The sequence below is a fragment of the Odocoileus virginianus genome, chromosome 5 (assembly GCF_023699985.2).
Source record: "Odocoileus virginianus isolate 20LAN1187 ecotype Illinois chromosome 5, Ovbor_1.2, whole genome shotgun sequence".
In the NCBI taxonomy this organism is placed as follows: Eukaryota; Metazoa; Chordata; class Mammalia; order Artiodactyla; family Cervidae; genus Odocoileus; species Odocoileus virginianus.
Genome location: NC_069678.1, coordinates 38,692,166 through 38,836,344, shown reverse-complemented (window position 1 = coordinate 38,836,344; position 144,179 = coordinate 38,692,166).

The window sequence follows — 144,179 nt, the reverse complement described above, 5'->3', positions numbered from 1 at the left end:
ATATACTTAAACATGATTTCTATGACTCCATATTCTATTATGTATGCCAATTATTTCAAATTTTTAGATATACAAGTTGCTGGGATAAACCTCCTAAAATCGAAATTACTAGGTGACATGCTATATTAAAGTTTCTGTTACATTGCCAAAATGCATTCCAGAGGTCAGACTGGCTCACACTCTCATCTCCCATTGATCAGACCCCTGCCCATACCCCTTCTCCTCTCTTATCCCTGGATACTCCCCTTAGCCAGAATCAAGTGCTCTCAAGGAAGATAGGCTTGAAGCTCAACAATTTTCATTTCTCCTCTACTTTCCCATGTGTTCCCTTGTGGCATGAGGATTAGTGGGCCTTGGGTTTTCAAACAGGTGGAGAAGGCTGTAGTGTGTATAATTGCTTTTGGTGAAACCATCAACGTCCACGTTTAGTTCTTCCTGCTCCACTTCCTCCAATTCAATTAGGCTGTTCTTACCAGAGGGAGAGTTTTCAAAGCATCAGATGAAGTGTTACCTCATGATTAATAATTCATGACAAGAAATGAAGATTGGGAAAGGTAATAATGCCCTCCAAGCTGTTTTTCTCCACCACTCCCTTGTTCTCTTTCACATAAAATGCTGTGTCTCAATCATTAAAGCAAACATACAAAGTTTCACTGCCCCATAAACCAAAGATCCAAAGCAGGGATTCATAAACTTTTTGAAGTTTTAAGCTGCTTCGAGAATCTCATGAAAGCTGCAGACTCTCTCCTGGTGGGGAAAAAAAAAAAAAACCCAGTCTTGTAGCATGCACAGATATTGTACTTCTAATTCCCATGGGGCAGGCACCCCTGGACGATCATTCAAAGACCCTCTTGGTAAAAATTTCTGGTCAAACAGGCTGGAAAATAGGACGAGTCCAAAAGGAATGAAAAGTAGGATGGACAAGAAATTTCATGTGCCTTGCCTCTATTTTCTGTGCCCAAATTTTTAATTAAACAAAGAACTTTTCAAGTGTTATTTATCTCAATATTTAGGTGTTTGCAAGGGGTCCAGTGAGGTAACTGAAAATTAGAAGAGCAGATTTTGGCAAATATATACCCTACAGGGCAAATCAAATAATGATAAGAGTGGGGGCATGGTTGATGTTGAAATCTGTTTGCAAGACTACTATAGAGGCTGCAGATTTTTTCTTGCCAAATGCTATCAGCCATAAAATATCCAAGGCAGTGGGTCACACCCACTCCTTCATGCTCTACTACTTGGCATTTCTCTAAGTTCTTCCTCAATTGTCATATCTCCACAGGCCATAACAAGGGACAACAGTCAGCAGCAATTCAATTTCGGCCTCCATCTGCTGGCAATAAGAACATAAGGGGGAAATTAATGTACACTCACACACTTGTCATTATAATAGCCCGAATTTGTTTTTATAGTATGACTTTCTTCCAAGGAAATAAAAAAAAAACAATTTATATTCAAATTCCCAAATAGCAACTCACCTGGTAGATGGTTAAAACAATCATCTCCAGTTTTTGAAGGCACAGAGATGCTAAAAAATTGTCAAAAGCCACATAGTACTTTCATGGTGAAATATGCTTGTTAGAACAACTCTCTGGAAATCATTCTGGCATCCCTTAAAATTGACATCTAATATGCAAGCCAGAGTAGGTTATATTAATAGTTAATCATATTATATAAACATACAGCAAATATTTCTGTTCTACTAGTTAATATAGTGTTTCTTCACTCATTTTATTCTAATTTATTCTCCTTCCCTAAACCCAGGACTCATGATTTTCCATTTATGAGCTCTATGATGCTGTGCAAATGACTTAATCTCCCTCTGCCTCCATTTATACCTCTGCAAAATGGAAGTAAAAAGAGAAGTCAACTCATACACTTGTCATGAGGATTAAATGAAAAATTCTTAGAAGATCCCCTGTATAGACAGGGTGTCCTTAAAATTTGGAAAGACAAATACTGTAATTTTATGTTTTTTAAATATTGATAAAAAATGAATGGATCGAGCTGATACTGCTATGCAGATGAAATGGCTGATAATAACGATGAATGGCAGAACTCTTTAATGCATATCATTTGGAAGAGCTGCCATTTCCCACAGCACAACTGGAAAGCTGGTTCAAAAATTCAAAGATACAGACAGTGTGTTGGACAAACACTTTTGTGAATTATCATCCATTTCTAACAAGGTGAATGAAACTGGCATAGCCATGGCCATGGCCAGTCAAAAGAGGTCAACTTGCCAAAGATTCAAGGAATTGGAGTTACCAGCAGAATTGTACAAGAGAATTCCCAGATACATGCCTTTCAATCATACATAATGTAAGTTCTACAAAGTTTATGGGAACACGATCCTGACCGTCATGATAAGGGGCAATGCACTGAATATATCAGGTTAGACCATTGAACAAAATCATATATTGTAATATGAATAACTACTTTTTTATGCATTTTTGCCTATGTTTTCATACTTTTTGGCCATCTATAGTAAGTACTTATTAAATATTTATTAGTGGTATTCATTATTTAAGGAAAGAACAAAGATGTTTCATAATTCACTATGTTTTCATTTTGGATATAATCACATTTTGGCACCAGCAAGCAAAGGCAGAGGAATCTCTAGCTAGTACTAATGCTTCTGCCCTACTCAGTTGGCCCCCTGTTGACCTCTTTCTTCATTAGCTTGCTGATACCCCTCAATTCTTTAAGAAACTACAAACAGTGAAATGTGTCTGCACATGTTTCCTGTCCCTTCTCCCAAGAATCAAAATTGAAATGTGAATCTATCTGCATATTTTTCCTCTGTTTCCTAATGTTGATTTCCTTCTCATAAAGAGATAAAGTATTGAAGTTGACTTAAACTCATGAAAATACTATACTGAGGAGCTGAAAATAATTATACAAATAAAAAATATTTTTATACACACACAATACTAAAAGCAATTTATTTCTGATCACCTGTGTTATGCTCTCTGGAGAAGATTTAATGACAGATTTCTGATGAGCATTTCCATAAAAGCAATTATGAGCAAATTATACATGGGGCAATTTTGAAAAACCTGCCTTTGCTTATGCTCACCCTCAATAATGATACAAAGAACTTTCTGAACAGAAAATATACATATATTATGTAGTATAAATAATATGTAGCATGCTGTTATGTCAAATGGACCTGTTTTACCAGGTACTTCACATTGATCTTAATTCTCTAGCTTAGATTTATTCAGTCTGGCCAAAAAAGGAAATTCAAGAAATGTTTATTGTTAAAATGCTGATGAACTTCAGTGGTAACAGGGGTGATCAAGTATAAAGGGTCAAGTGTCAAAAGGACATCAGTAGTGTCATAAAGCAGTCTTCCTACAGGATCTATTAAAGGAAAGTCAAGTTTTAAAAAAACTGAAATACTAAGATTGCCATTTTCAAGCTTATCTGAATTTTAGTCTGCCATCTGGCAGAAGCTGAGAATCAGAGAATAGAGAGAGGCTAGTAGCTCAATCAGTAAAGAATCTGCCTGAAGTGCAGGAGACCTGGGTTTCATCCCTGGGTCAGGAAAATCCACTGGAGAAGTAAATGCCAAACCACTCCAGTATTCTTGCCTGCAAAATTCCATGGTCAGAGGAACCTGGTGGCCTACAGTCCATGGGGTCACAAGAGTTGGACATGACTTAGCAACTAAACCACCATATATGTATAATCTCTGAAATTTTGTACTTCCTATGAATATGAGACTTTAGGGAAATCAAAGTGTCATGGACAGCAACAATGGCTAAAATACAGGCATGAAGACCAGAGGCTTTTTAATAAATTGATTAGTAACTAGTGTAATAACAGCAAAGACTGTTATAAATGGATCAAATCAACCAGGAAGCTTTTTAGTAACCATCCACAAATATTATTCTTAGCCATAACTGTTCACAATTTTATTAGCAACTTGATGAAAGAAATAGAAGGTAGAATTTTTAAATTCAAGATAGCACAAAACTGAGAGGGACAGATAATATTTTTTTTAAGACAAGAGTTCATATAGAGAAAGGATAGGTTGAAATTTTGATGTTAAAAAAGAAGAGTAGGAAGACTTAGAGTTTCAGTGTGATTTCCAGCTCAAAAAATACCCTAAAATTAGTATAATTTAGGAGAATTAAATAAAGGGATTATTAAAAAGAGTGTGTATAGGGAAAACCATAAGGGACTGTGAAATACCCCAAAGAATAAGAAACTCAACTGCTCCTTCTACACCTGAAAGTGTGAGAAGAGGAGCTGATTGAGGGGACACTGATACACAGAAGGATGGATGGAGAAAGTCATCTAAGTCAGAGGAGACTGGAGGAAAGAAATAAGGGAAATGCATCTTTGGACCTCACTTTTTTTCCTTTCCTCCAGTCTCCTAGGGCTCTTCATCCACCAAGCTGAACTAAAAATCAGAGAACAAGTAACTCATTGAAGTTATGATTCCTGGGGTAGAATCCAGAAATCTGCATTTCGTTTACAAATATGGTAATGGTTTGGATACAACCCAAAGTTTGAGAACCATCAGAGTCCAGTGCAAGCTCTGAATCTTGATTTACTGCAAAGATCAGAAAACTTTTTATGCAAAGGGCCATAGAGTAGACATTTTAGGCTCTTTGGGCAATGCAGTCTCTACTGTAGCTACTCAAGTCTGCCTTTGTAGCACAAAAGCAGCTTAAGCAAATGGGCTCGGCTGGAATTGATCCCAGCAGTCTGGCTTTGACCCACATGCTGTAAAACTTAAATTAAAAGACTTTTAAATATACTGATAATTACACTTACTATATCATCACTTATTATCAAGAGAATACAATCCCTGACAAATTTTCTGTGGTCTCAATAATACCAGAAGTGAAATTTGACAAAAGTCTATCCCAGAATATTTCATCTAGGAAACTCATACTCCAGGAAGACAATCTATTATAATACAACAAGGAATATTAGAACTTTTATATATAGTTACTTTTTATTGTATTTGTTTTAAATTTCTATTTTCAAGTATATGTACTTTATGATGTACCTAAAGAATTAGTATTTTAGTACATGGAAATATTTATGAATTAAATAAATTGCTCTGTTATTGGAAAGCAACATTGGCAAAGTAAGGGTCTCTGAAAATCCACCCTTCCATAAAAGCGATGAGAACACTGATAAACAATTGTTAAATCATCATTTTTAAGAACTCCTGGAATTAACGGAAGACTTTCTCAACAACCCAAGGAGTTGAAAACTGGTTGAATCTCAGTAAGAATATTGAGCTTTGTGGCATTTTAACTTACCCCGTTCCCATCTTCTTCCTTCCAGCTTTATATAGCCTTAAGAACCATTCATGTTGGAACCATGGTAACTAAGAAACAGCAGTCCAGCAGTCATGGGAGTGGACCAAATGGGTTTGGAACTCTCCTAAAAGTCCATCCCCAAAGAAATGTCATCATCTGATCTGTCTTAGCGCTTCATGGTAAAAAACATTCCCAGAGCTTGTTCTTACTCAAACTCACTCAGAGCTCAGTGGATGAGGAAAGTCCATGGGGCATTTGCCTAAAATAATCAGAGATAATAGTTTAATATCTGTTTCCTAGGACAGCAATGCCAGTTGGGGTAACTGAGCAGCCAAAAAATTAAAAGGGAAATGAGATTTCCATGGAGGGTTTTGAAGATACCTAACATTTTTCTGGGGATCTAGAAGGCCATCTGCATGTACAGTACAGTGACACATGCCACAAAAAGACTTGATGAGATTCTAATCTCTATCCATAGCTGACCTTAAGGATCTGTGCAAGCAAGAACTAAAGGCTAAGGTACAAACTACTCCAGCACTGAAAGCCTACTCCAACACACACACTGGGTCCTTCAACAGAGGTGAGAAACTTCCTGGTTCTGGCCATTTAAGAAAATCTCTGTCCAGTCACTATCTGACCAGAAAGATAACTAAGCAGATATGAAACTTTAATGGCTACACATAACAAAGAGTAAGATATTACATAATTTCCCAGAAAATTCACTAAACAAATAAACCACAACAAGAACAGTCTGGGGGAGGAGGCAAAGATTTATTCTCAGAGCTACCATGGTAGGTTATTTAAAATGTCCAAGTTTCAACAAAAGAATTACATGATATATGAAGAAATAGAAAAGCATGTCTAATAGTCCAAATACTGGACTTACAAGACAAAAACTTTAAGTCAGATATCATACATGTGCTCAACTAATGAAATAAAATTACATTTTAAAAACTAAAGGGAAGTATGATAAGTCTTACACCAGACTCTTGAGAGTCTCTTGGACTGTAAAGAGCTCAAACCAGTCAATCCTAAAGGAAATCAATCTTTAATAATCATTAGAAGGACTGATTGTGAAGTTGAAGCTCCAATACTTTGGCCACCTGATGTGAAGAGCTGACTCATTAGAAAAGACCCTGATGCTGGGAAAGATTGAAGGCAGGAGGAGAACAGGACAATAGTGGATGAGATGGTTAGATGGCATCACTGACTCAATGGACATGAGTTTGAGCAAGCTCCAGGCAATGGTGAAGGACAGGGAAGCCTGGTGTTCTGCAGTTCACGGGGTCAGAAAGAGTCAGATATGACTGAGTCAACAACAACAAAATAGAAAATATGAACAAATTAAAATTATGAAATGAAACCAAACAGAAATGCTGCAGCTTAAAAGTCTGATCGTTAAAATGAAACTTTCACTAGAGTGGAATAACAGCAGATAAGAACTGACAGAAGAAAAATAAGTAGGCTTGAAGATAGGTCAAATGAAATTATCCACTTTGAGGCATAGAAAAAATAATTAAAGGAAAACTACCAGAAACTTAGAAGCCTGATAAATACTCCTATGTGAAAGTTCTAGAAGAAAAAGAGTCAGAAAGGGCAGAAATAATATGTGAAGAAAGAATAGCTGAAAACTCCCCAAATTTGATGAACATTAACCTGTACATCCAAGAATCCTGAAACACTACTAGTAGAATAAACAAAAGGAAATCCATATCTAGACACATCATAGCCAAACTGTCAAAAGACAAGGAGAGAATCTTGAAGAGCAACAGGGAGAGAAAACAAACTCAACATATACAAGGACTTCTCTATGAGAGTGACAATTGACTTACCAAGAAAACCAGGATGTCGTAAGGAGGTGATAAACTCAAAGGATTGAATTAAGACTATAAACAACAACAACAAAAAAAACTATTGGTCAAACATAAAGGCAAAATTAAAACATTGCAAGTAAACAAAATAAGAAAATTAGTTGCTAGGAAGCCTGCCTTAGAAATACTAAAGGGAATCCTTCAGGTTGAAATAACAGGACACTTTAGTTCAGTTCGGTCGCTAAGTCATGTCCGACTCTTTGCGGCCCCACGAACCGCAGCACGCTAGGCCTCCCTGTCCATCACCAACTCCCGGAATCCACCCAAACCCATGTCCATCGATCGAGTCAGTGATGCCATCCAACCACCTCTTCCTCTGCCGTCCCCTTCTCCTCCTGCCCTCAATCTTTCCCAGCATCAGGGCCTTTTCAAATGAGTCAGCTCTTCACATCAGGTGGCCAAAGTATTGGACTTTCAGCTTCAACATCAGTCCTTCCAATGAGCACCCAGGACTGATCTCCTTTAGGATGGACTGGTTGGATCTCCTTGCAGTCCAAGGGACTCTCAAGAGTCTTCTCCAACACAACAGTTCAAAAGCATCAATTCTTCTGCACTCAGCTTTCTTTATAGTCCAACTCTCACATCCATGCATGACCACTGGAAAAACCATAGCCTTGACTAGACGGACCTTTGCTGGCAAAGTAATGTCTCTGTTTTTTAATATGCTGTCTAGGTTGGTTATAACTTTCCTTCCAAGGAGTAAGCGTCTTTTAATTTCATGGCTGCAGTCACCATCTGCAGTGATTTTGGAGCCCAGAAAAATACTAGACATTAATTTTAATCCACATGGATTCATAAAGAGTATCAGTGATGGTAACTCAGTTCAGTTCAGTTCAGTCACTCAGTCATGTCCAGCTCTTTGCAACCCCATGGACTACAGCATGCCAGGCTTCCCTGCCCATCACCATCTCCCAGAGCTTGCTCAAACTCATGTCCATTGAGTCAATGATGCTATCCAACCATCTCATCCTCTGTCATCCCCTTCTTCTCCTGCTTTCAGTCTTCCCCAGCCTCAGGGTCTTTTCCAATGAGTCAGCTCTTTGCATCAGGTGGCCATAGTATTGGAGTTTCAGCTTCAGCATCAGTCTTCCCAATGAATATTCAGGACTGATTTCCTTTAGGATGGACTGGCTGGATCTCCCTGCAGTCCAAGGGACTCTAAAGAGTCTTCACTAACATCACAGTTCAGATGGATCAGTCCTTCAGCACTCAGATTCCTTTATAGTCCAACTCTCACATCCATACATGACTACTGGAAAAACCATAGCTTTGACTAGACAGAACTTTGTTGGTAAAGTAATATCTCTGCCTTTTAGTACGCTGTCTAAGTTAGTCATAGCATTTCTTCCAAAGAGCAAATATCTTTTAATTTCATGGCTGAAGTCACCATCTGCAGTGATTTTGGAGCCCAAGAAAGTAAAGTATGTCACTGTTTTCATTGTTACTTATCTATTTGCCATGAAGTTGATGCAACCCAATGTAATGATCTTAGTTTTCTAAATGTTGAGCTTTAAGCCAGCTTTTTCACTCTCCTCTTTCACTTTTATCAAGAGGCTCTTTAGTGGTGGTAACCTCACAGGTAAATATGGAAGACAGTACAAATATATTTTCGTTGGTTACTAATTCCTTCTATCTAAGTTGAAAAACAACTGCATAAAGCAGTATTTATAAAGCTATGTTGATGGTCTCGAAATGTATAAAGATGTAATTTGTATGTCAATAGTAACATAAAAGAGTGGAATAGCAATGGGGCTTTGTTAGAACAAATTGTTTTGTATACTATTCAAGTTAAGTTGGTACTAATCAGAACTAGATTGTTATAAACAAGATGTCAGTTGTACTCCCTAGTGAAGTTACTAAGAAAATAACTTTAAAAACTCACAATATTCATAAAACAAACAGCAAAATAATTACATACTAGAAAGTACGTAGTTAATATAAAAGAAGGCAGTGATGAAAATAAAGGGAATAAAATATGTATGGAAATCAAATAGCAAAATGACAAACCTAAGTCTTCCTTCATCAACCCTAGTTCATTGCTAGTGGTAATATGTCAATGTGATCCCTTTAAAATACGTTTATCTCAAAAGATTGAACATATAGTTACTTTATGACCCAGTCATCAGCCTCCTAGATGTATATCAAGAGAAACTACACATGTCCACACAAAAACTTATACAGGATGTTCACAATAGCCAAAAACTGGGAAAAAAGCCAAGAGCTCACCAGCTGATGGACAGGTAGACAAAATGTGGCATATCTATAAAATTGAACGCTATTTTAAAGAAGTAACAGCTGAATGTTTTTCAAAATATGATGAAGACACAAATTTAAAGATTTAAGAACCTCATCAATTTCCAAGCAGGAAATATATGAGAGATCATACTTAGATATATTAAAATAAAACTGCACAAAACCAAAGAAAAAGAGAAAAATAAACTGAAACAGCCAAAGAAAAATGAAGCATTACATACAGAGAGAAAAAATAAATCATTATACCATTTATTTACCAGAAACTTTGGGACCCAGAAGAGAATAGGGAGATATCATTAAGGTGATGAAAGCAAAATATCAAAAAAACAAAATCTTTCAACAACCAGGAATTCTATATCTAGCAACAATATCCTTCTAGAAGTAGGGAAAATACATTTTTGAATTAAAAATATATATTATAGAATTTGTTGCCAGTAGACATAAATTAAAAGAATTGCCAAAGGCAGGTCTGAGACTAGAGAAAATTAAGCCAATTGGAAACTCATATCCTCAGGAAGAATAAACACTATTGAAAATGGCAAATATGAAGATAAATGACTAATCTCTTTTCCTCTAAATTTCTTTAAAATTCATATGATGATTTAAAGCAAAAATTATAGCATTATCTCATGGAGTTTATAATGTATACAGAAATAAAATTTTATGTCCATGGGAACATAAAGTGAGAGATATTATATGATCCTATACACAACTCCAACATTCTGCAGTTTACATAAAATGGCACGATATTAGCTCTAGATTCACTGTGAAAATGTAAAGATGTATATTAAGCAATTCCTAAAAATAATGCAAATAGATACAAATGAAAACCAATAGATAAATTTCAACTTTCAAAATATTTAAAAATCCAAAAAGGACAGAGACATATGAACAGAGGAAATTAAAGGCAAAGTAAGGAAAATGAGGGAAATTATCATGATAACAGCAGACTTTAATGAAATAAAAATACACAAGCAATACAAAAATCAGTAAAGCTAAAACTTGGTTTTCTTTAGAAAATCAACAAAATAATAAGCCTCTAGTTAGACTGATCAAAAATAAATAAAGAACACAGATTACCACTAACAGGAAGAAAAGTGTTGCTATCATTGCTTATCCTACAGACATTAAAACAATATTATGATCAACTTTGTATCACAAATTTATTGACAATGTAGATGAAATAGATAAATCCTGGGGGCAGAGAGGAACAGCTTACAAAAACTGACTTTAAATTAAATTGAAAATCTGAAATGTCCTACTATTAATAAAGTCAAATCAATCATCAAAAGACTTGCACAAGGAAAACTCCAGGCCCAGATTATTTCATTTGTAAATTATATCAAAATATAAGGAAAATAGTACCAAATTTATACAAAGGCTTACAGAAATTAGAGGAAGAAGGAATATTTGCTAACTTACTTTGTGAAGCCAGCATAATCCTGATACTGATATCTCACAAAAAATATTAACAAAAAAATTATAGACAAATATCTCTCATGGACATAGATGCCAAAACATTATACTTAAATCTCCAAAAATACTTAATAAAATATTATTGAATCAAATTATATTTTTATTCAAAATAGCCCAATCAGATGTCCATAAATGGAAACATAAATCAACTGTGACATATTTATACAATGAAATATAACTCACCAAAAAGAAAAAAAGGAGCAAACTATTAGAATACATGACATGGGTGAATATCAAAAACATCACGCTGAGTGAAAGAAGTCTTATGATATTTGTCTTTCTCTGACTTACTTCACTTAGTATTATAATTTCTAGGTCCACCCATGTTGCTACAAATGGTAAATATCATACATATTACTTGTATGTAAAATCTAAAAAAATGATATCAATAACATATTTATAAAATAGACGCAAACTCATAGACATAGAAAACAAAAGTATGGTTACCAAAAGGGAAAGGGCAGAAAAAGGATAAATTTGGAGCTTGGGATTAACATAAACATGATACTTTATATAAAACAGACAAGAAACAAGGTCATACTGTATAGCAGAGAGAATAACATTCCATACCTTTTACTAACTTATAAAGAAAAAGAATACGAACGAGGATATATCTATAGCTACATATAGGTATATATGTAACTGAGTCACTCTGTTGTACTAACACTATGTTGCAAATCAACTATGAAAGTGTGAAAGTATTAGTTGCTCAGTGGTGTCTGACGCTTTGTGACCCTATAGACCGTCACCCACCAGGCTCCTCAGTCTATGGAATTCTCCAGGCAGGAATACTGGGGTGGGTAGCCATTCTCTTCTCCAGGAGATCTTCCCAACCCAGGGATTGAACCTGATCCTGAAGTAAATCAACTATACCTCAGTTTAAAAATAAATAAACAAATACTGGTAATTTTGAAGTCAACCAAATTCATAAAATTATGAGAGGACAGCAATCATTGAAAAAAGGAGTTGAAGCTAAAAAGTCTAAACGGTGTATTGAAATCCACAAAATAAAATATCAAATATAAATGGGGTTCAATTCCAAGCAGAACTTTCTGAGGAGCATAAAAAATAACTCACAGTAGCATTACAGAGGCTAGACCAGGAGAATCATTTATATATCAACCTGTCTCCCACTGGTTAGGAGATGCACTTGGGAACATTAACATCTTGGTACCTCTTGGTTTCACAGGCTGGTTGCTCCTACCAGCTTCTTCTGTGAAATGACAGAAGCCCAGCCAAAAATGAAAGACCTAGAGATACTAGGTCCTCTAGTGTCTGAACAAGACACTGTCAACATGAGATGGGTAGAAGGCTCAACAAAATGTCTATTCTAACCATGGCTGAAATCAGAGGTGAGACAAAGAGGATTTTACTCAGGACATGAAGATGAGTCTGATGTTTCTTTGATAGATCTTCCAAGATCTGGAGGCTTTGCAATTCATGATTAATTTCCTTCCATCCTCCTACCTCACCCAATTGCCCAGAACTTCTTTTGGAAATAGTGATTTATGTTTCTGCTTAAATGGAAGAACAGTTTAAAAAATATTATTGGTGAAGGCAATAAGAATATTAAGAATAAACCAATGTATATGTATAATTTTCATCTTTTTTACCCCAGGAGCAAAGGATACTAGTTCTTTTAAAATATTTATACAAGAATTCATATGCTAAAAAATTCTCATCATTAAAAAATAGAAACTATAAGAAAAACATGAAACTAGGACTTCTTTATGTAGTTTATTTATTTATTTATTTTTCTTTATGTAGCTTAAATCTCACTTTTATGTTACACTATACCTTTTCATATTCTTGAGTTTTTGCTGTCTGGCATACCTGCTAGGCCAGATGTTTGCCTATTTGCTCTCAATCCTTATTCTCTCTTCTGTGTTTTTCTGTGTATTGAAGGTTAGAAGTCTGCAAGCTGTATTTCTCAGCTATCCTTGACTGCTTTCTTTCTGATGAGCTCTGCTAATAGAAGGTACTAATGAGAAATAAGAAGATAGCAGGAGAGCAAAGGTTCCTCCTTCAGCTCCAATGTTGTGGCAGAGCAAAACTTCCTCCTTTGGCTCCAAATCTGTGGCAGTGACTGGCAATTGCTGGCAGTTCTGTAGTAGCAGCAGGAATAGGTTGATTGATTCTAGATCAAAGAAGAGTGGGCACATGTGGTCACTTTCCTTGGTGTTAGCTTTATTCCCCCAACTCTTTCCTTATTTGCTATCTTAACCTTTCCAGTATTCATCAATGTGTCTTCATATAATATTCTCTCTGTTGGGAGTGACCATCACTAAAAATAACAAAGGCTGGAGAAGGTATGGAGAAAAGGGAACTCCCCCATACTGTTGGTGGGAATGCAGTTTGGTGAAACCACTATGGAGAATAGTATGGAGGTTCTTCAAAAGACTAAAAATACAGTACAGTAATCTAACTCCTGGACATATATCCAGAAAAAACTATAATTTGAAAAGATCCATCCACCCCTATATTCACAGCATCACTATTTACAAACAGCCTATATGACCAATAAGAGATGAGTGGACAAAGATGTTGTACATATATCCAACGGAATATTACTCATCAATAAATAGAATGAAATAATGCCATTTGCAGCTATGTGGATGGACCTAGAGATTATCATACTAAGCAAAGTAAGTGAGAAGGAGAAAGATAAATACCATATGGTATCACTTAGATGTGGAATCTAACATATGACATAAATGAACTTATCTATGAAACAGACAGACTCAGACATAGAGAATAGACTTATGGCTGCCAGGGGGGAGGTGTGGTGTGGGAAGAATGGATTGGGAATTTAGGACTAGCAGATGCAGACTATTATATATAGAATGGATAAACAATAAAGTCCTATTGTATACCACATAGAACTCTAGTCAATATTTTGTAATGAACCATGATGGAAAAAAAATACTCTCTGTTGGATGTCTCTGTAGTGAATTTTATTTCCCAAACAGATTCTGAATAACAATATATTGTTTGAATAATTGTTAGTTCAAACTAGCATGACTTTATTAGATTGCAAATAGGGCTTCTGTAGTAGCTCAATCAGTAAAGAATCTGCCTGCAATGCAGGAGACCCAGGTTCAATTCCTGAGTAAGGAAGATTCTCTGGAGAAGGGAATGGCAAAGTGAAATTGGCTCAGTCATGTCTGACTCTTTGCAACCTTAAAGACTATACAGTCCATGGAATTCTCCAGGCCAGAATACTGGAGTGGGTAGCCTTCCCCCTTCTCCAGGGATCTTCCCAACCCAGGGATCAAAGCCAGGTCTCCCGCATTGCAGGCAGATTCTTGACCAGCTGAGCTATCAGGGGAGGCAATCCACTCCAGTATTCTTGCCTGGAGAATTCTATGGAAAGAGAAGCCTGGCAGGCTACAGTCCATGGGGTCACAAGGGTCAGACTAACCCTGACTAACACACACACACACACACACAACGTCTTCTGTACATTTTGTTTACCTTTTTGCACTATGCAACCTAAGACTTTGTCTACTCACTCTCCTTCTGTTCCTCCTCTCCTTTCACAAGTAGCAGATCCACTTCTCAGTAAAGACTCTCAGTATCTTGTCCAGCCCCTTCCAATTTATTTTTACAGACACACAGGAAATAGCCATAATAATGCCCTAGAACTGATAATTTGGTTTGCTGTTGCTTATCTGACAGACTTAACACACACTGGTGGGAAGTGCAGTTTAGACGGATACCTCCAGCGGTTGGCTGGAAACTAAAATTGAACAGAAATATCTGGAGGCAGGAAGAACAATATAGAAATCTTCCTTAAAAATTTATTTTAAATAGTAGCTCACCAAATTTAGAAATTGTTGAGAGGACTTTTATTTCCATCCTTTAAAAAAAAAGTTTATTTAAAAAATATGTACAAAACTAGTGCACATTCATAACAGAGCAATCAAGGTAATGAACAGAATAAAAGATATTGACAGCATGTGAAGGGGATGAAGAAGAAAACAGCACAAAGGATCTTTGCAGTTAAGAGTGGTATACAAAATGGGAACTTGGCTTCTTGTACTAAGATCAACAGATACAGGCTACAAGGGGATAAATTTCACCTAGATAAAATATAAGCTTTTATGATATACTTACAAAGGAAATAGATCCTTTGTGGGATATTCAAAAAAGGACTTGACCACTTGAATCACAGGCTGGATGGCTGGAGTTTAATAATTTTGAGATTGTTCTAATGCTGTTAGCTGAATCCACAACAACTTCAATAAAATATAAGAATGCACTTCCTATCATTTAATTTCCTTTTTCCTAAGATCATTCTTATATTCATGATGATGTCAACAGAACATGCCTGCAAGAAAGCACCCCCTCTGAATATGCCTCTTGACTGTGTCTCAGTGAGGGCATAAATTCATACCTCAGTGGAGAAGAACATATGGTGCCCAAAGAAAGGAAGAAAATATATTGGTTTTAAAACAACTAATTAATGCTGGTGACTGGACCAGAAATACCTTCCACCTTTACACTAAAACATTTCAAATTAGTTTCTAATTGACATAAAATAGAAAACTTAAAAATAGTCCTATTTCTCTAGGTGTTACTTTTGGCATTGTTGCTATGAAAATGATGAGCTGGACAAAAATGGCCTGGAAGATATGGCATAACCTAGCTAAGTAGTATTAATGTATATTTAAAGTTTAGTGCCTCTGTCCTATTTACCTAAGTCATAGGTCTCCTCTTATATATCTCAAAATATATGAAGTTAAAAGTAGATACTTATTAATACAAACTCAAGTTCCTCTAAAGAAGATATAAATATAGCCTAATTAGCCAATGAGTTAATATTTATTAAAAGCCCACAGTATGGCAAGATTGTGGACAAATATGACATCTTCCCAAGTGGCTCAGTGGTAAAGAACCTGCCTGCCAATGCAAGAGACTTGGGAGACATGGGTTCTCCCCCCGGGTTGGAAAGAATCCTTGGAGGAGGAAATGGCAACCCACTCTAGTATTCTTGCCTGGAGAATCCCATGGACAGAGGAGCCTGGCGGGCTACAGGCCATTGGGTCCCAGAGTCAGACACAGCTGAGCACATTTGATAATTTATCTCAGACAACGGTATCACCTTCTATAGTCACCTAAGCTAACTCATCAGCTCTTCAGACCCACTAGCACTTTCCCAATACACGGTTGTGTTGCTTCCTCTCTGGATTGTTAAAATAGACTTCTCTCTGGATGTCCTGTCCCTCAACTATTACTCTGCCCCTCCACCATCCACATTATCACCAAAACTATCTAATTACCTCATTTCTGCGTTTGAAAACCTTCAATGGCTTCCCAGAGCCTCATAACAGCAACAAAAAAAAATTCACAAAGCCCACTTGTAAAATGAGGTTTGGACTGTATTATTCTGTCCCTTCCACCTTTGATAGATTGCGGATTTATGCCCCTCAGTAAATTTTTACTAAATGAGGAGCACTTCCTAGACAACATCCTAGTTAAATAAACACATGTCTATGGCCATGTGGTAATTTTCCTAAATTACTGAACTGATTTTTATATCTGTGCCAGTTATCTATTTATATATATATATATATACAAAAAGAAAAAAAAATAAGGTAATGTTGAGTGCTCAACATCACTGAAAATGTATCAGAAATAAATTACTTTTAATAATTATCTTCATTTTAAAATCTTTATGCTTCACTTTAGAAGCTTAAAAAACCAATAATGATAGCAAAATTATCAATAATCCCACTATTTAGAGATAATTAATGCTGATATTTCAGGTTCTTTCTTTTCTTTTTTTTAAAATGCAAAAATAAGCTATTTAAAATAAAAATTCTATGGCATACAGAGTTTGTCACTTAGGTATCATGAATATTCTTTCATATTATTAAATTTTTGAGGAAAATGTTCTTTTAGTAAATATACAACTTATTTTACTGTTATCCTGTCTTAAACATCAATTAATTAATCCTTAACTATATTTCTAATTATTTCTTTAATATAAATTTCCAAAAATGTGATTGCTGGACTGAAAGGAAAGATTAGTTTTAATGTTCTTCTCAAATAGTGAAGAATTTGTCCACAAAGTGTGCTAACCATGTAAGAAAATGTCCATCTCACCAACAACCTGCCAGCATTGTGCATTATCTTTTTAAGAGATAATTTTGCCATTTGAAACTAGGTTTAAAGTTCATTACTAAGATAATTTAACACGTTTTCTTATAGTAGCCATCATTTGTTTCGGTTCTGTTGTAAATTGCCCATTCACGTACGCGGCCCATTTTTTTCATAGAGGTATGAAATAACACATATTTTGCCAGCAGGTTTCAACACACATGGGAAAAAGATATATTCATGGAATGTACCTTTGAAGCTGCATTCAAAAGATCTCAGGCAGAGGTTGGTGGTGAATAAAGCAATTGCTTTTTCTTAATGACACAGGTTGGGAAAGAGTTTGTAGAGCATGTTTTTCTTGAAAATAAAATATCTGTGGCTCACAATGTAGGTGTACATACAAATCAGCTTCAAAAGTGCTTTCATAGAAGGAGCTGCTGGAAACACAGTATAAATATCTGCCTTTTGTATCACAACATTTCTTTAGAAGGGCATGTATAATAGTTCTTTCAAACCTAAATTTAGGAATTGATAAGTAAAATATGAGAGGAGCTAGAAACTTCAGAGTCATCCTTGACATGTCCCCTATCCAACTGCTAACAAATTCCAATTCATTTTTCCTGCATGTCAGTCCAATAGAGCCCCCTAGATCCATCCCCTTTGCCACTGTCTTAATTCAATCATGTCACATCTCCCAGAACCGTTGTAACAGCTTCTGAGCATCTAAAATCACTCCCAATTAGTATCTAGTCTAGGAGTTCTCTCAGAGTTAAATCAATAGTTAAGTATTATTTTTTTTCCTTTAAAAAAGTAGCAAAATCTCATATGAGAAAATGTAGATGCTATAAAAGCAAAAAGTAGTATCTGTAGTTCCACTAACTGTCAGAGATAAAAACTAAACTTCCTGCATATATTCTTTCCACATACACAAAAATGGAATCATCCTATGCATGTGCAGAATCTCTTATATTCATAGAGAAATCTATTCATTGTGAATATCTTCTTAAGTTTAAAGCATTTTTCTGTAACATAATTTTAAGTGGCTGCATGGTATGTCATAGTATGGACATTCAAGGCACTTTCAGTATTTCGCTATTACAAGAAATGTCACAGTAAATGTTTTTGTAACTAATATTTAGTTTCAGTTCTTAAGCACACTAATTTTTCTTCCATCCACTGTTGCTGTGGAGAAATCTGATGCCAATCTTATTCTTCTTTCCTTGTAGATGAACTGCTCTTTCTAGTAAAGTCCACTACTTCTCTTTGCTAAGGCTCTCCTTATTTTTCTTGTTTGGTGTTCTACCAGCCCTTGTCATTCTAATGTCTTGAAATTTTCAAAAATCCTGGTACTTTTTTCTTCATTATTTCTTTAACAATTTCATTCAATTTTTCTCCCCTGAGCTTTCTTGTATTTACATAATGTCACTTCCATTTCTAGCTGCTGTGACTTAGCTTTTCTGTCTTCTACTTCCTCATTCCACCTCCTGCTGACTGGGTGCCTGCTGTGTGTTGTGTTCTTAGTCGCTCAGTTGTGTAGACTCTTGTGACCTCATAGACTGTAGCCTGCCAGGCTCCTTTGTCCATGCGATTCTCCAGGCAAGAATACTAGAGTGAGTGAGTTGTCATTTCCTTCTCTAGGGAATCTTCCTGACCCAGGGATCGAACCCAGGTCTCCTGCATAGCAGTCAGGCTCTTTACCAACTGAGCTACAAAGAAAGCCCAGAGTTTCTCATTCTGACCTTTTAACTTATTCCTCGTTCTGTTTTCCAAAAACATTTTAATCAAAAATCAAAAATATTTTAATCATACTTATTTTAGAGTATTCATCCATCTCTTCTAAAGGTTTACTCTCAGAAGATGTATGTTGCCCAGTCTGGTGTGTGTTCTGTAAGAAAGTTAAATGCCATAGTATGCTTGCTATCTCAGTCCATGAGTCCGTGTTCTCTTGTGAGTGCCTGCTGCTCTCTGTTTGGTAAAACATGTAGTGGAAGAGCCCAAGGACCAAAGACAGGTAAGCAAGTATAAGGAAAAGGAAGGATGAGCCCAGAGCAGAGATATGAGTCAGTATAAAATCATTGTCGACCACTTCCTTTTGTTGCAGCCCCACCAGGTAACTTCTCTGGGAAAGTCTTGTTGCCAAGCAACAGTGTCAGGAAGAAAACTCTGCATAGTGACTCCCAACTCTGGGGTTCAGAGGGCCAGGGCAAACCAGTGGGTACCTGAGGACAACTGACGGGCAGGAACCTGTTCACCCCGATTATTCATACCTTCAGGGATTTTTGCTATGCTACTTTGATCCGATCCCTCAGACCCAAATACTGAGAGTGTAGGTCTCTAGCAAAATAGCAGACATTAATGGTCCCAAGATAATGGAAGGAAAGGTGAGAACAAACATTAAACTTTTCTGGCCAGGTTCACATGTTCATTGCCATAACCAGTTATATCTTGTGTCTCCATTTGTTGTCTCTTTGTGCGTCCAGTACTACCACACATTCAAAAGTCAACCATCCACTGTGGTCTCACTGGTTTTTCAGTTTTGTGATATTGTTTGTCCTAGAGTCTGTTTCTCATTTTTTCTTAATGTTTCTGGGATTGATTAGAGGCAGGGAATCCAACAGCCCTTCTAGTTCGCCATCTTGGTGAGACTCAGAAACTCATATCACAACTTTATTCTTATTTCATGGTAATTCTCTTAAAATAAATTCCTGCAAACAGAAAAGCTATGGCATAGTGTACCTAAAAATTTAAGACTTTGGTTATGTTTACCAATCTCTCCAGAGTTATAAGAAGGAAAATACATGTTTTTGGTCATTAACATCCAAACTCACTTAACCTCTGTCCTCATAGACAAGCTGTTATGAATCCATATATGTCCATATCCACAACTTGTCACATGATGAACCTGACTCTTTTCTGTATCCATTTTGGTTTCTTAGAATGGTGCTGCCTTTATTCTTCACTGGACTCTAATGCAAATATCACCTATTATGTGGATCCCTCCTCCAAATCCCCAAAGTTAATCTCTCCAGTTTTCTGTTACTATATGGTATTTTGTTCATGCCTCCATTATAACACAGTGTATTTTAATTATTTACTCTTGTACATTAAAAAAAAGAAAATTGGCTGTCTGAGGAGGTCTTACAAATAGGTGTGAAAAGAAGAGAGGTGAAAGGCAAAGGAGAAAAGGAAATATACACCCATTTGAAAACAGAGTTCCAAAGAATAGCAAGGAGCAATAAGAAAGCCTTCCTCAATGATCAGTGCAAAGAAATAGAGGAAAACAACAGAATGGGAAAGACTAGAGATCTCCTCAAGAAAATTAGAGATATCAAGGGAACATTTCATGCAAAGATGGGCTCAATAAAGAACAGACATGGTATGGACCTAACAGAAGCACAAGCTATTAAGAAGAGCTGGCAAGAATACACAGAAGAACTATACAAAAAAGATCTTCACAACCCAGATAATCATGAAGGTATGATCACTCACACTCACCTAGAGCCAGACATCCTGAAATGTGAAGTCAGGTGGGCCTTAGGAAGCATCACTACGAACAAAGCTAGTGGAGGTGATGGAATTCTAGTTGAGCTATTTCAAATTCTAAAAGATGATGCTGTGAAAGTGCTGCACTTAATATGCCAGCAAATTGGGAAAACAGCAGTGGCCACAGGACTGGAAAAGGTCAGTTGTCATTCCAATCCCAAAGAAAGACAATGCCAAAGAATGCTCAAACTACCGCACAATTGCCCTCATCTCGCATGCTAGTAAAGTAATGCTCAAAATTCTCCAAGCCAGGCTTCAGCAATACATGAACTTCCAGATGTTCAAGCTGAATTTAGAAAAGGCAGAAGAACCAGAGATTAAATTGCCAACATCTGCTGGATCATCGAAAAAGCAAGAGAGTTCCAGAAAAACATCTATTTCTGCTTTATTGACTATGTCAAAATCTTTGACTGTGTGTATCACAATAAACCGTGGAAAATTCTGAAAGAGATGGGAATACCAAACAACCTGACCTGCCTCTTGAGAAACTTGTATGCAAGTCAGGAAACAACAGTTAGAACTGGACATGGAACAACAGACTGGTTCCAAATAGGGAAAGGAGTATGTCAAGGCTGTATATTGTCACCCTGCTTATTTAACTTATATGCAGAGTACATTATGAGAAATGCTGGGCTGGAGGAAGCACAAGCTGGAATCAAGATTGCCAGAAGAAATATCAATAACCTCAGATATGGAGATGACACCACCCTTATGGCAGAAAGTGAAGAAGAACTAAAGAGCCTCTTGATGAAAGTGAAAGAGGAGAGTGAAAAAGTTGGCTTAAGGCTCAACATTCAGAAAACTAAGATCATGGCATCTGGTCCTATCACTTCATGGCAAATAGATGGGGAAACAATGGAAACAGTGGCTGACTTTATTTTTCTGGGCTCCAAAATCACAGCAGATGGTGATTGCAGCTATGAAATTAAGACACTTACTCCTTGGAAGGAAAGTTTTGACCAACCTAGACAGCATATTAAAAAGCAGAGACATTACTTTGTCAACAAAGTCAAGGCTATGGTTTTTCTAGTAGTCATGTATGGATGTGAGAGATGGACTATAAAGAATGCTGAGTGCCAAAGAATTGATGCTTTTGAACTGTTGGTTGGAGAAGACTCTTTAGAGTCCCTTGGACTGCAAGGAGATCCAACCACTTTATCCTAAAGGAAATCAGTCCTGGGTGTTCATCGGAAGGACTGATGTTGTAGCTGAAAGTCCAATACTTTGGCCACCTGATGTGAAGAGCTGACTCATTTAAAAAGACCCTGATGCTGAGAAAGATTAAAGGCAGGAGGAGAAGGGGACGACAGGATGAGATGGTTGGATGGCATCACTGACACAATGGACATGGGTTTGGGTGGCCTCCGGGAGTTGGTGATAGACAGGGAGGCCTGGCGTGCTGCAGTTCGTGGGGTCGCAAAGAGTTGGACATGACTGAGCAACTGAACTGAACTTGTACCTAAATGGGCACCTAGACTGTGAAGTTCTTTTAGATAAAGAATTTATCTTAATCATCTTATTATTGCCAGAGGCTTGTGGCTGTCACCGATAGGTGATCAGTCAATGTTTGCAGAAACAATGAATGAATTTTCAACCAACAGAAATTGAAATAAAGGTAGACAACACTGTATAAGCACTTTCATTCCATCCATCTTTAAAACCACTTGTACTATCATTTCCACTTTGTAGATGAGAAAACCAAAGCTTAGGGAGGGTAGGTAGCTTCCTAGGGTAGAGCTGAAATTTGAATTCCCATCTAATTCCAGAGTTTATCAGCAAAGTAGCAAAGCAAAAATCCCAGAGGGGAAGAAGATTTGAGGCTAACAGTTTCTACTCATGAGGTTAAGTTGAGACCTAGCCACTAGGGTGTTATGGTTTTTGCTTGTTCTGTGTTTGGATAAATGTGAGTGAATAAAATCAGGAAGATCATTTAATAAGAAAGTTCACGTTTTTGTTGTTTTTGTAAAGTTACTATTTCTAACTCAATGCAATCCAGCATTTGAGAGACATTGCCTTCACCATTCAAAATAAAGCTAAAACTAGAAGGATTAAATTATGTCAACTGAGAAATAGTCTAAATAGTTTCTTTGTATACTAACCTTGCTAAGAGACTATTAAAAGAACAGATTTGAAAACATTCATCTGCCAGCAACATGACACAATTCGTATCTTTGTGAAACAGTTATATTTCAGAAAGTTTGTAAATTTGCATAGTCTTTTACTAGTATTTCCTGATAGGGGAATGGATTGAGAAGAGAATATAAGTGTTATAAGAGGCAAGTAAACAAATATTGAGATATTGAGCTAAACTATGAGGATATGTTGTTTAATCTCTAGAATTACCTTAAGAAATTTCAAACGTATAATTAATGGCATATATGATGAACTAGCTTAGAGATTTTTACCATCTTCATGAAAAACTCTACAGATGTAAACAAGGAACACATGTTGAATTGCATCATTTTGATGCCTCTGGTAGATATATATGGTTGAAAGATGGCTGTATGATACCAAGTAGTCCTACAAGATCGAGTTTTCAGCTGTCTTCATCATCTACCACCTGGCAGTCAACCAGGCAGAGAAGGTGGAATGGATCACCTATGCCCCCGATCCGCTCTGACATGCTCTTGTTATTTCAGGCATGGAGACACAGTCACTGATATGTATTCCCCTAAAGCTGAATAAAAACAAAGGCAGAGCTTATTGATTTTTTAAAATTAATTTCTTTCTGCCAGACTTCATTTAGGCCCATTGCCTACTTTCCTTGAGAACACCTGGGCAAGCAGAAATTTCCACTGCTGATTTAGAACATGGGAAAATCAAACTATAAAGAGCAAAGTTTTTGTCATTTAATACAAGGGAAAAGTGATCTTCAAGAGGGGCCTGGTGATAAATTGCTAAAAGGAGTTAGCACACATCCAGGAAAGTGCCCCAGAGGTACAAGAACTACACCACATTCTGATGTTATCCCTTCTGAAGGTAGAGATTCTTACTGTTGAAAGTTTCTTTATTTTGCTGTCATATTTCCATATCTACTTCTGCATTACAGTTGGTCATTTTATTACATATGTTTTTGCAGCAGTTTAGCAAAGTGTATGCCAGGATCCCCAAACATGAGAGATGGGAATTTCCATCAAAAAGAGTATAATTTAAGATTAAGCCCTGAAGGAATAGGCTTCTCAGGTGGCATTAGTGGTGAAGAATCTGCCTGCAAGTGCAGGAGACACAGGTTCGATCCCTGGGTCAGGAAGATCCCCTGGAGGAGGGCATGACAACCCACTCTAGTATTCTTGCCTGCAGAATCCATTGGACAGAGGAGCCTGGCGGGCTACAGTCCATAGGGTTGCAAAGAGTGGAACACAACTGAAGCAACTTAGCATGCACACACCTGAAGGAATGTGACCCAACGAGCTCCCTTCCTGTTGAAAGACTTAAGTAAGAATAAAACATTTATTTTATGAAAATATTTAGTCAAGGTGTTTTAACTTAGTAGCACAATGGTCTCCAGATCCTCAATGCTCTAGACATGAAGTGAATCTCAATATGAAAGGCAAGTGTGAAGGGTCACTGAAGAAAGAAAATAGATAAAATGGAAGAGCCACTGCTGTGTTTTCCCTCTTCACAAGTGCTGTAAAGTTAACCTTTGGAACCTGCTCTCTTCCTCATGCTGAAAGAACATCTGCTTATTAGAAGCAATGAAAATGAAATGTAACAGGTGCTGATGGTATCACTTTTGAACATGGGAAGAGGTGATTTAGGTCTGCTCAGGAACTAATGGCCCTGAGATACTGCAGTTCTTCTAACTCCTGGGTCATGACCCTGAGACTGAAAAATGAACTGAATTATATGTGACTTGATAGACTGATGACTTATGCCGTGCATATTATAGCATCGAGTATGTAACTCTATTCAAATCAAGACATTTTATTACTAAAGATTTGAATTTCTTTCTTTTTCTTAAACACATATGCACTGTTTTCAATAACTGAGATACAAAATTCGAGCCCATCTTGCAATACGTTAAAGTTGACCCTGGCCTGATTGCTGCACAGACATCCCTACTGCAGTACAAATGTGTGGTAGACCAGAATTGTTTTGTGCTGGGAAGCAGATAAATGACATGGATTGAAATTATGGTAAATTTAAATTGATGGCCTAATTAGTATTATCTCTTTTTGTATTCATTGTAAGAAAAATTATCCAGGAGGAACTCATTTTGCATTAATGTTGATATAAAGTGTAATTCTCCAGGATTTTCATTGTAATTTGGCATTAATTAATGCATCATTATTTTAAAGTGTTAATTAAATTGTTACAGAAAAGGACATCTGCAGTGGCTCAGAAAGAAAATCACATGAACAATTAGTTTTGTATAGGTCTGTGGTGCAGAATCCAAGATCACATGCATGGCAGCAGCCTAGAGGCCAAGGTAGGTGGCAGACAGAAAGAATTCTGCTCTTCCCCGCTCAGTGCACTGTTGACAGTACCTTCCCACTTCTGTTATCTTTGCCACTGAGTTCACTCTCTAGAGGAACACTCTCTAGACCACTGGATATTTGTTCCATGCTTAGGAGGGAAAGCACTTCAGGACTATGGGATTTTCCTTCATTTTTTTTCTGGGAGCTTAGCAGAAGTAACTGACCATTCTCATGTCAGTAAAAAGAATAACAGGCTCCTTTTGGGGTGTTTTTTTTTTTTTTTCAATGTTGTCTGAAGATTTCAGAAATAGGCTGCTGTTGAAGGTTAGGTTAATATTTCTTCTGATAATAAACTCCATACAAAACTGTGACAAATCAAAGGGGAGATAATCTGTGGTAATTCCTTACGCAGTGGACCATCATTGTGAAGGCATCTGGAAGTCATTGAATTCTATCCTGGCTTAAGATATATCATTCCAAGGAAATTCCACCATGATTTCATATATCAAGGAATTGTGGCAATCGGATAGCAATGCGGGCTGACAGTTCAATGGAACTTGGGACTCAGAGGGAGTATATCAAGTAGGCCCCAGATACTCTGCATCATGGTCTCATAGGACACAGAAATTTGGGGAATCTTACTGTCAGCAATGTTATCCTATATTTATCCCTGTAGGACTTTACTGAATGAGCATTCTTTGTCAAGAGTTGTAAACTAAGATTCCCAGAGGAAGAGTGTAAAAGAATAGTGTAACATCTTACTGTGTAAAACTATGAAGCCCTTAAGTAGGTTATATAGTTTTTTTTCTGGATACCAACTTAATGCTAAGGTTACAACATATCCATTAGCAGCCACAATGAGAGTCTCTAATATCTTAGGTTCTGCAAACTTTTCCTAACAGATAACCCTCTTTTATGAACATATGAGGCAAAGCCCAAATTTCTACTACCAAGTTGAAGTCAAATCTTTTCTCTTTGCATTAAGTGATAAATTGGACCAAAAAAGATGAGAGTCACTCCATACTGTTTCGATGGTTCTCCTAAATGAATGGTCGTTCACTTCCTTCCTCATGAAGATGCATGCTTGCTACAGATGAAGATTTCTTCATCTTTTGTCCAGCTTGCAGCCTGGTGCCAGGATTGTCCAATGAACAGTCAATCGATTGATTTATTCATGTGACTCAGGATAATTGCTTTCCTAAAAGAGTTGACCACAAAGTTTCTACAAGTTCAATAGATTCTACTTGAGAGTGATTGGTTTTACACAAGTATTTCCAAATCCATGGCCCCAAAGTTCTTCATTGTCTATACTAATTGCTAGAAAGGGCTATGAAATGAAACAGCCTGAAAATCAAATCTAATCACAGCTAAAGAGGACAATTTGGTTAGTGGAAAACAATCTCTCCTGGCAGAGAAATAAGTATTTTTGAAAAATATATAGTAGGAGGAAGAAAAGGGTAGAAGCCAGTTGCAACTGGGGAACTGGAAGAACCCATTCATTGCCTATGGCAATGTTACACGACCCTTAGGTCAGTGTTCACTCTGTCCCCTGAGATTAAATCACTTTAAAAGGAGTCCTCATCTCTCAGTGAGGATTCCTCCTAGTCTCTCCAGAGATTTTGGAAGTTAGTGTGAGTGCTGACAAAACACTTCTAGTTACCTTTGGTTTTGTATTTTTGCTTTGACCAAAGACCAAATTGTCTCAGTTTATCAATTATTACTATGTGCTTTTATGAAACAGTTTACTTCAGTTTGGACTCCCCATTTCCCAAAACATTGATTTGGGAGCAAGCAGAGGCATACACAACAAAAGAGCAAAATTGTCCAACTTGAATATGACACACGTCTGCACTCAAGGTCATTTCCCAGCCTTGGGAGAAAACAATTTTCAGTGATCATCTTCTCCTCTTGTTCACCCTCCTCTTTCTTTCTAGATCTCAAACTTGTGCCCTCTCTCCTTTCTACAGTGAAATTCAGCCCTGGAAGACTGCTAATTTCTTTTGGAAAACAGTTTAGATTCCTCTTTGTTTTATTGTCTATTTTCATGCCATGCCCCGAGGCCCTACTCTCCTAACTGAAATAGGTCTGTTAAATCAGTTTTGCCAAACAAAGGACTTTTGAGTCTTTCTTAGGTAACAGAAGAAGTTGCATTCACTTGAATTTTTAATAACTTTTTATGTTTTGTTGAGCTTATCATCTCATAGTTTCAACAGTTACCTTGGGGTCTTTAGAAAATTCTGGTTTCTTGTTAACCATGCTTCAGCCCCTCACATCAGATGCCAATTCCTTTCAGGCAACGAACACGTGTCTAGTTTCTTCCATAGGTGTTTAAAAATGCCAAGTAGACTCTCCTGCCCACTTTGGGCACTAAATAAAGATAAATGCTGCAGAGAAGCAAAAACTGACAGAATTTCAAAGAGATGACAAGTGTTTCAAAGAGATGAAAGTGTTTCCAGGCCCAAGGTTTGGATGTGAGAAAGGAATTGTGCAGAGGATTTTACTATCCCAGAAATAAGAAAAATTCAGAAAGAACACAAAACCAGCTTTCATTTTTAAAGTATAAGATGCTCTACATTTCTTGCTCTAAATTAAGTGCTGTGGCATTCAGTTAAAACCACCTTGTGTCCAATAATATACTTCCTGGCCTGCCCCAAGGTCTTCAGGAAGCATTTTATCTTTCATATAATTGCCAGGGTGAATCCTTCGTTATAACATACTCTACAGCATATAAAATAATTGTTGCAACTGAACCGATCACATAAATATTAGTGATTGAAGAGAATGGTTGGGATAAATCAATGTGGGTGACATATTTAATAAACTTTGTATAAACATTGTTTGCAACAGCTATAAATAAAATTGTCTTTAGGAATTTTACATATTGCACATCTCTCTATTCAAGGAGAGGCATAGGCATGATTTCTAGCTGCATGAAATGACAAGCAATGCCTTTTCTAACCTGCTCAGATCAGCCCAGGCAAGTTGAGTCAGGGAGCGTGCCCACACCTGGCTCGGCCTGTGCTGGAGTTTGCTCTGGGGTCCGAGCTCTCCACGTGGCTCACTTGCCAGTGGGAATGAGAATCAGTCAGAGGAGAACATCAAGCCAACATTCTGCTTCTTTTCTTTTTTTCCCCAAAGGAAAAAACCACACCATAAATAAAGCATGATTGAGATGGCATTTTACATTCACACAGATTTTGGCATAAATAAATAAAAGGGATTTTGTTCAAATTCTGTCATCCTTACGTGCCATTTTAAAATTATCTTTCCCTACCAGTTCAGCATATTCAACTACACTCTGGGAGTCATCTTGGCTCCCTCCAGTGGCTGACTTAGTGACTGAAACCAATAGGGGTATTTCTCAAGGCTGTTCAGCCTAGTGGTTCAAAGTGGAAGCACTTAACTTCTGAGATAATGAGTTCAAATCCCTCTGGGAATTCTGCCTCACCCTTCACATGCATTACCTTTTCTGGAAAGGTTTGAGGTGTTGATTTTAATTGATCTACCTCATAATCTCCCATCCAAATTGATATATTTCACTGTTCCCATTTTATGAATGAAAACAGCCCGTTGGAAGGCAGTGTGAGGACTGCGGATGCTAAAAGTTCATGGTGATGCCTCATGTCTGAGCTCAGGACCAGGGAGTTTCCATAACAGCCTTCTCGAGACTTAGACCCTATCATATTTTCTGCCTTATTATTGTTAGATTTCAAGGGATGACAAAGTGCAGAAATATTTAGGTTCCTTATTTCAAAGAGGTCAGACATAGTACAGTGTGTCTTCAGCTTTAAGCTTAATGAAATGTCACATACACATTTGGAAATTCAGGTATGAACTATGGGTCTTACATTGTTTGAAATTTACAACTTTCACATTTATTTTTATTAGTAATATTTTAGTCGCTCAATATATTTCCCTGGCATTAATGGAAAAAACATGGTGTCTTCAAACAGCCAAAATAATCTCTCTAAACTCCCACTGAGTTTAAGCAAAGGCCTTGCAATTTAATGACTGAAGTTATAGCTATAGACTTTCAGTGTGGTGGGTTCAAATCCCATTAAATTAGACTCTAATTAAAATTCATCTGAGCTATTTTTTCATTATTAAATTTTTTTTAAAATTCTTAATGACTCACTTTAACCTCAATTTTACTCAAGGAAAACAAAGGGGAAATTAAAAAAAAAAAAAAAAAGCAAGGCAGGAAAAAAAGCAGATGAATTAGAGGATGATATGATGCCTTTTTAAAACACAGCCTGAGAACTGGGTGTGCAGTGCAGACATCAAGAGGAGACTTAATTAGGGCTCATCCGCTCAGTTCATAGTTCTTGAGTCTTTATAAAAGCCAAGAGCAAAGCTAAATCATGTGTAATTTGCCATTATTTCCCCAGCTAGCTCTCTCTGAAATGTTATTTTTCACTTACCTTTTCCTTTTTTTCTCATCTTGAGAGCATGGTATCAGACCTTGTATATACAATGTGCCACTTGCCTGCTGTCAGAGAGAGAAGTGACAACACTTGTCACTACCAATCTCTTCATGTCTGGTCTCATCTGAGCAATACACACAGCCTGATTTCCAGGTGTTTGTTGAAACTCCAAGTTATGTAACATGTCTTTGCTGTGCTCAGAACTGAAAAAGAAGCACCACGGGGGGAATAAATTCTTATCTTTCTAAGAACTCTGAATGTGCATAATAGTGATTTTAGCCCAGTTCCATGTTACTGAAGGGACAACTTGGGAGAAAGAGAAAGGAGGCATTGTGACGCTAAAGAGGAAACTGATAGATTCAGGGATGGTCAAGTAGCAATGATGGAAAAGATCTACAGACTTAAAAAATTAAAGAAATATGAGTATACAGTTGAAGAATTTGACCATTACTAACAGCACTATATACTTTTTTTTAAAGATTATTCCTTCTGTTTACTACACAGTTTACATATTGCCAAGGGCAAAAACTTTTTTAATGTTTCTATGTCTACTGCTACCCAGCTATATTGTGATTTATCAAATTAAAACATCATCTATTGACCTATTAAAACAGTAAATGAAGATTTTAGGTCTTTTACACACATAAATATACATACAGCTGTTGTTTAGTCACTAAGTCATGTTCAACTTTTTGTGACCCCATGAATTATACCACACCAGGCTCCTCTGTCCTTTACTATCTCTTGGGGTTTGCTCAATTTCATGTCCATTAAGTCAGTGATGGTATCTAACTATCTCATCCGCTGCCACCCCCTTCTCCTTTGCCCTCAATCTTTCCCAACAGCAGGGTCCTTTCCAATCAGTCAGCTCTTTGCATCAGGTGGCCAAAGTATTGGAGCTTCAGCTTCAGCATCAGTCCTTCCAGTGAATATTCAGGATTGATTTTCATTAAGATTGACTGGTTTGATCTGTTTGCAGTCAAAGGGATTTCCACAAGTCTTCTCCAGCACCACAGTTAGAAATCATCAATTCTTCAGTGCTCAGCCTTCTCTCACATCCATGCGTGACTACTGGAAAAACCCTAGCACTGACTATAAAAAAACTTTTTGGCAAGGTGATATCTCTGCTTTTTAATATACTGCCTAGGTTTGTCATAACTATCCTTCCAAGATGCAAGTTCAGTTTCAGTTCAGCCGCTCAGTCATGTCCAACTCCCTGCAAACCCATGGACTCCAGCATCCCAGGCTTTCCTCTTCATCACCAACTCCCAGAGCTTGCTCAAACTCATGTCTACCAAGTCAGTGACGACATCCAACCATCTCATCCTCTGTCATCTCCTTCTCCTCCCACCTGCAATCTTTCCTGGCATCAGGGTCTTTTCAAATGAGTCAGTTCTTCGATTAGGTTGCCAAAGTATTGGAGTTTCAGCTTCACCATCAGTCCTACTAATGAATATTCAGGACTGATTTCCTTTACGATGGACAAGTTGCAGTCCAAGGGACTCTCAAGAGTCTTATCCAACACCACAGTTCAAAAGCGTCAGTTCTTTGGTGCTCAGCTTTCTTTATAGTCCAACTCTCACATCCATACATGACTACTGGAAAAACCATAGCTTTGACTAGACAGACCTTTGTTGGCAAAGTAATGTCTCTGTTTTTTAATATGTTGTCTAGTTTTGTCATAGCTTTTTTTCCAAGGAGCAAGTGTCTTTTAGTTTCATGGCTTCAGTCATCATCTGCAGTGATTTTGGAGCCCAAGAAAATTAAGTCTGTCACTGCTTCCATTATTTCCCCATCTATTTGCCACGAAGTGATGGGACCGGATACCATGATCTTAATTTTCTGAATGTTGAGTTTTAAGCCAGCTTTTTTACTCTCCTCTTTCACTTTCATCAAGAGGCTCTTTAGTTCTTCTTCACTCTTTGCCGTAAGGATGGTGTCATCTGCATATCTGAGGTTACTGATATTTCTCCAAGCAATATTTTTTAAATTTATTTATTTTTTATTGAAAGATAATTGCTTTGCAGAATTTTGTTATTTTCTGTCAAAGCTCAATGTGAATCAGCCTTAGGTATACATATCTCCCCTTCCTTTTGAAACTCCCTCTCATCTCCCTCCCCACCCCACCCCTCCAGGTTGATACACAGTGCCTGTTTGAATTTCCTGAGACATACAGAAAATTCCTGTTGCTATCTATTTTACATATGGTAATGTAAGTTTCCATGTTACTCCTTCCATACATCTCACCCTCTCCTCCCCTCTCCCCATGTCAATAAGTCTATTCTCTATGTCTGTGCCTCCATTGTTGCCCTGTAAATAAATTTTTCAGTACCATTTATCTAGATTCCATATATATGCATTAGAGTATGATATTTCTCTTTCTCTTTCTGACTTACTTCACTCTGTATAATAGGTTCTAGGTTCATCCACCTCTTTAGCACTGACACAAATGTGTTCCTTTTTATGGCTGAGTACTATTCCATTGTGTATTTGTACCACAGCTTCTTTATCGATTCATCTATCGATGGACATCTAGGTTGCTTCCATGTTTTAGCTATTGTAAATAGTGCTGCAATGAACATTGGGATACATGTGTCTTTTGAAATTTTGGTTTCCTCAGGGTATATGCCTAGGAGTGGGATTGCTGGGTCACATGGTGGTTTTATTCCTAGGTTTTTAAGGAATCTACATATCGTCTTCCATAGTGGCTGCATCAGTTTACATTCCTACCAACAGTGAAAGAGTGTTCCCTTTTCTCCACACCCTCTCCAGCATTTATTGTTTGTAGACTTTTTGATGATGGCCATTCTGACTGATGTGATGTGATATCACATTGTAGTTTTGAACTTGCATTTCTCTAACAATGAGTGATGTTAACCATCTTTTCATGTACTTGTTAGCCATCTGTATGTCTTCTTTGGAGAAATGTCTGTTTAGGTCTTTTACCCACTTTTTGATTGGGTTGTTTGTTTTTCTGGTATTGAGTTGTATGAGATGCTTGTATATTTTGGAAATTAATCCTTTGTCAGTCGTTTCATTTGCTATTGTTTTCTTCCATTCTGAGGTTTATCTTTTCACCTTGCTTAAAGTTTCTTTTGCTGTGCAAAAGCTTTTAAGTTTAATCAGGTCCCACTTGTTTACTTTTGTTTTTATTTCCATTACTCTAGGAGGTGGGCCATAAAGGATCTGTCTTTGATTTGTTTCATCTAGTGTTTTGCCTATATTTTCTTTTAAAAGTTTTATAGTTTCTGGTCTTATCTTTAGGTCTTTAATCCATTTTGAGTTTATCTTTTTGTGTGGTGTTAGGAAGTATTCTAATTTCATTCTTTTACATGTAGCTGTCCGACCTAACAGTAAGACCTAAACAGACCTTACATGGCATCTGGTCCCATCACTTCATGGCAAATAGATGGGGAAACAATGGAAACAGTGGCTGACTTTATTTTTCTGGGCTCCAAAATCACTGCAGATGGTGAGTGCAGCCATGAAATTAAAAGACGCTTACTCCTTGGAAGGAAAGTTATGACCAACCTAGATAGCATATTAAAAAACAGAGACATTACTTTGCAAACAAAGGTCCATCTAGTCAAGGCTATGGTTTTTCCAGTAGTCATGTGTGGATGTGAGAGTTGAACTATAAAGAAAGCTGAGCGCCAAAGTATTGATGCTTTTGAACTATGGTGTTGGAGAAGACTCTTGAGAGTCCCTTGGACTGCAAGGAGATCCAACCAGCCCATCTTAAAGGAGATCAGTCCTGGGTGTTCATTGGTAGGACTGATGTTGAAGCTGAAACTCCAATAGTTTGGCCATCTGGTGTGAAAGGCTGACTCATTTGAAAAGACCCTGATGCTGGGAAAGATTGAGGATGGGTGGAGAAGGGGATGACAGAGGACGAGATGGTTGGATGGCATCACTGACTCAATGGACATGGGTTTGGGTGGATTCCAGGAGTTGGTGATGGACAGGGAGTTCTAGTGTGCTGTGGTTCATGGGGTTGCAGAGAGTTGGAAACGACTGAGCAACAGAACTGAACATGTAACTGTTCACTTTTTCCAGCACCATTTATTGAAGAGGCTGTACCTCTTTGTATATTCTTGCCTCCTTTGTCAAAAATAAGGTACCCATACATGCATGGGTTAATTTCTGGGCTTTCTATCTTGTTCTATTGGTCTATATTTCTGTTTTTGTGCCAGTACCATACTGCCTTGCTGACTGTAGCTTTGTAGTATAGCCTGAAGTCAGGAAGGTTGATTTCTCCAGCTCCATTCTTCTTTCTCAAGACTGCTTTGGCTATTTTGGTTCTTTTGTGTTTCTTTTGTGTTTCACAATATGAATTGTGAAACTTTTTGTTCTAGTTCTGTGAAAAATGCCATTGGAAATTTGATAGGAATCACACTGAATCTGTAGATTATGTTTCGTAGTATAGTCATTTTTACAATATTGATTCTTCCTACTCAGGAACATGGAATATCTCTCCATCTGTTTATGTCATCTTTGATTTCTTTCATTAGTGTCTTATAATTTTCTGTGTACAGTTCTTTTGTCTCCTTAGGTATGTTTAGTCCTAGATATTTAATTTTTTTTGTTGCAATGGTGAATGGATTTTATCTTTTAATTTCTTTTTGATTTTTCATTGTTAGTAAATATAAATGGAAGTGATTTATATATATATATATATTGATTTTGTGTCCTGAAACTTTGTTAAATTCACTGATTAGCTCTAGTAATTTTCTGATATTATCTTTAGGGTTTTCTTTGTACACTATCATGTCATTTGCAAACAGTATGAGCTTTACTCTTTTCTGATCTGGATTCCTTTTATTTCTTTTTCTTCTCTGATTGCTGTAACTAGGACTTCCAGAACTATGTTGAATAATAGTGGTGAAAGTGGACACCCTTGTCTTGTCCCTGATCTTAGGGGGGATGCTTTCAGTTTTACACCATCAAGAATAATGCTTGCTGTAGGCTTATCATATATGGCCTTTCTATGTTGAGGTAGGTTCCTTCTATACCCATTTTTCGAAGAGTTTTAATCATATATGGGTGCTGATTTTTGTCAAAGGCTTTTTCTGCATCTATTGAGATGATCATATAGTTTTTATCTTTCAATTTGTGAATATTGTGTATCACACTGGTTGATTTGTGCATACTGAAGAACCCTTGCATTCCTGGAATAAACCCAACTTCATCATGGTGTTTGAGCTTTATGATGTGTTGCTGAATTCTATCTGCTACAATTTTCTTGAGGATTTTTGCATCTATGTTCATCAGTGATATTGGCCTACAGTTTTCCTCTTTTGTGTTGTCTTTGGTTTTGGTATCAGTGTGACGGTGGCCTCATAGAATGAGTTTGGAAGTGTTCCTTCCCCTGAAATTTTTTGAAAGAGTTTTAGAAGTATAGGCATTAGCTTTTCTCTAAATATTTGATAGAATTCTCCTGTGACCCCATCTGGTCCTGGCCTTTTGTTTTTTGGGAGATTTTTGATCACAGTGCTTGTAATTGGGTGGTTCATAATTTCAATTTCTTACTGAATCAGTCTTGGAAAATTGAGCTTTTCTAAGAATCTGTCCATTTCTTCCAGGTTATCTATTTTATTGCCATATAGTTATTCATAATAGTCTCTATCATCCTTTGTATTTGTGCATTGTAGCTTGTAGCCTCTCGTTTCATTTCTAGTTTTGTTGATTTGATTCTTCTCTCTTTTTTTCTTGATGAGTCTGGCTAAAGCCTTGTCAATTTTGTTTATTTTCTCAATGAATCAACTTTTAGTTTTATTAATCATTACTATTGTTTCTTTAATTTCTTTTTCATTTATTTCTGCTCAGATCTTTCTGATTTCTATCCTTCTACTAATTTGTGTGTGGGGGGTGTTCTTTTTCTAGTTGTTTTAAGTAAGTTAGATTGTCTATTTGATATTTTTCTGTGTTTCTTGAGGTAAGATTGTATTGATGAAAACTTCCCTCTTAGAAATGCTTTTACAGCATCCCATAGGTTTTCAGTTGTTGTGTTTTAATTGTTATTTGTTTCTAGAAATTTTTTATTTCTTCCATAACTTGTTGGTTATTAAGAAATGTGTTGCTTAATCTCCATGTGTTTGTATTTCTTATAATTTTTTTCTTGTAATTGATATCTAGTCTCATAGCATTGTGGTCAGAGAAGATGCTTGATACAATTTCAATTTTCTTAAATTTACTGAGGTTTGATTTATGACCCAAGATGTGGTCTAGCCTGGAGGATGTCCCATGTGCACTTGAGAAGAAGGTGTATTCTGCATTTGGATGGAATGTTCTTAAAATATCAATGAGATCCATCTCATCTAATGTATCACTTAAGACTTGTGTTTCCTTATTAATTTTCTGATTTGATGATCTGTCCATTGGTATGAATGGGGTGTTAAAGTCTCCTACTATTATTGTGTTACTGTTAATTTCTCCTTTTATGTTAGTATTTGTCTTATGTATTGAGGTGCTCCTATGTCGGGTATATAGATATTTACAATTGTTATGTCTTCCTCTTGGATTGATCCCTTAATCATTATGTAGTGTCCTTCCTTATCTCTTGTAATCTTCTTTATTTTAAGGTATATTTTGTCTGGTATGAGGATTGCTACTCCAGCTTTTTTTGCTTCCCATTTGAATGGAATATACTTTTCCATCCTCTCACTTTCAGTCTATATGTGTCTTTAGGTCTGAAGTGGATTTCTTTTTCTTTTTTTGAAGTGGATTTCTTGTATACAGCACATACATAGGTCTTGATTTTGTATCCATTCAGCCAGTCTGTGTCTTTTGGTTGGAGCATTTAATCCATTTACATTTAAAGTAATTATTTATATATATGTTGCTATTGCTATTTTCTCAATTGTTTGAGGCTGATTTTGTAGATCTTTTTTCTTCTCTTGTTATTTCTTGACTATATAAGTCCCTTTAACATTTGTTGTAAAGCTGGTTTGGTGGTACTGAATTCATTTAACTTTTGCTTGTCTGAAAAGCTTTTAATTTCTCCATCACTTTTGGATAAGATCCTTGCTGGGTACAGTAATCTTGGTTGTAAATTTTTCCCTTTCAGTACGTTGAATATATCCTGCATTCCCTTCTGACCTGCAGAGTTTCTGTTGAAAGATCAGCTGTTAAGCGTATGGGGTTTCCCTTGTATATTACTTGTTGCTTCTCCCTTGCTGCTTTTAATATTGTTTCTTTGTGTTTAGTCTTTGTTAGTTTGATTAGTACGTGTCTTGGCGTGTTTCTCCTTGGGTTTGTCCTGTTTGGGACTCTTTGTGCCTCTTGGATTTGATTGACTATTTCCTTTTCCATGTTGGGGAAATTTTCAACTATAATCTCTTCCAAAATTTCCTTATACCCTTTCTTTTTCTCTTCTTCTTCTGAGACCTCTATAATTCAAATGTTGGTGTGTTTGATAGTGTCCCAGAGGTCTCTGAGACTATCCTCAGGTCTTGTCATTCTTTTTACTTTATCCAGCTGTTCAGAAGTTATTTCCACCAATGTATCTTCTAGTTCACTTATTCATTTTTCTGCTTCAGACATTCTGCTATTGATTCTTTTTAGAGTATTTTTAATTTCAGTAATTGTGGTGTTTGTCTCTGTATGTTTATTCTTTAATTCTTCTAAGTCTTTGTTAATTGATTCTTGCATTATCTCCTTTTTGATTTCAAGGTTTTTTTATCATCTTTACTATCATTATTCTGAATTATTTTTCAGGTAGTTTGCCTACTTCCTCTTCATTTATTTGGACTTCCGTGTTTCTAGTTTGTTATTTGTGTAGTATTTCTCTGCCTTTTCATTATTTTTTTTAAACTTATTGTACTGAAGTCTCTTTATCCAAGGCCTCAAGGAAACGTTGAATTCTTTCCTTAAAGAAGGTTGAATTTTTTCTTCCTTTGGTTTCTGCCCTTCTAAGCCTTCCTTAGTGACCAATGCAAAGAAATAGAGGAAAACAACAGAATGGGAAAGACTAGAGATCTCTTCAAAAAAATTAGAGATACTAAGGGAACATTTCATGCAAAGATGGGTTCGATAAAGGACAAAAATGATATGGACCTAACAGAAACAGAAGATATTAAGAAGAGGTGGCAAGAATATACAGAAGAACTGTACGAAAAAGATCTTCATGACCCAGATAATCATGATGGTGTGATCACTCACCTAGAAGCAGACACCCTGGAATGTGAAGTCAAGTGGACCTTAGAAAGCATCACTACAAACAAAGCTAGTGGAAGTGATGGAATTCCAGTGGAGCTATTTCAAATCCTGAAAGATGATGCTGTGAAAGTGCTGCATGCAATATGCCAGCAAATTTGGAAAACTCAGCAGTGGTCACAGGACTGGAAAATGTCAGTTTTCATTCCAATCCCTAAGAAAGGCAATGCCAAAGAATGCTCAAACTACCACACAATTGCACTCATCTCACATGCTAGTAAAGTAATGCTCAAAATTCTCCAAGCCAGGCTTCAGCAATACATGAACCGTGAACTTCCAGATGTTCAAGCTGAATTTAGAACAGGCAGAGGAACCAGAGATCAAATTGCCAACATCTGCTGGATCATCGAAAAAGCAAGAGAATTCCAGAAAAAACATCTCTTTCTGCTTTATTGACTATGCCAAAATCTTTGACTGTGTGGATCACAATAAACTGTGGAAAATTCTGAAAGAGATGGTAATACCAAACAACCTGACCTGCCTCTTGAGAAACCTATATGCAGGTCAGGAAGCAACAGTTAGAACTGGACATGGAACAACAGACAGGTTCCAAATAGGAAAAGGAGTACATCAAGGCTGTATATTGTCACCCTGCTTATTTAACTTATATGCAGAGTACATCATGAGAAACGGTAGGCTGGAAGAAGCACAAGCTGGAATCAAGGTTGCCGGGAGAAATATCAATAACCTCAGATATAGAGATGACATCACCCTTATGGCAGAAAGTGAAGAGGAACTTAAAAGCCTCTTGATGAAGGTGAAAGAGGAGAATGAAAAAGTTGGCTTAAAGTTCAACATTCAGAAAACTAAGATCATGGCATCTGGTCCCATTACTTCATGGGAAATAGATGGGGAAACAGTGGAAACAGTGTCAGGTTTTATTTCTGGGTGCTCCAAAATCACTGCAGATGGTGACTGCAGCCATGAAATTAAAAGACGCTTACTCCTTGGAAGGAAAGTTATGACCAACCTAGATATCATATTAAAAAACAGAGACATTACTTTGCAAACAAAGGTCCATCTGGTCAAGGCTATGTTTTTTCCAGTGGTCATGTTAGACTATGAAGAAAACTGAGCGCCAAAGAATTGATGCTTTTGAACTGTAGTATTGGAAAAGACTCTTAAGAGTCCCTTGGACTGCAAGGAGATTCAACCAGTCCATCCTAAAGGAGATCAGTCCTGGGTGTTCATTGGAAGGACTGATGCTGAAGCTGAAACTCCCAATACTTGGACCACCTCATATGAAGAGTTGACTCATTGGAAAAATCCCTGATGCTGGGAGAGATTGGGGGCAGGAGGAGAAGGGGACCACAGAAGATGAGATGGATGCATGGTATCACCGACTCGATGGACATGAGTTTGAGTAAACTCCAGGAGTTGGTGACGGACACAGAGGCCTGGTGTGCTGTGATTCACGGGGTCACAAAGAGTCGGACATGACTGAGTGAGTGAACTGAACTGAAGGTTAGTCCAGTGGTTTGTGTAAGTTTCCTCTAGGTTGAGATTTGTGTTGAGTTTTGTTTGTTTGTTTTTCCTCTGATGGGCCAGGCTGAGTGATGTGGTAATACTGTCTGTTGATGAGCGGGTTTGTATTTTTTTGTTTATTTGTTTTTTTGATGAGGTGTCCTGCACAGGGTGCTACTGGTGGTTGGGTGATGCTGGGTCTGTATGCAAGTAGCTTCCTTTGTGTGAGTTCTCACTATTTGATACTCCCTAGGGTTAGTTCTCTGGTCGTCTAGGGTATTGGAGTCAGTGTTCCCACTCAGGCTCAGGGCTTGATCCCTGGTCAGGAACGAAGTTTCCACACGTGGTGTGTTATGGCATTAGTGAGGTTAAAACAAATATCCAAAAACGAGAGGCCAAAGATGAATCCCAGACAAACGGCAATTACAAAATCAGGCAAATAATAATTAAAATAATGCAATATACACATATACGTATACATCCATGAATGAAGTCAAAACAGACCAACAAAAATAAAGTGCAATAGACTGACCTGGCGAACAAAGGAAATCAAAAATTATATTTACCAGTTAAGAACAAAATTAACTAAAGCACAAACTGGAAAACAAAACTAAAGTAAGGTGCCAAGTGAGGACTAAAGCAATGAAAACAAAACTAACAAATATATTGAGAGGAAAAGAAAGAAAGTAAATACAGAAAGAATAGGTGTGCAAAGTTAAACAGAGGAGGATGAAGAAAATTTATATACATTAAATATTAACTGCAAGGGGAAAAGAATAGTAGGATAGGCACAAAACGGAATCAATGTAGAAAAAACATAATAGCTTTTAAAAAACTAAAACCTGAAATCATAAAAAATAGGAATGAAACAGAATGGAAGAAATAAAAAAGAGAAAAAAAAAAACCAGCAGAGGTTTATAACAGTAAAAAGTGTGACTGAGGAAAAAAAAGCTCAAAAGCTTAATTTGATTTCATATGCCAATAAAATCAATAAGTACAACAGAGGGAGAAAAAAAATTAAAAAAAAAAGAAAAAAATCCAAAAGAGTCTACAGAACAAGTGAAAAAAATAAGAATAATAAATGTTTTTCTTGAGTCACTGCTGTCAGAGTCCTTTCCCTTGCTGGGAGTCACAGTCCACCTCACCTCCCTAGGATGTCCTCCAATGCTATGCTGATCTCTGGACCTGCCATGGGGGCTGCTCAGATTCTAATCTGGTCTTACGCCTGTGTGTTCTTGCCTCCAAAGTCCACAGCTATCAGAACTAGTGCATTTTCTTTTGTGGGAGCTCTCAATGACCTTTTATATAGTCCATATACAGAGTCTGCCTAGTTGATTGTGTGGATTTCATCTGCAGCTTGTACAGCTGGTGGGAAGGTTTTGGGTCTTTTTCCTTAGCCACACTGCCCCTGGGTTTCAACTGTGGTTTTATTTCCACATCTACATGTGAGTCGTCCACTGGGGTTTGCTCCTGAGGCTGCCCTGGAGGACTTGATTTTGCCCCTGTGAGGGCCAGGTGTGGAGGTGGTGCAGCTGCTTGGGCCACAGGGGTTCTGGCAGCACCAGGTACTCAGGGGAGTTGATGGCTAGGGCAGCAGGAAATATAGTGCTCTAGAAGGGTATGGCAACCAGTATTGGCCAATATGCTCCAGGATTCTTGCCTGGAGAACCCCCCTCCCTGACAGAGAAGCCTGGCAGGCCACAGTCTACAGGGTCACAAAGAGTTGGACATGACAGAAGCAACCCTAGGCACACAGGCACAAGATATTTTTTGCTTGTGGCAGCTCTGCCCCAGTGAGAGTTGAGCATAAAGGTGGTGCAGCTGCTTGGCTTGTGGGGACCCTGGCATCTGCCACAGTGCGCAGGGACACAGAGTGCCTCCACTGCAGGAGTTATGGTCCTATCAGAGTCTTTCTTCAAGCCTCTTGTAGCTGGCAATCAGAAGGCCTCTTTGGCCAGTCTTTCTTCTCCCAGCAATCTTGATTCCAGCTTGTGCTTCATCCAGCCCAGCCTGTCACTTGATGTATATTGCATATAAGTTAAATAAGCAAGGTGACAATATAAAGCTTTGATGGACTCCTTTCCTGATTTGGAACCAGTCTGTTTTTCCGTGTACAATTCTAACTGTTGCTTCTAAACCTGCATACAGATTTCTCAGGAGGTAGGTCAGGTGGTCTAGTATTCTCATCTCTTGAAGAATTTTCCACAGTTTGTTGTGATCCATATGTACAAAGGCTTTGGTATAGTCAATAAAGCAGAAGTAGATGTTTTCCTAGAACTCTTGTGCTTTTTTGATGATCCAATGGATGTTGGTAATTTGATCTCTGGTTCCTCTACCTTTTCTAAATCCACATTGAACATCTGGAAGTTCACAGTTCATGTATTGCTGAAGCCTGGCTTGGAGAATTTTGAACATTACTTTGGTGGCATGTTAAGACGAGTGCAATTGTGTGGTAATTTGAACATTCTTTGGCATTGCCTCTATTTGGCATTGGAATGAAAACTGACCTTTTCCAATTCTGTGACTTTTGTTGAGTCTTCCAAATTTGCTGGCATATTGAGTGCAACACTTTCACAGCCTCATCTTTTAGGATTTGAAATAACTCAACTGGAAGGCCATCACCTCCACTAGCTTTGTTTGTAGTGATGCTGTCTAAGGTCCACTTGACTTCACATTCCAGAATGTCTGGCTCTAGGTAAGTGACCACACCAGTGTGGTTATCTGGGTCATTAAGATCTTTTTTGTATAGCTTTTCTGTGTATTCTTGCCACCTATTTTTAATATCTTCTGCTTCTGTTAGGTCCATACCATTTCTGTCCTTTATTGTGCTCATCTTTGCATGAAATGTTCCACTGATTTTCTTGAAGAAATCTCTAGTCTTTCCCATTCTATTGTTTTCCTCTACTTCTTTGCACTGATCACTGAGGAAGGTGTTCTTATCTCTCCCTGCTATTCTTTGGAACTCTGCATTCAAATGGACATATTTTTCCTTTTCTCCTTTGCCTTTCATGTCATTTCTTTTCTCAGCTATTTGTAAGGCCTCCTCCAACAACCATTTGCCTTTTTGCATTTCTTTTTCTTGGGGATGGTCTTTATCACTGCCTCTGGTACAATGTCACAAACCTCCATCCATAGTTCTTCAGGTACTCTGTCTATCAGATCTAATCCCTTGACTCAATTTGTCACTTCCACGGTATAATCATAAGGGATTTGATTTAGGTCATACTGGAAAAGTCTAGTGGTTTTCCCTAGTTTCTTCAATTTAAGTCTTAATTTGGCAATAAGGAATTCATGATCTGAGCCACAGTCACCTCCTGGTCTTGTTTTTGCTGACTCTATAGAGTTTCTCCATCTTTGGCTGCAAAGGATGTAATCAATTTGATTTCGGTGTTGACCATCTAGTGATGTCCATGTGTAGAGTCTTCTCTTGTATTGTTGGAAGAGGGTGTTTGTTATGACCAGTGTGTTCTCTCAGCAAACTTATGTTAGCCTTTGACTTGCTTCATTCTGTACTCCAAGGTCAAATTTGCCTGTTACTCCAGGTGTTTCTTGACTTCCTACTTTTGCATTTCAGTCCCCTATAATGAAAAGGACATCTTTTGGGGGTGTTAGTTCTAGAAGGTCTTGTAGGTCTTCATAGAACCATTCAGCTTCAGTTTCTTCAGTATTATTGGCTGGGGCACAGACTTGGATTACTGTGATATTGAATGGTTTGCCTTGGAAAGGATCAGAGATCATTCTGTCGTTTTTGAGATTTCATCCAAGTACTTCATTTCGGACTCTTTTGTTGACGATGATGGCTACTCCATTTCTTCGGTGGGATTCTTTCCCACAGTAATACATATAATGGTCATCTGAATTAAGTTCACAGATTGCCAGGAGAAACATCAATAACCTCAGATATGCAGATGACACCACCTGTATGGGGAAAAGTGAAGAAGAACTAAAGAGCCTCTTGATGAAAGTGAAAGAGGAGACTGAAAAAGTTGGCCTAAATCTAAACATTCAGAAAACTAAGATCGTGGCATCTGGTCCCATTACTTCATGGGAAATAGATGGGGAAACAGTGGAAACAGTGTCAGGCTTTATTTTGCGGGGCTCCAAAATCACTGCAGATGGTTATTGCAGCCATGATATTAAAAGACGTTTACTCTTTGGAAGGAAAGTTATAATCAACCTAGAAGGCATATTAAAAAGCAGAGACATTACTTCGTCAACAAAGGCCAGTCTAGTCAAGGCTATGGTTTTTTCAGTAGTCATGTATGAATGTAAGAGTTGGATTATAAAGAAAGCTGAGTGCAGAAGAATTGATGCTTTTGAACTATGATGTTGGAGAAGACTCTTGAGAGTCCCTTGGACTGCAAGGAGATTCAACCAATCCATCCTAAAGGAGATCTGTCCTGGGTGTTCATAGGAAAGACTGATGTTGAAGCTTAAACTCCAGTACTTTGGCCACCTGATGTGAAGAGCTGACTCATTTGAAAAGGCCCTGATGCTGGGAAAGATTGAGGGCAGGAGGAGAAGGGGATGACAGAGGATGAGATGGATGCATGGCATCACCAACTCAATGGACCTGGGTTTGGGTGGACTCTGGCAGTTGGTGATGGACAGGGAGGCCTCGTGTGCTGTGGTTTGTGGGGTTGCAAAGAGTCAGACATGATTGAGCAGCCGAACTGAACTGAACTGAAGTCCATTTTAGTTCACTGATTCCTAAAATGTCGATGTTCACTCTTGCCATCTCCTGTTTGACCACTTCCAGTTTGCCTTGATACATAGACCTAACAATCCAGGTTCCTGTGCAATATTGTTCTTTACAGCATCGGACTTTACTTCCATCACCAGTCACATCCAAAACTGGGTGTTGTTTTTGCTTTGACTCCGTCTCTTCATTCTTTCTGGAGTTTTTTCTCTTTTGATGTCCTGTAGCATATTGGGCACCTACCACCCTGGAAAGTTCAGCTTTCAGTGTCCTATCTTTTTGCCTTTTCATATTGTTCATGGGGCTCTCAAGGCAAGAATACTGAAGTGGTTTGCCATTCCCTTCTCCAGTATACCAAGTTTTGTCATAACTCTCCATCATGACCCATCCATCTTGCCTACACGGCATGGCTCATAGTTTCATTGAGTTAGACAAGGCTGTGGTCCATGTGATCAGTTTGGTTAGTTTTCTGTGATTGTGATTTTCATTCTGTCTGCCCTCTGATGGAGAAGGATAAGAAGCTTATGGAAGCTTCCTGATTTGAGAGACTGAGTGAGGAGTAAACTTGGTGTTATTCTGATGGGCAGGGCCATGCTCAGTAAATCTTTAATCCAATTTTCTGTTGATGGCAGGGCTGTGTTCCTTCCCTGTTGTTTGACCTGAGGGAACTCAGCCCTGCCAATGGCTGCAGTCACCATCCACAGTGATTTTGGAGCCCAAGAAAATAAAATCTGTCACTGCTTCCACTTTTTCCTCTTATATTTGCCATGGAGTGATGGGACATGATGCCATGATCTTGGTTTTTTAATGCTGAGTTTTTTTTTTTTTTTTAATTTTAATTTTTATTTTTTATTTTTTTTTCCATTTATTTTTATTAGTTGGAGGCTAATTACTTTACATCATTACAGTAGTTTTTGTCATACATTGAAATGAATTAGCAATGGATTTACATGTATTCCCCATCCCGGTCCCCCCTCTCACCTCCCTCTCCACCCGATCCCTCTGGGTCTTCCCAGTGCACCAGGCCCGAGCACTTGTCTCATGCACACAACCTGGGCTGGTGATCTGTTTCACCCTAGATAATATACATGTTTCAATGCTGTTCTAAACCAGCTTTTTCACTGTCTTCAAGAGGCTCTTTAGTTCCTCTTCACTTTCTGCCAATAGAGTGGGCTCTGAGTGTCAGAGATTGTTGCTATTTCTCCCAGCAATCTTGATTCCAACTTGTGATTCATGCATCCCAGCATTTTGCTTGATGTTCTCTGCATGTAAGTTAAATAAGCAGGGTGAAAATATACAACCTTGTCATACTCCTTTCCCAGTTTGGAACCAGTCCATTGTTCCATGTCCAGTCCTAACTATTGCTTCTTGACCTGGATACAGGTTTCTCAGAGGAAGGTAAGATGTCTGGTACTCCTATCTCTTTAAGAGTTTTCCGTAATTTCTTGTGATCCCCACAGTAAATGAATTTAGTGTAGTCAAAGAAGAAAAAGTAGATACATACAGGCATAATTTCATTCTCTCTTTATTTGATCTTTGCAGTAGATTTTTTAACAACTTGTAGTTTATTCAGATCCACAATCTTTTTTGTTGCTACTATGCACATATATTCCTTGGTGAGTCAAGTAGTTGACTCTGCTTACATTTATTTATTGTTCAACTTATTTTCTAAAATAAATAATTGCACAATTTCTTCTTTTGCTTGGCTTCTTTTAAATCTCTACTGAATTACTGACTCAAAGTGTGTCTCTTCCTATAATTTCCCACCCAGTCAGATCTAACAAAACAATGTATTCTCATCTTACAATCTGGAATTCTGTATTTTCTGGTTTCAATATGGACTGGCAACTCATAGGCATGCTATACAGTAGTGCCTCCTGTATTTCCTTTTAAGACATCCTAAGAAATACCTTATCCTTTCTGCAATGTTGGATCTGGATTTTTTTTTTTTTTTTACCATGTCTTATTGGAGCACCATCCTCTAATAGCATCCAGAGAAAAGGAGGTTTAGAAATCTCTCTATCCTCTAAACTTTATAGTTCGACTCTTCTATCTCTCAACATTGTAGCCTAGAAGTTTAGTGTCATTTTCTTATTTGTAGTATTCCAAAATTTCATTACAATTCAATTTAGTGTGATCTTTTGTCCAATTATTCTTCTAGGAGCACAGAAAGAATGCCCACTTAATATTCTTTAGTTTTTGGTGTTTTTTTTTTTTTAAATCCCCGTATTCTTTTAAAATAACTTCCTTGTCTTTATTTTCTCTGTTCTCTCTTTCCAGAATGCCTATTAAGTCTATGTTAGACCTCATTTTGGTTCATAAGGTGTTCAGAAATATTTCATCTGTTCATCTCTTTCTATTTTCATCAATCTTCTCAATGGATATATTTTGTTTTAGTGGTTTTGAGTTTTTTTAAAGTTCTGATATTGTTGTAGTTGTTGTTTTACATCATATATAGGTGCTTGCAGTAGAACTGGTGAAAAGAAAGTTATCATTTATTCATTCTTCACTTAACAAATAATGCCAACTCACTTTCCACGGGCAACAACAAGTTTGTCTGTTTACCCTCTCTTCCTTTCTCAACCAATTTGGGTAATCATGTGATATTAAAGACAGAAACCTTTTAAATTTGGTTTTTATTGTCTAAGGCAACACAGTCTAATTAAAAGCATGGAATTTGGAACCATAAAGACCTGTGGTTGACTTATATTTATCACTTGTGTGAAGTTAAAAAGCTTTTCTGGATTCCCAAATTCTCATCATTAAAGTAAGCTAAGTTCTCTCAGATTCTTTGTTAACTATGGCATGGAAATAAAAAATACCTTTTCTAGGTGTCAGAATTATATGAGTTATTACATATAAATTGTCTAGTACATAAAATTGCCCCAATTCCCCTTTTCCTTGGAATTTTAATGGGTTAGTATATCAGTTAGGATTAAGTTTAGCTACATAAGAAGAAAAGTCTAATACAACTGTGCTTTAAAAGAGATGTAGGTGGCCAGTCCTATTTATGGTAGGAACTTGGGTTCTTCTAGCTTTCTGTTCCGACACTTAAAAAATGAAAGTGATAATAATATTGTCATCGTTTGGATCCTAGGAGGAAGATACATGTAGGAAATATTTAGCATAGTATTTGTATACAAAAAAGTACAATTAAAAAAAGAGAAAACTTCAGTCAGTCAGGTTAGTCATAACCAATTACTTGACAAAGAATCTCAAAATATAGGATGTTTATCACAAGACATGAAAAGTGCACCACCAAAAGTCTAACAGTAAATTATGACTCACCTACAATTGTTTAGAGTGAAAATAAACCACTTGGCAAATTGTACTTCTAGTAACAAATACCCTACTGTTCCATTTTAGGGCATGCAACACCTCTCTCCTGGGGTTTCCCAGGTAATTCAGTGGTAAAGAATCTGCCTGACAATACAGCAGATGCAAGAGACATGGGTTTGATCCCTGAATCAGGAAGATCCTGTGGAGGAGGAAATGGCAACCCACTCCAGTATTCCTGCCTGAAAAAAAAAAAAAGTTCCATGGACAGAGGAGCTTGGTAAGCTGCAGTCCAGTGGGCCCCAAAGAGTTGGACATGACTGAGCACACCACTGTCCTTGGCTTATTTCCTCCCTTGTGGCACATCGTGTCACATACTCTCAGTCTATCAACTGGATACAAATGGCAATCACCATCAACAGCATCATTCCACAAACTCCAAACAAGGTAATCTGTTCAGACAACTTCATTCATCATATCTACATTAATGCCAGTTAACACGGCTTCTGCCTCATTCTTAAAAGACATTTAGTTTCTGTTTAAATTGGTAATAACCCCAGTAAATTCTAGATCTAACTTTTGTAAGCATTTTATTGTTCTTTTAGTTTCTTCCCTTTAAGGCCTGGCAGAAATATTAAAATTCCTTCTAAGACAAAATTACAATAATGAATAAAAATGTTTTTACCTTTCCTACTAAATCTGCTCTAATAATTATCTGGAATGCTACAATTATGGTCTTCTAAATAGCAACTGAAAGAATTTGTTAGAAATCTCTCAGACTGCTTTTTTTTCATTTTTGCTTATTGTTCTAGAAATTATTTTTTCCCCAAATCTTTCCAGAACCAATAGGAACCAAATAATTCATTCATTAGCACCAGTTCTTCACTGTACTACATGTAAATTGCAAAAAATAAGATTTCTTCATCTGATGCATGAATTATGTCAATTAACAAAATGGAATATCCTCCCATAATCATGGCTTATTCCTTCACAATCTCAACCAAAGAGAGCAGGCCCAAACAACTTCTGAAGTCCAAGTAGACTTTCAGCAGAGAGCAGTCTACTTTCTGATAGATTCTGTACTCAGTTCTCCAAATGATGGACAGATAGTGCAACTGTTGTGGAAGATGGGATTAGTTCAGGATTGGGTATCATTTTAAACTATACCCAAAGGAATCACAGGCCAAGTCCATTTTATTGTACTAAAACTTCCTCTTTGCACTAGTGGTTACAAAAATGTTTTATTGACAAATCTAGATCGTTTCACCTCCAATGAAACTGTGATTCCTAAAACACAAAACTTAAGAAAGATGCACATTGGGCAGTACCAGCAAGGCCAGCTAATTCATCAAGAGCCAGATAAAAGAGTCCACATTTCCACTTTGCTAGTAAGCTTATCTGCTTCATCTGATGCCAACAACTCAATCCTCTGAACAGATAATATTCTGAATAAAGGAATCTTTTCAGATTCATGGATTACTTCATTTCTCATCTTTTCAATGTATCATTTGCTACAAGGATTCATTCTATCATTTTAGAGTCAGCAAATAGATTATTGTGCCAAGTCAGTATTCTGAAGGTGCTGAGATAAAAACTGCATTCTCCTCCTGAGAATCCTATCAGGACAATGGTTATATTTTGGAATCAATTTACTATGTATCCTGGGGTTTCCAGAAGTTCTATTACACAGAAAACTGAATACAACATCCTTCAGTAAAGTTTTAACTTTCCATTCTTTGTCAACAATTCTTATATAATAAAGAGACAATAGACTTATAATTGGGGAGGAGGAAAATAACTCAATTTAAACAATTATATACTTCTGGGAAATTCAATTCTGTAATCACAAAACTTTTGACACAACGGTTCACAATAGAACTCACTCCTCTTGGTTTATTTCTCAATAAGAATCTACGAGACTATAATAACAGTCACATTCTACACTGGAAATTCATTTTCTGTAGACTTGAATTTCAGTTTAGTTCAGTCACTCAGTTGTGTCCGACTCTGCGACCCCATGAACTGCAGCACACCAGGCCTCCCTGTCCATCAGCAACTCCCGGAGTCCACCCAAACCCATGTCCATTGTGTCGGTGATGCCATCCAACCATCTCATCCTCTGTCGTACCCTTCTCCCTGCTGGTGACCAATTGTGGAAGCTGATCAACGTTTACAAAGCTTATTAAGTTCATTTTTCTCACCTCTGCACCAGATTAGAGGAATCATCACAAGGTCTCCAGAAGGTCCTCACAAAATCTCCATGGAATTTCCCAGGCAAGAATACTGAAGTGGGTTGCCAATTTCCTACTCCAGGGAATCTTCCTGGCTCAGGGATTGAAACTGCCTCTCTCATATCTCGTGAAGCAGGAGGTGGATTCTTTACAAGACATCCTGGCTTTATTTCCTTGCCTTGTCCAGCAGAAGCAGAGGCAGTAAAGCCAGTAGGCCCTGATGACCCGACTGCTGGCTCTGGCTGTGGCCTGCCACCCTACTTTGTCTCTCTCCTCTTTTAGATCAACACACCTTTCAGTGCAGACTCGGGACACTTCCCAACCCCACTCACCTTCTCCATGATTAAGAGGAAGGGAAGAACTTGTTACTTTACCCTCCACACAGAGAACTGCACAGTGACCACAAGGGGAGGCTGGTGTTGACACAGTCACGGGTGCTGTGTGAGTGGAACAAGGCTGCCATCTGCACAATAATGAGCCTTGTTCTCCTGTGATGTGCAGATCTCACTCAGAAGATGCACCAATTGTAGAGGTTAAGCGTCTACTATTGGGAGCATGGAGACTGACAGTATGAGCTCTCTGAGGGAGGGGTGTTGAAGACTGGAATGCCTTGTGAAAGGAGCTAATATCTTTAAATTGTTTCACATGTCATTGTTTAGTGCAAGGCCCTTCCAAGTGTTAGGAGAGCAATAATGTCCCCTCCCTTAAAATTCTTTTCACAGGGGAACAGACCAGATGATCTCTAGGGGCTCCTCCTTGTTCCATAAGTCTAAGTTCTATGTGCTCAGTCAAAGTTTGTGGTTCTGCGCCTCACGTGTAAAAACAGAATGGTTGTGTGATGGGCTCTCTGCTCTCAGGAAGCTTAAGATCTATTGATGGAATGAAAGTTTAGATAAGAAATATACATCAAGAGCAATAAACTGCACCACAAATAAGGACCCAATTATATGCCACAGGGATGTTTGTCAGTGTGGTTCATTGTTGTATGTCCAGTATCTCAAAGTACCTGGTGAGTTGTAGGTGACCTACAATTAGTTTCAAATAAGTGAATCATTTTATACAAAATATACTTCAGTCAAGAACAGAATTTTCAAAGCTAAATAGATTTACCCTCAAAGGTGACATGCCATACAATTTCACTTACATAATGTTCTTGAAATGACAACAAAGTGGAAGTGGAGAACTGATAAGAGATGGCCAGGAGCTGGTAAGCGTAGATAGGAAAGTGGCTGTGGCAGTATGAGGGCAGCATAAGGGATCCTGTGATGGAACAGCTGTGTAGCTTAATTGTGGTGATTATCACATGAATCCACACATGTGATAAACTGGCCTGGAATGAAATACACACACACATGCTCACATATGCTTGTGCAGGCACGCAGACACACAAACATGAGTGCATGTGAAACTGGTGAATTTTAAAGAAGGCAGGTGAAGTGTTTCAGTATCAACATCCCATTTGTGATTCTATACTATGAATAACTGAGGGAAACTGGGTGAAGAGTATAGAGGATATCTCTCCACTAGGTCTTACAATCACATGTGAATCTATAATTATTGCAAAATAAAGAGTTTGGAAAAAATAGCAAAAGCCTGAACCAGTTCATTGGAGAAGAATTCACAGAGATGTAGGACTGGGCTGGCATTTGAATAGGAAGAGAAGGGAGGGCACAGATGATGCAGGGAATGGGCTGGAAAGTAGCCTTGTGAGAATCTCCAAGGGACAATGGTCCATGGATGATAGTATGCAAGAAGCTAACTGCATGGTTTGGCAATTTGGGTAGAGAAAGGATGAATTTTAGTCAAACCCCTTTCAATCTGCAGGTCAGTTCCCACACTTCCATTTTCATAAGGGCAGCAAACCCTCTAAATGAAGGGCTCCTCATTTGTATCTTGGAGAGCATGGTATAAGCATGAAAGGAGCTAATGTACACAGAAGCCTGGCTCAGATTTTAGCATACAGTACGTATTGAGCAATTATAGATTCCTTTTCCTGCCTTGGACACAATCTTACAGGTAAACCAAGGGATCCTGAGTCAAGTCCAGAGCAATTTCTTGAACATTCCTACCTCTTCTCCCTGTTGGGGAAGCTGAGGAGGGCAGTGACAGAAGCAGGGACCTATCACTCATGAGCTAGGCTTAGCTCAGCCTAAGTCCAGTCTGAGGCGAGAAGGTGAGTGGGGTTGGGAAGTGTCCCGAGTCTGCACTGAAAGGTGTGTTGATCTGAAAGAGTAGAGAGACAAAGTAGGGTGGCGGGCCACAGCCGGAGCCAGCAGTCGGGTCATCAGGGCCTACTGGCTTTACTGCCTCTGCTTCTGCTGGACAAGGCAAGGAAATCAAGCCAGGATGTCTTGTAAAGAATCCACCTCCTGCTTCACGAGATATGAGAGAGGCAGTTTCAATCCCTGAGCCAGGAAGATTCCCTGGAGTAGGAAATTGGCAACCCACTTCAGTATTCTTGCCTGGGAAATTCCATGGACAGGAGAGCCTGACAGACTAGAATCCTTGGGATCGCAGAGTCAGACACAGTTGAAGCGACTTAGCATACACATCTTCTGGGCAGTGAAAGCATGCTCCTGGCTGAGCCTGGGTAGGGTGTCACTGCTCAGGCCGTGTTCACGGTCAGCCAGGATCCAAACTGCTGGAGAAAGCAGCTGGCCTCGTTAGAAGACTCCCCTTGGGCAACTACTGCAGCAGCCGTGGGAACAAAACAGAAAACTTTTTACATAAAATGTTTGCTCACATACCAAAAATTTTTTTTAAATCTACATTGAAAATTAGTACCAATTTGGAGACAGATGAAAGATCTAAAATAATAACTTTCTAAGGAGTGTTTCTCCCTCATTTCCTCTAATTTCAAAATTCAAAATGATTACCATTTTGAAATCTCGGTTTGCGTGTGTGTCTGCTTGTGAGTGTTTGAGTATGTGTGTATGTGTGTGTTTTGTCTGCAGTGAGTATTAGTACATTTTCTGCTGTTTTCTTCCAGAGAAGGAAAACAGATTGGAGAGACAAAACCCTAGGCTGACAATATACAGTTGTGTAAATACAACATGTAATGATACAAGCATTTGCCAACAGGCATTAGCTGCAACAGTACGAATCCCACGGCTGAGCGGTACAGAATATCTTTGGAGCTTTGCTGTAGCGCACACCACTGATGGAGGAGGAGCGCGTTTATTGAGATGTACAGTGAAACCTGAGGAGCTGACCACACACAGGAAAGGAATCCAAATTCATCTCCAAATCTCTGCTGCTTTCAGGTAATAAAAGCCTCAAACTCTGGACTCTAAAGAAAATCTCTGTCAAAATGGACATTTAGTTTAAGATCCAGTCAGAAACGTCAGGCTGGGAGAATAAGTCAATGTTCTTTGTTACGGTGGGAGTGTTGTTGGTATTCTTTTCATTGAGCTTTTTGTATAGTTCTATTTTTGCTGCTATTGATACATCAGGCAGCCAATCATGAAAAACAATGTCCATGTCACTGAAACGGCCTCCAGGCATCCAGTATATCTACATTGGGGTTAAACATCTGTGTGAAGATGTGACAGCACACCCTATAAAAGATATTATTGAGTCATATAGACTTTCTGTAATAACCAAACAGTAAAGAATATAGCTTTTTAAAGGTCTCCCCATGGCTGATCTCATGACTCAAAGATAAGACACTGTGCTGCAAGGTAAGTAATAAAATCTGGTGGATACTCTGGGCAAGCTTGTGACAAATCATATCAAAGTATTATTAAAGAAAGAACTTGAGACCCAAGACTATTATTGATTCTTGACAGAATTTCTTATAAATAAAGTGTTGCAATCAGGTCCTGGACTCGCCAAGGTCCTGGTAGAATTCTTCCTATTATAGGGGAGGCAGCAAAATAGTAACGTTCCATTAGTGAGAGCCGAATGCCTCTGTGTGCAGCACCGCAAGGATGGGTCATGGTCAAAAGACAGCCAGTAAGAAGACAGTTTCCAAAGGCGTTTTAAGGCCCCTTTTACTGATCTCTTTTTGAAAAGGGGAAAGCTGCCTCCAAGCTTCCACGGGAAACGGTCTGTGCCCTGACTGTGTTAGCAGAATGGATCTGTGACCCTTCCCAGCACTAAGGACACACCTCCATTAGTGTCCATATTCTTACAGGGAAGAGCCTGATACAGTCAACTGAAATGACAGGGTGATAAATATAAAACCACTATCATCAATAAGACTGGAATGTAAAAGCACTTAGTTTCAGCCTAAGTAACTCACAGAAAGTTTGGTTTCAAGAACCCATGCGTCATCCATCACTGCTCTACCTTCTGTTGACAAAGTAATTGTAAGATATCTAGAATGGAGGTTCAATACAAGCTGACATTTTTGAAAGGAGGAATTGTGTGCCGTACTTACTCATTAAATGTATTTTTCCTCCACTAAAGATGTTTCCTTTTTTAGTTTATGTATGAATAACTTTAACTAAAGTTCCCTTGACACCCTGACTTTGCTCTGAATAGCACCTATGTTCATTAACATAAAACCTGAAAGAAAATAATTTTAATGTAGTTTTTTTAACACTTCAAAAGCCTCTAACAAATTGATCGAGCACAATTATGCATTCTAAAGGCAGTTATAAAGAGATCACAGAAGGTTGAAAAGTTTTAGCTGAAAAAAAAAAAACCTTGGGGTGAAAAAGAAAAGAAAAATAGGCAGTTAATGTGAAACTTGGATGCACACTGAATAAGAGTGAACTTATACATTTTAAAAATTTCCTATAAATGCAGTGTTAACAGAGAAAAATAAACAAGAGCCCATAGCAAGATGAAGCTCAGATAATTTGACAGAATGAGGTATACTTTTTGTTAGTGAATGGACTTTGGATTCAGACATACCTGAGTTTAAATTTCTGCTCTGCCACTTATTATCTGTACGATAATGAGAAAGTCACTTTTATTTTTAAGACTTGGTTTTCTGATATTTATGTGAGAATTAAATAATACAATTTTAAAGCATTTAACATTCTGTTTCACACATGCAAAGCATTTAACAATTTAGTCCTCCAAATCCTCATTCCAAGTAAATTGTGAAATGATCAGTTCTTCCTTCCTTAAATCATACAGAATTTTTTTTTTAAAGAACAAATTATCCCAGTTAAAGTTCCAAGATAGAAATAGGAAAAACTTTCTCTTATGATGGGTGCATCGTTAAGCTGAAATTTCTACCCCTGTTCTAACCCTGTTCACGTGCAAGGATGATAATTATTGAAACTTCTTTGTTCTATATATTCTCAATTCTATTGCTTTTTGCAAAGTTCAGTTAAATCCTACTTTCTCCAAGGAGCCATTCCAGATTCTTCCAGGCAGATATCCATCCCTCTAGAGGCATATTGTTTAACTTAATCTCCACTATATTGTGAGTTCCTGAAGATCAGTGTCTTATTTGCCTTTGGAGCCTTCTGTACCTAGCCGCTGGCCTTTTCTGATGGAGAATACTGGGAAAAAAAAATATGCATTGACTGTAGATCAACTATACTTCAATAAAAATAAATAAATACATAAATAAATATACACTGAATGTCTATTGGTTTGCTGTCTTATAAAACCAGACTAAGAATAAAGCCTCAGAATCTGGAATAAAATTCTTAAGCAGCTGAACCATGGAACTAAACCCTTTTTTCATTTTGCAAATATGATCACTGTGACCACCATGCAAAGTTGCTGAAAGTCAGTCAAAACCACTTACTAAGCCTCAAAGCTTTATGAATAAGGAACATACAAGAGAAATAAAGGGCTACACACAAATCTTTGGGAAACTTGCTATCTCACTGAGAAAATATACATGAGGGGGATGTTAAAAACACACGACTACCATATGCAGGTTGTAAATCCTAGACTGCCAGGCAATAAACCTCAGCGGATATGTTTCTGGTAGCCCCAAGCCATTGTACACAAGTTATAGTGCAGAGAGTGTATCAGTAAAACTCAACTGGACCTGTTGCTCTGCATGAGGCTAGATTTATACTTAGCTAGGATGCCCAGGCAACCAGCAAAGTCTGCTGTCTTTGTTTCAAGTGACAGCACTTCCTAGTGGTCAAGTACCTATACTCTGGAGACATCAGAGCTTGGTCAACATCAGTGTGACCATGGACAAGTCAGTCAATCTCTCTGTGTTGAACTCTCCTCATCTACAAAATGAGAGTGAAAAATAGGATCTTCTTCATGGCAATTGTCGGGGGAGGGGAGGGGGAGGAGGTTAAATTAGTAAATTCCAGAGGAGCACTCAGAACAGTACCTGTCCCAAAGTGAGAACTCAAGAAACACTCTTTATCATTAATGGTTTCCTAGAAAGCAGCATATTTTGGCAAGAATACCATTTACTAAGGCTCTTGACTTCTTGGCAAAATTCATTCTCCCAAATTTATGAGCTCACCTTATGCTGTATTGCTGGTTGGATTTTCCCTGTACTCCAAATTACATTGGCCTCGTGAATTAAAGCTGCAAGGACTTAAAGGAGAATAAGGCCTCAGGGCCTGGGAGTGGTATCTAAAGCAACTTTTACTTAGAAATTGGTGAGAATTATGAAATGGGGATGGTGAAAGGATTTGAGTTCACAGAGGATGTCAATCATTTACCTGAGAGCATGGGGCAGGGAACTGCAGACCTTAGGCGTGTGTTGCTCTTGTTAAAACAACAGTAAGGTCAGAAACCAAGTCTGACTTCAAACTCATTAGTCTTTCAAAGATACTCTTCTCCCTATGAAACAGTTCTGAATGTAGGAGAAAATTGCTTTGCCAGGAATCAAACTTAGGACGTACCTTTCACCCTGCACACTGTTGGAGCCATCAGTAAATTACCTCTAGAATCTAGAGAGCATTTGGTACTAATTAGAATTCAGTCTATGTGTCATTTGCACTAAAGAGAGAACCTCTGATTCTTCATCATGATACTTTCTCTGTCTCAATGCAAAATTTAAAAGACAAAAATTAAGTATACTCTTTTGCTGTTTAGATACTCCATTTCTGCATTCTGCAGCAGCAATTGGGTCCCTGGAGCACTTGAACCCATTTATTTTCCATCTGTTTCTTGCTTTCCTAAAGCCATTTTATTGGACCCCAGAAGGCTTTGCTTCTCTCAATTAGAGAGGCAAGAACACTCAAAGATATACAGGATGCACCAGAGACTTTGCAGGTAGGCAAAGAGGATAAACAGGTTCAAGAGTCCAGCAATGTAGATATCTGATTCTGTTGCACGTTGACACATGTTGACCTGGCCTACTTTTGTCTACAAGATTACAATTCAAGAAGACCTGAACCTAGGAGTCCATTTTGTGGGGTGGGGAAGCTGATTTTGCCATTCAGGGGGTGATGCTTTGGGTGCTTTTAAGAAATAGAATAGACACACAAATTGGTGGGAGGGTGGCTTTTCATGCATAAGATTAAAATGTAAAGAAGAGTTTTAAAATGCCACAGGACTGCAGAATACTCAGAAGTCTTGGTGAATCAATTTTCTCCCTGAGGATGGCCTCAGGCTTTTCCCTCTGAAGCAAGAACATCTAAAGCCCATCATTTTGTACCATTGACTGGCTGCTTCTAGGGAGATTCCCCTGTGAAACTCTGGAAGGTGTTTCCCCAGAGCCAGGCCAGGTTTAATGACTCCTGTTTGGATCCAATTAGGACTGGCTTGGAAAACTGGGAGAATACAAAATCAGCAGGGGTGGGAAGATGCAGTAGAAAGCAAAGGCAACTCATTCATAGCTTTTCAGAGGGCAAAGGGGATTCATTCATAGCTTTTCAAGTATCTGAAAACAGCACTCACTCCTGACTTCTCTTACTCCAAATTGTTATGAGAGCCAATTATTCCACCTATTAAGGTTTTAATGTGGCACCAATAAGTTAAAACAGGTTTAACAACTAAGAATTATAGTTGGTATAAAATGTTCGAATTTGGGCTAATAACATATACTAAGTTATTAGACAGATGAGATTTAAAATGACTAAGGTAAGAAATTGGGTTTATAATGGACACATTAATAGATCACTAAACTGACTTTAATAGCAGGCACAGTCAAGACACAAAATATATAACAACTCCATCTATCTTGAGCTTCCTCATCATGTAACCTAATAGAATTCTGAATATTATTAGCACACTGATAAATGCTTATTACATATTACCCATGCATGCTATCATTTGAATTAAAAAACAAGAACAGTCACCTACTTTGTTGGACTGGGTCATCTTTCCTTACTTCGGTTGCTTCAGATTGTTTAAGGAACCACAGACTTTCTTCAAATTTCAGAAAAGCACTTTTGTGACCAGAATGACCACAGTTCTGACTAGATAAGTATTCAAAGCAATTTAAGAAAAAGACATCCAGGATAGCTTCTGTTAAACTGAACTATCTCATGGCTTAGAGACTAGCCCTAATTTGCCACTGCTACCTCTGTCAGGCTAAGGACCATCATCATTCATTTACTCACCAAATATTTTTTTGAGCAGCACAGTTATAGTTACTGAAAATACAATGACAAAATGTGTCTGGATCTGTTTCCTCATGGGGCTTAAGGTTTTGCAGGAGAGATAATCATTAAACAAATAATAATAAAAAATAACCTCATTGTAACATACTTGCCCTGTGGGAACTTAGGAAGAGGGAAAGAGCCCAATAATTCTTCTCTGAGGAATGACAGTTAATCAGAAGTCTGAATCATACATAGGATTTATTCAACTTAAAAAAATAAAAAAAGGGAAGAAAGGGATGTATACAAAATGCCAGAAGTATAAAAGAGCTCTTCTACTCACCAAAAGAAAGGAGTAAGATTAAGATACTGCTTCTTGGAGAGTATGGTAAAGATTCAGGGTTTTGTTTCAGGAGCAATGGGAAGTCATTGAAAAGATTTAAGCAGAGGAGCCATGTGGTTAAATTCCAGCTTTTGAAAAACACTGTCATTACTGCTATATAGAAAATAGATTGAAGGAAGGGATCAAGAGAGACAGCTCGAAGTGTAATTAGGAAGTGATTTCAGTGAACCATGTCATTTGTGAGATGATCAAGGTCTAAGTCAGGATCAGAATGCTGACAGTGAAAACAAGGAGCCCTGGAAGGAATCAAGATCCATTTTGAAAGTCAGATCAATAAGACCTGTGATGTACAGGATATAGGAATGGAGAGAGAGGAAGTTGTCAAGAATGAGTCCCAAATTTCTAGCATGAAGAGCTGAAGGAATAGAGATGCTATTTAACCACCTGAGCTTATGGTAGAGGCATAAATTCATAGGGAAATTCCATTAAAAGTACATCAATCCCTTGTCTATTGCAATAGCTTAATTTTCTGGAAACCTTATTGATGGAGAACTTAGTTAAGTTAGAGATAACACTTCCATGGGAACCAAAATAGATATCATAAAATTCATGAGATAAAATTATGAACCTTAATATAGAAAAATCCCTTAACCTCTCAGTCAAAACCACCTTTTACTCTTTCTTTAAGCATAATATATTGGACTTTCTCATATAGCACATAGGTGGCCATAGAAATGATACAAGCAATATACGGAAACAAGTGAATGACACCACAAAGCAAGTAGAAACATCCATAAGAGCATAGAAATAAAATGAGAGTATATACTTTGCAAAGTGAAATGGCATCTATGGGGCATTGTTTTGATTATATTTGACCAAGAAAGACACCCTTTCTCTCAAATTTCCCTATATATTAATATCTCAAAGCATTAATATAATTTCTATATTTGCTTTTATTTCTCCCTTTTCTTTCTGTTCATTTTAGTTCCCCCTCCCTTTCCCTGTTCTTATTTTTGCTGTGCATTTTTCCTTGGAATTCACAAAATTAGACTTTCATTAATTATAGTTAGATCTATGAGAAAAGACACAGTGAAGACTGAGAAGAATTTCTTTAAGGCAGCAAACACACACAGGAAGACTGTAGAATCCTTTTGAATTCCCATTAAAGAATCACTAGGCTATGATCTTAAACTCATACAGACTTATTTATTTTTGTATTCCCAGATTTCAGCACAATACCCAGGAATATTGATTTAAAATTTCTTCAGTGAATGGATATAATGATTACCTAAGAAGATAATATTGAATTATCAGAAAGGGTGTTAGGGTTAGTTTGGCAAGGCCAGTTGTAAAGGTCATGGATGGAAAGGCAACTTAAACAAAAATGACACAGAAAGACTTTAGATTAGACACTAGAGGGCTTTTCTCATTGCCAGGGTTAAATATATTTTTCATGTTACATCACTCAAGACTGTGGTATCTCTTTCTTGTGGCATTTAATTTAATTTGATATTTTTATTACAGAATAAATACTATTACAGCAAATGTAAATAAGAAGAAAACATGAAGCCCAATCCCTAGAAACTCAACAAATTATATTTACATTTATGTAGTGTTCTTCCTAGTCCCTGTAAACACACACACACACACACACACACACACACACACACAAATACACAAACTGAGTAGTATCTTACAAGTGGTAATCATAGTATATAAACAATTAATGGATTTGATTCTTTTATGTGAATATTATATCATAAACTTTGTACATAATGTTCACAATTATAATTTTAATGACTCATTAGAAATTCAATCAATTTGAAAATGATGATCTGAGGACCTATCCACAGTTCAGAAAATTTCTATTGAAATAACAAAAATATATCAAAAAGAATACTTCAAAATCAATTAATATATTTGTTCATCCATTAATTCAACAAACATTTATTGAGTGTCAATCATGTGCTAGATACTTTTATAGACTTTGGATACATAATGGGAACAAAAGTTGATCTTTGATCTCATGCTGATTCCAGTCTAGTGGGATGAGAGACATTTTCCCAGGGAACCTCAGAAAGATTCAGTTCTGGAGTTGGCAGGAAAGATAATCAGAAATGGGCTTTGGTGCATCGTTCAGGACAATTAAATAAAGGAGTGTCTATAAAACAGCTGGGGTTATTGATCCCTCCACCTTCTATACAGGAACAGAGTAACACCTGCCCCTATCTTAGTTGAAAACTTAGGAAACTATTTCTAAACAAAGTGTTAAATTTGCCTCAGAGGGTCTTTATTGGTAAAATGGGATTAAAGAGAGACCTGAGCTGGAGATAATTCTTGACCCACACAGTAGTTCAAAGCAGAGGTGGAGTTTGAGGATGGGTAGAAAGACAGCTCCAGCCTGGCACAAGAATGAAGTAAAGAAAGCATTTTACTCTGACCCCAAAGTAAATTCTCCCTTTCAATGGAATAGTTGGAAGTACTGAACGTGCCTGCCTGTTTCCTGCCGATACACTCCACAAAGAAGACTGATTTCCACAAGCACAGCCCCCTGTCACCCTCACCAGGAAGGGGAAGAGTCCTTTGGTAAAATCAAGTATAGGAGTGACAATAATATTCTTGCCACAATTTATGTTAAGTACACAGTCCTCATATACTCATGTTAATAACAGCTATGTAACCAATAGCATTAAAGAGGGTTATCAAAAGTAAATGAATATAACAGATAACCCTAGGGAAATAGAACTAGTCTAAGCTACAGAAAAGATCCTAAAAGAAAATCTATTTCATATCTTAGGAGATGTTCATGAAGATATTATATCCCTGAGTATATGTAGACCACTCTAAAAGAGAAATAATCAGGAAGTTAGACAGATTTTTTTAAAAAATTAAATAAGATTTTTAAAATTAAAAAGCACAGTAGAAGAATTCAATCATGAATGAGTGTGGTTGAAAATGAATTTGGGTGATTTGGAAGACAAAACTGAAAAAAACCTACCAGAACTAAGTAATAAGAGACTAGAAACCATGAGCCAATATAAAAGACAGGAAAGGTCAATCCAGAATAGACCAAAATAACGAATTAAAACTCCTGAGAAAAACATTTTTTTCCGCAGATGGGAGATATAATCAAATAAATTATAGGAGATTTATCTGGGCTGAAGATATAATTGATTAGGCAAATTGAAATAGAGACTTAGATGCATTTTAATGAAATTTCAGAACTTAAGAGCAATGAGAAATCCTTAGTCCCAAAGGGAAAACATAGATTATTTACAAAGGATCAAAAACCAGACTGACATCATTCTTTTTAATTAGGAGTAAAAGCTAACAAGTAACTATCAATCCTATTGGAAATCTCACACAAACTTGAGGATGTATTCCAGCAAAACAAAACAGAAATCCTGAAAAGTGTAACTGAAGCACAGTAATACCAATATAGGACAGCAAAAAGAGGAGACAGTTATATAGCCAACTTAATCAGCTATGGGCAAAATCAGTGAGAGTGCTATATGGAAAAGTTTTTAATAAGCAAGACAATTCTATTACAAATCACATGATTCAAAAATTGATCAAATAAAATCATGTGTCTTTTCCCTTTCTCAATGAGGAAAATAGAGGCATTAAGCAGTTATAGGATAAAACAGATGCAAAGTCATAGTCCCAATAGCAAACACACTATAAGGTGCATGACTAAGATATAAGAATTCACCTGCTATTGATGTTTAGAATAGATATTCTCCTTCAAGGGGTAGAAATTAAGTGACACAGATAAACATAATTTTCTTTGTGGATCCAATGGCTTCACTTAGATCTGAGGAGAATCATATATGTATTACAATGATATTATATATGTGTTTATTTATTTTTAATTTATAGAATCAACTTACAGACAAAGCACAGCAGACAATTATAGTTACAAATTGTGTAAATGTAATATTGTGGTTACTGTGGTTTCTAATGAGCTGACTCATTGCAAAAGACTCTGATGCTGGGAAAGATTGAAGGCAAAAGGAGAAGGGGGCAGCAGAGAATGAGACAGATACCATCACTGACTCAGTGGACGTGAATTTGAGTAAACTCCGAGAGACAGTGGAGGACAAAGAAGCCTGGTGTGCTGCAGTCCATGGGGTTGCAAAAAGTTGGACACAACTTAGTGACAGAATGACAGCTACAACAATAGTATGGTTAACAAGAGTTAAAATGTAGAGGAGGAGGAGGAGGAAAATAGATGGAAAAAGCTAGGTTCACTAATTATCCTGCTTGTCTAATGAGTCAGTTGATACTCTATAAATTGATAAATAAAGAATAAGTAGAGGGCCAAGTGGCAATTGTGGTGAAAAACCTGCCTGCCAATGCAAGAGATTCAGGAGATGCAGGCTCAATCCCTGGGTCAGGAAGATCCCAGGAATAGGAAATGGAAACCCCCTCCAGTATTCTTGCCTAGAGAATCCCCATGGACAGAGGAGCCTGGCAGGCTACAGTCCATAGGGTCACAAAGAGTCAGACACAACTGAAGCAACTTAGCATGCATGCATGCAGAGGCCTAGATACATTATTAAGTTATAAATGTAACTGCTAGAAGTACAAACAGTATAACTAATAAAACAGAGATAAAAGTGTGTCAAAATACTAATGTTTTATAGTTTGGCATAAACAGATACAATCTAAAGTTGATAAATCAAGAAATGGACATATAAGTATATTATTTAGAATTTACATAGCAATTCATGGTGGATGAACTTGATTATCATTACAACCTTGCTATATTGTTTCTTCTCAGCAGATGACTCAAGAGAATATCTCTCAGTAATAAGTAATAAAAGGGCTCATAATTGTGCTTCAATTTTGTGTTGTTTCTCCAGGAGGAGAAGATTGCCTATGGTTTTTGTTCTGTTGCCTGATTTTAATTCCTGTGTGAAGCACAAACTGACATAATGCCCAGTTCAATGAAAGGCGAACTCTCTCAAGTAGAAGAAATAATTGGTGAGTATAGGAATCTGGTCCCAACACTTCATGGAAAACAGACAGGGAAACAATGGAAACAGTGACAGACTTTATTTTTGGAGGGCTCCAAAATCACTGCAGATGGTGACTGAAGCCATGAAATTAAAAGATGCTTGCTCCTTGGAAGAAAAGTTATGACCAACCTAGGCAACTCTTGCCTGGAAAATCCCATGGACGGAGGAGCCTGGTGGGCTGCATTCCATGGGGTCACACAGAGTCGGACACGACTGAGCGACTTCACTTTCAGTTTTCACTTTCACACACTGGAGAAGGGAATGGCAACCCACCCCAGTGTTCCTGCCTGGAGAATCCCAGGGACGGGGGAGCCTGGTGAGCTGCCGTCTATGTGATCACACAGAGTTGGACACGACTGAAGTGACTTAGCAGCAGCAGCAGACAACATATTAAAAAGCAGAGACATCACTTTGACAACAAAAGTCTGTCTAGTCAAAACTATGTTTTTTTCCAGTAGTCTTGTATGGATATGAGAGTTGGACTATAAAGAAAGCTGAGCACCGAAGAACTGATGCTTTTGAACTGTGGTGTCAGATAAGACTGTTGAGAGTCCCTTGGAGTGCAAGGAGATCCAACCAGTCTATCCTAAAGGAAATCAATCCTGAATATTCATTGAAAACATTGATGCTGAAACTGAAACTCCAATATTTTGGCCACCTGATGTGAAGAACTGACTCATTGGAAAAGACCCTGATGCTGGGAGGGATTGGGGGCAGGAGGAGAAGGGGACAACAGAGGATGAGATGGTTGGATGGCATCACCGACTCGATGGACATGAGTTTGAGTAAACTCTGGGAGTTGGTGATGGACAGGGAAGCCTGGCGTGCTGCAGTCCATGGTGTCACAAAGAGTTGGACATGACTGAACAACTGAACTGAACTGAATAGGAATTTTCAAAGGAAAACTAATTCCCCTGGGAGCACAAAAAAACACAATGAAGAACATATAGCCAAAGTTTTTATTCTTGGTAATGTGTTCTGAATACGACACAGAAGACATGATCTTGTTAGGGCCTTTCAAAGTTCAGGCATCCTTCTCATGGTTTGTGACTAGAGTTTTGCTAGTTAGGCCATTTTTTTCCCAAACACATATAACTGATTTTGAAGAAAGATTTCGCTTGAGATAGTTAATAATATTCATCATTCAAATGCAATGTGGATTAACTCTGAACAATTCAAATGACACTTTAAAGAAAATCTAGGTCTGCTATTTAGGACCCTCCCTCTTAAGAATATTTAGCAAAGGCTTACAAAGTGACTGTGTCCAAATGCTCAGGGTATAGTGTCAGGTATGTATCACCAGCAGTTGCAAACACCTAGGGCTATGATCTCTCTTCCTGCAATATATGGCATCAACGTGCAGAATCATGAAGTCAGACAGACTAGAGGACAGCTTGTGAATCTTTCATAAATTGTGTGACCACTGGTAATTATAAATCCTCTCCAAAATCTCATTTTCCTCATTTGCTAATTGGACATATTGAAGATAATTTGACATAACCTGCCTACTCATTTATTTGTTACAGTAATTAAATGAGATCATTTGTTAAAAGTTCTTTGTAAATTTTAATGTGCTCTATTTATAACTAGTATTATTATCTATACCATTGTGGGATAGATTTTAAGAAAACTCTTTCATTTGGCCTATTCTTCTCTATTTTGCTTTGGTCTAGCACTGAACATGTTGATGGTACAAGATTTCAGAAGGTTATGCCAGCTGCTTTCCTGCTCCCAGATCAAAAATGCTCCTCAAATCTTCCAAGCCAGTGAGATGGAATTTAAGTTATTTTGCTATAAACTATGACATGGGAGTTCCAATTCAGAATCTTTGTGGTTGGCCACTTCCATAAGCCAACATCACATTTGGTAGTTCCTTTTTCCATCCTCCATTTCCAAGTTCTTCATCTTGTATTATTTCTAAATATGTCTCTCTCTATAGTCAATGGCTGGAAAATTTCTCTCTCTCTTTGATTTACTGGTCCCTTTGGCATTTTGTCTCTTACTTGTTCTCTCATCATCAATAATCTGTTATTGGATGCTTAATAAATTATCAGAATCCATTTCACGCAAAGCAATTGCTGATTGGTCTGTATAGAGAAAGTCATATTTTGATTAAATTGGTCTTATGACTATAGATAGAAAACACACCTTTTGTGATAAAGTCACATCTCTAAGTCAAATGGAGAATGCATCTCCAGTCATTTTCTCATCACATTAGCCATTCAGAATCATGAATTTTATAATATTTAATTATCTATGTATTTTTCTAGTAGGTAAATGAAGTAAAATGAGAGGTACTATCATTTATTCTATTACTTTTATTAGGTTGCAATACTGTACTAAGTGCTGTACAGAGCACTGAAGAAAGTGACTTACTTTAGAAGGTAATTAAAGAAGAACCAAAGTACCCTAATACCCCTTATTCATTCATTTGATGCAATGTAACTTTTAAAAAATAATATGTGAAACAAAGTAAGTTTTGTTGTGCATGTGTGTGTGTGTGCTTTTTCCAAGAAGCATATGCTAATTTTGAAACACGATAACATATTAATTACAGAAAACACTGCTTATGGGTGTTGTACACCTAATGAAGAAATAATTACAACAGTGCTCAAGGGCTCAGTGAGCAATTCTCTTCTTTATCTATACCCACTCTCTGAGCAATCCTATCATCTCATGTTTGTTGATACCACCTCTATACTCATAAGTCCTATTTATACTTCTTACCCCCAACCAGTCCACAATGCATATGTCCAAATATCCACTCCAATTTACACATGGATGCTTAATAGTTATGTCAAACTTAACATTTACAAACACACAGCATTCCTAGTTCCCCTTTTGAGCTGCTCGTCTCACAATCTTTCTCATCTCTGTACAGGGTACTAACATTCCTCCAGAGGCTGATAGTAAAACCTTGACTTGTATCTTTCTCTTACTCCACACATTCAATTCAGCAGCATATTCCATCAGATATATATTTAAAATATTTCCCCAAATTGATCGTTTCTCACCATATCTGTACGTTTCATTCCAGTCTTAAACACCATCACCTTTTGCTTGACAATAGCAGTGGTGTCCTAACAATCTTTCCCTTCTTCATTCACATCCTGCGTAGTCTGCTCTCCACACAGCAGCTCAATGACCTTTTAAACATTAATCAGATCAATGTCTTTCAAAGCCTTATTGGATTATGTAAAATAAAACTTGAAATATTTTCCATGGCATGCAAGGCTCTTTATGAACTGGGTCTAACTAGCTTTCTGTTACTCTCTCACTGTCTTCCTCACACCTACTTAGGCATTTCCTAAGTTTGCACTTGCTATTCCTATGCCTAGGGTGACGAGAGATTCTGATTTGCCCTGGGGTGCAATTAATGTAAGCTGGTGTGATATTTCATCTGGTTTTATATTGTGAGTCCCTGATGGCAGTTTCTTAAAATAAATTGGAGTAGGTTTGGTAGGCTTCCATTCTGTAAAAAATGCCAGTTGTTGGCATGGTCTATTCCATAGTGTGTGAGTAATGTGTTTAGTGAACCAAGTTTTCACTTTAACATGTGGTAAGATATGAAAGATGACCAAGAACATTCTGCTACATTTATTTCCAAATGCAGTATAACTGAGGCTTCCATTTCCAGGGAGCATACACATGTCCTGTAAGTACATAGCTGGGGACAGCCTACTTCTTTCTGGTCTCAGGTGGTACTGGAGGGAACATATGATGCCACCTATTCTGCCAATCATTAGTGTACAGGAATCCCAGGTCAAGCTTGTGAGATGCATAAAGGTACCAGGTTGCCAATCAAGAATCAGTGAGAACTGAGGGAAATATGGTTTATGTGTACATGAAATGTATGCAGGAAATAAGACTAAACAGTTCTTCTACAGAACATATATTGTATATGCTGAATATCCTTAGTATAGAGATTTTGCTATTGCTTTACTATTTAATTTTTGGCAAAGTTTATCAATTTTTGAAATACAGCATTTCAATAGCAATGAGCTCAAAATGTATGTTAAAGAAAGTGAAAGTGCTATTTTAAAAATTTCTCTTGTTGACTTTAATGCTTAATTTTCTCATAATGCTTATCAATGTTTACTGCTTACTCTGGAAGCCATAAATTATATCACCAACACGAAAACTGGAAGATAAAAATCTGCTGATGTAACATTAGTAAGTATTTCAAAAGTTAGTGATTGTTTCAAAATCTGGACTGAAAAAAAGGCAATTTAAATGATGCAGCTGCAGAATGTATGTTTTACAAATCACTCTAAGAGCTAAGACTTTTCATTTAGATCAAAGGATTATAGTCTTAAATTAATTGTCTTTATTTTCAATTTATGTTTTATTTTGAATGAATAAAAAGTGAAGCAATAGCTGTTAACATGTTGAGTTCATTAGCAGAAAAAGTAATACCAGTTTCCTAGCAGAAACATTAGATGCTTCAGAAAGAAAATAAGTTAATTTTAATGGTGGCTACAATTTTTCATACCATACCTTAAATCTAAGTAAGGCTTTGGAAGTTAATAATGTTAAAGATAAAATATTTGCAGGTGCTGAATGCTAGATTTAACATATAGCATTAAATAATGCTAAATTTAAAAGTAAAACCTTGAAGTCACAATTGTTTTGTTTGATAACAAAAATAAAATTTTAAAAATACATTAGTATGGTAAAAACAGAGTTATCACTGAACTAAGAAGTGTTTGAAAAAACAGAATTACCATATTATCCAGCAATCCCACTCCTGGGCACATAACCAGACAAAACTATAATTCAAAAACTATTTGCACTCTTATGTTCATAGCATCACTATTCACAATAGCCGACATATGGAAAAAACCTAAATGTCCATCGACAGATAAATGGATAAAGAAGATGTAGTACATATATACAATGGAATAATATCCAGCCATAAAAATGAACAAAGTAATGCCATATGCAGCAGCATGGATGAAATTAGAAATCATCATATTAAATGAAGTTAAGTCAGAAAAAGAAAGACAAATACCGTATGATACTACTTATATGTGGTATGTAAACTATGGCACAAATGCACCTATCTATAAAACAGAAATAGACTCACAGACATACAGACATAGAGATCAGATTTGTGGTTGCCAAGGGAGACGGGGGGAAGGAGAGAGATGGACTGGGAATTTGGAGTTGGTAGATGCAAACTATTACATTTAGAATGGATAAACAACAAGGTCTTACTATATAGCACAGGGAACTATATTCAATCTCCTGGGATAAACAATAATAGAAAAGAATATTTTAAAAAGAATGTGAAAGTGAAGTGAGAGTCACTCCATCATGTCTGGGTCTTTGCCAACCCCATAGACTGTAGTCCATAGAATTCTCCAGGCCAGAATACTGGATTGGGTAGCCTTTCCCTTCTCCAGAGGATCTTCCCAACCCAGGGAGCAAACCAGGGTCTCCTGTATTGCAGATGGATTCTTTACCAGCTGAGCCACAAGGGAAGCCCAAGAATATTGGAGGGGGTAGCCTATCCCTTCTCCAGTGGATCTTCCTGACCCAGGAATCAAACCAGGGTCTCCTGCACTGCTGGCAGATTCTTTACCAACTGAGCTATCAGGGAAGCCCAAGATATATGTGTAAAACTGAGTCACTTTGCTTACAGCAGAGGTTGACACAACATTGTAAATCAAATATACCACATTTGTTTTTAAAGCCTATGAAGCAGATATATACTAGGGATTGATTTTGATGTACACATAGTTTGTAATTGTGTTCAAATAAGTTGAGATAGTCCACCAAGGAAAATAGAAGCTGTAGTTGTGTGTGCACACACACAAAGAGTAGCTAAACAACAAAATTTGACAACACTGATGTTGAATTAAAAAAAACAGTTTTATATGGCAATATAAGCTTTGTCTCTTCATTACTTATATTAAATGGGTTTTAGATACATGTGCACTTTTGAAGAACTGCTTTTTAAAGCAACCTTCTTGTTTCATAGAGATACTGTATGTTTTTATAAATGATCCCAAATTTAGTTGTGTTTTGTGCAAAAGCAGTTGAAAATATTTAATCAAATTGCTACACTAATAGAGTATCAATAACCTTTTGAATTTTTAATAAATTGCAGGAGCAAACATAAAGGACAAATAAGATGATAAAATTTGTATAATTGTGATATGTTATAAGATAAAAATCTTATTACTGTGCTTGGGAATAGCTCAGTTTGTGGGATGAATCTTACAATAAATTTCCTATTAATTGGATAAATCTGTGTTATATACTGAAATTGGATGAAATTAAGAAGTTTTATGATTTTACAGCATCTATAGCTGGCAAAACATTCAAAAATCAGGAATAGAAAACTTGTTTGGAGTTGTCAAATATTGCAAAAATATTTGTCAAAGAACAGAGACAAAAATATAGTAATTGTGAAAATATTTGTCCTGAACTACTTACATATTTCCATATAAAAAAAGTAAATTTGAGAAGATTCTTCATTTTGCAGAATAAGATCTGAAGTTACCTGATACCTTAACATTTATAGAGAAAACATTTTTCTCATTTCAAAATATTGTAGAATGACAGAAAAATTAATTGAGGATGTCAAAGATTTCAAGTTTATTAACCTTAGACCACAACTTCAGAGAACATTGCAAGGCACTTATGATAGCAAAAATAAAGAGATCATATTGAAAAAAATATATTCTTCTGAAAAGAACATCTTGTATTAGGATTCACCATGGTAACAGAAACAATACAATGGTTTATATGCATATATACAGAGAGATAGACAGACAGAGATACTCATGTGATCATGAAGGCTGAGAAATTCAGCCAGTAGTGTATTTCTAGTCCAATGGCAGAAGAAGATTAATGCTCCAGCTTAAAAACAGGCAGAGAGATAGAATCTCAAGCTTCCATAAGGTTGGATGAGGCCCACTCACACTAGGAGAACAATCACTTTACACAGTCTACCAGTTGAAATGTTCAGTTCATCCTGAACACTGTTATAGACACATCCAGAATGAGGTTTAATCAAGACAACCTGAGATTAAGTCAAACTGACACACAAAATTACCCACCCCATGGCTGTAACATAGTGTTAAGATTTCCTGTTGTTCAGTTACTAAATTATGTCTGACTCTTTGCAATCCCATGGACTACTGCACATCAGACTTCACTGTCCTTCACTATCACCTGGATTTTGCTCAGACTCCTGTCTGTTGAGTCAGTGATGTTATCCAACCAACTCATCCTCTGTCATCCCCTTCTCCTCTTGCTGCCAATCTTTCCCAGCATCAGGGTCTTTTCCAATGAGTTGGCTCTTCGCATCAGATGGCCAAAGTATTGGAGCTTCAGGTTCACATCAGTCCTTCCAATGATATATTCAGGACTGATTTCCTTTAGGATTGACTAGTTTGATCTCCTTGCTGTCCAAGGGACTCTCAAGAGTCTTTTTCAATACCACAGTTCAAAAGCATCACTTCTTCAGTACTCAGCCTTCTTTATGGTCCAACTCTCACATCCATACACGATTACTGGAAAAACCATAGTTTTGACCATACAGATCTTTGTCGGCAAAGTGATATCTCTGCTTTTTATTACACTGTCTAGGTTTATCACTGCTTTTATTCCCAGAAACAAGTGTCTTTTAATTTCATGGCTGCAGTCACTGTCCACAGTGATTTTTGAGAGGTGTTAAGATAAGCAAGGCTAAGAAATTAATTGAAGTATCTAAGTTTAGTCAGTTCAGTCGCTCAGTTCTGTACAACTCTTTGGGACCCCATGACTGCAGCATGCCAAGCCTCCCTGTCTATCAACAACTCCTTGAGTTTATTCAAACTCATGTCCATTGAGTCAGTGATGCCATCAAACCATCTCATCCTCTGTGATCCCCTTCTCCTCGTGCCTTCAATCTTTCCCAGCATCAGGGTCATCTCAAATGAATCAGTTCTTTGCATCAGGTAGCCAAAGTATTGGAGCTTCAGCTTCATCATCAGTGTTTCCAATGAATATTCAGGATTTATTTCCTTTAGGATGGACTGCTTAGATCTCCTTGCAGTCCAAGGGACTCCCAAGAGTCTTCTCCAACACCACAGTTCGAAAGCATTAATTTTTGGCACTCAGCTTCTCACAGTCCAAATCTCATAGCTTTGACTAGATGGACCTTTGATGGCAAAGTAATGTCTCTGCTTTTTAATTTGATGTCTAGATTGGTCACAACTTTCCTCCCAAGGAGAAAGTGTCTTTTAATTTCATGGATGCAGTCCCATTGCAGTGATTTTGGAGCGCCCCAAAATAAAGTCAGCCACTGTTTCCACTGTTTCCCCATCTATTTGCCATGAAGTGATGGGACCGGATGTCATGATCTTAGTTTTCTGAATGTTGAGTTTTAAGCCAACTTTTTCGCTCTCCTCTTTCACTTTCATCAAGAGGCTCTTTAGTTCTTCATTTTCTGCCATAATGGTGGTGTCATCTGCATATCTGAGGTTATTGATATTTCTCCCGGCAATCTTGATTCCAGCTTGTGCTTCCTCCAGCCTAGGCTTTCTCACGATGTACTCTGCATATAAGTTAAATAAGCAGGGTGACAATATACAGCCTTGACGTACTCCATTCCCAATTTGGAACCAGTCTGTTGTTTGATGTCCAGTTCTAACTGTTGTTTCCTGACCTGCATACAGATTTCTCATGATGCAGATTGGATGGTCTGCTATTCCCATCTCTTTAAGAATATTCCACAGTTTATTGTGATCCACACTGTCAAAGCATTTGGCATAGTCAATAAAGCAGAAGTAGATGTTTTTCTGCATCTCTCTTGCTTTTTTGATGATCCAACGGATGTTGGCAATTTGATCTCTGGTTCCTCTACCTTTTCTAAATTCAGTTTGGACATCTGGAAGTTCACAGTTCACAAACTGTTGAAGCCTTGGTTGGAGAATTTTGAGCATTACTTTACTAGTGTGTGAGGTGAGTGCAATTGTGTGGTAGTTTGAGCATTCTTTGGCATTGTCTTTCTTTGGGATTGGAATGACAACTGACCTTTTCCAGTCCTGTGGCCACTGCTGAGTTTTCCCAATTTGCTGGCATATTGAGTGCAGCACTTTCACAGCATCATCTTTTAGGGTTTGAAATAACTCAACTGGAACTCCATCACCTCCACTAGCTTTGTTCATAGTGATGTTCCTAAAGCCCACTTGACTTCACATTCCAGGATGTCTGGCTCTAGGTGAGTGATTACACCAATGTGGTTATATGGGTCATGAAGATTTTTTTTGTATAGTTCTTCTGTGTATTCTTGCCACTTCTTCTGAATATCTTTTGCTTCTGTTAGGTCCATACAATTTCTGTCCTTTATTGTGCCCATCTTTGCATGAAATATTCCCTTGGTATCTCAAATTTTCTTGAAGAGATCTCTAGTCTTTCCCATTCTATTGTTTTCCTCTATTCCTTTGCACTGATCACTGAGGAAAGCTTTCTCATCTCTCCTTGCTATTCCTTGGAACTCTGCATTCAAATGGGTATATCTTTCCTTTTCTCATTTGCCTTTCACGTCTTTTCTTTTCTCAGCTATTTGCAAGGCTTCCTCAGACAACCATTTGCCTTTTTGCATTTCTTTTTCTTGGGGATGGTCTTGATCACTGCTTCTTGTACAGTGCCACAAACTCCCACTCATAGTTCTTCAGGCACCCCCTCTATCAGATCTAATCCCTTGAATCTATTTCTCACTTCTACTGTATAATCATAGAATTTGCGGACTTCCCTGGTGGCTTAGATGGTAAAGCCTCTGTCTACAGTGTGGGAGACCTGGGTTCAAATCCTGGGTTGGGAAGATCTCCTGGAGAAGGAAATGGCAACCCACTCCAGTATTCTTGACTGGAAAATCCCATGAAGGGAGGAGCCTGGTAGGCTACAGTTCATGAGGTCGCAAAGAGTCGGGCATGACTGAGTGACTGCCCTTTCACTTTCTTTCACCATATAATCATAAGAGATTTAATTTTTGTCATACCTGAATGGTCCAGTGGTTTTCCCTACTTTCTTCAATTTAAGTCTGAATTTGGCAATAAGTAGTTCATGGTCTGAGCCACAGTCAGCTCCTGGTCTTATTTTTGATTACTGTATAGAGCTTCTCCATCTTTGGCTGAAAAGAACATAATCAATTTGATTTTGGAATTGACTATCTGGTGATGTCCATGTGTAGAGTCTTCTCTTGTGTTGTTGGATGAGAGTGTTTGCTATGACCAGTGTAATCCCTTGGCAAAACTCTGTTAGACTTTGCCCTGCTTCATTCTGTGCTCCAAGGCCAAATTTGCCTGTTACTCCAAGTGTTTCCTGACTTCCTAGTTTTGCATTCCAGTCCCCTATAATGAATAGGACATCTTTTTTTGGATGTTAGTTCTAGAATGTCTTGTAGGTCTTCAGAGAACCATTCAACTTCAGTTTCTTCAGCATTGCTGGTCAGGGCATAGAAGTATCTAAATATAAATTTAAATAATTGCTCTGCTTATGTGATTTTAAAAAGTTAAGATGGCTAAAATTCTATTTTTATTTTGCTTATGTTATTTTAAATGTTCAAGTAATTGATAGCAATACCTTTTTTTCTCTTGACTTTGTGGTTGTGAGTTAGTCTCTAAGTCATGACTGACTCTTGCAACCCCATGGACTGCCAGGCTCTCTGTTCATGGATACTGTAGTGGGTTGCCATTTCCTTCTCCAGAGAATCTTCCCCACCCAAGGACTGAACCCATGTCTCCCTCATGCAGGCAGATTATTTTACCACTGAGCTACCAGGAATTCCATCTTGTTTTTCTAGATACATGAATAAGTATGAAAGAGTATAAACTCCATTTTTTTTTAAAACAGTTTGAGTTGGATTCCCTGCAGTTTGCAAGCCAATGAATCTAATACCATACTTACTAGGACTCTTTTGAAGAAGTTGGTAGATAACGTTTGTGAAACATAGCATCCTGTGTCACAAATTCTCCACCAAGGCAGCTATTCCTATAAATCTGGCAAATAAGTTCCAACAGATATGTATACAAAATGCCAAGATAGCATTAAGTCCCTAACAAGATTTTAATACCATTTGGATAATGCTAATTACAGCTCCCATGCATTCAACTTTTCCCCTACAGTTTCTCTACTTTCTCTAAGTACTCTGCCCTCAATATAGCAGTAATCAGTATTCATGGTAAAGAGTTTGAAAGAGCTGGAGGAATAGGCTGAGAAGTGAATAATCTCTATAGAGTAATTTAAGACCCCCTAGAATACCTACTATTCAAATATAGTTTCTGAATTGTACATGAATTTAGATAAATCTAAATAATATGGGATTTACATCCTACTTAACTTTTGTCTCCTCCAGCTTTTCTTAGATTTTGATGCATATGCTGGTGAAGAGGAAACTATCATAAGTAATTAAACATCTAGTCTTTCATCCAACAAAGATTTATTTATTTATTTATGATGAAGCACTTATTGTGGATCAGAGTTTGATTTATCTGTTATGCACCAACCTAAAAAATAAAATTCCAACCTTTGTGGAGTTTATAACCTGTGGGTAAGAGAAAATAACAACACTATTTTTAAGTGAATTCAATAATACATTATAAGGAGATAAGTTATACGGGAAATATATATATATATATATATATATATATATATATATATATGTGTGTGTGTGTGTGTATATAAATAGAGAGAGAGAGAGAGAGACAGAGACAGAGAGAGAGAGAGAGATCCTCTTCTTGGTGGATGGATCAAGAGTAGAGAGGCAGAGGTTGGATTTCAGTGTTAATATGGTGGTAAGGAGATCCTTAGGGAGAAGGTGGGATTTTAGCAAAGACTTAGACTGGACATCTGGAAGGAAAGAATCCCAAACAGAGAAAACAGCTAGGATAAATGCCCTAAAGAGGGAGTGGGCCTAACCTGTTTGAGAAAAAGGGAGACAGAGTGGTTGGTTTGAGTGAGCAAAAGGCAGAAGAGGTGATGACGTTGAAGTCCTCGACTATAACTCTGACTGAAATGAATTAGTTTACAAATTTATCTTCTTCCTGGCAAGGGAGTTCCCCTCTACTTAGGAAGGAACTGAAAACCTGCTGCCATGAGTAAAAAGGAAAGAACACATATTTGTTGGTGAAAGATGAAATAAAAACTCATCATTTTCCATAGAACACTCGTGCAAATAGAATGCATTTCAACAGAATGACCTGAAAAACAAAGAGATGCCAGCTGGAGGAGGAAAAGTGGCAGTTCTTCACAGGCAAGTGACAGAACATCAAAGCCTTGGACTGTGTTATTAGACTGAATGAGCCTCACTCCATTTCCATGGTAGCCTGTGCAAAAAGTGATTGATTCTCATCATCTTAACCTGGTGTACTTCCCACAACACCAGAAGGCTAACAGAAAAGAGAATGAGATATACTATTTCTTAACATGTGGTCCATGGACCACCAGCAGAGTATCACTTGGGGACACTTAGGAAAATGCAGATAACTGGATCCTTCCCAAGCATACTGTATTATGCTGTCTAGGTTGCTTTTATGCATCTGAAGTTTGAGGACACTAAATAAAAAGACAACCTCCTAAGCAAGAAGCACAAGCTGGAATTAAGATTGCTGGGAGAAATATCAATAACCTCAGATATGAAGATGACACCACCCTTATGGCAGAAAGTGAAGAGTAACTAAAAAATCTCTTGATGAAAGTGAAAGAGGAGAGTGAAAAAGTTGGCTTAAAGCTCAACATTCAGGAAACTAAGATCATGGCATCTGGTCCCTTCACCTCATGGGAAATAGTTGGGGAGACAGTGGAAACAGTGTCAGACTTTATTTTTGGGGGCTCCAAAATCACTGCAGATGGTGAGTGCAGCCATGAAATTAAAGGACGCTTACTCCTTGGAAGGAAAGTTATGACCAACCTAGATAGCATATTAAAAAGCAGAGACATTACTTTGCCAACAAAGGGCCATCTAGTCAAGGCTATGGTTTTTCCAGTGGTCATGTATGGATGTGAGAGTTGGACTGTGAAGAAAGTTGAGTGCCGAAGAATTGATGCTTTTGAACTATGGTGTTGGAGAAGACTCTTGAGAGTCCCTTGGACTGCAAGGAGATCCAACCAGTCCATCCTGAAGGAGATCAGTCCTGGGTGTTCATTGGAAGGACTGTTGCTGAAGCTGAAACTCCAATACTTTGGCCACCTCATGCGAAGAGTTGACTCATTGGAAAAGACCCTGATGCTGGGAGGGATTGGGGGCAGGAGGAGAAGGGGATGACAGAGGATGAGATGGCTGGATGGCATCACTGACTCGATGGGCATGAGTTTGAGTAAACTCCAGGAGTTTGTGATGGACAGGGAGGCCTGGCGTGCTGCGATTCATGGGGTCACAAGAGTTGGACATGACTGAGCAACTGAACTGAACTGAACTGAAGCAACTCTCTGGATTTCTTTAAGCAGAGTGTCCCATGCCAGGTCCACAAAATGTTTAACCCTGGTGTCTTTTGCTTATGACTTATCAGGGTCACTGATCTTTGAATTAGATGAAGAGGAAATAGCTGAGAAAAATACTGTAAGATGTGATTTAAATAAACATTTAAATCACAGTTCATTTCTGTAACTGTACAATCATTTTAAAATGTGCATTGTCATTGGGTAGAGGTCACCTTTTCATAGTGATGTTTAGATTCAAGTGTGTATTAGTTCCTCTGAGTGTGCTGTTGTTGATTCTGATGATTTGAGCCAAAGAGAAGTAATGATGGCTAAATACCTGAGATCTATTGCCTTGTTAGCGATGTTAACGGCCAATGACAACACAATCTAAAGAGATTTACTGTTTGGCTTTAGAAGAAGTATCAAGCTAAAAGTATAATTAAAACGTTTATTAACCTGCCAAGTTGAAAAGGGTAGGTTAAGAATTATGGTATCTGAAGGGTAACAATGATTTCTTTTCATTCTTTCCTGTTCCCACTTTGGCTCATGGAATATCACCACCGAGCCTATAGGAACTGAGGAAATGGGTTTACTAATTTTCTTTAATTTCTAGTTTTAGCTCTGAAAGACTTAGAAAAAATTCTTTCTTGAAAAGCCAGCAATTGTTGAAATTCTCTAATTGCCCTGTCTGAGACCTTTCTTCGTACTGGGGTGATACAGACAGTCTCTTGATTTTTTAAAGGCCAAATTACCTTGCTTCAGGATCTTCTGGTGATGGGCCAAATGAGATGAGCCTAATTTAATATGTGTCTGCTGCTTTTCTTTCAATTCAAAGGGGCATCCATCATGGGCTTCTCATTCTGACTGGTATTGATTAAGTAATTGCCCTCAGCTTGTCAAACTATCATGATTTTTCTAAGAATGAGTCTTTTCTAGAGGAAAGTAGACCTAAGAGAGAGAAAGATATAGATTTCAATTAGACGTTTGCTCAAAAGATAGTCAAAGTAGAAGGCAAGGATGGAGAGAGGAGATAGGAGCCAGGGGAAAGAAGAGGGTAAGAGGAGAAAGAAGAAGTAGTGTTGTATCCTTCTAAAAAGCGGTCGTGTGAATTACAATGACCCACTCTGTACAACTGAGAAAAAAGTTCCAGCCCAGCACATAACTCCACTTAGGGAAGGCCATTTATGATAAAGCCAATTGTGTGCTTGCTCAAAGCAAGCATTAAAAAGAATACCAGCCTTACTTAACCTTCTGTCTCAAGGTCAAGGTGGAGACTATTCTTGTGGCTCAGGACAATTGCTTTCTTTCTCTTTGCTCAGTTCAGTCTCTCAGTAGTGTCCAACTCTTTGCGACCCCATGAATCACAGCACACTAGGCCTCCCTGTCCATCACCAACTCCCGTAGTTTACTCAAACTCATGTCCAGAGAGTCGGTGATACCATCCAGCCATCTCATCCTCTGTTGTCCCCTTCTCCTCCTGTCCCCAATCCCTCCCAGCATCAGGGTCTTTTCCAATGAGTCAACTCTTTGCAAGAGGTGGCCACAGTATTGCAGTTTCAGCTTCAGCATCAGTCCTTCCGATTTTTTTTGCTAGTCTGATGTAAATAAACATTACCCAACACTTTCATTTATCCTAGATTATTAAGGTGAAGACAGAAACCCAAATAGAAAGGAAAAACTTGTCAGGAGAGGAGTTTCTCCAAGAAACCACATAATGTTGATTTGGGGAAAGTCTTCTTAATGGGACAGACATCCCAAGCCCAGGGATATCTTGAGAGAAAAACTCTTCCTTCAAGACATGCTGAGCCGTGTACAAGACAAATTTGGCCCATACGTCTTTATGCGAAATAGAGCAAGGTTACGAGAGCTCATGCGAAGAGCCTAGAAAGTCAAAGAGAGCCTACATCTAGGGTATCATTATAGTTAACAACCTGTTCCAGGCAGTGCTGGGTGTCCATGAGCTGTATCAAGCCAGCAGGGAGAGCCTTCCTGCTGCAAAGGTTTCATATAATCATCTGCCATCCCCGCAGATATCCAAGACTAGCTGGATGCCCTTCAATTGAGAGTGCTTAAGAATAAAGGATGCAGCTTGGTCACCTTCAGACAATTCTAGAAATAATCCGTTAAAACACTAGTGTCTTCTATAAAGTCACTTTAAAACAACTGACTCTTTAACCAGATTCTTTCTCAGACTTCACGGGCCTTAAGCCCTCTTACATTTGGAAGTCTTGCCCGTCTCCCCATCATACATCAACACTTACTAAAAATATACCCAGGATCCACATTTAACCTAATATTGGTATGATTTTTTTCAAAAAATACATGTAAATTTGCTTTTGAAATCATTTGGCTACTAGTAAGTGTGACTTAATTCACATCTTGTTCTGAACTCTCAGCAATTACCACGCACAGTTGAAAATTTCACAAAGTGAGAAAATCTAAACCCACAAATTGTTTTCAAATGCAGTGAAGTTTTAATGAATACTAAATTTAACGTTTAATTAAGTTGGCATAATATCACATAATTTTGGTATGTAATACTGCATTTATTAAAATCCATTCTACGACTTTCTTTGTGGTATTTTGGAGCCAATTTTCTGAGCAAAATGCTCAGTTCCATCTCAAATGAATATGTGCTCTGACCTTGGTTCTCTCAATGGTAGAAACGCGAGTACAATGGAAAATATTGTTTGTTGGATCTTTATAGGAGTTTTGCAGTATAAATTGTTAAAGTTTGTCCCTTGCAAAGTGAATTTCACATTACAGCTCATCTCCTGTTGGGGACCAGGAATGTCTGAGCAAATGGACAATTGTTGGACTAGGTACTTGGTACTGGATGTTCTATTACCCTAAGAAAGTATAAACCAAGGATGAGTCTCAGCTCCACCTGAAACTATTTATCTGTTACCCAGGGAAAGATCATAGTAAGTTGATGTGACTGAGAAAGAAAGAGAAGATACAGGAAAAATAACTAAAGGAAATGGAAAGTGTTTTTGTTTTGTTTTGTTTTAGCTTGCATTTCTGGGCTTCAAGGTTTCCCTTTCCATTTTAATTTCTTTTTCACACAATCTCCTTTTTCTTATCTATGTCTCAAAATAATTGCCATGTTGGCATGTTGGGCTAACATAGTAAATACACATAGATGAAGCAGATCAAAGATCTCTTCCATTGTATTCCTTCATTCTTCCAGGTTGCCTTCCCCTGGGAAAACTCCAATTCCTGATTTAGCTGACTCGTGTACCTGTGCACATCTGCACATGCACTTAATGGGTACACGTGCACACTCACAAGTGGGCACTCTTGGTGTTTTCCTGCTGGGACTCACCCTCCTTGGATGGCAGCTAAGGCTATAAACCTTGCGTCAAGCTCACCACATGACCTCCCCATTCCACACTCTCTCCTTTCCTGGCTCCTGGCTCCAGCTGGCTGGGATTACTAAAGAAATGGTCCACCCCCTTGTGCTGTGCAGTCAGCTGCTGCACACTTTCTGTGAATCTAGACAAAACTACTGAATAAAGAGTAAATGCTCTTTATTCATTTTGCTCATATTTGTTCCACTTACATGACATTGGAAGTTCAGTGTCATGTTCAATCATACATATATGTGTACGTGTACATATGTGTATATATAGTCTCTGTGTGTTACTGTTTAGCCAATTTTACATTTCTATCCTTTCATATTTTCAGAATTAACCACATCTGAGCTTTCTCTCTCAAATTGTATGTCAAATGTGTCTTTTGGATCTTCCCTATGTAAATAATGTGTGAAATAATCAAAGCAACATCATGACCTGAAGGTTAAGTCCTTTGATGAACAAGACTTTATATGGGATTATCATCTGGCATTTCCATATTAAATTATATTTATGAGTCATGCATAGTACTGTTGCATTATCAGCCCTCAGTTAGGAATTTGTACCATTTTACAAGGAGTAAAATAAAGGAATAAAGTAAAGGACTTGGAATTGGGTGCACTTACTTTTAACATGAAATTTTTAAAAAAGAAAGGAAGGAAAGTCATCATTTAACATCCCCCTGACTGTCCAGGTATGGTTCCTGAAAGTTTTAAGGGAATCTGATGTCCTATATTGTCTCTTAGATTCTATTACCCCATATACTTAAAACCAACATGTTCAAATGTCCTTAGAAATTAGCTAATCTAACACTCCCTCTCTACAAATGAGGGAACTGAGCAGAGCTAGAAACACAATCCAAAGCTCCCAATCCTTGAACATTTCTCCACTAAACCTCACGGCTTCTTTAGACAACCATACACACAGACAAAACTTCATCAAAACATCAAAATGACAACACATAAGTGAAACAAAGCAAAGGTATCCTACATATAAAATATCAGTATCCTAAACAAAGCTATTTATACAGTTTGTGAACCATTTCTGAAAACACTGCACCATTCAAGTGGGAAAATATTTTATTCTTGGCTAAATTCAAATTTTTTTCTTGCTTTGAATATGCTATTACTCTATAAATTCTTAGAAACTGTAACAGAGAAAACAAATATTGTTCCCCCCCCTTTTTTTTTTAAATTGGAGCCCTAAAAGAGAGTGACATGTGTCCTTGAGTATCCCTCTCATATTTCCTTCTAGTGGTCTGCAGCATAGACAGCCATTTCTGCCAGCTCTAACCCTGGTCTACTTGACACTGGGCTTGGCTTTGGAGAATTTACATTATCTCTAGGAGCGAGCAGATTAGTGGTAAATTGTGTACATTGAAGTTTATATATCACATCACTCTTTAAATGTTCCTCCAAGGCTCCTAGTGGAGATATTAGTTGGAGGTTCCTTGTGGGCCATTCACTGTAAATACAATGCTATCCAAATCAACTCTGCATTTGATAGTGTTGATATTCCAACAGGTAAGACCACCATATAATGTAGCAATAAAATCTAGATATAATTGCTGCTTTATCAAAAGGATGGCTGTAAAAATCACTTACAAATCTATGAGTCACAAGAAGAAAATGTAATATAGATATAGAACTACCATCTTATGATACAGAATAAAATGGTTTCTTCTGACCAAACCTACACTATATAAAAATATAGTTCATCTGATCTCATAGCTGACCCACATTGGATTGCTTGTATCATCAAAGCAGGATAATTTGACCTAAAATAAAATATAGGGAAAGAGGCTTTATCAATTCTTAAGGAAGAAATGTCTAAAACAGGGTACAGATTTTCAAGAAAGTATTTTAAAAGTCTTTTCAGTTATCAAATTGAAAGTTTTGCCAACTGCTGGGATATTTCCTTAGTTCCTTCAGTGTGGGCTAATATTTCAAGGAGAAAGAGGGTCATAAGGCCAAAACTGACAAAGGCGTTGTAACTTCTTTCTTTGATATTTCATAAATATCAGCACTGAGATTTCTAAACTCTCAAAGCTTTCTTTCTTACCCTGTTTCAGAAGTCATACCTCTTCACTGAAAATGGCATAATCACTAAACCAGAAATTGACTGTAAATACACACAAACTTGTGTGACCCAAAGGGATAAAACAGAAACCATGACAAAGTGAAGAAGTAAAACAAAACAAATGAACCAAAAAAATCACTGGTCACAATTTCTTTTCCTTTTTATATATTCCATCAAAGCAGACAGCCATGGTATCTCTCCAGTTCACTGGTATTGACGTAGACAAATTTGGTTAAATGATGGGCTTCTAGTATGATCAGGCTTAGTGTGAATATCTCAGATTCGTTGTTAAAGTCAAACAAAATAACCTACATTATATTATAACATTCACATAGCAATAAACTGAAACTTCCCAAATTCTCTATTTCTCCTGAACCAGTTCAGACTATGGATGTTCATTCAGAGAAACTCTCTCTTTGTAATCAATTATTTTCAGAGAATTAAAAATATTTAGGAGCCAGGACCAGGACTCTCTTCATAGTGATCTTTAACAAAACTGAATAGCTTCAACATGGGACTGTGGCAATCAGAAAACCTCTCATGTTCACAATTATGTGTGAATGCAAATATCTCTCTTACTCTAATGAAATAATGATGCCTTATTTTGTGCAGTTTCATTGACAAATAATATGAAAGATGTTTAAATGGGTGTGGCAGGGTGAGGGTTAAATCAGATTGTAATTAGATTGCCGTATGCATGGTCATGTGGTTAATAGTAAATTTTCCTTGATTAACTGGTCCTGTTTGTTAAGAGCCCCTATTAACATTAGTGCTCTCCATGTTGGCTGTGGAGACACACCATGGACCAGTGCAAAATTAATGAAGGCAGGTACGCATGCTGATTAGAATGTGGCCGTTTAATAAACTCTTCCAACATTAAATTATTTAATGCATTCATGCTCATGCAGGCTATTCGATGGTCAGCTTGACCACCTATGTGTTAATATTGGGAATTGAAATGCAGAGAGTGGAAGAGATATAGTGGTGTATGAGGTAATTAGCTCTCATGTCTGATAAATGGGGCAATACCTATGTGTGCGCATGTTTTAGTACACCACAAATGGTGCTTTCATTAGCTGGAATCTTCTGTGGAAATTTTTATAAATGTTTAGTTTGATTTTTGCACCATAAACAGTGGGTCTGATAGCTGTAGTCCCTGTCAATTGAATATTTGAGGCAAATTTCAAGTCAGCTATAAAGTAAACTGTCTTGTTAAAATAAATAGGTCACAAAGATTAAATAGGAAGCTTATCAATAAACATCTCCAATCTGGACATAATCTCTATCAATCATATAGAAAATATTTTATATAAATATAAATTATTTCAACATAGTAAATGCAAATACCTATTAGATTGTGAGCCAAATCATAAGCTCTTACATTTGTACAATGTGCTATAGTTTATACAATGCATGTACCTATATTTTTCCATTTAATCCTAATCATAGCCATCTTAAGCACACAGTATTTGCTAATAAGTAGCCAATCAGAGTCTTAAAATCTCTCAGTTCCTGTAACTCAAAATCCAGAGCTTTCTAGCACAATTCCACAGCTACCCACAAAACCAGCATTTGTAAGAAAAAACTGTTGTTTATAAAACAAGTTCATTTTTAGCAGTAAGTGAGCACTCTGCGAACCTAACCTCTCTGGGAACAGGATGCTACTTAGGTTTGGTGGAAACACAAAGAGGAAATTTCTATACTTTAACACAGTCTAAATATAAACAGGCTTCTCTGATGGCTTAGTGGTAAAGAATCCACCTGCCAATGCAGGAGATGTGAGTTTGATCCCTGGGTAGGGAAAATACCTTAGAGAAGGAAATGACAACCCACTTCAGTATGCTTGCCTGGGAGGTCCCATGCCCAGAGGAGCCTGTCAGGCTACAGTCCATGTCATCACAAAAGAGTAGGACACAACTTAGTGACTTAACAACAACAGCAAGTATGAACAAGTCCTTTAAATGACTTACATTTTCCTAGATCTGAGGATACTTTCTGGATGTGATTTAGGCATTCATAGGAACTTTCAGTGTTTGCCTGGAGTTAAGCATGCTAACACAAAAACAATGCAGACTCTGGATCTTGGAAATAGTGTAGAAAATATAAACTATACATTTGTGAAGTCAACGAATCTAGGTTTAATGAGTGACAAGACCACTCACTGTAAAAATAAGTCCCGGGAGAATGACAATACGTTTCTCCATCTGGGATTTCTATCATTTTGCCATTCCCATCTTCAGTTCTTCTCAATTCTTAGGATGCCAGCTAACAAGGAGAAAAGGATTCTTGCTCTTACAAAATCAAAGGAGAGTAGACAGGAAGCCTGGAAAGACTAATGTACAGGATCTAGTACAGCAAATCTATCTTCTAGTCTCAGACATTCCCAAGAACTGGCAGTATGACTTTGAGCAATTAGTTAGCTTCCCTGGGTCTCAATCTTTTCAAATGTAGTTGAGGGGGTTGGGGATAGGAAACTCTTAAGTTCCTCAAATCTCTAGCAGGATCTTCTAATTGTCTCTTACCAGGAGAAAGGATGCTAAGGGTCTTTTTTCCCACCCCCAATGGATGAAAAAAGAGCCTGTGAAAATCTGTAGCAGACAAAAAAGCACCACCTTTGAACCACAGCCTCTGCAGTCCCCTTCTCCTAAGGGCCTGAATGGGTAATTTGGGGTTTTGGCTGGCCTCTGATTACTCCATGGGCCTTAACCAGCCTGGATGGTCTGATTGAATTCATTCTATTGTCGTGGGTTTTTTTGTTTTGGTTTTTCCATCTCTGGCTAGCTTCAAAGTCTGCCAAGTTCATGAATTAATATTGTCCTGTTGGTTAGCTATTACAATGTTGGTTGCAGTATCACTGGTGCTTGTCCTCGCTGCTTTCCTTTGACAATGTGGACAGTTATTGATGTCTGGCACTTGTTATAGGTGGTTGGCAGCTATGTGAATATTGTAACTTATGATAGGCTTTCCACAACATTGCTGTGGTGTCCATGAATTCTGACAGCTATTTGAAGGATATAAGAGGTGCCAATCCACTTTTTGCAGTCATGGTGTTTGCTGACAAAATGGGTTTTATCTTCCTTTGGAGCTAGCAGAAAATCTGTACAATTAGGAAAATAAACAATTTCCACTTGTTTGTATATTTTGGGTCAATGAGCATTGTGGAAAATCACTGTATTCTATCCATCAATTATCTACTACAAAGTAAAAGTAGCAGGGGCTGCGCTTTGCTGGAGCAGCCATAAAGGCATACCCCACATCCAAGGTAAGAGAAATCCAAGTAAGATGGTAGGCGCTGAGAGAGGGCATCAGAGGGCAGACAGACTGAAACCACAATCACAGACAACTAGCCAATCTGATCACATGGACCACAGCCTTCTCTAACTCAGTGAAACTAAGCCATGCCGTGAGGGGCCAACCAAGATGGACGAGTCATGGTGGAAAGGTCTGACAGAATGTGGTCCACTGGAGAAGGGAATGGCAAACCACTTCAGTATTCTTACCTTGAGAACCCCATGAACAGTATGAAAAGGCAAAAAGATAGGACACTGAAAGATGAACTCCCCAGGTCAGTAGGTGCCCAATATGCTATTGGAGATCAGTGGAGAAATAACTCCAGAAAGAATGAAGGGATGGACCCAAAGCAAAATAACACCCAGTTGTGGATGGGACTGGTGATAGAAGCAATGTTCGATGCTCTAAAGCAATATTGCATAGGAAACTGGAATACTAGGCCCATGAATCAAGGTCAAAAAAGAAGATGGCAAGAGTGAACATCGACATTCTAGAAATCAGTGAACTAAGATCGACTAGAATGGGTGAATTTAATTCAGATGAGCATTGTATCTACTACTGTGGGCAGGAATCCCTTAAAAGAAATGGAATAGTCATCATAGTCAACAAAAGAGTATGAAATGCAGCATTTGGATGCAATCTCGAAAACAACAGAATGATCTCTGTTCATTTCCAAAGCAAACCATTCAATATCACGGTAATCGAAGTCTATAGCCCAACCAGTAATGCTGAAGAAGCTGAAGTTGAATGGTTCTATTAAGACCTTCAAGAACTAATACCCCCAAAAGATGTCCTTTTCATTATAGGGGACTGGAATGCAAAAGTAGGAAGCCAAGAAACAGGCAAATTTGACCTTGGAGTACACAATGAAGCAGGGTGAAGGCTAATAGAGTTCCGCCAAGGAACGCACTGGTCATAGCAAACACCCTCTTCCAACAACACAAGAGAAGACTCTACACATGGACATCACCAGATGGTCAACACCGAAGTCAGGTTGATTATATTCTTTGAAGTCAAAGATGGAGAAGTTCTATACAGTCAGCAAAAATAAGATGGGAGCTGACTGTGGCTCAGATCATGAACTCCTTATTGCCAAATTCAGACTTAAATTGAAGAAAGTGGGGAAAACCACTAGACCATTCAGGTATGACCTAAATCAATTCCCTTATGACTATACAGTGGAAGTGAGAAGTAGATTTAAGGGACTAAATCTGATAGACAGAGCACCAGATGAACTATGGATGGAGGTTCATGACATTGTACAGGAGACAGGGATCAAGACCATCCCCAAGAAAAAGAACTGCAAAAAGGCAAAATGGCTGTTTGAGGAGGCCTTACAAATAGCTGTGAAAAGAAGAGAAGCAAAAAGCAAAGGAGAAAAGGAAAGATATACCCATTTGAATGCAGAGTTCCAAAGAATAGCAAGGAGTGATAAGAAAGCCTTCCTCGATGATCAATGAAAGAAATAGAGGAAAACAATAGAATGAGAAAAACTAGAGATCTCTTCAAGAAAATGTGAGATACCAAGGGAACATTTCATGCAAAGATGGGCTCAATAAAGAATAGAAATTGTATGGACCTAGCAGAAGCAGAAGATATTAAGAAGAGGTGGCGAGAATACATGGAAGAACTATACAAAAAAGATCTTCACGACCCAAGTAATCATGATGGTGTGATCACTGACACTCAGCTAGAGCCAGACATCCTGGAATGTGAAGTCAAGTGGGCCTTAGAAAGCATCACTATGAACAAAGCTAGTGGAGGTGAAGGAATTCCGGTGGAGCTATTTCAAATTCTGAAAGATGATGCTGTGAAACTGCTGCACTCAATATGCCAGCAAATTGGGAAAACTCAGCAGTGGCCACAGGACTGGAAAAGATCAGTTTTCTTTCCAATCCCAAAGAAAGGCAAAGCCAAAGAATGCTCAAACTACAGCACAATTGCACTCATCTCCCATACTAGTAAAGTAATGTTCAAAATCCTCCAGGCCAGGCTTCAGCAATATATGAACTGTGAACTTCCAGATGTTCAAGCTGAATTTAGAAAAGGCAGAGGAACCAGAGATCAAATTGCCAACATCTGCTGGATCATTGAAAAAGCAAGAGAATTCCAGAAAAACATCTCTTTCTGCTTTATTGACTATACCAAAGCCTTTGACTGTGTGGATCACAATAAACTGTGGAAAATTCTGAAAGAGATGGGAATACCAGACCACCTGACCTGCCCCTTGAGAGATCTGTATGCAGGTCAGGAAGCAATAATTAGAAATGGACATGGAATAACAGACTGGTTCCAAATAGGAAAAGGAGTATGTCAAGGCTGTATATTGTCACCGGCTTATTTAACTTATATGCAGAGTACATTATGAGAAACGCTGGGCTGGAGGAGGCACAAGCTGGAATCAAGATTGCTGGAAGAAATATCAATAACCTCAGATATGCAGATGACACCACCCTTATGGCAGAAAGTGAAGCAGAACTAAAGAGCCTCTTGTTGAAAGTAAAGAGGAGAGTGAAAAAAGTTGGCTTAAAGTTCAACATTCAGAAAACTAAGATCATGGCATCTAGTCCCATCACTTCAGGGCAAATACATGGGGAAACATTGGAAACAGTGCCAGACATTTTTTGGGCTCCAAAATCACTGCAGATGGTGAGTGCAGCCATGAAATTAAAAGACACTTACTCCTTGGAAGGAAAGTTATGACCAATCTAGTTAGCATATTAAAAAGCAGAGACGTTATTTGCCAACAAAGGTCCATCTAGTCAAGGCTATGGTTTTTCCAGTGGTCATGTATGGATGTGAGAGTTGGACTATAAAGAAAGCTGAGCACTGAAGAATTGATGCTTTTGAACTGTGGTGTTGGAGAAGACTCTTGATAGTCCCTTGGACTGCAAGGAGATTCAACCAATCCATCCTAAAGGAGATCAGTCCTGGGTATTCATTGGAAGGACTGATGCTGAGGCTGAAACTCCAATAGTTTGGCCACATGATGTGAAGAGCTGACTCATTTGAAAAGACCCGGATGCTTGGAAAGATTGAGGGCAGGAGGAGAAGGGGATGACAGAGGATGAGATGGTTTGATGGCATCGCTGACTCAATGGACATGGGTTTGGATGGACTCTGGGAGTTGGTGATGGACAGGGAGTCCTGGAGTGCTGTGGTTTATTGGGTCGCAAAGAGTCAGACACGACTGAGCAAGTGAACTTAACTGAAAAGTAGCTCAAACCAGGCTAAGTGTTCACTTTGTAACACTCAAACCTTTGGTTTCTTGGAAAGCCGTGTTAGAAAGCATTTTATCTGAATACCTAAACTGAGAGAAGTCTACTCCCAATAGACAGCAAGGTCATGGCAAACACACAGAATGAGTTCAAAACAGCAACAATAATTAAGCATTTAGAATGGCATGATTAGATGGCTGTGGCATACTCTTTGAGGAAAAAAAAATGTCACAATTTACTTTGGGGGAAATATTTGTTGCTGACTGACTGAACTTACCTTCGAAATGAAATTAATAAGTCCACAAGAGTCATGAGGTACATGCACCAGAAAGAAAACTTTTAAAAACAATTATGAGAAGCTCCATCAAAAGCAGAGTCTAGTTTATATTCCCACCAACAGAGCAGAAGGATTCCCTTTTCTCCACACGCTCTCTAGATTTATTGTTTGGAGATTTTTTTGATGAGGGCCATTCTGATTGATGTGAGGTGATACCTCGTTGTAGTTTTGATTTGTATTTCTCTAAAAATGGGTGATGTTGATCATCTTTTCATGTGTTTATTGGTCATCTGTATGTCTTCTTTGGAGAAATGTCTGTTTAAGTCTTCTGCCAATTTTTTTTTATTATTATTGAAATGTTTGTTTTTCTGATATTGAGCTGCATGAACCTGTTTGTAGGGAAGGAATGAAGATGCAGACATAGAGAATAGACCTGTGGACACAACAGGGGAAGGATAGGGTAGGATGAATTGAGAAAGTAGCATTGACATATATACACTATCAGTGTAAAATAGATGGCTACTGGGAAAAAGCTATATAACACAGGGAGCCCAGCCTAGCGCTCTGCGACAACCTAGAGAGGTGGGGTGGGAGGAAGGAGGGAAGCCAAGAAGGAAGGGATGGATGTGTGTGTGTGTGTGTGTGTGTGTGTGTGTGTGTCTGTCTGTCTGTCTGTCTGTCTGTCTGTGTAATTGTGGCTGATTCACTTTGTTATACAGCAGAAACCAACACAACATTATAATTATCCTCCGATTAAAAAATAAATAAAATAAAAAAGCAAAGTTCAGGAACTATCTACATCCTCATGATAAGGAAACACCACATATGAAAAGCCAGAGAATAAAGGGTTGTAAGCTTTAATGAACATGCATAGGACATGGACTTAAGCCCACACTGGACTCAACATACTGCACATGAGTTAAGACATGAAAGAAGACTGAGATAGGTATATACACGGGGAGAAGTATCAAACCTCCACTCATAAGATTCACTTTGACTTGAGTGGCAAATACATGCCATTTTTGAAATAACTGTTCAAACAGAAAAATCCAAGTTTAATTGTTTTTGAAACAGTAAAGACAAAAACAACAAAACTTTAGTGTTTTTTTCCTCACCTCTAGCTAAAAACCAGCTAAATTTTAAAACCAAATTCGGCAGGCACTTGATGGCATGCTCTCAGCATGATGTTTTAAAAATTAAACTATGGAGCAATCTTTAAACATTAATGGAGGTCACATGCAAACTCCATTCCTGCAATAGAATCATCATGTCCATCTCTTCAAATGTGAGTCTCAGGCCCCAGAGCTGGAAGAATACAAAGAGACATTCTTATCCTTCCTCCTCTTCCTCTTCTTTGGGTTCTCAGAACATCTTTTAAACATTTCTGTAGCACATCTAATTCTTCTCTAATACATTTTGCTGGCTTTGGTGTTCAATTTAATTTAAATCAGCAGAATAATCCAAGTGAATCTAGGTTGCTGTAATGTTACATTAGTAAGATCTGATCCATTTGCAGCTGAGGTAGACCCAAATTCATTAACATTTACTCAATAGGCTTCCAGCAGGTGACTTTATGAGAGGAAGCAGACGCATCTGAATGTCACCTTACCACACATGTGACTATTAATAAATTTCTGCTCTGTCCATACACGATTGCTGCATCCCATTCTAAGGGAATATGGATAATGCCATTAGTTTAATTTATTTTTAAATACATGGAATTATACATAAATGTTCTTTAAGAGGCTTTGACAGTTACATGGGTCCAAATTTTACACAGGAGCTGTGGGGATTGACCTCAATGGCTTTCTAAGTGCTAATTACTAAACTTCATTGCTGCATGACTCAAAGAGCTAAACCACAGAGAGGGTGGTGAGAGGCTGTGGGTTCTGGTCTCCACACCAGTATAATGACCCAAGGCTGACTTTCTAGAACAGAAAAGTAAAAACAAGTACTCCAGCTGTCTGACTTCTGCACCAGGGCAAGGAACTTGGTTGGAGACTTGTAGCCTCGGATATAGGTTCACACATCCTGAAGAAACTCAGCCCCTTGCCAAAAGAAGCTTTTATAACCAAACTATAAAGACTAAATAAACCTAATTAATTAGTACAAAAATAAAGGAAAACTATGAATGCTGACAAAAAAGTAGAGGGAACTCTATAAGTCCAGAGAATGAAGAAATCACATGAGCCCATTAGGCTTGTGGGAACTTTCAGGGATATTGGGATGAGGTAAAGGGAACACATAGCAACGATCACAGGACCTTATTAGTTCTAGTACTGGCATATCTCTGAGCCATGGTTTTCCTCCTGTATTAAATAGGAATGATAGTTCGTTCCTGGCCTGTAAATGCACAAAATTATTGTGGAGGAAACAAGATCATGCATATGAAAGCATTCAAAACACTATAAAGAACTGAAGTGCTAAGGAAGCTGTTATGTATTATTGGGTTGCTGAATTGCGAGTGAAATAAAGCCTTCCTAAAACACGCTTATTAAAAAGACAGTTTTCAACAGGACACTCAGATGGTTTGGGAGTATGTGACACATGCCTTTGTGCAGTCACCACAAGACACAGAGGGAGTAACGTTGCTAGTATCTGTATCTGTGGAGTGCTCATGATCAGGAGGAAAATGGTCCTGCACATAAGTGAATAAGCCCCATGTTAAACTAAAAGGAGAAGAAGAAAAAAATGGGTAAAAGAGAGGAAAGGCAGGCTGGAAGAAGTGAGGGTGGGAGAGAAAGAATGTAAACTTCTCCAAAGTCTCCTGGCAGATGGGAGTGTAAGCAGCAGTGCTCAGAGCTCAGTGGTCACACCTGCTAAAGCTCCTCCTCAGCTTGATGCCTCCTCCCCTCCTTTTCACTTTCCAGATCCTTCCACATCATAAGTCTGGCCTCCCATTTTCTAGACAAATTCTGTTCCCTGCATTCTGTGTGACCCTTCTAATTCAGGTCAGTCTGGTCTGTCTTAGTTCTTTCCCTTTTTTCACTTGCCTATGAACTTGAACGGCAAAATAAGGGCCTAAGGACTGAGGAGAAAAACTAAGATCTGTCTTAGAAGATGAGGGCATAAGGGAGACTGTAAATGCCACTGTACAAATATAAGAGGATGACACGCAAAGGTCTGTGGGATTATAATGGTTTTCATTTATTGTTGCCTATCATAGGCTAGGCATTGCTTCAAGTACTTTACTTAACTCCTTTAATTCCCTCAACCACCCTATGAGATAGGTAGTGTTCTTATCCCCACTTTATAGAAGAAGACAATGAAACCCAGAGAGGGTACCTAATTTGCCCAAAGTCACAAAGCTTCAAGTCTAAGGAGTTTGTACTCCAGCCACTAGAGGAGATGGGTGACTAGTTAGAGAAATGAATCAATGATCAACATATTGAAGTGGGCTTTGTAGGACTAAGAAGCCAGGGCTGGAACATTGTGAAGAGTGAGTGATGCCTGCCGAAGAGGTCAGAGCCAAACCTGAGAGCACAGGCTCATTGCAAGCTCCTGACAAGGTACAATATTGTCCAAAGTCAACCCCTCTCTAGGCGATGTTTTCTCCAAGGCTGATTTGTAGGGTGAGTCATGTTTGAGAAATTAAATTTGTATTGGTTACCAATCTCATTAAACTCAGGGAATAGGAGAGTCAAATGAAGCAGAATGAGAACCAAGCTAAACTCAGTGAAGGCCCATATATTAAATGTAGCCCAGACCCCCAAACTTATTACAGATCTGGGAAAAATCCACTAATCAGGGGCAGCAAAGCGTCACATTCCCAGGGGCTGGCATGGCATGAAGGTTGATGTGTCATCTATTTTGGCTCATGCAGTATTCCCCCACCAACCCTGTCTATGTTTAATAAGATGTAAAGGCAATAGGAATTTGTTCCACAAGCTCAAGTAATCTGTATTAAAGATGGTGGTATCTCTTCTTTTTTTTTAATATTTATAACTTTTTTCCCTCTGGTTCCATGAAGGTTTATACTATATGCAATATTGAAAGTTACTAAAATGAATTGTTTTATGTATTTAGTCTTTAGGAGAAATTATTCAGGTATATTCCAGAGACTAGTAATTGACTGTTATTAGTACTAATAGGAATTACACAGCCAAATCTCAATGCCACACACTAAAAATTTACCCCTTAGGATCAAGCCTCAAGAATAATTTGAACATGTTGAAATGTAATTTCCAGTTCACAGACCTTTCATAGAGGCTAAACAGATATGGGAGTTTAGTTTTGAGATAATAGAAAACTTCCTAGTTTGTGCTGCTTGGAATTAGAAATATGTAATAATTAATCATATTTTTTAAAAATGCAAGAATCCTTTTGGTATAATTCATAGGACTGAATTGATACACAGGACAAGCAATTAATTCTATGAGGAGCTCTTAATAGTGAGTATTCTCTATGCATTTCTTCAAATGAAAGGTACCTCTGGCTATATTTCTTTCTTTAAGAACCATTTCCTTGGCTTTCAAATTTCTATAACACATAATATTTGAGTATCTTAAAAATATATTATTGTCTTGTAAGTAGGTTGTAAAAATTATCAGTCTGCACAAATTTTATCAGTATGTCTCGTGCTAGATTTTACTTCTAATGCAAAATAAAGATATTGACCTTCTTGCCTTATCACCTGATAGATACAATTTTTTCTGTACCTTGGAAGAAACTGTAAGTCTGCTATAAACAACTACTGATACATAATTTAAAACATCAGTAAAGTCTAAGGAGAGCTTCCCAAGTGGCTCAGTGGGTAAAGAATCTGCCTGCCAATGCAGGAGACATAGGAGACATGCATTCGATCTCCGGGTTGGGAAGACACTCTGGAGTAGGAAATGGCAACCAACTCCAGTATTCTTGCCTGGAAAATTCCACAGACAAAGGAGCCTGGTGAACTATAGCCCATGGGGTCTCAAAGGGTTGGACATGACTGAGCACACCCACATGTGATGAAGTCTAAGGAAAGGTAATCTAGATTTTTCTGATTTTGCCTATTGAGACCGGAGACAGGCAGCCCCTTTCATGTGTATATCCTCTGTGTTAGTCTGGTGCTTTCTGTTACAGTACCACAAAAGAACCTGCCCCAGTTCTTCCACTGCTCTATATTAGCATCTTCCATGTTTTGAAACTTGATTCAACAATCATTCCACACCAGAGGATATATCGTGACTTGTGAAATGCTCATTACCTTTCCATAAAAAAAGATGAACTAATTTTACATAAGCAAGTTTAAAATGTCAGGAGAACAGAAGTGGGTCTATATGAAATCATTTCTGAAAAAGAATTTGATTTTTGTCCACAAGCATGAAAAACAATGAAATAGCCAAGAAAATATTTTTGATATTTTACAGTTCTTTTGGCAGGTCAGTCTTAGACTCTTAAAACTTGGTATCCTAAAATAATATCTATATCTTCATTTAGAAGATAAAATATTCTCTGAAAGTTTGCTTTCAATAAAACGCAAAGTAGGTGAATGATAACAAAAAGGATTAATAAACTACAACATGTGCTGTTTTACTGATGTGATTGGGGATTTAGGTTTATTACTTTTTAATTGCCTTAATTTTTCAAAAATTCCTGAATAAGAGGTCCTGGTAACATTTCCATTGTGAAATATACAGTCATTGGAATTCTAGTCCCCAAAACTTTAAACAGATCTACTGTGAACATATGTATGTCTTCTATTCAAAAACCAAAAATGGAGACTTCTGTGGTAGTCCAGTGATTAAAAATCTGCCTTACAATGCAGGGGTTGTGGGTTCAATCCCTGGCAGGGGAGCTAAGATCCCACATGCCTCATGGACAAACAACCAAAACATAAACCAGAAACAGGGCTTCCCAGGTGGCGCTAGTGGTAAAGAATCCGCCTGTCAATACACAAGACTTAAGAGACACGGGTTCGATTCCTCGGTTGGGAAGTTCTCCTCAAAGAAGAAATGGCAAACCAGAAACAATACTATAACATATTTAATAAAGCCTTAAAAAACTTAAAAAAAACTAAAAGTGATTTTACTAAAGCATCCTGGTAACCAGAAGCCAGGTCAAAATGTCTCGAAAACTGCACATCTCTCGTGTCTCCTGATAAATTCAAAAGTAATGCCTTTCACCAAGAAGTACGTGGGAAAGATCATCTATAAAAAGCCAACTTTAGGTGAAGCATAATTTCCTCTTTAATGTACCTGTCCTGGTTTGGGAAAATTGTTCTACTTTCATATCAACATTAGGTTTTTGAGCTTTTTTTTTTCCTGAACTGCAAGTGAACTCATGAAGGTCTTTTCTTACTTGTTTGTTTTTTCCTTCTATGAGCTCTGAAAAACAATTATTTTCATATTGTAAAATAAGCACCCCCTGGTAATTGTGGTGATCTGTATTTACGGAGTAATATTACCTAAAAAGACCAGAATGCTCTGCCTCTTGTAAAGTGACTCTTATGTCGAGAATCTCCAAAGAACGTATCCCTGAAACTTCACACTGAATAGGTTTTAATATGTCAATATTTTAAAGGATAACATGATCTATAAAGAGCCTAGGAGTGAAGAGGAAACACTCCTATCAATGATACTTTTGAGAATGGAATATGTTGTCCAGGTTCCTTGAAATAGGAATCAGGAGTGGGGAAGATTGCTCCATTTGTTTTTCATAAATTGGAGGAGGTGACCTTCTAAGCAAGGAGTGAGGGACACCCAGACACAGTGCTAAACACAGCCTGACGGAGGAATAGAAAGGAAATGCCATTGGAAAATTCTAAATAGTTACGTTTTTTCAAAAGGCAACAGGCCCATTTAGCTTGGTTGAACCCCTTTACTCCTCTCCTCTTGAGATTTACTAGTATTCCTATATCTTCTTTTCATTTTTCAGTGTTCTTCAACATTCCTCTCTATAGCTGTGTTTACCTAGCATGGACTAAGCTCAGACATCAGAGTGGCCTCTCCTGGCCTAGTTGGTCTTCCCTGGCCACACCTTGAACTTTGGTGCCTCGATATTTTCGCAAAAAGAGTGCCTGAAGTAAGAATTGTCTCTTTCCCTATATCACAATCCTACGTTCTTCCAGGCCCCAATTCAAAGACTTCTTCAGTTGAGGCCTTACCTTTTGTCTCCTGACACATTATACAACCCGGCATAAGCTTGCCATGTGATGGTTATTTTGCCACTCGCACGCCACTTATCAATGTCACTACATTTAAATGTCAGATTTAGTGTAAGTTCCCAGAAGAATGAAGATGTCTTTCACTTTGGTGCATCTTCAGTGTGCGTGGCAGAGATCTTTTCATATAATAAGAAGTCAATTATTGTTTCTTGAGTGAAAAGTAGGCAAGATATAACGTGAACAAAAAATATGAAGACTCTTAACCATGAGAAGCTACTCACATTTTAAAGCATATTCACACTTGGAAAAAAGCACTATAAGACTAAACAAATCTGAACTAAGCAGTGATCTCAAAGATTTCACTAAAGTAGATGTTGAAAGTGAAATCAGATTAAACTACTAAATTCAATAAGCAGTGCTTTAAATCTTTCAAAAAGGAAATCTTTGAAAGGCACATACAAATGAGGAAGAGGCAAACTATTATCTGAAAAGCTAACAATGTGTATGTCTTGATTCAAAATGCAAGTTACACTCCACCTTTTGGGCAACTTGGAGGGCAGAAAGGAAGGAAAAATTAAGTTATGCATTTTAAAAAGAATTTCCTTTAATTCCAAACAATCCTTCACATGGGAAGCTTAAAACCTGTTAAAATGTTTTATCTGATAGTTTGATCACCTACTATGACCATGTTCAATCTAGGGCAGCAAAGCCAGAAGGTACAGAAACTCTGAAGTCACACTGAGTGTCAGTAATCTGGCTAAGAGAACAATGCATCCCTTCCAAATCCTTGACTCATTCTTTGACCATGAAGCTATATTTTCAACACCTCTTATATAAAGAAGATAAGAAACATACTTTTTAAAGAGTTACTAGTAACCACCAAATTTAAAATTTTCTACAAACCAGCTGTCCACTCTCATTGTCTCTACATTACCCTAAATTCTTTTAAATTTACCATTAGATTATTGCTATAACACGACTCTCCAATGCCAGCCTCTTCCTTCACCAAAAGTCCCTCTTACCACTGTGATGTAAGTCTTCCTAAATATGCAGTCTGAGTATAGTACTGTTACTCGCCTCCTTTCTCTAGTTACTAAGGTCTTGTAAAATCTGATCACACCTAACTAACCAACATTTTCCTACCACTGAATAGTTGAATACATAAAATACTTTGCTAATTGAATCTAAGTAAAATAATCTTGACTTTTCAGATATATCTTAAATATCTGAAGGCTCACCACAATGCCAGGTACAAAACAGATGTTTAATATACACATGTATTAACTGATTAAATAACTGAAACATTTTTTCAAAAGTGCTTGTGAGGTACTGGTAAATTGATGCATATTCTATAAGCTACTTTGTAATGTCACCATCTAACCCTCTGTATGTAAATATTTATAGGTTCAGAAAACAGCTCTAGAAAAAGTCAACAGAGGTCCCTTTCCCCATCAAAACCACTGTGCTCTAAAACATTCCCCTAACAAGATTCTGGTTTCATCATCTCTCTCAGACAGGATTCTAAAGGCACTTCCATATTTAGAAGTGCTGAATTTATTTGAATACCAAAAGCCTAAACCAGAGTTTATTTGCCTTCTTACAAACACTTCAGTAAGACAGATACAACAGCTATCAATTTAAGAGCAACATCTGGATATCTCATACCTGCCTAATAGATGCAGAGTGTTCTGCTCAAGGATTTTAAGACAATACACAAGAAAAAGGATACAAAGCTAGCAAACTTTATGTACTACAGAATAAAAAGCACAGCTCATTTTTCCACAATTGAGAGGAATTGTGATTCTCATAGAGGCTTCCATTGCAATTACTTGGAAGATGGAATCTCTCAGAGGAGAGTTTGCATCTGTCTTGAGTGTTTGTCTGCAGGTATTTATAAATTTCCATTTCCCTGGTTTAATTTCAGTCTTAGGTGAGCAAACAGACATTTGTTTCACAATGCATCTCTTCTTGCCAGCCATTCATATTATCTCCTTTGCAGTTTGGTGATCAAACCCAATGAAAGTTACAGTTGGGTCACTCATGGGTCACTTCCTTAAAATTCTCCATCCTGCTCTACTTGCATCCAGCAAGGAGACAGCATTTTTGGTCACTTATTATCAGACCATTTCTTAGGTAAAGAGCAAGAGAAAATGCACAGTTGCTAATAAGCTCATTATTAGTGATGCAGACTGCCGGTCAGCTATTGCCAGTTAATGACCAAAAATCACCATGTAGACAACTGACATTTTGCCTGAACACACTTCTCTGGCCAGTGATAATTAACCTGGGGGTACAGAACCAGTCATTTTCTTAATACAACAAGGCACCTCTTTCAAAGTTGGGGCTCTTTCTGTTTTAATAATCAAAACGAAAAGACCTTTGGTACTTAATATTTAAACAAAATGTTTAATATTTACACAGTAAAGTTCTTCTTCTGATATTAAACCCACATTAAAGCAGAGATGGAAATTGGTTTATAATCTCTGACACTAGGCCTGGAGCCTTGTAGTGTAGTAAACAATGTCACTCTTCAGATGGGCAGCACCTGCAACGGGTTCAGAAATGTCAAGTGTAATTAAACATTTTATTTCAAGGATAATTCATAGGTTACATACATGAAGGTTATGTACTGCTTTCTGCCATGAGAAAAATCAAAGTACTAGGCTGTGTAAATAAGAAGCAGGTCTTCCTTTTTTTTCTTTATTGCATGTTTTTTAAAAAGCGCATGCAAACTGACAGAGACCTAATTAATTTTATCCTTAAACACACCCATCGTATCTTGCAAAGATTTTTAAAGTCAGTTTCATGAAGTTGACTGGTAGTGATATGTCTCTACCTTATCAATTATTTCTTCTAACTCCAAGTAAGAATACTATTGGGGGGACAAAAGGACATGATTTGCCACAAGCTCACATAAAGTAATGGCAACGTTGGGATTGGCTGAATTTGCTAAAATTTTCCTTTGGTGCTTTAGTTTTAACTTATGGTTTCAGTGAAAGCCTAAAGAATATTTATTATTTTTAGAAGGATGGTGAGTTATTCAAAGGTTTGGGGGTCACCTAGCACCTCCAATAATGGCTTCCAATTGTAACGAGAATTTAAAATGAAATCATTCAATTAAGAAATATGTGTGGGTGCATGTGTATGTCTGTGTGTGTACATACACATATGCATGTACATAAAAGGAAGGAAGCAACTCTCCATTCTTTCTGTACCAGTAAAAATTCCTTCACTGTTCCTTAATAGCAATTTCTTAAAAGCTAATATAATGATTCTGAGACTTCCAGTACACTTTCCTCTCCCTCCAGCTTAATAGTCTACATCATTTTCCTCAAAAACAAGGCTCAAGGGGGAAGACCTTAAGTGAAAATGCTTAAATATTTCATTAAAATAATAATAAAAAAATCTGAGTTGAAGTGGCACTTTTTTATGCTTTTAACACAGTCCATTCTCTTTATAGAGTGCTCTTTTCTCTAATTATTTAAGGCAAGAAGAAAAAGAATTGTCTGTTTATGTCTCACTTGCTCTCTCTCCCTGTTCCTTCTGAACTACTTCACAGACAAATATTTTATGACCTATGTCATTTACCAAAAAGAAGATCTTACATACCTAAATGGGCTTCCCTGGTGGCTCAGATGGTAAAGAATCTGCTGGGTTGGGTTTAATCCCTGGGTCAGGAAGATCCCCTGGAGAAGGGAATGGCAACCCACTCCAGTATTCTTGCCTGGAGAATCCCATGGACAGAGAAACCTGGCAGACTACAATCCAAAGGGTTTCAAAGAGTCTCTCACAATTGAGCAACTAACACACATACATCTACCTAAACAAGCTTGACTAAAAAAAGAAGAGGCATTTGCTAAAAAAGCAGAGCCCCACTTCCACCAGGTGGGACTCTGCAGAGATGCCCAGCACTGAGCCAATGGAGACATGCCCTGTGGCACCATTTCTGAAATAAAATGCTATTCTTTGTCTCTGTGAAAAATTCACTTATAATGACAAAAAGCTTTAGACATAAACTCTTCAAAATCACTATTATAAGATGAGTGTTACACAGATATTATTAAAAGAGCTTTAATTGTCCTTCCTTTAATTAATGGTCTTTTCTTTTGAAAATATGATAACTGTAAAAACTATGTGTAAATATGAGAAAAAGAAATCATATATTAAGAGAATGAACACTATGAATTATATGCTTATTGATTTTAAATTACATTAGAATTTAAAAACTGATATTTAAGAGAAATACTTGAAGGAAACATGACAAGAGTATTTTAAAATGATGGGGTTATGAGTAAGAATTTTTTCCATTTCCCAACTTTCTGTAATGCGATTGTATGACTTTAATTATTAAACAGTTATGTCAAGTAAGGAGATAATCACCTTGGGGAATTAAAAAATCTGCAATGCACTTGTTCATTGAACCACAGTAAGAAGAGGTGGAGAAGAAATTGGACGAAAGCTTGAACCAGACACAATATGTCTCCACATCTCTCTTGCAACATAGAAAAATCCAAGAGTGTTGGCAAAATAGAATGAAGAAAGAAGGCAAGAGAACAAAGTCTCAGAATGTTAGTTGGTTTGAACCTGGAGCTTCCGTTAAACTAACTTTAGATTCGAAGTTCTAAAGATTTCCTTTCTCTTCCTATTAAAATGGTGCTGTACTGGCTGCAAGATAGAAGACAAAAGCTTTCCTAGTCCAGCTTTACTCAATCCTAGTTAGAAAAGTAGTAAGGACTGTGGTTTTGGTTCCTTTCTGGTAGGGTGCGGTCCATGGGGTCGCTAAGAGTCAGACACAGCTGAGCGATTTCACTTTCACTTTTCACTTTCCTGCATTGGAGAAGGAAACGGCAACGCACTCCAGTGTTCTTGCCTGGAGAATCCCAGGGACGGGGCAGCGTGGTGGGCTGCCGTCTGTGGGGTCGCACAGAGTCGGACACGACTGAAGCGACTTAGCTGCAGCAACATAGCTATCACAAAAAAGGATTACAGCACAAACAACACATTTCAACTGCATAAATCCCCACTGAATCAGATCAGCCTTAGATGTTAAATTTACAGTTCATTTTCAAACTCAGAAAGTAGAAAGGATATGTCTAAAGCCACAATGCTAGCAAATGACAGAACCGATAATGTGGCACAAATGATCACCTGACAGTTCCTTGAACTCCTTCATTCAAGCCACATATGTACACATATGCATTCTTTGTCTCAGTCAGTTAACATATGGTGAATATTTGTCATGTGACTTATGTGAGTATCATGTGACTTAGCAAGAGTTTAATCTCATTTTACCTCTCAACCTAACACAATTCCTCACTGCCTCTTCCAACCACACCTCCTTCTCTGCAAAAAATTCCATGATTGGAACAGATCTGCTACAATGACAATGCCAAAAGCCTTCCATGCAATAAACCCCATTAGCCACCCTTGCAGTCTTTCAGGTACAGGGTTTGAGCCTGAGACTTCTTACATAAAAAATGAGGTGAAGCCCATGGCAGACATGGAAGAGTAATTAGAAAGAATACTCTTCCCCTAGAGACTTCTTTGCCTACTGAGATGGAAAGGCTTAAGAAGAATCCTAAAGCACCATACCTGATCAAATAAGAAGAATTCATTTAGAACAAATACAACATTAAAAGCTAATTTTTTTTCACCACAAAATTAATTGATTAACTTTTCACTCTACAAATATATTACTAAAACTTTCTCACTGCACAAACTCTCCAAACAAAATTAATGGTTTTGTTTTGAAAATTAATTTAGATATTAAAAAATTATATTTTCCACCAAGATCTCAAGTTACTCAGATTAAATATTAACCAAAAGCTGTCTTCTGCTTAAATAGAATTTAGCCTTTGAAGTGTTTTTATTAATCTCTTCTGATGTAGGTGCTTGAAATTCTATGAAAGTGCTGCTGCTACCCGTTCTGTGCATCACTTACTGTAATTTATTTTCAGAACATAATTCTATTTATAAATGAAAATCCTATTAAAAGAAGACAAGAAAAATTAGTCCGAGACTTTGCATTGGTAGAGTAGAAGCAAAATGAGCGGCCTAACCTGAAGTGACATTTACAAATTACCTGTTAATTTAAACCAGGTTGAGGGATGACAGAATTTAGTCAGACTGACAGGAAGTACCGAAGGAATGACAGCTGGGTCTGGAGTGGTCATAAAGCTCTCACTGCTGGCACATTTATCTGTGTTCCTCTTCTATCCCACCACCGCCCCTGAAGCTTCTTGCCTAGTAAATAATATATTGGTAAAAATATTTACATTTTTGTCAGATTAGTGAGTAAAGGTTTTACACAGCCAGAAGCTCTCCTCTTTTGTTGGAGGGGAGGAAATCATTTATTTAAAAAGGCTTCAGGCTTTAGTCATGTGAGTGACCCCACTACACACACATACCATCTTATTATTTAGGTCCAAGTATCAGTAGTTTTCTTTATGAAGGTTTTTGAATAAGCATGAGGGCCCAAGAAGACTACAGACAGCTGAATACCATTCATGGGCATATAGATACATCCCTCTCACTGTCCGCCTCAGTGTTTCTGAGAATAAGCTATCAGAAAGAGCTGGTGCTCCTTAGAATCCTTCTACTCTTTTTGAAATGTAACATCCAAAAATATTTTGCAAATGAAAGTATAAAATGCTCTGAAAAGGAAGCCAAAGAAGGGAAAACTGCAGTAGACTTGGATTTTTTTTTGCTCTCTAGTTACTAGGTCATGTCCAGCTCTTTTGCAACCCCATGGACGGTAGCCCGCCAGGCTTCTCTGTCTACAGGATTTTCCAGGCAAGAATACTGGAGTGGGTGGCCATTTCCTTCTCCAGATGGACTTTTTTTAGTTCACTATAAATTACTACCCTCCATACTAAATATCTACAGATATTATACATTTTAAGTAGATTTTAGTATTTAATAATTAAACTTTTCATAAAACGTCTATTTCACATTCAACTTATAAAGCGGTACAGTTTTCTATTTGGTGGGCATATCCACAGTAGCACTAATAAGAGCTACCTATGTGCGTAGACTGGAACTATGTAAAGGCACATGCCCACACACACAATGCACACAAAGTATGCGACACAAATATATTATTTACAGTCATCTGTTTTCTCATGAACAAGACCTCTTTGTACCTTAAAATACAAAACTGGTGTTTATTTTTAAGAAGTGGGCCACCTTTACATTCATTGATTAATGACAAATACATTTTGATAACATAAATATACATTAAATAAAATAAGAGTAATAAAACAAAAATAGGAGATCATCTTTGTATCCTTAAATTAATGACAATAAAACATTTGCTGCTTTATCTGCCTGCATACTAGCTAAGGCTCCTGCTTTTTTTTGTCACTTTTAGATGGATGTCAAGAAATTTATGTATTCTTTTTTCTTGTTTACCCATTTTGGAATTCTATGGACTGTGCAGGGATAATTCTATAACAGAAAAGTAATTGCTATGGATTATCCACACCCTGATTCTCAGAATCTTTACCCAACTTTCAGCAAATATTCTGGGATGGAAAATTATTGTGTGTAGGCTTTCTTCTCTAAACAAATACCTATTTGCGATAATGGTGCCTACCAGAGACTCTGAACCATGACTGTTGTTTCAAGAGTAATGTTACCAAAGTTGGAAAGAACTCTATCTTCAAATTTTGATCCATTGTTTCTGATGCTATACCATTTGTAATTTAGCAATAAGGAATAATTCAATCTCTTAATACTAGCATAATCAGAATAATCACAGTAATTTTAGCTTTTCCCAATAAGAAACTAGTCCTTTTTTTTTTTTTTTTTAGTTTTTTAAAGTTTCATTATTGGAGTATAATTGCTTAACAATCTTTAGTATTAGTTTCTGCTTTACAACAAAGTGAATTAACTATGCTGTTGTTTAGTCGCTAAGTCATGTCCTACTGTTTGCAAAACCGTAGACTGTAGCCTGCCAACTTCCAGTATCCATGGGATTTCCAAGGGAAGAATGGGTTGCCTTTTCCTTCTTCAGGGGATCTTCCCAACCCAAGGATGGAACCTGTGCCTCCTGCATTGGCCGGAAATTCTTTACCCCTCCCTCTTGCGTCTCCCTCCCCCATCCCATCCCATACCTGTGGCTCATCTCTGAGCACCAAAGAAACTAGTTTTAAAGAGACTAAATGTTAAATTTGAGTGAAAAGGTTTGAAATCTGTGATTCTGACAAAGAGAGTCTGTTGGAAAAACAAATCCAATTTCATGCACTTCCTCAACCTAACTGGATGAGAGCCAGTCCCATACAAATTCCATAATTTGTTCTCTCCATACAAATTCCATAATTCCAATTATCAGGTCATTTATAATTAACACCAAATTTAAAACAAAGTTCAGAAAGGATAATAAAGAGAAAATTTTCTACTCTTCCTCTATCCTCCACACCCCAAATGCCATAGGAGCTTTCCTCCCACTTCCATCTTCTATAAAATGAAAGTCAAGTGACTCCCTTGTCCTCTTTGGCACTTAGAGAAACACTTGTTATGCTAAGTGCTACTTTTGAGTCTTTCTTCAGTCTGAGTTTAGAGATAAATTATAAGTTATCTGTGTCTTAGACTCCTCAGTCACATTGCTGTCAAGAAGCATATGCCTGTTTGGACAATCCTGGTTATTTCTACAAGATTTATGAAATGTTACTCTGCTCCAAGATTGATATCCACGTCCTTATTCAGTATATCAAGGGCGTGTGATAATGGTAGCGATCAATGTTGTTTTAACACTGCACAAAGGCCAGAGTGTCAAGGCCATCACTTCATTAGACAACAGGACTATTGATTATTAACTAGAGACTGGCTAAAATCGAAGTACCTGTACAATCTCCCCCTGCCAAAAAATTATTGGTAGGTAAACAGATTACATAATCTGTCAACTACTGAAACTTTCTCAAAGCTAAACAGAGGGTATGAGGAGCATTCCAAAGGGCATTTCATGAGCAATTTCTCCTTTATGGTCCCTGACCTTCTGCTCTCCTATCTCCTAAAGCTGAAATAATTTAAGATTTGCAGCATTGCTTGAATGCTGACCTTATGGTATAAATGCTCATTAAAAAATGAGGAAAAGGGGTATGAGAAAACTGCTAAGGTTTTATTCAGTAGGTATAGAAGGGAAAGAAAGGAAGAAAGAGGTTACAGCTGTGAAGGGAAACAATTAAGGACTATTTATCCCCTACATTTCTCTAATCTTCTGATGTCTGCCTTTTAAAAAATAGTAAATGTTTTCTAAATATCACAAGGCTAAAAGAAACCACACAGTTTTCCTTCCCCATCGAGAGATGTATTATCATTTAAATAGCCCTGATCATTTTTCACATGCAAATTTATCAGATGCCCATTCTCTCGGCCCTAAGCTACCAGCCATGAAATTTGTACACTCTTATTGCAGGTGTTAAAGAGGCTTCTCTATCCTGGAGATATATATTTGGACACTAAAGCAATTTCCCCGTTGTGTCTTCTTTAATTGGGCCGTGCTTCCTAAACAGCACAATTTCTCCCTTGACCAGTCCTCTCTGTGAACACACTTAGAAAACAGGGAGTGGTTTAAAAGGAGGGCATTGGGAGAGAGAAAAAAAAAAAACAAAAAAGCAGCCTGTTTGAAATAGTGATTTGAACACCTCTAATGGAGCTCTAAGAGCTCATCCTAAGTAAAGCAAATGGCATGAGGCATGTGGAAAACTGATTAGAGAGGACCAAAGCAGACGTTTATTGCCCAGAGGTAGAAAGTCCACTAATCTTCCTGTTAAACCTCTGTTTTCATTTCCTTCTCAACTAACCTCACTCTGGACCAAATTCATCACCTGTCTTAAGCTTCCAATTGCTACTGAAATCACAGATGTCAAGGGAATAGTGAATGGGAATCTCATGGGGTGTTATTTCCCCTTTCCTCCCCGAATTCCCAAAGATCATTTTGAAATGCTGAACTGTCAGGGCCTGGACCCTTTGCAACTTTCACTACATTTCTGCTTTTCAGAAGTAGCCTTAGGAACCCCACATCATGGTTTGAGACCATTAGCAGTAGTCTTGAAGAAGGATGATGAGACTGACTTCAGTGAATTCTTGACCATGCAGAGCAGAAATATCTAACTAATTACAACATGAGGATACAATGGAAGCCTTCGGTGTCATAAGATTAAGTCCCAGGCCAAGCAATTTTTCTTTGGTGGTGCTAGACTGGTACGGTGGAGCCCTTTTGACCCTAAAACTGAAAATCTTAAAATAAATCATCAGGGAGTTCCCTAGCTGTCCAGTGGTTAAGACTTCACCTTCCAATGCAGGGGCTTTAGTTTCCACCCCTGGTTGGGGAGGCTAAGATTCCCACATGCCTTGCTGTCAAAAAACAAAACAGAAGCTATATTGTAATAAATGCAAGAAAGACTTTTAAAATGGTTCACATCAGAAAAAAAAAATTTTTTTTTAGAAAAAAGATAATCAAAGCTGGAACAATTTGAATAACAAAATAAGCAGCCATGTTAGGTTATAACTCAAAATGTAAAATAAATATATATGAGCCCATATTGGTATAAATAAGTGAAAGAATAAATAAATGAGAAGAGGAAAACTTTCTTCACAGAAGTTTTAATAATTTACACAGATACTCTCCCTTCCAGAAGGTGGCTGTTAGTGCCCTCTTCCCTGTCCCCCACCTTCCCTGCCCTTGGCCTGGACTGGATTTAGTCACTTTCTTCCAAGGAGCAGAGTGTGCAGGGGAGGAGTGGGGAGTTAGTTTACAATGGAAAAATTTGCCAAATCATCACCTAGACCAGATGATCAAGACTAGTGTCACCAGTGATCAGTCATGTTGATAAAACAGAATGTGACAAGAAAAGCATTTCACTTTTGTGTGTGCCCTGCGAAGTCACTTCAGTCGTGTCTGACTCTGCGACCCTGCAGACTGTAGCCCACCAGGCTCTTCTGTCCGTGGGATTCTCCAAGCAAGAATGCTGGAATGGGCTGCTGTGCCCTCCCCCAGGGGATCTTCCCAACCTAGTGATCGAACCTGCATCTTTTTTGTCTCCTGCTTTGGTAGGTGGGTTCTTTTCCACTAGTGCCACCTGGGAAGCCCCACCTTTGTGGTTTTCTTCCCTAAAAGGTCTTCCAGTCTACTTCCCTCCAGTTTACTCAGAAGGAAAACATCAGACAATACCAAATTAAAGAAGTACAAAATAACTGACCACTAATCTCCAAAACTGTCAAGGTCATGCAAACAAAGGAAGACTAAGAAGCTGTCACAGACTAGAGGAGACTAACATGTGACATTTAAATGCAATATAGTGTCCTGAGTTTGATCCTGGGACAGAAAAAGGACATTCTTAGAAAAACCAGCAATATCTAAAGTCTGAAGTTTAATTGATGGTAATATGCCAGTGTTGGTTTCTTAACTTTGACAAATGAACTCTTGTGTATAGAATGTGGACATTAGGGGAAGCTGGGTGAGAGGTATGCAGGAACTCTCTGCATTTTCTTTGCAACTTTTCTGTAAGTCTAAAATTTTTCTAAAGAGTTCATTTAAAAACATCCAAAAATATTCTATAATGATCCACTAGAATTTTTCCCATTATGTAAAGAAAAGAAATAGAATAGAAAACAAATACAAATATTAAGAAAACCATGAAAAGGGTGATAATCCATTTGTACAAAACAAACAAAAAAACAAATATACATATACTTACATGTACATATGTAGATGTAGATATATATATATATATATAAATATACAGACGCATATATAGATAGCTGATAAATACATAGAGATATAGATCAATACCATCATGCCAATCTATCATACACTCATTCATTATACTAGTCATTCATTCACTATTACTCAGTCACTGCTATTTTGAAACTACTACATGTGAGGCACTTTGCTATGGACTGGGAATTCAACCATGACAAGATGAATATGGATCTCCAGGGAGCTGTTATTTAAGTTCATTCTTTTGTGTTCCAAAACATTAAAATCTTCAAGGATTTCATATATCCGTCAAAAGTATTGTTTTTTGTTTTATTTAGTAAAATTCCTATCTCTAATCTGGATATATCACTTATTGAGTCTGTGGTTCTGAGCAAGATTCTTAACATCTAGCTGTATCTCTGTTTTCTAGTCTATAAAATATGAATTACATAATTACTATCTCTCAAAGCTGTCTTAGGGTTTCCCAGATGCACAGTGGTAAAGAATCTGTCTACCAATGCAAGAGACGCAGTTTCTATCCCTGGGTTGGGAAGATCCCCTGGAGTAGGAAATGGCAACTCATTCCAGTATTCCTGCCTGGGAAATCCCATGGACAGAGGAGCCTGGCGGGCTGCAATCCATGGGGTCACAAAGAGTCAGACACGACTGAGCACACACATACATACACACACAAAGCTGTCTTAAGGATAAAGTAAATCCTCACATATATTATAAATTGTTATGCAAATGCGACGTATAGCATTTGAACACTTACTGTGCTTTGTAGTAGTATCCATTAGGAAAAGGAACCATGGTAGGAGGAGGAAATCAGAGGGAAGGATGAAGTTCTGACTTTGGACATGGGCCAGTACCAAAAAAAACCCTTCTCTACTTCGTAATTTTGCTTGCGGTCAGCTCTGAAACTGAAAATATCCAGAAGAAAAGAACAAAACAATCTTGCAAAGTAAGTAAAAGTTACACACTGTTATCCCCATAGATAAGGTACCTGAGGCCAAAAGGTATTGAATAACTTGCTCAAAATTCCACACTGAGGCAGAGACTCATGAAAACTTAGAATTTACTCCCCTTTGTGTGCAGTGTTAGTACAAAGATTTTGTCATTTAGCCCACCTTTTGTGTTTATGCTTACTTCATCAGGACTCAGGATCTAAAACTGCAACTTGGATTTATCAGTGACTGTGATTGGGAGATTTATGTATGATTGTTTCACCAGATGACACACCAAAGCCCTCACTTCGCTATTCTTCTATGCATTTGCAATTAGCTAGAAAGTTCCTCACTGCTCGCGCATGCTCTGTTTTATCATCTCAAATCCCATATCACTAACTATCCACAAGAAGCTTCTACTGCAAGTTATATGCCAGTCCTCTCTTCTCTTCCCTTCCCTGTATTGTATGACACAATTAAATTATGATGTATACTGGTATTTTAATGTTATATTTATAACTGTACATATGCCCAAAGGCTTTAGCAGGAGTTACATTTTTATATCTTGAAAGAAATACATATTCAAAACATCAGTTTTTGAAAAGCAAGAAAATTCCTTTAGTAGTTTTCTTCTTTTGCAAGACAAGACTAAAGTCAAAGTTTTCCCTAGGCTACTTTATGAAGCATTAGATCAATTTGAAAAGTTTTTTGCCTTTAATGAAAAATATTCCAGTGGTTCTCCTAGTTATTCTTTTATACACAAGGCACATAGGTGACAGTCTATTTCAAGTCAACATTTCAAGTCCGTGGTCATTTAGTGAGTTCTAAGTTCTTGAGATACCAAAAATAAAGATGAGTTTTATTCCTCAGAAAGTTTACTATCCAGTGAAGACAGAAAACAAAACAAACAGGAAGTGATATAATAATTTTGTGTTAGGTATACATATAAGTTGCTGTTGAGGTTTATTTTAGCTGGGGTTGTTGGGGAGAAAATGATGAGGAAGAAAAAAGGTGAAGAAGGAGAAGATATTTTCAAGCTGGATCTTGGAAAATATGTGTGGGTTTAATAGGAGAACAAGAAGAAGTACATATCTAAGCAGAGACAGTAATAGTAGCACAGACCCAGAAAAATGTAGGATATTAAGAAGTGCATAAATTTAAGGAAACTGACACCAATGATCTCAGCTGTCTCTGGCATCTAAGTGGTACCGAGGAATGGCAAGAGAATACCCAGAAAACTCTGCAAACCTCATCTTTGCCATTACCCAATGCTTCACAGAAGCAATGATGGTTTCTGATTCTCTTTTGCTTTCCATCTCTTGTGCAAATATCTTTCATTGTTGGAACTACAGCAGATTTCTACTGGCAGAGACTCTAAGAAACTTAGTTCTTATGCTTCAAAGCCCTTGCAGCATTCATAGTGCCTAGAAGACTGGAAATGGTATTAAGCTGCCAACAGACAGTCTGGTTCATTGTTTAAGGAAAGTCAATATCTGGGGCAAATATTATTTAAATGTAACCCACTATAACACTTTCAGTTCTCAAATGTACTGGAAAAACAAACCAACAAATAAAAAGAGGACGTTTCCAAGAACTCTTGAACTCTGCTCTGTTTTATTATTGGTTAGTCGCTAAGTCGTGGCTGACACTTTTGTGACTCCATGGACTGTAGCCCACCAGGCTCCTCTGTCCATGGGATTTTTCCAGGCAAGAATACTGGAGCGGGTGGCCATTTCCTTCTCCAGGGGATCTTTCCCACCCAGTGATGGAACCTGGGTCTCCTACATTGCAGGTGGATTCTTTACCAGCCGAGTCACCAGAATTCTGCTTTACCCTTTTCTAATTCCCCAAAGTTTTTGCCAATTCAGGTGAATCAAAAATCAGTACACCAAGCCCCATCCACTCATTGGGTCTTCTGAATTCACTTCCAACTAACTCAGTCTCCAGAATTACTCACAATGATTCATGAGACTTCTGAAGGTTTGAAAAACATGGGAAACGTTTAGTTTTGACATATTGAAATGGGATCAGGCTTAAGGATAAAAATCTTAGAATGATTGTGGATTCCAACAGGATTTTTTTTGCAAAGTTCTTAAACTTATAGGAAATTTCTACCAAATATTGCAATTCTGACCATTTATACACACATACATACACAGATACTGGGTTCTTATATCCTTCTCTTGCTTCCCTTTGCTCTTAGGATAAAGTTCAGATTTGTAAATAATGTCTACTGGGCACTGCAAATTATGGCCCTTGACTACCTCTCCAGGTTCATCTCACATCCTTCTGCTCCCCACAAGGGTCTCAGAGTCTGCTTTGCAGTCATTGTTCAGTCTTCCCTTAGAGACGTCTTTCTTCATCTCGCAGGGACATCTTTGCCCATGCCTCCTCCCCTGCCTTCTCCCATCTATCCCGTCAGTGTCAGTTTGCACGGGACTTTCCCTGTGCGCCTCCCTTGCTCATCAGTCCAGAGCGCCCGTCATGGTCTAGGCCTGTTTCCCCATCATAGTCTATGCTTTTTCTGTATAGAATTTATCTAGTATAATCATATAATTTTGTGCAAAATTTATTGCTAATTATTTGTTGAATTTCTATCTCTTCCAGTAGCTTTTATACAGGCTATGAATTCTGTTCATCTTGTTTATAATTGCATCTTCAGAATCTACCACAGAGTGTATTATAGTAGGCATTCAATAACTATTTGTTAGAACAAAAGACATAAAGAGGAAGGAAGGAAGAAAGGAAAGGAAAGGAAGAAAGACTAGCACTTTCCCCCCATTATCATTCTGCACAATATCTACTCTTTAATTAGAAAAAGGTGGTGGAGGGAAGGGGGGCATTATTTCCCTGCATTTTCCCTTGATCTACAAAAACACTAGAAACTAGTGAGTTCTTTTATTTCAATTTGTTTAATGTATACATGTAAAACAGCAACCCTTAATTACTTTTCTTAGAGCAATTGAAATCTCAGTCTTAAGGGGGAAATTCTTGAAATGTGGACCACTGCCTTGGGAATGAATTTTCTGTGTGAGAAAGAATGACAAGTTCCAACAAAAGAGAAACAAGAAGCCACATCCATGGGCTCTGGATCAGACTCTGCCACTGGACAAACTCTGGGGGGTCTGACATCTGGTCCAGGAATAAGAAGGTTTTTTGAGCAGCCGCAATACCCTCTTTGCTTGCAACTTCTGATCTGTGGCAGCTGCATCTTCAGAGTGGCAGTAAACCAAAAATGGGTGAAATTAGCAGAAAAACACAGTTATTTGCATGTTATAATCTAAAATAGGCCACAGGATGGTGAGAAGGAAAGAACGATTTGATCCAAAATTACTGTAGACTGTAGCCAGAAGTTGAACTGCTTCATTTCAAATGTGTTATCAATAGGTGATTGTCAGACAGCTTGTGCTTTTATGTATCAACCAAATCAGAGATACAAATGCAAAACCCAGCATCCAGGGACATCATTTGGATTTTTAAATGCTCCCTAGGGAACCCAGAGCCCTTAAAGCAATGAATGGATTACCATGAAGTAAAATGCACTATTTTCATTTCTGACAGATATAATCTTATTTGAAAATGGCCTGTTACTTAAAAGAAAATGATATCCATTTTTAGGAACCCAACATTGAAATTTCAAGAGTTAAGAACCCCCTCAGCTTGAATAAACTCATAAACATATGAAATTTAATTTTGTATTATTCCTTGAAACTTCACACTTAACAAGCAACAAAATTGGCATTGACTTTCTGTTATTCCGTCAACTTAAAAGGAAAGAACACAATTAAGGATGTGGCAATTTTTCCACTCCTTTTTCTGTCCCTCAGCAGCTAAATGGCACTATTGTGGAGCAGTAACTTAAACAGCAAGCAGAGATGTTGATGATCTATGCATTGAGCAAATCTCACAAGATCGGGTTAAACAGATACATTTAGGAATCTGCTATTGGGAGAACCAACACACACACACACACACACACACACACTCAGCATCTAGCAAAGAAACAACTACTAAAATGTTGCCTGGATAGAAGCAAATCATAGATGTGAAAATGATGGTATCTGAAGCCAGACTGCCTACCTTTGCATTCTGCCTCTACTACTTCACAACAATGCAATTCCAAGTCATTTATACCCCTGTGCCCCAACTTTCTCAACTATAAAGTAAGGTTAATACTATTATCTTGCTCAGTAATTGTTGTGAGCCTTCAATGAGCTAATGAATGTGAGGTGGTTATGACAGTCACCTGAAACATGGTAATACAGAGATTCGTTGCTGCTGTTTAGTTGCTAAGTCGTTTTCAACTCTGCAACCACCTGGACTGTAGCCCACCAGGATTTCCCAGGCAAGGATAATGGAGTAGGTTATAATTTCTTTCCCCAGGGAATCTTCCTCACCCAGGGATTGAATCCATCTCTCCTGCAATGACAGGTGGATTTTTTTTTTTTTTTACCACTGAGCCACCAGGGAAGTCTATAGTGTATAGATTAAAGGTTCTATTAAGATGAAGACACTTTCCAATGAAAGTGTTCTAATTCTTGGACTTTTCCTCCAAAGCAAACATATTTATGAGTACCTTTCGGGAACTTCACTCATTACTAAATGCTCTGTCCTTTGTAATTATGCCCTGTTCAGTTCAGTTCAGTTCAGTTCAGTCACTCAGTTGTGTCCGACTCTTTACAACCCCACAGATTGCAGCACACCAGGCTTCCCTGTCCATCACCAACTTCCAGACCTTACTCAAACTCATATCCATTGAGTTGGTGATGACATTAAAACATCTCATCCTCTGTCATCCCCTTCTCCTCCCACCTTCAATCGTTCCCAGCATCAGGGTCTTTTCCAGTGAGTCAGTTCTTTGCAGCAGGTAGCCAAAGTATTGGAGTTTCAGCTTCAACATCAGTCCTTCCAATGAACACCCAGGACTGATCTCCTTTAGGATGGACTGGTTGGATCTCCTTGCAGTCCAAGGGACTCTCAAGAGTCTTATCCAACACCACAGTTCAAAAGCATCAAATTTTCAGCACTCAGCTTTATTAATAGTCCAACTCTCACATCCATACATGACTACTGGATAAACCATAGCTTTGACTAGATGGACCTTTGTTGGCAAAGTAATGTCTTTGCTTTTTAATATGCTGTCTAGTTTGGTCATAACTTTTCTTCCAAGGAGAAAGTGTCTTTTAATTTCATGACTGCAGTCACCATCTGCAGTGATTTTGGAGCCCTAAAAATTAAGGTCTGTCACTGTTTCCACTGTTTCCCCATCCATTTGCCATGGGTGATGGGTCCATACGCTATGATCTTAGTTTTCTGAATGTTGAGTTTTAAGGCAACTTTTTCATTCTCCTCTTTCACTTTCATCAAGAGGATCTTTAGTTCTTCTTCAGTTTCTGCAATAAGGTTGGTATCATCTGCATATCTGAAGTTATTGATATTTCTCCTGGCAATATTGATTCCAGCTTGGGCTTCATACAGTGTGGTATTTCTCATGATGCACTCTGCATTTAAGTTAAATAAGCAGGGTGACAATATACAGTCTTGATGTACTCCTTTCCCAATTTGGGACCAGTCTGTTGTTCCACGTCCAGTTCTAACTGTTGCTTCTTGACCTGCATGCAGATTTCTCAGGAGGCAGGTCAGATGTTCTGGTACTCTCATCTCTTGAAGAATTTCCCACAGTTTATAGTGACCACACAGTCAAAGGCTTTGGCATAGTGAATAAAGAAGAAGTAGGTATTTTTCTGTAACACTCTTGTTTTTTCAATGATCCAACAGATGTTGGCAATTAGATCTCTGGTTCCTCTGCCTTTTCTAAATCCAGCTTGAACATCTGGAAGTTCATTGTTCACATACTGTTGAAGTCTGCCTTGAAGAATTTTGAGCATTACTTTCCTAGCGTGTGAGATGAGTGCAACTGTGCAATAATTCGAACATTCTCTGCCATTGTCTTTCTCTGAGACTGGAAGGAAAACTGACCTTTTCCAGTCTTGCGGCCATTGCTGAATTTTCCCAATTTGCTGGTATATTGAGTGCAGTACTTTCACAGCATCATCATTTAGAATTTGAAATAGCACAACTGGAATTCCATCATCTCCATGAGCTTTGTTTGTAGTGATGCTTCCTAAGGCCCACCTGACTTCACATTCCAGGATGTCTGGCTCTAGGTGACTGATCACACCATCATGATTATCTGGGTCATGAAGACCTTTTTGTATAGTTCTTCCATGTATTCTTGCCACCTCTTCTTAATATCTTCTGCTTCTGTTAGATCATACCATTTCTGTCCTTTATGGTACCCATCTTTGCATGAAATGTTCCCTTGGTATCTCTGATTTTCTTGAAGAGATCTATAGTCTTTCTCATTCTGTTGTTTTCTTCTATTTCTTTAAGGTTTTCTTATCTCTCCTTGCTATTCTTTGGAACTCTGCATTCAAATGGGTATATCTCTCCTTTTCTCCTTTGCTTTTTGCTTCTCTTCTTTTCACAGTTATTTGTAAGGCCTCCTCAGACAGCCGTATTACTTTTTTGCATTTCTTTTTCTTGGGGATGGTCTTGATTCCTGTCTCCTGTACAATGTCATGAACCTCAATCCACAGTTTATCAGGCACTCTGTCTTTCAGATCTATTCCCTTGACTCTATTTCTCACTTCCACTGTATAATCGAAAAGGATTTGATTTAGGTCATACATGAAAGGTCTACTGGTTTTCCCTACTTTCTTCAATTTAAGTCTGAATTTAGCAATAAGGAGTTCATGATCTGAGCCACAGTTAGCTCCCAGTATTGTTTATGCTGACTGTATAGATCTTCTCCATCTTTGGCTGCAAAGAATATAATCAATCTGATTTTGGTGTTGACCATCTGGTGATGTCCATGTGTAGAGTCTTCTTTTGTGCTGTTGGATGAGGGTGTTTGCTATGACCAGTGCATTCTCTTGGCAAAACTCTGTTAGCTTTTGCCCTGCTTCATTTTGTACTCCAAGGCCAAATTTGCCTGTTCCTCTAAGTAGCTCTTGACTTCCTACTTTTGCATTCCAGTACCCTGTAATGAAAAGAACATCTTTTTTGGGTGTTAGTTTTAGAAGGTCTCGTAGGTCTTCATAGAACTATTCAACTTCAGCTTCTTCAGCGTTACTGTTTGGGGCACAGACTTGGATTACCAAGATATTGAATGGTTTGCCTTGGAAACGAACAGAGATCATTCTGTTGTTATTGAGATTGCATGCAAGTACTGCATTTTGGACTCTCCTGTGGACTAAGAGGGCTACTCCATTTCTTCTAAGGGATTCTTACACACAGTAGTAGATATAATGGTCATCTGTGTTAAATTCACCCATTCCAGTGCATTTTAGTTCGTTGATTCCTAAAATGTCGATGTTCATTCTTGCTATCTCTTGTTTGACCACTTCCAATTTGCCTAGATTCATGGACCTAACATTCCAGGTTCCTATTAAATAATGTTCTTTACAGCATCAGACTTTACTTCCATCATCAGTCACATCCACAACTGGGTGGGTTGTTTTGCTTTGGCTCCATCTCTTCATTCTTTTTGGAATTATTTCTCCACTGATTTCCAATAGCATTTTGGGCAACTACAGACCTGGGGAGTTCATCTTTCACTGTCCTATCTTTTTGCCTTTTCATTATGTTCATGGGATTCTCAAGGCAAGAATACTGAAATGAATCATGCCCTGAATGATAATAATTTTCCCTTTATGATACCGAGCCGCACATAATCTAAGGCAGTTGCTGTAAAGGGCTAGAGAGTAAATACTTTAGGCTTTGCAACTACTGAAGTCTGTTGATGCAGCGTAAAATCCACTCTAGACAATACTAAACAAATGAGCCTGTTGTGTTTCCAATAAAACTTTATTTACAAATACTGGAAGTGGGCTAAACTTGGCCTTCAGACTGTAGTTTACCTACTCCTGATCTAATGAATCCTACAACTAAGAAAACTTTGCAAAAGTAGTTTCCTAAATGAAAGGATTTAGAAAAGTAGAATTCAAATTTCTTTAGATATTTAATCCAGAGTTTCACAAGACTTTCTGTGGAAAGAAGTCCGTCCTGATATTGCATTTAAACCCTCCTACGGCATTTAAGAAGCCTCAGTTTCCTCTCAAAATGCAAAGGAAACTTCAGACTGATACTAGTTTACCTGTTAATAAAAGTTTACTCTGAGACAGTCAATGTTTCAAAGGCATTATGGATTATCTTGCTTAACAATGATGATGGAAAATTCCAGCACTTTCAGAATGTATCCACATCCTGCTCATTTCTCCTTACCTCCACCAGTACCATCCTGATCCCAAAGAGTTTCAGGCCTGATCTGGTTTTATTAGAGTAATAACTGCTCTCCGTGTTCTTACCTTTGCTCCCTATGGTCCATCCCTAAATTTAACAGCCATGGTGTTCTATACAGAACATATCAGATGATGCTGTTCTTTATCTTGAAACCCTATAGCAACTCTCCTTCTCAACTCAGAGTAAATGCTGAATGTCTGATGTAGCCTGTGAGACCTCCAAGCTGGCCGTTATCTTCTCTCTGACCTCATCTTTTACTATCATCACCCTCTACTTATTCTGAGTCTCTTCCTACTGGGGGATTTTAAGTCACATGTGGCCTTTCCTAGACGGCATGAGCCTCCCACCTTCATATGGTTGTTTAAATGACATTTTCCAAGTTAGTCTACTTGGACTTTTCTATTACAAAATGCATCCCACTCATCACTCTCCTTATCCTTTCTCTCTACTTCATTTTTCTCTGTAGCTCTTGTTATATATTTATTTACTTTTCATATGTGTGTGTCTCCTTCCACCCACTAGAATGAAAGTTAAAGGGGGTAGGGATTTCTCTTCACTTTTGTGTCTCCAGCACCTACACATGGTAGGTATCTCACAAATACTAGTTGATGCATGAGTCTATGAGACCCCTTCCATGTTCCAGAGGCAGTTAAAATGCTTTTTTGGTAAAGTACTTTAATCCTCACAACTTTGTAGGTGTCTACTATTATTAACATAATCCACATTCTCAAATGAAACCAAAGTATTGAAAGATTAAATGATTTGCCCCAAACCACATGGCAAGTAGTGGAAGAATGCACCTGAATGTAGGCTATTTAGCCCCAGTGTTTGTGCCACCAACCACCATGTTCTCCTCCCCTTATATATCCTCTATTTTCCTAGTGAGAGACTATAATTATGTGATTTTATAGGTAAGAAAGGTGAAGCTTATAGACATTGATAATTTGCTCAAGGTCACAAAGCCTGGATATTAAGAGGTTCAGATTCAAACTTGTTTGCCTATCTCAAAAACTGAAAATATTAATCACATTTTTTAATAATATGAGATGTGATGTGCTTTGATAAAGGAAAGCTGATAAAATTTTACAGTTACACAATTCACATAGTGATGGGTAAGCCAACCATCTAGAAATCCTTTTTCCAACATTACTGGATATGACTAGTTTTCTGAAGTTTCCTCCAGAATTCAGGGAGTTGTCAGACAACATCAGTAAGCCTGGGTAAAGACACTGTTATCATACTCACTGCATTAAGGAGAAAGAAAGAGAATGGTACAACCTACGCACAAGGTGACACAGCTGCCTGTAACGAAGGAGAAAATAAATCTAAGAACTTAACATTTCAAATTTGACCAAGTAGGTCATTATGATGCTCCCAAATTAAATTCCAGCCACCTTGGTTCAGATATGCACTTGCTGGGATTCAAGAAGGACTCAAAGATGGTGGCAATGTGCAGAGAAAAATGAATCACTCCACTTGGAGCACAAATAAAAAACAATTTCTACCACTGAACATATGTTGAGTTAGGACCTCTTTTACATGAAGGGAAATGACAACAAAGATCAAGAGCAGAAGCAATGGCTGAACTTGACCCCTTATCAGAAACAAGCATGGGCTGAGCAAATGCAAACAAAGGTAACAAACATGAAGGAAAAGTTGTTTGGGTTCGTAAAAGCATGAAAAAATAGGGGCCATCTGGAAATTCTAATTTTTAAAAGGACATGGATAAACACAAATGCTTTATTTTATATTTTGTAAAAAAAAATGTTAGGTACATAAGGAGGCTATAAATACTAAGGATGTGCTCTTGCTTGCATTTTAAAGCAGCTAAAATTACAGTGATGCATCAAGAAGTATCACAAAAGACCTGGAATTTTAATAATTTGGAGAGGGCTTCTGATGCACGAAGGCAAGGAGAGGGATTAGATTCTTGATATCCAGTTCTCATCACACCAGGACTCTCATATTAATGTTTGTTAGGAAAAGGAATCCACCATAATTCCTGCTGCCTTAACGTTGAACAGAAATGTCAATATGTTTTATTCAACCTTTTATTTTTCTTCATAAGGTAAAATCTGGCTCATATATCTCAGTGCATAATAACCCTCAAAAAGTCTAAAGAAAGACAAGAATTTATACTTTGATAATTACTAAGTTCCTATCATCATTTAGAAGGTACAACTACAAAAATATTTTATGCACACGTGTCTGTATATGTGTGTACAGTGTGTATATATATAAACACACAAAATCTTTTAAAACATTTCTCAAAAGGTTAAGGAAATAAAATACTATAAGAAAAATCTAATATTATTTTAAATGTTACATGCAGAAGAACATTTTAAGCTGGTTCTGCTGTGTCTAGATATACATACATCTGCACACAATCAGAATATGCATAATAAAAAGCAATCACAAAATCTGAGAAACTTGACAATGATGAACAGAAATAATTTGATTAGAGAACATAATCTTTGAGGATAAAGAAAGGTACATGAAATCCTCAAAGCTGAACTCAACATTTGTGGGTTGGAGGGAAAGAGATGAGATTTTCAAAATATTTTGCTAAAGTTTCATAATTCAGAATGCTGCTGTTACACTGATCAAAAAATATGGGCCATATCTTTACTGTTATCTACAGCCACAGCCATGCATGCATGGGTGTGCACACACACACACACACACAGTCACACACACACAACACTAAATGGAATTTGTCACTATGGGATATTTAAAAGCCAGACTTGCTGCATTTAAAATGTATGGAATTTATTTTTAAACCAACCATATCTGAATTCAATGCCTTATATTTTGAGTTTTAATTCCAATCATGCTAATTTTAAGTCACAAACATATATCTGCCGGTAATGAAGGTTGTTTAATTAGGTCCAGATAAAATAGCTCCAATTCTGTTTCTGATCCACCTGTCAAAGCAAATCAGTCTTTTACATGGCTAAAAAAAAAACAAATTAGACTAGCTGATGACTTTTTGAATATTCAAGTAGACACACCGAGGATAAATCCAAACAGAACTTGTGACTGAACAAAAGCCTGAAACGTGACCTCAAAGATGAAGATATCTTATTCTGCCAAAAGCACATTTGCAGGCAGGGTTCTCCCAGTATTATGCAGTCAAGGACGGGGTACTAAGTAATGGAAGGATAACAAAGACTAAGCAAGCACTATAAGAAATCAATCTGCCACAGCTTAGAGCAATGCACCAGCTCAAACCAGTGCAAAATAAACACAAGCAGACAAAATTGTTACAGAGGGGGCAGTTTAACATTCTTTCTTCCAAGGACATTTCAAAACCAGAGAGAGCCTGACTCATGGAGGATACATTACACAGAGTTACATATAAATTAGTTTCAAGGCTACTACAGATAGAAAAACTTCCCCCTTACAAGTCTAGTATGAATAGTTCTAGTCTTATGGACTCTAGTTTACTTGTATATAAAGCACTATACATTTGATGATACATCCACAATGCAGAGGAGTAAACGTTTTGAAATCAGTATGCTGGACCCGGAACAGGGAGCTTTAGATGGAAAGATGCAGAGAGGAGGAGAGAAAGAATAACCAGAAACCCAAATCTGTGGAGTCTGACTAGTAGTTGCTTCTACGTAAGACTTTCAAAACATTCTGTCCTCATGTGGTTAGCACCTGAGCAGAGATGTGAGAGTCAAGGCTCCGAATGTGTGGCAATCCTCCTAATTCCTCACGACTGCATTCAGAGCTGAGATCCATGCTCAGCTCTCTCAGTCCCAAAGTGCTTCACATAGAGACACAAATACAAAAATAATGATCTATGCTGTAAACATTTCACGGAAGATGCATAGATTTTATACATATGCGTGCACACACACACACGTATGCAATCTCCTTATTTTATTATATATATTACTTGTAATATATAGTAATGTTTTACATACATATACATTGCATATAATATACTGGGGGAAAAGATAAAAACAATAGAAAAGTTGACTTCATCTGAAATAAAATTAGTCTCCATTCTTACCTTATACTATACGTAAAATTAACTCAAAATGGATAATAGGTCTAAATGTAAAAAATAAAGCTAAAATTTCATTAAATAAAATTACCAGACAAGTGTAGGAAAGAAAACTTCCCTGGGGTAAATGGGGTAGATAAAGATTTCTTAAAGTAAGACATCAAACCCATGAGTCATAGAAGAAAATACTGATTAACTGGACTTCAAAGTAAAAGTATTTGCTTTCCTAAACATATCATTAGGAAAATAAAATTCAAGGCACAGCCTTTGCTATATCTACATGTGCGTTAGTCACTCAATCATGGCCAACTCTGCGACCCCATGGACTGCAGCCCACCAGACTCCTCTGTCCATGGGATTTTCCAGGCAAGAAGACTGGAGTGGGTCACCATATCCCCCTCATATGCTGCTATAAAGTGATGCAGACACTTAGAAAACAGTTTGACAGCTTCTTATAACATTAAAAATACATCTACCACATGACCCAGAAAATCTATTCAAAGTTCACCCCTGACTTGGGTCAAGTTTAAAAGTTACTTGACCCAGAAACTAGAAGAAAACCTAAGTATCCATCAACAGAATATTGCCCGGGAAGGAGCACAAGGTAACATTCTCTAAAATGGGGATCTTTCTGTATCTTGAGTGTGTTAAACTTTTCAAAAACTCATTGAAATATCCATCAAAATGTGTACATTTTATTATACATAAATTATACCTCAATAAAGTTGATTTTAAATTGGAGTTGAAAACACTTTAGAAGACATCTATTGTAACATTTTTGTATTATAGATGAAGAGTGAAGACCAAAGGACTTCGTCCAGCTGAGTCAGACGGTTTATAGATCTAATAGAGGTCAGCCCAAAATCCCACATCCTAAATCCCAGTCAAACACTCTCTCTGTGAAACTGCAACCTTTTCACTAAACAAGAGAGTTAATTTAAATGTGAGTTAGCTTAAAATGGTCTGGAAAAGGGGAATTTTAACTCCTTGACAGTTAAGAGGTTTTGTGAGGGGAACAATGATGATGATGATGGTAAAGGTGATTTTGTTTCTACATGTTCCATTCTCTCTTTTCTAAGAAATAGACCCTAGTTTCCATTGCTCCCCATTCTCCAATAATGTAGTGTGGGCATTCAACTTCAATTCCTGCTCCAAAGGACTGCATGTGACCCAAGTCACATTGGCCATCATTCCAATACAGTTGCCACTAGCCACATGTGGTACTCAAAATATGGCTGTGCTATAAATAAATAAATTGAACTGATCTTTTACATGTCCTTTTTGGTAAAAAAAAAAAAAAGACTATAAAATACATTTTATGTTGATCATATGTAAAAATAATAGTATTTAGTATATATAATGAAATATAATATTTTATCAATTAATTTCACCTGTTTATTTTAACATTTCTATAGAAATTTTAAAATTACATCTGCAGCTCCCATTTGTGGTTAGCATTATATTTCTGTTAGATAGTGCTGGTTTAGACAATTCATGCATCCATAAACATCACATATGGTTTTTAGAAGGGCATGTCAGATTACAGCAGAATTGATTGTACTTTATCCAATAAGTTATTATAACTTAGTTTGTGTTGGACTATCACTTCAACTTGAAAGTGTCCTACATATCATCATTCCCAAACTAGGTGTAAATCAAAATACTGAACTACATTGTATAAACTATGGTAGAGTTCTCGGGCACTTTCACATTCATTACCTTCTTTGATCAGGTAGTTATTATTATTATAAGGAAGCTGGGGTTCAAAGAGATTATGTGATCTGACCAAGGACAAACTGACAAATAAACAGCACTGAGTTGCTAAACCAGGTGTTTGGATTTCAGACTCCAAATCTTTCCCATTTGGTACCACACTCTGCGGATCCACTTAGAATGTGACCTTTTACTGCTGAAGGTAACAGAATCAGAAGGTAAATGGGAATTACTGGACATTTGTGGGTCTCTGCCCAGGAATGACTCCACCTAAAAGGTGATTTAAAGTGTGCCTCTGATATTAATACTCATTCCAAATGTTACTAGGCCATTTAAAGCAACTAATGACTACTTGAAATAGTCAGAAACACTATGTTGTAACATAAGAAACAGAAATTAAGAGAGGGTTCATTTGTGAAATGAGCAAGGGTATTTTTTGGAAGTTTCTGATAACAATATAAAGCAGTGGAAGCTTGGATAGTAAGGAGAATATGCCTCTTCAGGGCTGTTCAGTGGAGAATTAGACTCTATACATTGAGCCCAAGAATGCAGGCCACCAGGTTCCATATAAAAGGACTGGGAATAAGTCTGTGAGTTCAACAATAGTCTTGGAAACTTCATTCTATGGTCTCAAAGCTTCTCAGATTATTTGGTTTCCTAGAAACCATGACTCAGATATTTCATGGAGATGAAATTTTAAAAGTGCAATTTTGAATGAAAATAAATAATTTCTATATTCTATATTGTGCATTAATTTAAACAAATTCCCTGGAGAATGAATATCCCATAAAGAGTGCTGATGTTGACATTTTGAATAGGTAACACAGAGGGCGAGCGTGCGTGCTAAGTTGCTTCAGTCGTGTCCGTCCCTCTGCTCCCCTATGGACTGTAACCTAACAGGCACCTCTGTCCATGGGATTCTCCAGGCAAGAAAACTGGAGTAGGTTGCTATGCCCTCCTCCAGGGAATTTTCCCAACCCAGAGACTAAGCCTGCAACTCTTATGTCTCCTGTGTTGGCAGGCAGGTTCTTTACTCCTAGTGCCACCTAGGAAGCCCCATGGACTTCAGTATGCCAGGCCTCACTGTCCATCACCAACTCCCGGAGTTTACTCAAACTCAAGTCCATTGAGTTGGTGATGCCATCCAACCATCTCATTCTCTGTCGTCCCCTTCTTCTCCTGCCTTCAATCTTTCCCAGCATCAGCGTCTTTTCAAATGAGTCAGCTCTTCACATCAGGTGGCCAAAGTATTGGAGTTTCAGCTTCAATATCAGACGTTCCAATGAACACCCAGGACTGATCTCCTTTAGGATGGACTGGTTGGATCTCCTTTCAGTCCAAGGAACTCTCAAGAGTCTTCTCCAATACCACAGTTCAAAAGCATCAATTCTTTGGTGCTCAGCTTTCTTTATGGTCCAACTCTCACATCCACACATGACTACTGAAAAAACCGTAGTCTTGACTAGATGGAACTTTGTTGGCAAAGTAACGTTTCTGCTTTTTAATATGCTGTCTAGGTTGGTCATAACTTTGCTTCCAAGGAGTAAGCATCTTTTAATTTCATGACTGCAGTCACCATCTGCAGCAATTTTTGAGCCTTCAAAAAATAAAGTATGTAACAGAGTACTAGGGCCCAATTCTCTACCAAAATGCACAAAATGCACAGTTGCTAAGTCTTGTCCGACTCTTTGTGACCCCATGGACTGCAGCACACCAAGTTCCTCAGTCCTTCGCTATCTCCCAGAGTTTGCTCAAATTCATGTCCATTGAGTCCATGATGCTATCTAACCGTCTCATCTTCTGCCACTCCCTTCTGCTTTTGTTTTCAATCTTTCCCAGCATCAGGGTCTTTTTAAATGAATTGGTTCTTCACATCAGGTGGGCACAGTACTGGAACTTCAGCTTCAGCATCAGTCCTTCCAATAAATATTCAGGGTTGATTTCCTTTCAAATTCACTGTTTGACCTCCTGGCAGTCCAAGGGACTCTGAAGTCTTCTTTAGCACCACAATTCAAAAGCATCAATTCTTTGGCATTCAGCCTTCTTTACAGTCAAACTCTCACATCTGTACATACTACTGGAAAAATCATAGTTTTGACTACCTGGACTTTTGCTGGCAAAATGATGTCTTTGTTTTTTAACACACTGTCTAGATTTGTCAAGCTTTCTTTCTAAGGAGCAAGTGTTGTTTTTTTTTTTTTTTTTTTTTTTAATTTCATGGCCACAGTCACTGTTTGCAGTGATTTAGAAGCCCAAGAAAAGAAAATCGGTCACTGCTTCCACTTTTCCCCCTTCTATTTGTCATGAAGTGATGGGATCTAATGCCCTAATCTTAATTTTTTTGATGCTGAGTTTCAAGCCATTTTTTTCTCTTTCTTTCACCCTCATCAAGAGGCTCTTTAGTCCCTCTTCACTTTCTGTCATTAGAGTGGTATCATCTGCATATCTGAGGTTGTTGGTATTTCTCCCAGAAATCTTGATTCCAGCTTGTGAGTCATCAAGTCCAGCATTTTGCATGATGTACTCTACATAGAAATTAAATAACCAGGGTGACCATATATAGCCTTGACATACTCTTTTCCCAATTTTGAACCAGTCCATTTGTTCCCTGTGTGGTTCTAACTGTTGCTTCTTGACCCATATACAGGCTTCTCAGGGGACAGGTAAGGTGGTCTGGTACTCCCATCTCTTGAAGAATTTTACAGTTTGCTATGATCCACACACTCAACCTAGGTAGCATATTAAAAAGCAGAGACATTACTTTGCCAACAAAGTCCATCTAGTCAAGGCTATGGTTTTTCCAGTGGTCATGTATGGATGTAAGAGTTGGACTGTGAAGAAAGCTGAGCGCCAAAAAGTTGATGCTTTTGAACTGTGGTGTTGGAGAAGACTCTTGAGAGTTCCTTGGACTCTCAGTCCATCCTAAAGGAGATCAGTCCTGGGTGTTCATTGGAAGGACTGATGTTGAAGCTGAAACTCCAATACTTTGGCCACCTCATGCGAAGAGTTGACTCATTGGAAAAGAGCCTGATGCTGGGAGGGATTGGGGGCAGGAGGAGAAGGGGACAACAGAGGACGAGATGGCTGGATGGCATCACTGACTTGATGGACATGAGTTTGAGTAAACTCTGGGAGTTGGTGATAGACAGGGAGGCCTGGCTTGCTGCGATTCATGGGGTCTCAAAGAGTCAGACATAACTGAGCAACTGAGCTGAACTGAACTGAACACACTCAAAGACTTTAGTGTAGTCAATGAAACAGAAATAAATGTTTTTCTGGAATTCTCTTCCTTTTTCCATAATCCATTGAATGGTTGCAATTTGATCTTTGGTTCCCCTGCCTTTTCTAAATCCAGCTTGTACATCTAGAAGTTCTCAGTTCACGTACTGCTGAAGTCTAGCTTGACAGATTTTGAGCATAACCTTGCTAGCATGTGATGAAAGTGAAAGTTGCTTAGTCATGTCTGACTCTTTGTGAGCCCATGGGTCCATGGAATTCTCCAGGCCAGAACCCTAGAGTGGGTGGCTGTTCCCTTCTCCAGGGGATCTTCCCAACCCAGGGATCGAACCCATGTCTCAAACATTGCAAGTGGATTCTTTACCAGCTGAGCCCCAGGGAAGAGAAATAAGTGCAATTTGTAGAGTAGTTTGAACATTCTTTGGCATTGCCTTTCTTTGGGATTGGAATGAAAAGTGGCATTTTCCAGTGCTTTTTCCCAAAGATACCTTGGGCGAAGGGTGATTCACATCCCAAGTGGAACAAAGTTTGACTGAATCACATTTTATTACACTATTCAGAATGGCCACACAATTTAAAATTTAGGAAATGTGTTTTTCTGGAATTTGCCATTTAACATTTTAGACCACAGTTTATCACATTAACTAAAACAGCAGAAAGTTAATCCATGGATAAGGGGGAAAACTGTAGTTATGGTGACACACCTCTTGAATTTACCAGAATAGCCCTGATTTCAAAATCCTTTATTATTGTCCCCTTGAGAAAACAACTTATACCCGAATATATGTTCTTGTTTTTAGTTACAAAAATCTGTTTTATAGGGCTTGTCTGATAGCTCAGTTGGTAAATAATCCGCCTGCAATGCAGGAGAGCCCGGTTCAATTCCTATGTCGGGAAGATCCCCTGGGGAAGGGATAGGCTACCCACTCCAGTATTCTGGCCTGGAGAATTCCAAGTTCAAATCCTCATCCTCATGGGCATTACAATCTGGCGGCAAACTGAGGAAACTACATGTACCAAAGGAATAGAAGGCAGGGGAAATTGTAGAAACTGCCAAAGGCAGGGAATGCTCTTAGAGCTATGTGCTAACAGTTGCCCAGATTACCCTAGTCTCTTCAGCCCGAAACCTGGAGGGGCAGAAACACTTCCTATTAGGTGTCTGGACAAGCAGGGATAGTTGCCTAACCTGTCTGTGCTTCAGTCACCCTATCTATAAAATAAACATGATCATACCAATTCCACAGGGATATTGTGGAAACTACGTGTATGTATAAGCACTTAGAGCTTGTTGTTATTGCTTTTTAATTGTTGTTGCTGTTTAGTTGCTTAGTGTCTGACTTCTTCGCGACCCCATGGACTGTAGGGCCCCAGGCTTCTCTGTTGATGGGATTTCCCAGGAAGAATACTGGAGTGGGTCGCCATTTCCTTCTCCAGAGGATCTTCTCAACTCAGAGATTGAACCCAGGTCTCCTGCATTGGCAGGTAGGTTCTTTATCACTGAGCCACCAGGGAAACAGTGCTAGGTACACAGTAAGCACTTTGCATTGACAGCCAACAACAGTGTAGCAATATTCATTACCACTTCCTCTTGAGTGGGACTTAACTTCACACCATAGGGAAAGAAAGACTTATGTCTTGCTCCTTAAGAAACAAACTAACAAAACTTTGCTTGGATTCCCTGGGGAAGATGTAAGTCAAGGAAGCTTTGGACTGAAATTTCCCAAAGTGAATGACAATTAGCTTCGATTCTGCCCCCTGCCCCCAGCATGGTAGAGGAGCAGTGGCAAGACTAAAAAGTTGTGAGTCAGTAATTTTACCTCAAGTATGTCTTTACAGCTTCCTTTCCAACTCAGTTTTCTCTAATGAAAGTTGCTGCATAAGCAAAAAATATTATTAGTATTAATAAAAATATTTCAGCCATGCTGCTTCTTGCATCATATGTAATTCATTAGCAGCAGCTCATAGACGAAGCAAAATTTTCATGTCAAATAATGTTTTATGGGTATTTTGAATATTATACTCACTGGGTGTACCCACATCATGATGAGACCTCCCTAGGAGGGAAGACAGACAGTGGAGGCTTTTTGAAGCCCTTTCTTTTTCAGATTTGTTTGCAGAAAAGGTTTGTTTCTGTTTCTTGTTCAGCAGCCACAGTGCCGGGAAGTTTAGGTGCTTCTTAAAGGGCATCTGTTGTATTGTTCATGGAAATGGGATCTATAATGATGTTAACTCAAAACAAGAAATTAAATATAAAAAGGTTAATTAAAAGTTTCAGTCATAATTACAGTCACCATGATCAATCAAAGGCCATAGAAATGGTCTTTTTACAATTAAAATATCCCAACACATTGTTATTTATCACGATTGCTTTATTGCAGCAGCAGGCCTCAATTAATCATATAAATCACCCCAGTGAACTAAATTCTGAGATTTCCCTTTTGTCATATAAGAGGGCTGTGTTATTGTTAAAGCTGATGAAAAGAAATTTATCCTGATATTCTGATTTAAAATATTCTTATTAAAAGGATCTCTAGGGCAAAGTTAAGGAAAACCTAAATAGGGAACTTTAGTAAATTTTTGAAAGCTCATTAGGTTTTAAGAATAGGTAAATACCTCCCATGCAAACACACAACAATGTTTTCCTAAAGGTCTATCAAAAGATAAATTAACTGGGCCTTATGCTTGACAGCCATTCCTTCCTTCCTTCATTTATTCATTCATTCATCAACCAGCTTGAGTACCTACTATGTGCCAGACACTCAGCTGCACCCCAGAGCTGCAGCATCCATGGTTCTACCCTAATGTCATTGAGAATCTAGCAAGCAAGTGTGTTATTGCAATAGTTATTGCAAAAGTGGAGAATGCTATGATCGAGTATAAAAGACCCCCAAAATTCATAAGAATTTGGACTGGTGGGTGAAGAAGGAATTTCGCCCGCGACCTGACAGACAAGGAAGAGTAGTTAGATAGGTCATGGAGAAATATTCAGGCAGAGAAAATAGCTTGTACAATTGATTACTGCTGTATGGCTGGGACCTGGCACATTGTAGATACCCGATAAATATTTATGGAATAGATTATTGTCGACTGTTATATTTCCAGAGGTACATGGCTTCTTATACTCAGTCATGCCCTAGAGATGTATATGCCCTAGGACAAGGCCCACTCAGCCACCTCCTTTTCTTGCCTATAATCCTGCACAGATAAAACCTCACCAAGATGAAAATGCCAGGTTGAGGTTAAAGAAAGAGAGAGATGTTATAAAAGGGCAACAGAGAATCTATGTGGGGTAGGCGACAGGTGGAGAGGAAGGAACTTGGTATTGACAGTAGCCAGCCTATAGGATCACCTGATGTTGGCATTTGGGAGCCAAGTATATGTCTATCAGAGCTTGGGGGCTTTGTCTTCCTATTAGAAGATGCCAACTTCCTCTCTCAATGTTGTCTGATTTTCTAGCAATCAAGAACATCACCTTTTTTTTTTTATTGCTTCTCCCCTTCTCCAAAAGCCAGAACCCAGGGTTATCACTCTCCTAGCCTGCATGGCAGGATGAAGTCTGCTTCTGGTCCACTCTCTACTCCATGGCAAATAAGCCTGAGCCTCTTAGGTCCAGGGTTATTATGTATCACTCTGCAGTTCACCCTATGCACAAAGGCAGTGAGTGGCAGCTGAAACAGTCTGGACTCTACTTTCCAAGTTGAAGGCCCTGACACTGGCTATTCCCTCATAGAGGTGGCATCTTTCTCTAATTTGTTCACTTGAAGATGATGCCTTCTTAAACTCCTTCAAGTCAACTGTATAATCCAGTTGAATTCCTGTTCTTTTGTATTCCCCATCCTTGTGGACAGTTGGATACATGGTTATTAGCTTCATATTTAACACAAGAGTTTTCACGTTAAAAAAAAAACTGATCTGAACAAAATGACTACTTCGGCAAAATGGAAAAGTGGGACATGGCTATACTGGGGATGGGGATGATGTTATCAAAGTGGAGCTCTTCTTTGTAGTCCTAGGTGCATGGCTCTAATTTGTTCTTTTAATGTGCTCCTGTGTAGATTCAAAGGCATTGTTGTAACATCACTGTCTCCATGGCAAAGCACCACCCAGCACTGGAAAGCCCTAATTTCACAAGCTTAATATATAAAGATTAAGGACATAGTTAATGCCGACAATGTATATCCCTCAAACCAAACAACCCCCAAGCCACCAAGTGAAGACACATAAAGCTAAAACACTTCCCCAACTAGGTTTCATAAAGGAAAGAAAGAAGAATGAGATTTTGTCCCTGCTGTCCCTGCCTTTAGATAATTTAGGCTTTCCAGGTGGCACTAGTGGTAAAGAACCTGCCTGCCAATGCAGGAGACATAAGAGACATGGGTTTGATCCCTGGGTCAGGAAGATCCCCTGAAGAAGGAAATGGTAACCCACTCCAGTATTCTTGCCTGGAGAATTCCATGGACAGAGGAGCCTGGTGGGCTACAGTCCATGGGGTTGCAAAGAGTCAGACACTACTGAGCAACTAACACTTTCACTTAAGATAATTTACATATAGTAAAAAATGGGAAAACAACTGTGTTTTCTGTTGTGAATATACAGATAAAAATTGCCCAACAGCACAAATATAAGATGGAAAGTAAAAATATTTCTTAGTGTGTATGAATATAACATCAGGGAAATATATGTCAAGAGTAAGAGTAATCACATGTCACATTTTGCCCCTGCTTTATTCATTTCACAGTGCATGCAAATATGATTCCCACTGAACCTCACAATAATCCTGTGAAGTTAGGCACGCTAAATATTTCCATATTCATTTCATACCCAAATGAAGTAGTTCCTGGGGAAAAAATTAGTGACTTGCCCAAAGTCACAGGGAACTCAGACCAGAAAACAAGCAACCTGACCCCGAGCTTTCTTTGACAAAGATGTAGACTGAATAACAAAACTACATGTCACTTGTATGTATTTTTGTGAGACCATGGGGTTGCTGTGACAATTCCTGGCAGGACTATTTTTGCTACAAATTATTATAAGTATCCAACAGAAGAAAACCTGGTGGATGAGAGGTGCTGACAACATGTGGCAGTTAATTGAACATATAATCAGAGGCTGCACCACTGTGGAGGCTCTGGATTATATCAACAGGCATAATGATGTTGCTAAAATTATGCACCCACAATTATCCCTCGAAGGTAAGGTGATAAATGGATTAACTAAGTACCAGGAGCACAAACCTTCAAATACTTAGAAATTGACTGCTTCAAAGTGTACAGAGACAGCAATGTATCAGAGAGTAGACATTCCAGGTGATTAGTATGCTCTTTATTCATGACAATAATTTAGTAATATGTTGACATGTGTGCTCCATGTAGTTGAAACATTTTTTAAAAAGAAAAAATTAAGCATTTATGTGTTGGCACTGGCAAAAGGAGGCAAAAGCAAGAGAATTGAAAAAGCGTCAAATTAAAGCAGAGATGGTTTCCCTAACTGTACATACAATCACTGCTTTGTGAAGAATGGTTATCTCAAGCACCAATAGCATTTCATATTTCAGTACCAGAAATCTGTATGTGAGCATTAACTAATCTTTCAGTTCAGTTCAGTTCAGTTCAGTTCAGTCATTCAGTCTTGTCCGACTCTTTGCGACCCCATGAATCGCAGCATGCCAGGCCTCCCTGTCTATCACCAAGTCCCAGAGTTTACCCAAACTCATGTCCACTGAGTTGGTGATGCCATCCAGCCATCTCATCCTCTGTCATCCCCTTCTCCTCCTGCCCCCAATCCCTCCCAGCATCAGGGTCTTTTCCAATGAGTCAGCTCTTCACATCATGTGGCCAAAGTATTGGAGTTTCAGCTTCAGCATCAGTCCTTTCAATGAACACCCAGGACTGATCTCCTTTAGGATGGACTGGTTGGATCTCCTTGCAGTCCAAGGGACTCTCAAGAGTCTTCTCTAACACCATAATTCAAAGCATCAATTTTTCAGCACTCAGCTTTCTTCACAGTCCAACTCTCACATCCAGACATGACCACTGGAGAAACCATAGCCTTGACTAGACGGACCTTTGTTGGCAAAGTAATGGTTAGAAGATGTCAAATCAAGATACAGGAAGAGAAGAGGATGTGTGCTTGCCAAGAGGGTGGTGAGCAAGCAGGTGTCCTGGGCATTGTTGTGGGGATTCCTGTGAGCCTCACAAGAGGTGGCGAGGTGGGAGTGCCCTGTCTGGAAGCACAGGAAATCTCAGGGATCAGACGTGCCTTACCTGCAGCCCCCACGTGGTTCTTACTAGCATTGCACACAATGTGCTTGTGCTTAGTCGTTCAGGCGTATCTGACTCTTTGTGACTCTGAATTGTAGCCCATCAGGTCCTCTGTATATGGGATTTTTCAGGCAAGAATACTGAAATGGGTTGCCATTTCCTCTGCCGGGGCATCTTCCCAACCCAGGGATCAAACCCACATCTTCAGCATCTCCCGCATTGCAGGTAGATTCTTTACCCACTGAGCCACCAGGGAAGCCCCAGGTGAGTACTTAATTCCTGTTAAGTCTCAGTTTCCTCATCTAAAACATAGTAGTAATAATTGCTCCAACCTCATTGATTTGTTGTGAAGACTAAGCCAATACATGTGAATGTTTAGCTCAGTACTTGTGGAGTAAGTACTCAATAGTCACTGTCACCTTCATTATCATTATTGCTGTTCCATCTCAGGCCACCAGGACATATGTATGCTATGGATGATTAGGAAAGCCTTACTCTTCTCATGGCATTGTTCATTAATCAAGTGAGTTCCTGCATCTGTCTCCATCAGTATCTTTACTCTCCTTCATGTTTCAAAGGGATACCCAGGGTCATCAGGCAGCAGGCCTCTTTTGTTTGCTTATAGCATTTGATGAGAGGGTTTTCAGTCAAAATAAATCAGTAAGTGACCAAGATCAGCCCCTGCAGCAGTTATAGCTCAGTATTTGATAAGGATGGAGGTTTTAAATTAATCACACAAATAAGGGTAGAGAACTGCCTCTGTTTTATGCTCATCCATGCTGACCAGGTCCCCATTACCATAGATAATTGAGAACTGACTGTATTTATTCCCAAAGACTTCCTTAAAATGGAAAGATCTCTGTGGCATCTATAAGATTCAATTAGAGGACCTTTATAAGCACACATCTAGTTGAACCAAATGAGAGATAAATTAACCTATAAACAGCATGCTCTTTCTTGTGAAATCCTCTAATGGCCTGATTTAGGATATCAGCAGATGGGAGGTCAGTGCCCAGTGCTTTCAGAGTTCAACCCATTCATTACAATAAGGTTCACAATGCCACGAAGAGGTTCTAATGAAATACACTCCAGTAAACCTCAGAGGGGTACAGTTCATGCATGTGCAAGGCATGAGTTTAAGGCGGCAAACGATGATTTTGTATTTGTAGACAGGTAGGGGGTCCAAACAGAGCCACTGCACATTTATTAAGTTGCATTCTTTCAGGGGAGAAACTCTTGCTGAACATCTTACCTGTAAGCTCCTTTAAGCTTTTAGCTGAAATGCTCTAGTTCACATACAAAGAAAATTGCACTGTTTGTCACTAGTCAATGTCCTCTAACATCAGGGTTTTAGTGGGAAAAAGACACATTAAAAAGGTACCTGATCTTCCCTGTATCTCTCCTTACTCTAGCTGAGAGTGCTTTCTCTGAGTCCTTTCTTCTCAAGATTGGGAGAATAAAAACTATATCTTGCATCCTGCCATATTATAGCCTCAAATAACACGTGCTTGTTGTTTTGTTTTTTGTTTTTAAACCAATGCTCTTCAGAAGCCTGAAAAGAAATCTGCTTTTGTGGCCATGTCCACTAACAAAAAACTTTATAAGTTGTCTGTAAACCAAATTAAAAACATCACAGCAAGAAGACATCCACATTTAGCATACATGTATATGATCACAGGGCATCTTGTTGGTTTAGAAATGCCTTGTTTTACGTGGTGCTAGAAGATGAAGGATAAGATGCCTTTTACATGTGCTGTACAGATGATCCTGGGGTACAGTGAGATGGGCATGTCAATGAACTGCAAATAACAAATTAGAATCTTGATCTAATGCTTCCCCTGAGGACCCATGCTGAGAGGGACTCTTAAAGATGACATGGCTTCTTCTGAGCCTACATTAGTACTTCAGTAAATGCATCCCTTCAGATATAAGTCTCTAATGGCTCTGTTTTCTACTAAATTCCAATGTATAATTAATAGTCTTATGGTAGAGCTTTAAAAATATTTTTTTCACGTTTTATTTTTTTTCCATTTATTTTTATTAGTTGGAGGCTAATTACTTTACATCATTACAGTAGTTTTTGTCATACATTGAAATGAATTAGCCATGGATTTACATGTATTCCCCATCCCGGTCCCCCCCTCCCACCTCCCTCTCCACCCGACCCCTCTGGGTCTTCCCAGTGCACCAGGCCCTAGCACTTGTCTCATGCACCCAACCTGGGCTGGTGATCTGTTTCACCCTAGATAATATACATGTTTCAATGCTGTTCTCTTGAAACATCCCACCCTCGCCTTCTCCCAGAGTCCACAAGTCTGTTCTATACATCTGAGTCTCTTTTTCTGTTTTGCATGTAGGGTTATCGTTACCATCTTTCTAAATTCCATATATATGTGTTAGTATACTGTAATGGTCTTTATCTTTCTGGCTTACTTTGCTCTGTATAATGGGCTCCAGTTTCATCCATCTCATTAGAACTGATTCAAATGAATTCTTTTTAATGGCTGAGTAATATTCCATGGTGTATATGTACCACAGCTTCCTCATCCATTCGTCTGCTGATGGGCATCTAGGTTGCTTCCATGTCCTGGCTATTATAAACAGTGCTGCGATGAACATTGGGGTGCATGTGTCTCTATCAGATCTGGTTTCCTTGGTGTGTATGCCCAGAAGTGGGATTGCTGGGTCATATGGCAGTTTTATTTCCAGCTTTCTAAGAAATCTCCACACTGTTTTCCATAGTGGCTGTACTAATTTGCATTCCCACCAACAGTGTAAGAGGGTTCCCTTTTCTCCACACCCTCTCCAGCATTTATTGCTTGTAGGCTTTTGGATAGCAGCCATCCTGACTGGCGTATAATGGTACCTCATTGTGGTTTTGATTTGCATTTCTCTGATAATGAGTGATGTTGAACATCTTTTCATGTGTTTGTTAGCCATCTGTATGTCTTCCTTGGAGAAATGTCTGTTGAGTTCTTTGGCCCATTTTTTGATTGGGTCATTTATTTTTCTGGAGTTGAGCTGGAGGAGTTGCTTGTATATTTTTGAGATTAATCCTTTGTCTGTTGCTTCGTTTGCTATTATTTTCTCCCAATCTGAGGGCTGTCTTTTCACCTTGCTTATAGTTTCCTTTGTTGTGCAAAAGCTTTTAAGTTTCATTAGGTCCCATTTGTTTATTTTTGCTTTTATTTCTAAAATTCTGGGATGTGGGTCATAGAGGATCCTGCTGTGATTTATGTCGGAGAGTGTTTTGCCTATGTTCTCCTCTAGGAGTTTGATAGTTTCTGGTCTTACATTTAGATCTTTAATCCATTTTGAGTTTATTTTTGTGTATGGTGTTAGAAAGTGTTCTAGTTTCATTCTTTTACAGGTGGTTGACCAGTTTTCCCAGCACCACTTTTTAAAGAGGTTATCTTTTTTCCATTGTATATCCTTGCCTCCTTTGTCGAAGATAAGGTGACCATAGATTCGTGGATTTATCTCTGGGCTTTCTATTCTGTTCCATTGATCTATATAAGCCACAGTCATCAAGACAGTATGGTACTGGCACAAAGACATGTTTTATTATTAACCGTGTCTTTCTCATATAAATATATTTATATAACTACTCTTTTTACCTCTCTTCTCAACCAATCAAAATCTTTATTGAGTCTTGGATATACTTTCACTATGCCTGTAGTTTATAGGGGTAGGATGGCTGATTAGCATTTATGATATCCAAGTTAAAATATTAAAATCTGAAATTTTGGCACTTCAAGATATGCATTTTAGAATAACTAAATGGCCTGCTTTGCCTGAAATATTTGATGCTGCATATAAATTCTTCCCTCCTAAGAACAAATTAGTAGCTATAATATGAAGCTTTTTTCCTGGTAACAATGGTTATAAATCTCCAGGATAAAAGATTTCTTCTTCATAATAATTAATATCTACCTCTCTGCCATGTATTCATTATCATTCTCTTGACCACTGTTGATGCCATCTCAGGAAAAAAATTCCAACTGTATATAGATTGTGTACTTGGTGTAAACCCTTCTCTGTGAGGTTGCAACATGCTTAGGGGTTCCTTCAAAGGCGTGAAATGGCTCCCCTCTCTGTTGCACAAAGTTCTTCAACAATTTTAAATGTTTGCTCATGCAAACTTAACTACCACTTAACTACCCACTTAACTGGTAGATCCTCCCCTTTTTTCATCTCAAATGTATTTGTTATGATGCGTACATTCTTTCACTAAATGTGTGTTTGATAAGCATTATATACCAAGCATTATGCAAGGTATCTGGGAAATAGGAGAAAATGAAATATACCACAACTAGGGTTCTCACAAAGTTTCTTGTGCCAGGGGCTATGGGCAACTATTACACAATGTCGGAAAGAGCATAGGAAGCACATAGGAAGGGAATGTAATCCAGACTTGGGGAAGCCAGCAAAGGCTCCTAGGAGAATGAGGCATCTCAGTTTGACCTCATGGAACATAGACACCAGCCAAGGAAAAGAGAGAAGGATAGAAATTGATTCAAATCATCAAGGCAGAAGAATAGCATATGTGAAGATTATGGAACAAGAGAGTGAGCACTGCATATTAAAGCACCTGAAAAGACAAGCCAAAGTTTCCAAAGACAGTGCCAAAAAATGCCTGTACTGATCCCCTAAACTAAGGTAGTCCATAAACCCACACCCCGTGCTGCCTCCACAAGATGAGCTTACTGTACTTTTTTCATAGGTTTTGTAAGTACAGTAAAAGCTCACTAGCCATTAAGATTTCAAATCTGTGTAATAAACTATATTGGAAAAATATGAAAAAGAATATATCAGAATCATTTTGGTATACACCAGAAACTAATATAACATTGTAAATTTACTTCAATTTTTTAAAGAAGATTTGGAATCTGTATTTGATAACTTGATTTAAAGTGGCATTTAATTGAAAAAATATACATGTAATGTTGAAAACCATAAATGCTTTTTTAATATATACCATAAACATATATTAACTTATCAATCATTTGATGTAGAGATAAGGACTTTTCTTTAAGAAAGAATCCTCTCACCAGCATTTTATTTTCTCCCTGGTGCATAAACCATACCTGTAATACATTGTCAACAATTTTCAGTTTAGATTTTTGAGGGATAGAAGAAGAACTTAAAGACAATGGGAAGTAATTTGAATTCAGATTTTTATAGAATTCTCTCAAAAATTTTATAGTTGTCTTATCTATACCTGATTTAACAATTACTTTTTAGCAGATTTTTTTGGATATTTTCAAGGATGTAAAACATTTTTTTTCAGAAACGTTTTAAAAAATCATCCTAATCCTTTATTTTTTCAACTCCTTCTAAAATCAAGGACCTTAAATTTAGAGGCCTATTGTATATGTAGCATTTAAAATATTGCATGATACATAGTAGATACCAGTAAATATTTATTTAACAAAAAAATAAAAACGATGCTAGGGAAGCAAGTTTTGAAAGACAAAGCACGTCAGGGTAAGGGGTGTGAATATTATTCTAAGAGAAATGGGTAGTTAAAGAAAGATTTTGAAAGACGGTAATGGCACAGTAGAGGTGATACAATTGTATTTTTAAAAAATACTTCTCACTCGGGTAGGAGAGAATGCAGGAGAATGAAGCTCACCAGTTAAGAACACACACATGAGCCATGATCTAGCCAATAATGATGGATATGAATCGTGAATCAATATTAAGTGAATGGTTAGTAAGAAGTGTTTGGGAGACGGAATTCACAGTGGCACTGATTGTTTTCTTAGGCCTCCCCCATAAAATTAATTCTACCCACTGACAACTCCAGAAGGAAAGGAACTAGAAACCCCTTCTCATTCATCTTGGGATCCTCCCATAAAAACCAACAGAATTCTCATGTATAATATACATTCACCAAATGTCCCAGGTTCCAATAACGGCTTAAACTTTTAGTATGTTTTGACTCATACAGGAAATTTGAGCTGAGAGTCAGAGAATCTTAATGAGGTTTTATCCATGTTTTCAGGACCTAAAAGAAACAAAGTTAAGTCCAAAGAAATCAAGCAGAAAAAACATTTGGAAATCAAGCTGTTTATATTGTCTTTTTCTCCTTCCCCCCAAACCCCCAGGATAATCTGTAAAACTGATGGATTGGAGGATTTGTCTTAGAAGGCGAGAATAAAGATGTTTTGTGCTTAACTGTTATTTGGGAGAGGACAGTGCAATAAGTTAAAGAGCAAAAGTGAATGCAACCAGCAACAGCATTTCCTGAAGCCAGCAGTGAATTAGACTCTCAGAACGTCCATCCTTTCAAAGATGCTTCTAGAAAGAAAAGCTTTCAGGAGAATACGAAGGAAAGCAAGGACTAGGATCAATAGAGAGAAGGCAAGAATCCTTTAAGCATAGAAATAGGAAAATATATGATATCAACAGGAACACTTTTTTTCAATTTCCTCAGTAGCCTGTAAGTTTCCTGATTGGCAGAGACTTTGTCTACTTATATAAAAATTGTTGTATTGACACTACTTATTGTGATGTCTGGCATAAAATAAATATTTTACAAATGAATGAATGTAAGGTAGTGATGAAAAGTAAAATTAAAGTCTTATATATCTGATAAACTGTCTCTATACTTCAGTAGGCAATGGTTTTTGAAGAGGTAGTGGGAGTAAGAATGATAAGTGAAAAGCAAAATTTTGGAAAGATTGATGTAGTATCTGTGCACAGAAGTAGGAAGAAGGAGGAGTTCACCTATGGAATACTGTGAAACTGGAACAGAATGGTAGCAATGAGGTCAGAAAGGAAGTGACAGATGTAAAAGATATAGTAAAGAATTGTCTGAACTTGAAGATGAATTGATGTGGCAAGAGAGGGAAGCTAAGGAACCCAAAATAAATACAGGGTTTGGAGTTACTACAACTGGAAGAGTATGTGTAATGAGTCCAAAACAGAGAAGACAATTCTGAAACCAAATTCATCCAAATCTTGGGTCTGTGGGCTCATGGCCAAAAAGCAAAGCACAGGGATAAAGAGACAATGTAAACTACCAAGTCAAAATTAAAGGGCAAAAAGGAAATGAAACAGATTCACTCAAGAGACAGCAAATCCATTTCTAGGTTCTCAGAATCAGGAAGTAACAAGGTAAAGTCAGAGTAAAGAAGGAGGTAGAATTCCAGCTCATAAAGATACCAATAGTTAACATTTATATAGAGTTACTATATGCCAGGCACAGTGACATTTTGTGTTTACACAGGTGATGACTTTTTACCCTAATTGTTTGATTTCTAGTTTACAGATGAGAAAACCAAGGTAAAGAAAAATCAAATTTCTTGCCCGTGGTCACACAATCAGTGCAATGCCAGAATTTATGTTCATAATCACCTGACCTTGCTGCTGTGTAAGTTTATTAATCAGAGCAGTTCATACTCGAAAAACCAGATTACCAACAGAAAGAGAAAAACTTGTGGTCAACAAACACTCTTAAAGGATCCCTCCCCTATGTCAGCCTGACTCACTGTCTACCTCTGCAAGGTCAACCAACACCATTCCATACCTACCTTAACAGAAACAGATATAAAAATCTTTTAAGCCAGGATAGCTATTTTAGGTTCTTATTAATTTTGAAAAACATGAAACCTGCTTATAAAGAACACAGAATGCCTAGGCTTTACTAATAGAGACTCTAAAATACTTAACTGCATAATTTATTTGGAGCTATAATTTACATCTTTCTTAAATTGCTTATCAATTTCCCAAGTTTTTACATCTCACAATTGAACTGCTTTCTAGTATTCCACTATCTTGCCATGCAGACCTATACATGATTCCATCTATTTTTACTGTTTAAAATGTATATATATGTAAATTATTATTCATTGGATCCTTTTGCATCTGAGATATAAATGCTGAATCAATGTGGGAAACATTAAGTGTCTGTTTCAACCTGACTTGATTATATCTAAATATAAAATATAAATTAGCATTTTATTTTTGGTTGTATTTATTGTTGTATTATATCATGCATTAATTAAAAACATATGTGTTTTAAAAACACCTAATTTACGATTCACCAGTATACACCACCATAAGGTCAAAATTTGTAAAGGCTGAAAGATTTACACCAAATATTTAACAGAATATAATATATCTTTATTGATTATTTTTCAGATTTAGTATCGATTTTAGCTCAGTACTAAAGGTTTAAAAAATAGAAAATAACTGGGTTCCAAAAAGTCTGTGTTTTGTAACGTTGCCAAACATCATTTTTCTAGTCTATTGATATGATTGACATGTAGATATAATTCAGAGGGGAAACCATTATTAATATGAAGAAAAGTTATGACTATTGAATCATGACACTTTGCTGTTTTAAGTAATTTGCTGGCTCTGTGTTCTCAAAGAGAACATCGTTCAAATGGAGAACAGGTTAAGGAGTTTGCACCTTTTTGAAAAATCAAAACACTAATGGAATGAGACATTGGGATTTAAAATAAAATAAGTATCCAGAGGTGGAAAGTGTCAGGATGGCTACAACACCAAATCAAACTCTGTTCCCAGTTTTCCACTCCTGACCCTCATTTCCCAAGCCCCACTCCTGGTTACAGGAATGTGAACCTTCCACAGTTGTCATGCAAATGAAAATTATGTCCACATGAATGACCATGAATTATCAAAGAAATTTCATTTCATAAAATATGACCTACCTACAAAGTTTGAAACAAAGAACTCTCTGAAACGCAATGAGAGATTCTAGGGGGAGATATCCCATAATTTATCCTGGTGGTTCTCTTTGTTCAAGTGTAGAATTGATTAAAATATAGGGCTAAAGAGAAAAAGTTTCAGTTTTATCCTTATTTTGGACCACTGAATTGTGATTTGTTTTTGTTTTGTTTTGTCTCTCTCCTGTAGTTTCCTCCTCAACCTTAGAAATAATGAGTTGCTCTTTGACATAAGAGAAGTTGAGGGTGGTGGGGTGAATGCAACCCTACAAATACATCATTAGAATGAGAGGAAAAAATAATTGAGATTGTAATACAGTATTTGACAATATATACACTACTGTACCGGCTCCCTGGTGGCTCAGAGGTAAAGAATCTGACTGCAAATCAGGAGACACAAGAGATGCGAGTTCGATCTGTGGATGGGGAAGATCCCCTGGAGAAAGAAATAGCAACCCATTTCAGTATTCTTGCCTGGGAAATCCCATGGGCGGAGGAGCCTGGCAGACTGTTACAGTCCATTGGGTCTCAAGAGTCCGTCACGACTTAGCAACTAAACCACCGTACTATAGTACAGGCTTCCCAGGTGGCATCAGTAGTAAAGAACCCGCCCGCCTTTGTATGCAAGCACATAATGCAGTTATTGACAACATACATTGTCAATTGAGGCATCAGCTTTGGAATTTAAGTTGTCTTATCTCTGAAATGTGTTTGGAATTCATCTATTCCAAATGTGTTTGAAATCCATTATATCCTTACTTTAAATTCCTACCATTTATTGTTTGAGCTTAATATTGACCCCAAGCTGGCTTCCCTGCTCCCTGGCTCCTGCACATGGAACCATTTGCAATGTTCCAAACAGATTTTCTTTCAAAAGCATAGTTCTAGTTATGCCATTTGCAGTTCCCAAAGCTTTGATGTCTTCCCATTGTCTCTTAGGTAAAATTCAGAGCCTTTATTTGGCACTCAACATCCTATTTGCACTGGCTCCAGTCTCTCTCTCCAGCCTCATCTCCTTCCACCTGTCTCAAGCTCAGACCATCTTGTTCTACTTGCTAGTTCCTAAATGTGCACACCCTATCACACTCCTGAGTCTTTGTTTATAATGTTTCTTCTATCTGGAATGCTTTTCTTTTTATTCCTCACCTTGTGAAATAGTATTCTTCTTCAATACTGAAGTCAAGTTTCCTTCTCTGTAAAGACCTCTGACTTCTACCATCCCAAAGAGAAATAATTTCTTTCTTCATAGTCAATTGAATGTCTTTCATTTCCCCCTAAAAAATATTTAGGTTTTGGGAAATCATGGCTTGTTTATCTTTTCGTTCCCAGGACTTAACATACAATAAGTGCTCAATAAATTCTTGTTAAGTTTAATTGTAGGGAAGTTAAGTTGTGCTTTTATTCCACACAAAATAGAGTAATTATAAAAAAAAGTAAAATAAAATACCTAAGTATTCTGGGATTCTTTACTGAGTCACAATCAAAGATAAAGTTTATAGGTTTGCATAAGATGTGATCCCTAACATTTATAATGTTATAAATTCATTGGGAAAACTTACAAATAAAATAACAAATGAATTCATTTGACAAGGATTTGTTAGGAACTACGTATAAGGTATTTTAGTAACAAATATTATCAGTAAATATTTAAGAAATTCATAAGAAGTTGAGATTATTATCAGATGGAGCAATTAAGAAAGGCTCCATAGAGGCATGAATATATGACTTGGACTTAGAATAAGATTAATAATTTTTTAAAAAGCAGCCAGTGCATCATGAGTGTGAAAGATTGCAATAGAAAAGCAGGTTGCATAATAGAGGAAGCAGTTAAGTCTATTTGGCCAGAAGGTGGCATATATTTATGGCTATGTTTAGAACTGGACTAGACATTTACTGAAGATTAGATTGGAAAGGACCCTAAAATAAAATTTAGCAAATGGATCTTATTTCAAAGTCTTTGTTGAGTCATGGAAAGTTAGAGTAGACAATAATATTTTGAGACCATTGTAAAAAGCAAGGAAAGAGAAAGAAATGAAGAGAAAATTTTTGAGTAATACTGCAATAGTGCAGGCTCAAGGGGATGGGGAAACAGATTGGGTGGCAGCAATGGAAAGAAAAAACTTCCAGGTAGTAAATAAAACTGAAAAGTTGCTCTGAGTCTAAGCTCGGAAGTCTAATATACAAATGCGGGCTTAAATTTCAGCTTCATCAAATTCATAGTCATCTGAATTTGATGAAACAATTTATTAATGCCTCACGGTTTTTTTTTTTAATTCTAAAATGGGAACACTAATATGCCTATATACATATATATTTATATATATTACAGTATAATTCATAGGTATGCTATGGGAATTAACATGAGACAATGCATATACAGTAAATAGAAATGCATAGAAGACAAATGTATATAAGGCAAATAGAAAGGAGTTAAGAATGAGTCAATAATTGAGAATCTTTGTAACTGGGGAAATAATAGGGTCACTGACAAAGTGAGAGGCTGTATTCAGATACGGTTTGAGAAATAATGACAGTTTGGTTTTAGACATGGTAAGTTTCAGGTGGCAGCAGACACCAAAATACAGACATCCATTAGGCAACTAAAGACCTCAGACCAGTGCCCAGGAGAAATAACAAAATGGAAATACAGAAATTTCTCATTTATTCATTCATTCTTTCAACAAAGAGTTATCAAGTGTTTTCTCCATCCCAAACACTGCAAAATGGGAATGCAATGTGCAATGTGCTCGATGGGAACTGATGAGAAAAGTACACGCAAATGCTGTATTCTTATGGCAAGCAATCTATTAAGGACTCAATAATCATAAATAACTACAAACTATGGCAAGAAATGTAAAGGAAAATTCATCTTCCTAAAAAATCACAAAGGACACTGCCAATATGGCTAACACAACCATTTCAAAGTACAAAGAAATATATGCAGAAACTAAACTTTGAGGTATGGTTTGTATTCAAGTCATTAGAAAAGATAATGCAGTCCATGAACAAGATCAAGAAGAATAAGTCAGACAGGTAGAAAGCAAACCAGGGCATGAAAGGATTGTGGAAACCATGGAAGAAGTATCTTTCAAGAAAAGAGGGAATTCCCAACCATCTCAAATGATGCAGTAAGATCAAGGAAAAAGAAGGATAAGTACAAACATCAGATTCAACAATTAGGAAGATACTGAATATCTTTAAAAGAACTGCAAAGAAACAATCAACATTCACTGGGTTAGGAAAATGTTGGCAAAGATGATGTGGTAGTATAATTATGCTCAGATCAGATATTGGGGAAGTCCAATCCAAGAAATCAGCAAAATTAATAAAGTAAATGAAGAATGGGAGTCTTAAGGGGCCTCTGAGCAGTAGATTAAAAACAGGATGGGATACAAAAGTAGAGCTTATATTATTGTTGAGATTATCAGTGAACACTTGCAATGTTTCATTTAATTTAAAAGCATCTGTTATCCCAATGGTTCTTTCCCCACTTAAAATTTTATGACTTTTGATGATTTAATTTTCCACTAAACAAACAA